Genomic DNA, 144,179 nt, shown 5'->3' on the forward strand with positions numbered 1-144,179 from the left:
ATTCACAATCGTTAGTAAAATAATACAATTAAACCGACAAAAGTGAATACCTAGCAGTCTTCAGCTACATAAATAAATCAGTTGGATAGAAATAAATCCTAACCTTAATTTATTACGAGTGCGCACTCTAAATTCATAAACGTTTATTAATTTAATATGCATTTTGCGGAATCACCCGTTATAGAATCACCCATGTACACACTAAATTAATGAAACGCCCGAAAAGGACAGGCATCCCCATCAACTTCTCGCACAAAGAATCCACTTTGTGTATGAGCCCCGGTCATCAAAGTTTACGGAATCCACGTAAAACCTCATGAAATCCACCGTGAAATATGCCTCCTGGCATCAGTATGGTGTGTGTCTGGTGTAGTAGTTCAAGCAAGTACCCCCACCATGTGATTCGTGATAGCTGGTAGACTATATGGTGAGGTGGAATCTAGATTGTCCATGATCCTAAGAAGACAAATCCTATCTCCCTTAATTCCAAGAACAACCTATCTACCTCATGCATTACCAAGGGTTTGTAAAATATTACATGGCGCAACGAATAGAATCTGAGAAAGAGATAGAGAGTACACAACAAATAAGAGGAAAATCAGTAAATTCTTTAACTCCAAACAACTGATAGAAAGATGGCTCTGTCCACTCGTGCGCTTCCACTGTGTGAAGCTTAGATGACGATCTAGACAGAAGATAGGTGAAGAGCTTAAGGCTAGCTGGAATAACAACTCTGACTGGGTGAAAGATGAGTGAAAGATGGCTGCGAAGGGGTTTAGCTTTTATAGCCCGCGAAGGTCGTTAGGTCGGCCTACTGACCCGACCTACCATATGAGCCTCCACTAGTCGGCCAGGGAATATTCCCTTTACCATCGGGCCGGGGGCACTGCCCCCAGACCCCCGCCAGGGGGGCCGCTAGCCCCCCTGGGAGCCCCCAGCCAGGGGCCGCTTCCGCGGCCCCCGGACCCCACAATAGGGGCCCCTTTTAACTCCCTTACACCGCAACTCGATGCAATGCACCTCGAGTTGCTACCAGCTTAACCACTTTGTCTAACCCAAAGATTAGACCCACAACAGTAACCTTTTTTGCCATCCGGTCACATAGACCTCATCTGATATACAAGTCAGGACTCAACCAATGTCCGGGCTCACATTTGGCTTCTCCTCATAATGGGGGCCTTACAACTTTGAGCACCATGGATCATTGGTAGCACCTAATGAGGGTGGGGCATTGATCATATCTAACACCCCCCCTCAATGTCCACCCATAGGTGAACTATCTCCTCGTCCCAATGCCGAGTCTCTGAAGATGAACTTGAAGCATATCCTTCGTAAGTGCTTTGGTGAAGATATCTGCTCCATTCTCCTCTGTTAGACAGTAGACCAATTCCACTATCCCATCCTCCATCAAATCACACACATAGTGATACTGGATCTCTATATGTTTGGTGCATGCATGAAACACTGCATTTTTGGCAATGGCGATGCAACTCTGATTGTCACATCTCAGCACAGTTGGTTCTTCATCCTGCACTCCCATATGACATAGAATCCTTCTCAGCCATACGGCCTCACATGCAGCAAAACAAGCTGCCTTGTACTCTGCTTTTGTAGAAGACAATGCCGCTGTTGGTTGCTTCTTACTAATCCAAGAGAAAATTCCTGAACCCAAAGAGAAACAATAACCAGAAACTGACTTCCTGGAATCAATGTCTCCTGCCCAATCTGAGTCACAGTTCCCCACAAGAGAGGTTCCGAAACTGTATGTGATACCATAGTCAAGAGTTTTCTTCAAGTATTTGAGCACCCGCATCCCAGCCTTCCAATGACTCTCATGAGGTTTGTTTGAGAACCTACTCAAAACACCAACAGCAAAACTGATATCTGGTCTGGTGTTACACAAGTAGATCAGCAACCTCCTATACCTCCCAATGTCTGCTAGTGCTGATGTATCCTTGACGGATAACTTTGCATTCACCTCCATAGGTGTAGCTATCTCCATGCACTCGGTCATGCCAAATGCCTTCAAGATCTCCCATGCATACTTCTTCTGAGAGATAAAGATCTTTCCTGGCTCTTGCCAAACTTCAATTCCCAAACAATAGTGCAGCAAGCCCAAGTCTGTCATTTCAAACTCAGAACTCAAAGCCTTTCGAGTTTGGTTGATCATATCTTCATAGTCACCTGTAATAAGAAGGTCGTCCACATATAGGACAATCACTACAGACTTTTTACCATCCCTGTAAACATACAAGTTAGCATCTGAGGCACATCTTTTGAAGTTTAGGTTTAAAAAGAACCTATCTATCCACTGGTACCATGCTTTGGGGGCTTGTTTCAGCCCATACAATGCCTTCTTCAGTTTATACACTTTGTTCTCAGAATGGGGGGCCTCAAACCTTGGTGGCTGAGCCACATACACCTCCTCCTTGAGGTCACCGTTTAAGAACGCTGACTTAACATCCATTTGGTACACTGGCCACTTCTTGTGGGTAGCCACTGCAAGTATCGTGCGAATAGTGGTCATTCTGGCAGTTGGGGAAAATGACTCTTGAAAATCAAACCCTTCAACTTGTGAAAATCCTTGGGCAACCAGTCTAGCTTTGTACTTTTCTAAGGTACCATCAGCCTTGTACTTTACCTTCCAGATCCACTTGGTGCCAATAACCTTCTGCTTTGCTGGTCGATCCACTAGCTCCCAAGTGTCATTCTTCATTATGCTGTCATACTCCGCCTGCATAGCAGCCTTCCATGATGGATCTGCAAGTGCTTCTTCTAAGTTAGTTGGCTCCTTTACTTCTCTCATAATCTCAACCATCAAGGCCATATTGACTATGTGAGCAGAAGCCCTCCTTTGCTCCTCTATTCTCTGAGACCTCCTTGGTCCATCTGCCTTCTCCTCAACAGATGCAGGCATAGGATTATTGTGGTCATAGAGCTACTTCACCCAGCGCAGCAATGGCTTTTCCGGTGGGGTGATGTCAGGTTGGTGAACTTTTTCCTCATCATCTGAAGATGATGCTTCCTCCTCCTTAAGGATAGGGATAGCTCTCGGGATAGGTTCATAGTGGACTACTTCTTCGCTTGATGATAAAGTGGAAGAACTTGCCTTCTCCTCCTCCACTGTATGCGGCTCCTCCTTGAACACCACATCACGGATCGCGATGATCTTCTTTGCCTCTTGGTCATATAATTTGTAAGCCTTCTGCTCATCACTATAACCCAAGAATATACATTTTCTGCTTTTTGGTTGTAACTTGTTTCTCTTCTCATCTGGAACATGTGTATAACATTCACATCCAAAAATTCTGAAATGTGAGACAGATGGTTTCTTACCAGTGTAAGCCTCATGAGGTGTTTTTCCCTTGAGAGCCTTTGTATAGCTCCGATTTAGAATGTAGACTGCAGTATTAACAGCTTCAGCCCAAAAATGGTTAGGCAATCCCTTGCCCTTTAGCATGCATCTTGCCATCTCCACAATGGTGCGATTCCTGCGTTCCACAACACCGTTCTGCTGAGGTGTGTGAGGCGTCGTCAATTGACGCTTGATCACTTTGCTCTTGCAAAAGCCTTCAAACTCCTTTGAGTTGAACTCACCACCACCATCTGTTCTAAATTTCTTCACACTTTTCCCTGTTTCATTCTCAACAAGTATTAGCCATTCTTTAAACTTACCAAAAGCTTGAGCCTTATCACGAAGGAAGTACACCCACATCTTCCTACTGTAGTCGTCGACAATCAACATAAAATAAGAAGATCCCCCCAAGGCCTGTGTAGGCATCTTACCACACAAGTCAGCATGCACTAACTCTAGAGGAGCATGTGCTCTATTCTTGCTTTCTTGTGGAAATGCCTTTCTTTGTTGCTTGCCCATCATACAAGCTTCACATGGTTCCTTCAATTCAGTTATTGTAGGTAGGTGAGCAACCATACCTTGCTTTTGCATCTCCTTCAATACTGCAAATCCGATGTGTCCAAACCTTTCATGCCAAAGCTTACTTGTGCCCACTCCAGCGGTGGCTGTAAGAGCACTTAGCTCATACATGTTGTTCCTTCTTTCTCCTTTGCCAACAATTATGCCAGCACTATCAATAATTTCTGCACCTGTCTTCTTGAACCTCACTTCATGACCAAGATCAGTTATGGCAGCAACTGATAAGAGATTTCTCCTGATTTCGGGAACATACAACACATTTGAAAGCTTTTTGACTTCACCATTTGCAGCAACAAAAGAAATAGTACCTGTGCCCGCAGTAGGGCATTTAGCATCATTTCCAACCGTCACAGTGATGGATTCTTGTAGAGGCTGCATAGAACTGTATAGACCTTTCTTGTTGGTCATGTGACGGGAGGCCCCACTATCCAACACCCATGAGTCAGTGGTAGATTCTTCTTGCACTGAGGAGCACACTTCCTCAATGGTCGCCATGAATAATTCCAACTCTGCTTCAGCCGTATTGGCTGTCTCTTTCCCTTTACTTTTAAGGGTACCATTCTTTTCATCTGCTTTCTTGACACGACAATCTGCAATTGCATGTCCTTTCTTCTTACAGTAGAAGCACTCTCCTTGAAACTTCTTCTTGCCGCCCTTCTTCTTTTTGTCACCATCATTTTTGGTGGAGGAAACACCTTTGCCTTTTGCATTGGCAGAGAATGCAGCATCTCCATTGTTGCTTCCTTCTCGGGCTTTCAGCCTCAACTCCTCCTCCATTAATAATGCACAAAACTCCTCAAAAGTCAAAGCTTGAGGTCTCACCTGAGTATTAAGGGCAGTTACTAGTCCATCAAACTTTTGTGGACAAATCCGAAGACACCTCCGAGCTAGCTCTTCACTAGTCTTTTGTATCCCAGCGCTAGCCATCTGGTCGCGTAGATTCTTAATCCGAGTGATGAATGCTTCAACCGTCTCTCCTTCAGCAAACTTCTCCGCTGCTAGTTGATTCTCCAAGTTTTGAATCCTTGTTTGGTTTCGTGTTTCATACTTACTCCTTAGTACATTCCAAGCATCTGACGCTTTGTTTGTATGCTGAATCAGAGTCAAAACACTGTCAGAACAGCTTGTAACTAAGGCACACAATGCATATGCATTCCTTCGTTTCCAAGCTCGTAGAAGATCCGCATTCGGAGGAATCATCACACTAGGATTTGATGGGTCGGGGGTAGGCTATGGTTCTGCATCAGTCCCCAGCACAGTCTCTAGAAGCTCATAAGAATCAAGGCTAGTTGTAATTTTGAACTTCCACAAGGTGTAGTTTGTACCATCTAACTTGCCTTCGCTGAAGGTTGGTGGACAAATCCTCAGTGTTTGAATAGCCGGTACAGCAGCACCACCTCCTACACCGCTTCCTGATGCCCCAGAACCGCTTCCCGGAGTCGACATAGTTTCTCTTTGTTGTTGAAGCCTTTGCCTCTTGCACACTCTCCGATCTCTAGAGCCCCCTGGGCTTTGATACCATGTAAAATATTACACGGCGCATCGAATAGAATCTGAGAAAGAGATAGAGAGTACACAACAAATAAGAGGAGAATCAGTAAATTCTTTAACTCCAAACAACTGATACAAAGATAGTCTGTCCACCCGTGCGCTTCCACTGTGTGAAGCTTAGATGACGATCTAGACAAAAGATAGGTGAAGAGCTTAAGGCTAGCTGGAATAACAACTCTGACTGGGTGAAAGATGAGTGAAAGATGGTTGCGAAGGAGTTTAGCTTTTATAGCCCGTGAAGGTCGTTAGGTTGGCCTACCATATGAGCCTCCACTAGTCGGCCAGGGAATATTCCAGGGAATATTCCCTTTACCATCGGGCCGGGGGCACTGCCCCCAGACCCCCGCCAGGGGGGCCGCTAGCCCCCCTGGGACCCCCCAGCCAGGGGCCGCTTCCGCGGCCCCCGGACCCCACAATAGGGGCCCCTTTTAACTCCCTTACACCACAACTCGATGCAATGCGCCTCGAGTTGCTACCAGCTTAACCACTTCGTCTAACCCAAAGATTAGACCCACAACAGTCACCTTTTTTGCCATCCGGTCACATAGACCTCATCTGATATACAAGTCAGGACTCAACCAATGTCCAGGCTCACACTTGGCTTCTCCTCATAATGGGGGCCTTACAACTTTGAGCACCATGGATCATTGGTAGCACCTAATGAGGGTGGGGCATTGATCATATCTAACAGGGTTGGCCCTTACTCCTATCCATATATGCTTATAGTGTCTCAATATAGTGCACCAACTCCATAGTGGTTGCAAATAGTACTGCATATGTGTAAAGAAGCTAATTCCCACAACAGACTAAAAATACTAAAAATACAAGAAGTATACAAAAATGCTAAGAAATCCATAGCCAAGGTAGCTAGGCTACCATGAATCATGTTACCAATTGATATAATGGCTAAGAATCATCAATGAGAGGCTACTACATAATATCCTCCTCATACTATGGAGAGGCATAGAATCCACCCCAATGCTATAATGGCCAAAGACTATACATCTTGAATGGATAGTGAAAGGTGAAAACCCCAAACAAAAAAATGTTTAGAATTGGCAAAAGATGCTTGTCAAATTACAACTTAGCCCTTTTATATCTAACCCTAGATCTAAAGCCCAATATTGACTAAGCTATTATTTTTCTTTATTACAAACCATCCCAACATAAAAGAGATTTGTCCTCAGGCTGAAATTGGGAAAGTCACAATGAAGATTACAAGGATAGCTTGAAACATATGGATCCATGCTGAAATGAAACTTCAAGTTGCAAAAGATTATATAAGTTGATAAAGGAGAAGTACATATGCTAAAGAAACTACTGTAGGCTATCCAAAATAAGATGTAGTACAATTTTGGTAATAACTTGAAATAGAAGTGTCCAATTTTCATGTACAAGCTATAGAAATATAGAGAACAATATGTGGTATCTAGACATGCTGTCAAAATCCAATTTTGATGAAGATAAAGCAATTAATCTCTTCTCACCAAATTTAATACAGCAAGTTATTTACTACTCAACAAATGAAGTATCCTCTTGAAGAATCCATGGAAATTGTTTCAAATATGAGGTACGCTACCAAGAAGACTCTTCCATAGGAAAACCCTTCCACTTTTAATGAGATACTCCATAAGAATTCGATTCCTTAGAACCTTCTTCCACTTGCTAACAGTCTTTTTGGGTTCATAAATGATCAAACTATCTTTATCAAGGGGAGGTAGTTCTTCAAGAACTTGAATTTTAGGGCCAATATACTTCTTTAGTTGAGATACATGAAAGACATTGTGGATACGAGCATTTGAGGGAAAATCAAGTTGATAGGCAAGATCCTCAACTTGCTTTGATTATTTAATATGGACCATAGAAATGATGGATAAGTTTACTAAGCCCTCCTTTAAGAGAATCATAATGGGATTTTGAAACCTTCAAGAAAACCCATTCACCTTCGTCAAATTCCACATGTCTTCATTTCTCATCCACATGAGATTTCATTGTCTCTTAAGATTTTTTAATATTATCCTTGCATTACTTCATAAGAGCCTCCATCTTCTCTAACTCTTCACTTGCTTGAGGATTCACATCATCATGAAATAACACAGAAGGTACTTGAACTTTGTAACCATACAATGCTTCAAAAAGAGACATGCCAATACTCATGTGGTAAATATTATTATAGTAAACTTTTGCAAGGTGAAGCCAATGATCCCATGCATTTTTTGTATCATGGAAAAAGTAATTCAAATATCTAGCTATTTATTGATCCTTTCAGTTTGGCCGTCCATTTGTGGATGATAAGCAGTGCTAGGAGTGAAAATAGTCCCCACAGAAGAGAACAAACTCTTCCAAAAGTCACCCATAAATTTAGTGTCATGATCAGACACAATCTTCATTAGCATCCCATGAAGTTAGAAGACACTTTTCATAAATTGATCAGCCAGTTTCTTTGTAGTAAATTGAATCTTTATTAGGATAAAATGGATTGATTTATTCAATAGATATACAACGAAATAAATCCTATTCCATCCATGCTTTGTTGTAGGCAATCCCATAATAAAATCCATACTAATGTCGATTCACTTCCCATGAGGAATAGGACTGAAGCAATTCATCAAGTAGAAGTGTGGAATCCTTGTTTTGTTGATATTGGAGACATCCCATGATATAGTCTTTAATATCACTCTAAATTCTTTTCTAATAAAAAATCTTATTGATATTATCAAATTTCTTAAACAATCTATGATGACCCGCTAAAGGTGAAGAGTACATCTCTTGCAAAAAACAATATTTGAAAGATGAATGAGGAGTCAAATAGACATGTCCATGATATCAAAGAATACCATTGTGCCCCTCATAAGTTGGATATTCTCCTCCTTTGCATTGTTTAAATTTCTTCATCTTTTTGTATGCTTGCTAATCAAGCAAGCATTCTTCTTGAATGTCATGAATCCAATCTTTATGCACAATGGAAATGGTGGGAATGGAACACGCCTACATTCTTGACAAGGCATCAGTTACCCCATTATCTTTTCCAACTATATATAATATCTCAAAGTAATATCCTTGAAGAGTAGCTAGCCATCGTTGTTGCTTGGGAGATAAATTTGGTTGCAAAAGAAAGTATTTTAGCACACAATGATGACTTTTGACTTTGAAATAGCTATCATAGATATAATGATACCATTTCTTAATAGGATGCAATATTGCCAAAATCTCTTGCTCATAAACATGTAGTTGTGCTCCTTGTCATCAAGCTTTCAAATCTCATAAGCTATGACTCCATGATCTTGATATAAAACAACCCCTACTTTTCTTCCATAAGCATCAGCACATGTGATAAACTCCTTAGACAAGTTTGGACATGCAAAGATAGGTGTTGAAATTAAAAGAGATTTCAACTCATTAAATCTTGTCTTGGTTATGGAATTTAAAAAATATTTTTTAATCCTATCTATCAATGGAGCCACCATGTGAGCATAATTCTTGATGATCCTCTTATAAAAAGAAGATAATCCAAGATATCCTCTCAAAGATGTCAAATTTGTAGGGGTAGGCCATTCTTTGATACATTTCACCTTGTTTGAATCCACTCTAATTCCTTTCTCTTTCACAATATGACCTAAGCATTCCACTTCATCTTCTATGAAAGAACACTTCTTCATCTTAGCAAACAGTATGTGTCATCTTCGGGTATCAAAGACCTCTTGTACATGCCTTAAATGCTCTTCCTCGGACTTGCTATAGATAAGAATGTCATCAAAGAATACAAGGACTATTTCAAATAAGAAAGGATGAAATATTTTGTTCATAAGGTCTTGAAAAGAAGTGGGTGCATGGGAAGGCCCAAATGGCATAACCAAGAAGTGAGATAATCCCCTTTCAATCCAAAAGGTTGTTTTGAACTCATCCCCTTTTCTTTTCGAATTTGATGGTAACGTGAATAAAGATCTAGTTTGGTAAAGAGCTTTGCATTCTTAAGTTCATCCAAGAGATCATCAACGCAAGGAATAGTATACCTATTCTTAACTCTTGACTTGTTAAAATCCCTATAATCAATTCATATGCGAAATGATCCATCATTCTTCTTGAGCAAGAGTATGGGAGTGGTAAAAGGGTGATTGACTTGGTTGAATTAAGCCCATTTGTAGCAACTCTTTGACTTGTCCCTCTACCTCTTTCTCTCAAAATTAGATAAGCAATAGGGAGGTTTGTTCATGGGCTTTGTATTGGGAAACAAGTCAATAGGATAGTTAATGTAATATTTCCGCAATGAAATATTAACGACTCTTGATCCCGTGCATAAGCAATTTCAAGTGACCTCCTACAACAAAAAAACCTTGGGCTAAGTGCTCCACCCTTGCGCATCAACAAACACCAGCCTCGTGTCGCGTATAGGAAGCCGTGGCTCAAAAGCTGTAGTTCACTACGGGAACACCCCTCCAAGGGAAAAATGATAAAGGATTATTAGCAATTTTTTTAAAAACTCCCTCCCCTTTAGCTGTTGCATGGTAGGGAGAGGGAGTATGAGCTTGAGTGGTGGAAGGGCAAGGGGAGGGGAAGCATGCACCCTGCCACTTGTGTGGCCCACCTCCCCCCCCCCCATCTTCACCCTATATGAACCCCCCCTCCCCAAGCTTGAGGGGGGATTGATTGACCGTGCTGCTACTGCCCGCCATGGGGATTGTGCTGCCTGCCACCGTCCGTCTATTGTCGCCGTGCATCCAGGCTTTTGCCACTGCCACCTTCATCATCACCATCATCATCCCCAATCATCACTCTCTCTCCACATCTTCCCTGTATCCAGAAGCTTGGAAGCTTCTATTGAAGCTTTCCTAAGCCCAGTTCATCCGTGCCTCTCGGGTTTTTTTTCAAAGCCGTATCTGCAAGGCCCAATTTCTGCGCAAGAAGAGGAGAATCTTGGACAGTAGTAACCTTGAAGTGCGTAAGGGAGCCGAGGGAGATTCGCTGCATCGAAATCTATTGCGTCAATGGCTCCTAAGCAAAAGACGAGAGGAGCGCATGCGGGAGCTTCCACCCAAAGTATGAGAGTGGACAACGCCCTGATAATGAATGACCAGGTTCCAAAAATAGACCCGCATGGAAAAATTGCATTAAGCATGTTTTAATTCTCATAGGGAAGTTAAAATTTATATACTCTTTGGATCTACAAAGTTTAGTTGCATGTCATGTATTTGAAATTGCTTGCACTTCTGTGATCAAGGGTAGTTGCAATTCTAAACGTATGATGCATAAGTAAAAAGACGGAACTGTGCAAAGGTGTCCTTGTTGCATCACGTAAAGGACAGGGCATATAATACATAATGCACTTATGTAATAATTTTCTAGTTGTGTCTCATGTATAAGATAATCGTAGACGTCCATTAAATGATGTCCGAATAGTTGCAACGCATGGAAAGGAATCATGAGTGATGATAGTTATGTTTAGGTTGGGTTAAGTGATAAAGAAAGGATTAAATCTATGATGGACTCATGGCATTCACTCATGCATGGAGTTCTTTTATCAAAGTTTGAATGCATCCTCATTAAAAATATTAAAGCTTTGATTTCGTTGCGTCAACGTAGGGCTTATAAGAGTTAGCTCTGAATGGCAATCCTTTAGTTGCATAAAGGCAAAAAGGTCTATGGTCTTGAATTTGCATATTCACATGGAATGATGCATCTCACCTATCTTGCAGTTACTTACATCTTTTAGGGGAAAGTACTTGCAAATTTAGAAGAAAGTATTTGCATCTTTTAAAGGGAAGATCATCTTAAATCGTGGATTGGTTAGATCAACTAAGTAATTCGTGTATAATTGAGTAGCTTACATGAAAATCATAAAGGTACGATTAGCTAGCATATGACAATCACCTCAATGTTCTAGGTAGGGTTAAGCTATGTTAAAATTCTGCCTAGTATTGCACTTGGGGTGCCGATCTAATATTCCGATCTCAAAGGTCCTACCCACATTCTCGAAATGTTAGGACTATCTAATCACCCGTGCAAGAATGATCTAGGGTTCTCACCCTAAGGAGGATCAGTTGACTAAATGCTAGACTTCTGCAAGGAATCTAGGAACCCTAGGGCCAAAACGTTTATCGGCCTAGTAGGGTTAGTTTTTGGATTGGGTCAATAGGACTCCCAAACCCTACAACTTGATCAAAGGTTTTCTTGACCAAGGAATATCGTGTGATGAGAAAAATAATCCCACAAGTTAGGTGCTGACACCTATCTCATGCAACAAGCTACAACGTCATATGGTCTTGTGTCTAAATCACAAAATAGTATTGCCACTCATTAGACCAAGTTTGGCGAGTTCTAATTACAAGTCTAATTTTCTAGAGGATGAGTAGTCATCCTGCCACATCACTCTTCCTTGGGACTGATTTTCCAAGCTAGGGGAATTACGAATTTGCAAAGAAAGCAATTGACCAACCAAGTTAGGGTGACGAGGTTGCCCAGGATTTATTGACCTTAATATAAGGAAACCTAAGGTATTGACAATTTGGGTCAACATGGTATAAACCCTAACCCAAGGAGAAAAGGGTAAACAAGAAACTCAGCTTACGAAACCCTTGGGATCTTTCCAAGTCGCGATTGATCCAGGACCGAATGTTGGAAGCATTCGGTGAGAAGGAATTACACCTTAGCAATTGGCCGTAAAAACGACCACTGGAATACTTGTGATTGTACACTTAGGTGCACGATTTGTACTTCTTTGCTCAAAGAACTAATTCAGGAAAAATAACTAATGCTTCAGGTTGAAAGCCTGGAGGGAGAGGCATTACCAGTTACATCCGACTATCTGCCTGACCGTACCCAAGGGGGTTGTTAGCCGCACCGGATATGTGGACCGAACCCGCTGCGAGAGGTCTCTCCATGGGTGCTACTTGGAGCAAGAGGACACTTGGGTGCCAGGGGAGGCTCTGGCCGTAAATCCCTTGCCTCCGAATCCTGCATAAGAGGCCGACGTGACTCGAGATGGGATCTTGAGGCCCACATACTAGTCAATAGGCGGAACTTGGAATAGCAATCCTTGAGGATTGCTGGAATAGCCTTCGGGCAAGTTTATTTGATGTATTCCAAAAATTGATAAATAAAGATCAAATGTTGAAAAGGAACTTGCTTAACATTGTTTTTCTGTGTCAGTGTCATAAGTTACGTGAAGGAACCGGTGATTAATTGGCTAGTTGAGGAAGTTGTTTTTGCTTGTCAAACTAAATGTGGTAGGTAATTAGATAACTAAAGCAACCCGAGGAAAGTGCGGTGGACATGACTCTGGGTCTGTCCTATGAAAAGGTGGTCCCGGTTGGCTGGGAACTTTTCTCAAAGGAATTGACAGCGAGGTAACAATGACCTAGAATCTATAGAGCTAGAGTCCCAATTTATGTTGTTTTAGGGGAACGGAATGGGTCTATGCCTTATGGGCAGAGAGGTCGAGCTTCGCATCCCTCTCGTTTCCCGTTCTCCTTGAACCAAGTGTAGTATAAATCCACTTCGACCCTGATGTTTCTGCGCAAAGTAGTTCGTCTGGGGCTCATCTGGGGCTCGATGCTAGCTACCTTCTAGGAACTTGACCATTAGGGAAACCCTGATTCAGGTTGGTCCTAAGTGGGAATGGCCGGAATGCTTCCCCTTTGTGGAAGACTTGATTGCAAACCCCGTGACATTCCTTGGGAGTGTCAGGCGGCGCTTTCTAGACTCTCTTCCTAATGGGCTGCTAAGAAGTGTCCTACAAGTGGATAGGGGGACACGTTACAGTTGGTATCAGAGTGAACCAACGGAATCTAATAATTTACAAGGGAACTTAATGAGGGGAAGTAGAGAAATGTTGCCGTTAAGAACATTTTCTTACTTACTTATCGATGCTGGCCTGCAGAGTCACAAAGCATGGAACAAATTCTTGGTATTCGAGGTTATGTTTATGATTGCAATGCATGCTTCGGATTATCCTTCACCCCTATACGTGGAACGGAGATGGATGGGTGAATCAGGAATATATTACATAGCAGCCCACCGACTTGCGTACCTTCGGACCAACTTGAAAAGAATCAAGTGGATGGAGGATTTAAAGATCGTGAAGCTATTCATATTTGTCGAGGCTCACACAAACATAACCTTACATGTCGGCAATCAAAAGGTCAAGCAGAACAAATATGTGTACAAGGAAGTGACTTGAATAATCCCTGCGAACAGAATCAAGGTGTTGGGACGTTATGAGAAGAACGGGTATCAAAGGAAGGGATACCCCAAGCTTCCTATGACCTATCGATTCCTGAAAATTCATGACCCCACTCCATATTATTACTCAGTTCCCATAGCCGAATGTAACACAATCTTATTTTTTCCAAATTGATGTATCAGCTTGTTCTACCTTCCCAAATAAATGGACTCGAAAGGGCTATGCCCACATGAATGAAATAGATTTCTATCACTGTCTGCCATGGCTATAAGTGTTGGTAAAGGAGTTAAGTGATTGAGTCACTTGGCTAAAAGCTAAACTAGGCATATTAATGTAATGTGAGAAACATTTAGCGAGTTTTTAACGTAAAGAATCTTATTGCCCAGATGCAACCTCAAGTACTGATTCCTAGTCTAACCCCTGCACAAAATACGACTGTAATTCAAGAGAAGAAGTTCATTCTCAAACAAATCAAGCCACGCGAACTTGATGGTAAGGGAAGGACCATCCAAATTGACGCCAAGGTCTGGATCGAATCCATGGAGGATTATTTCGAGGCAATAGGAACTGCACCTGCTAACCAAGCTATGCTCGCCAAACTGAAGCTTACTAGCGAAGCAAGACTTTGGTGGAAAAAATGGTACAGAGACCAAGGCATTTCGGAAGGGTCAGTTACTTGGGAGAAGCTTAAAAGAGCCGTGCAAGGGAGATATCTGCCACCTGCCTACTACACACAGAAGATAACGAATTCTATGAACTGAAGCAGCTTGAACTATCCCTTGATGCTTATTATTCAAAGTTCGTCTCTCTCTTAAAGTACGCGCCTCAAACGGATATGACACAATAGGTGTCAAATTTTTGTGCTGGATTAAACCCACCCATAAACACCTGCCTGGAATCAATGCACCCAACGGACCTACAGGATGCACTCATTCTAGTTGCACCAATAATACAGGATGTGCAGACCAAGCCAAGGAATAACAAGACTTGGTCTTACAGGGATCAGAACAAGGGAATGCTTAGGTCTCAGGCTAAGAGAGCGCATGGCCAAAATCTGGGACAAAGGAAGAAAGCTAGGGCCAACACTGTCAACAATTTCATTCCTACCCAAGGTAATGGCCGCAATCTTCGTTGCTTCCATTGCAACGAGCCTGGTCACTTCAAAAGGCAATGTCCCAAGCTTAGCAAAGGACAACGTCAAGGGCCACCCCAAGGAGTCGTCCATGGCCAAGGAGCCACCGTCAAGGCCAGAGGGAGAACCTCCAGTGTTGCCAACAAGGAGCTTGTTGTTGAAGAAGATTCATCCATGGAAGCTAACATTGAGAGGGCAACAGTTCATGCCGCTCTTCACAAGAAAGGCCCGAATTGCCAATTCTTGGTGATTCAAACCCCATCGGATTATCAAGGTAAAAGCTTTAAAACCTTAATTGATAGTGGCAGTACACATTCCTTCATTTCACCAGTCTCTGCAAAAAGATTAGGAATAGCCACAAAAGATGCACCTACCTTACTTGTGGAATTAGCAAATGGTCGTGAAGTCTTTTGTACCAGGCAAACTGCTAAGGTGAAATTCCTACTGGGTGGAAAGTCGACTTCGGTCAGATTCCGAGTAATGAACCTAGGTGTTCATGAATGTTTGCTCGAAATGGATTGGCTAATACCTAATGATGCCCACATTCATTGTGGGAAGGGCCAAGTCTCCTTTCAAAATTATGAACGGGAACTAGTCACAACTCAAGGGGAGGCTGGGAAGCCAAAAATTCAACTGGCCAAAGCAACATGGATAATAAAAGGAGTTAGGAAGGGGCTACTTGTCTATTTGATTACACTAAATAAGCTAGATTAAAATCAGGAATCTAGGAAAGAACCTTCTTGGTTAAAGGAATACGTGGACGTATTTCCTGAAGAGCTGATAGAAAAAGGGAAGTCAATCATGAAATCAAGCTAGCACCAGGAGAGCTGCATCAATCGCAAAGAGACCATATAGGATGTCCATCCTGGAAGAGATTGAGCTGAAGGAGCAACTCAACTGTTAGACCAAGGCTACATCCGTCCTAGTAGTTCGCCATGGGTAGCTCTAGTGCTATTCCAGAAGAAGAAAGATGGAACGCTTTGGCTATGCATTGACTACAGAGGGTTGAATCAATCAACCATTAAAAACAAATACCTCATTCCAAGAATAGATGAACTTCTTAACCGTCTTCAAGGTGCGAAGATCTTCTCCAAGATAGATCTCAGGTCTGGATATTATCAGATAAGGATCAAGGAAGAAGATATCCCAAAGACGGCATTCAGCACAAGGTATGGACACTTTGAATTCCTAGTCATGTCATTCGGGCTGACAAATGCTCCTGCTACCTTCAACAGGTTAATGCAAGATATCGTTAGGCCCTATCTTGATGATTTCGTACTCGTCTTCTTTGATGATACCCTAGTTTACTCTAAGCAGGAAAAAGATCATGAACCCCAGCTTCGCATTGTCCTTGAAATAATGAGGGCACACAAGCTTTATGCCAAGAAGAAGAAGTGTGCATTTTTCAAGCTACAGATTGAATATCTGGGATTCATTGTATCAGCAGAAGGAATTTCAGAAGATCTGAGATGTTCTGGAATGGCCAACACCAACTTCTGTCAAAGAAATACGTAGTTTTCTTGGATTGATAGGATGGTACAGGGTGTTTATAAAAAACTATGCTTTGATTGCAGCACCTCTGACTGATCTACTAAAGAAGCAAGTATCAATTGTATGGTCACCTACTGAACAGACCAACTTTGACAAGCTAAAGCAAAGCTTGGTATCAACACCCATCCTGAAACTTCCAGATCTTAGTAAGAAATTTGAAGTGATAACTAATGCTAGCGCACTTGCCTTAGGATGTGTGCTCATGCAAGAAGGTCACCCCATAGCATACTCTTCAAGGAAACTGAAGAGCCATGAAAGGAACTATGCTACCCACGATCTGGAGCTATTGGCTGTCATCCATGCTCTCAAAATTTGGAGACACTACTTGCTGAGTAACAAGTTCACCTTAGTGACGGACCACAAAAGTCTTAAATGGATTTTTATCCAGAATGAGCTCAATATGAGGCAATGTCGATGGATTGAAGTACTGGAAGAATATGACTTCGAAATCAAATACCGGCCTGGAAAGGAGAATGTAGTTGCCGATGCACTCAGTCGCAAGGCATCTTTGAATTCTCTGATTTTGCAAGATCTATCAACAGCAAGATCTCTAGCCACAAAGATATCCATGTCAAAAAACCCAATTCTTGAGCTAGCTAGAGAAGAGGCATGCCATGACCTAACCTACCAGAAATTGCTAAGGGAGATCCCCATCAAAGATCAAGACCCAAAACTACAAACGAAGTATCAAGAATTCTCTATCCATAGTGGACTTGTCTACTTTAGGACAAGATTATGTATCCCGGCAAGCCAATCACTCAATCAGAAGATACTTTGGGAAGCCCATGACTCCCCTTTCTCAGGACATCCAGGCTATGCCAAGACCCTTAATGCTTTCAGGAAGAGCTATTATTGGGATAGGCTCAAAGGTGATGTTCTTAAATATGTCACGGAATGTTTGTCTTGTCAATGCATTAAGGCCGAACATGTCAAAATGCTAGGAAAATTGCAACCACTTGACATTCCCCAAATGAAATGGGAATTCATTAGTATGGACTTTGTTGTTGGCCTGCCCCAAGTTCAGGGAGGATACAACTCCATTATGGTCATGGTAGATATGCTCACCAAGGTTGCACATCTTATCCCTATTAAGACAAACTATAAAGCCTCAGACATCGCAAGGTTATTCATCAAGGAGATTTTCAAATTGCACGGGTTACCCAGAAGAATCATTAGTGATCGTGACTCTCTCTTCACTTCACACTTCTGGAGGGCTATCTTCGAGGCCATTGGGACTCAACTTTGTTTCAGTATAGCTTACCATCCCCAAACTGATGGTCAAATAGAACGAGTCAACCAAGTCATTGAAGATATGCTTAGGGCACGCTACTGTCGCAAACCCAAAAAGTGGATTCAATATTTGCCACTAGTTGAGTTGTTAGAATATCAACCTCCCATTATTCTCTTGTTAGTATGCATGACCGACATTATCTGTGTCCAGCTGTATCAACAAGTGTGGGACATTAAATAAGTCGATGGTCTTAGACCCAGTGTGAATGGTCCTATGGACCTTAGTACTATTGTATACACTTATGTTATGTGTGTGGTCTATGAGATAATGAAAGAAGGAGAGAGCACTCAGCTCTTCACTCTTGTCTCTGTCTCTGAATCCTAACATGGTATCAGAGCACCCATGACTAGGCTCTGTGGAGTGCATGCAGGAAGAAGACCTGAAGACTGACCTATCAAGGTTGAAAGGAGAAGAGGGCTGCCTATCATTTCTCACCATTTCTCACATAGGGTATGCATTGTTTTCATTTGGTCTTGATCTTGCTCAAGAGTTGTTCTTGGCTTGGTTGGAGTCTTTCAAAGGCTCTATTGAACATCTTGGAGAAGGCATTGAACATCATTGGTGAAGAAGCTTGTTGCTGTGAACTCCCTAGCCTATCAACGTGTTTGTGCCATGTCAGAAGGCTACCTCTGTTGGCTGAAAATCAAGCCACTGATCATCTACCAAGTGCTATAAAGCATGTTTGCACACTTTAGAAGGTACTTGAACACTACAAGATGCTATTTCTTGGGTAGGATCTCTGTTATGAGCTAGAATCAAAGTATACAGATCTGTAAAAGAGTCTTGAACTATCGGGAAAGTGAAAGGATAGCTTGGATTTGATCATCTTTGAGCTACAGAAGCTCCTGGTCATGCCTAAAAGCATCAACAAGACTTAGATATTTGCTTGGAGGCCATATGTACATGTTCTCATGTGTTGGAGCTGATTTGTTATGACTGAAATATTCTGATCTAGAAGCCATTGACAGGTTGAAAACTGTCATTGAATGCGGGCAGCAAGCATCATCTTCTACTGAAGCATGCTATGACACTGTTGATCTCTAACAACTGTATGCTATTGGGAATATATCTGGGAATGCTTGGAGCATTGAATTGGGCATTGAGCATATTAAAAACTAAAATTTGAAGCTGAAATTGAATGCACTTACATTGTCTTAGCTGGGTACAAACTGTAAATGCAATGTATGCCACTGGCTATTGAAGACACCTTGTCTATGGGTGCTCATATGGTCATGCAATGACCTTGATACTTTAAAGTGGATGTATGGCATGTTTTTGAGCTATTTTGGAGCTAAAAAAAGGCTTGACTTCACTGAGTATTTGCTAATTGCAATCTGTGAACAAGTTATTTGACAACCGTACTTGCTAGTTATGCACTGTTTTGTAACCGTATGCTTATGTCTGGACTGCCACATGTACTAGCAGATATTCTGGAGGGTTTGGAACATGTATGACATGTATACTCATTGATTTTGGCCTTGAAATTGCTGCTGGTTACTTACAGTTTATAGTTTTCAGACTGTATGTATTTACCCTGGCAGTGAGGTTGCAGGAGTTTAAGCTGAAGCAACTCCATAGCATATGTATTGACTGTTATACCTATGAGTTAGATCACTTGTTTGTGGACTATTTTCAGCTATCATTGGGCTGAAATAACCTAGTTTTTTACTACAATTAATTGCAAAAAAATTTCATAAACAGTTGAGGATTGAACTTGGTAGTCATACTTGTTAGCTTGCAGGAAATCAGGCAGTGACTAAATATTGTCTGGTACAATATGGTTAATGCAGAGAGGACTGAAAACATAACCTAGATAGTGGGGGGAAAGCTTGACAGTAACAATTATGCCATATGGAAGTTCCGCATGGAGAACTTCTTAATAGGGAAAGGCTACTAGGAGTTGGTGACTGGAGCGGAAGCTAAACCTGAGCTCCCAGATCGGCTGATCAGAGACGATTACACCAAGCTTGGATAGAAAGAGCTCGTAGAGTCTTGCACTGGCTCTCTTTATGTATCTCAGATGCCATGGTAATGCAGATAATGAACTGCAGCTCTCCTAAGAATGCATAGGACATTTTGGTCAAGTACTATGGCACAACCACAAGTGCAAGGAAGATATAGTTGAAGCAGAAGTTCAACAACATGGAGAGAAAGAGCAGATCTATACAGGATTATGTCACAAAGGTTAAGACCATTGCAGACCAACTGGCATCTATTGGTTCACAGGTTGAAGATGAAGACATGGTTACTATGACTTTGAATGGCTTGGGGCCTGAGTATAAGTCTTTTGACACTTCTGTGTCTATGAGGGCTGAAATGCTTGATTTTAATGGGCTGGTTACATTGCTTATCCATGAAGAGGTTAAGCTTAGCTTGGCTACAGGATCTAGCAGTTCTAAAAACAAGGATGTAGTTTTCTATTCCAATCAACGCGGCCATGGCAACCGTGGTAGAGGCTATGGATTTGGTAGAGAAGGCCAGCAAAATGCATCCTATGGCAATAACAACCACCATGTATCAAATACAAGAGGTGGTGGAAACTTTAGAGGCAGGGGGAGATCTCGCCCTAGAGGTAGAGGCTCCTGGCAACAGCAGCATCCATCTGACAATCCGAACAAGGATAAGGATTGTCATTACTGCGGGAAGTATGGGAATATTGCCAAGGATTGCTGGAAGAAGCAGGGCAATTAGAAAGGCAAACAACATGGAAACTTTGCTACGTCTAGTCAGGCAGATGATACTTCGGGAGATAGATTGTTTGCCATGCAGTATGTAAAAGACAGAGTTGCTGAAAAATCCACTGATGATGCAGTTTGGTATATTGATTCAGGGGCATCGAACCACATGACTCCTCACAGTGATTGGTTCACTAATATGGTGGCTGAAAAACATGGCTATGTCTGTACAGGTGATGACACGTAGCATAGCATTGAACATAAAGGCAAAGTGCCTCTTGTGGTTCATGATGGCAGAAATAAAAATTTGCATGATGTATTGCATGTTCCTTTGATTACGAAGAACTCACTGTGTGTCGGGAGCAGAACTTGCAGGTTAGATTCAATAAGCATGGCTGCTTTATTGAAGAGTTTAGCAATGGATGCAAGTTTATAGCTCGCGGTAATAGGAATGGCAGAATCTTTACTCTTGATGCTACCTTGCTAGAGCTGAATTCAACTATGTTTGCCCATGGTTCTGGCACTATCAAAGATTTGGAAATTTGGCACAAGAGAGTGGGGCATGTGAATTTGCAAAGGCTGCAAATTATGCAGAAAATACAGCTTGTTACAGGTTTACCAAAGTTCCAATATTCAGATATTGGTCATGTATGCGATGCTTGTGATGTCAGGAGGCATATTCCACGGTGGATTCCCTGAGGTTTTGCGGTGGATTTCGTAAAATTTTATTTCCGGGGCTCATACACAAGGTGGATCCTTTGTGCAAAAAGTCGACGGGGACGCCTATCCTTTTCGGTATTTTGTTAATTTAATGTATAAGTGGGTGATTCCATAGCGGGTGATTCCGTAAAAAATACATATTTAAATTAATAAACATTTATGAGTTTGGAATGTGCACTCGTAATAAATTAAGGTTAGGATTGAGTTCTAACCAATTTATTTTTGTAGCTGAAGACTGCTAGGTATTCAATTTTGTCGGTTTAATTGTATCATTTTTCTAACAATTGTGAATGCTTCAGTTGATGTGTAGAGCAAGCAGCAGTGGCATTGGGAAGCATTGGAGGATAGTGTGTATTCAAATTATCTTCAAGTTTTGGTGGGCGCGTATCTTAGGCATGGTGCCCATATTTTGTCGTGCTTATTTACTAAAGCGCTTGATATTTATTTATTATTTTTGTATGCACATGGGCGCACAATTTAAATATTTGTATTGGACATTGTATTTGGGTACCGCCTGACTCCTTGGGCGCCCAATAGCTTTAATTCCTTAGTAGCACAAAAGCAAACACAAAAGCTAAAGCGTGCTAATTGTAAATTGGGCTATTTTTTGAGCTTGAAGATGAATAATATATAAAATACATGCTTTGTGGAGCACTCACACAAGGCATGGGGGGAGATTGCACCCAATTAGTCTCTTGCTTCATGTCGTGCAAGTTTTCTTCATTGTTTTTTGTGCAAAAAGTAAATTTCTTTTGTTCTTGGGGACCTTCCGACGCTCACTACGCGTGCATACGACGTCCGATCTGTGCACCAGCTTGCCAGTTTGGTAAGCAATCAAGGTTGCCATTTGTCAGGCATGTTAGGCAGAGTACACGTCCATTGCAGTTAGTACACTGATGTTTGGAGGCTAGTCCATAATGCATCCATGGGAGGCTTGAAGTATTATGTGACATTCATTGATGATTACAGTCGCTATACTTGGGTTTACATTCTGAAGACAAAGATTGAGGTGTTTGCTATTTTTCAGTAGTTTAAAAAGCAGGTTGAAAAGGAATTTGACTGCTATATCTCTTGCTTGAGATCAAATAGTGGTGGGGAATATGTGTCAAATGAGTTTGACAACTTTTTGGCTAAAAATGGCATACGCAAGCAGCTTACCTACAGCTACACTCCTCAGCAGAATGGGGTAGCTAAAAGAAAGAACAGTGTCTTGATGGAAGCTGTTCGTGCCATGATGAATGAGAAGAAGATGCCACTCTATTATTGGATTGAGGCTATTATGATAGTCATGTATATCTTGAATCGGACTCCCACTATAGGTATTCATGAGATGACACCGTTTGAGAAGCTGTATGGCTATAAGCCAAATGTAAGTCACATGAAAGTCTTTGAATGTCTTGCTTATGTGCATATTCCAGATGAAAAAAGGAAAAAAATGGATCCAAAAGCGCATAAGTGTGTTTTCATTGGATATTTGCAGGAGAAGAAGGCATACAAATGTTATGACCCCTCTACCAAGGAGACTTTGGTGAGCAGGGATGTTATTTTTTATGAGATGGATTCTTGTTATGTATCACCGGCTACAGTTCCATCGGATATGCCTCCACTCATGTATCTACAGTTGATTTGCAACAGAGCACTACTATGATAGGACCTAGTAGTCAAATAGTATCCCCATGGACAAGGAGATTGAGGAGCTCACCGTCCACTGACACTAGTATGTCAGTGAGGGGGAGATATGATGTCTTGGACAGCAAAGGAAAAGAGAAAGTTATTGAGGATGCATTTGGTATGATGACACCTGGTAGAATGACTTCTGGATGTTGTAGACAATCAAGAAGCTTGTCTATCCTCGGGATCAGGTACTTATTCTTTATTGTTACCTAGTTTAGCCATCGGTATTCAATACAAAGATGGAGAGTTACATCTTTCTTCTTTTGGAATAATATTGGGGCTCCCCATGGTGAACTACTTGGCCAAATATACCCTTGTTCTCACAATTTTTTGAGTTGTTCTTTTAGTTTGATGGCTTCAAGAATAAACATTTTGTAAGGTCTTTTTGCAACTAGAGTGGTTCCTAGAACAAGTTTGATCTCATGATCAACTTCTCTTTTCGGAGGTAGCTCAATTAGTCCTTCAGGAAATATGTTGGTGTACTCTTTTAACCAAGATGGTCCTTCTTTCTAACCATCTTGATTGCTTGCTTCTTCTACAACAAGATATTATAGCACTGCTTTTGCCAAATTGCAAAGTTGTATGCTCATTCAAGCTTCTTGATATGCATAAGATGATTGACATTGCTGCTAGCCATTATTCACAACCAAATATCTTTATGATAGTAAATGATAGCTAATGCCAAGCAATGGAAACTTCAAAATCCACTCAGTAGTATGTTAGGAATATCCTCAAGTAAGTAGCAGCAAGAACATACATTAGCTCATTGTCCAAAATGCCAATTTCCTGACAATGATAATAAACATACCAATTTCCTGACAAAAATAGAGTACATTCCTCAAATTCTTGACAATACACGTGTTGCATTCGGACTGCATCTAGTCAAAGCGGAAAGCAACAACATCAAGCTACAATCGCAAGAATGACTAGATATGACAATCCTGATGATAGATGCTCCTTGAATAGCATTACACTGACGATCCAAGGCACCAGTGGAGAATCCACATCTAGTCATGTAGTTGGGGGCTCAAGGGCATCTATCAAAAGGCTTAAATTTACAAGCCACGACCCGGAAGATGAAGACATAGTACCACCTGCTTATATCTTAGGGTCAAACTCACCACGAAAAGAGAGCATGCTATCAATGCTCTGATTGATGAAGGAGCAGATTTTAACATCTTGACCTATGAATCATGGACCCTACTAGGCCAACGAGAGCTCACACCGACTAGTGCAACTCTTAGCCCTTATGGGGGACACCCACAAGCACTCATAGGGAAGTGCAAAATCCTTGCGACAATTGAAACGGAAAGCTTGCCTATCCTATTTCATGTTCCTCCAAATAGTGCTAGCTGCGGGAAAGAAACCCTCCTAGGAAAACCCTTCAAAAGGGTGACCAAGTGTGAGGCTGACTATGTAGCACAGAGGATACACCTAACACTACCGGGTGTGAGAATAGTCATGACCTTTAGCAAGGGTGACCTCATTGAACCTCGAGGGAAAGGCAAGTAGGGTGCTGACATGACAGTCAAGCCTGTTGAGGAGAGCGAGGACTTGTTGGAAGAGTTAATACAAGCACAGGTTGAACAACGAGAACCAGTGAGAGTGAGGCCATGCCGGAAACAAGAAGGTCAGGAGACAATGCCAAGGACGGCCTTTGGACTTACAAATATCGTAGAAGACCCCAAAAGAAGCCCAAGCCTTATAGACGTAGGCATCGATGGAAGGTCAGCACAACGCCGCAATGGATATCCAAAGCGTTGCTATGTGCGCAAGGGTACTACGCAGGTAACCGATGGATTTGGGTACTACGCAGGTAAACCGCCTCTATCAGCTAAAGGCCAGGGTGCATCAAAAGCAATGAAGCACAGGAGGAAATCTAAGAGAAACTCTAGGTCTCGAGGCAAGAAACCAGACATGATTGTTCAAAGGAAAGAGCCTCAGCCTAGCATGCTAAATAGATAGATGTCATATGTAGCCATTGAGCATGCACAACAATCATTAGTGCCCAAAGAGCCTTTGATTTCCCAAGGGGAGAACAAGCATCATAGACACAACATTGATCAAGGCAATGCTGATCGCTCAACAAATCAAATGGCACAATCTTCTAATAGCCTCGAGCAAATCATTCAGCCAGTGCCAAGTCCACCTAAGAGCCCTAGATCTCCTACATCCTCTTTTTCCAAACGGACAAGGGAAGCACAACAGCGGTTGTTAAGGGAAACTGCTCAATTCCAATCTCTATCTCCATCTAAGCTTCCAAATGTCCAAGGGGTGGGACATGACGCCATCTATAGCTCTCGACCCAAGGATATGCATGAGCAACCTAATGTGACTGGATCAACTCATGCTCGATCTACACAGATGAGTGCTTGAAGGGCAACAAAAAACAGGGCCACTTCCGATCTCCCTAGGGACGACACCGCAATCCACCAAGGGTAGCCAGCCCACTAAACTAGTTGCTACTACTTCCAATTAGGGATCACAGTAGTCGCAGCCCTTAGCTGTGACAATGCCCCTTGTGGAATGTGTCCTTGGTAGTTTACCTGTGGAGGGGGTGTCGCAACCAAATCCCTCGACAACTCCAGCACTTTCAAAGTGACTAAAGCCTAGGCTAGAGGAGTTAAACACAAGGGACTTGGCTGGAAAGCTAGACTCTCCGAAAAGGGAGATAGTTGTGCTCTCACAACCTAGCGAGGCTATTCAGTAGGCCACGGCCATGTCCCATAAGGACACACTAGAGAAAGAGAATGCTGAGGCCCAACCAAGCACATCAACGGTTGATCTAGTCTAGGGTCCTGAGTCGTTGAGAGATGCACCTTCACTGACCAGGGAAAAGAGGAGAAAACAACGAAGACAACAACAATCACAGGTGGTTGTGGACCCCAAGAGCATTGAGACCAAGAGTGACGGAGAGCTGGGGAATAAAGCATCAAGTCCATCCACCAATGAACCTATTGATGTCTCTCCTGATAGCGGTGAAACCTCAGTCACATTTGTGTGCTCTGAAAAATCAAAGCAGTCGTTACCATCAACAATTGCTTTCAACACTCAATCCACCGACAATAGAACTCACATCGATCAATCAAGAGTGGATACAACGTCGTCACAACAGGGTGACAAATCTATACCAGTCACATCCGAGAATAACCATGACAAATTAGCAGCAAAACCTCAAGAAAAATGCACAATCCCTGAGAGCATAAGCAATCCTAGCATTGACCAATCTTGCTCATCTAGGCCTGAACCCCTAGGCAGGCTAAAGCCTAGACAAATTTCTAGAACCTTGCATGAGATGGCAACCGAGCAAGCCCTCGTTGAACATAGAAGTGTCGCAGAATGCTTATCTGAGTTGGATGCTAAGCTCAAGGTGTTCGCACAAGTCTACGTCCTTGCGGACGTGGGCAAAATCCCCAAGGAGCAGCTTGGAGATTACTTTCCCTTCCCTCTATCCTGGGAGGAGCAAGAGCATCTTAACGAGCACTACAATAGGCTTATGCATGAATGCATATGACTCATCTCTAATGAAGAAGCCGACGAATTGCGCTTAACTGTCACGTTCAATGAAGTGCTCTGCCGACCAAATCTCATAGACATAGAGCAACTAAAGCGACTAACAAAGGGCCGAAGTCAATTTGAACAGCGTTGGTGTGAGAACCGCATTGCAATGGCTGAACTAGGGGCTTGGGTCATGACAGTCTCTGAGGAGCGATTGGCCAAATGGCGGTCTCAAAGAGACCCAACCTACGTGGCACCAACTTCCCTTCGAGTGCTAACTGGCATTTGGGGTACGGACTTAGCTGGAACTAGCCTAGAGAACCCTTTGATTGATAAGGTTCTCACTGAGGAGGAGTTACACATTGCCAGTAGACTCGGACAAGGTTCCATGCTGCTCGATGTGGCAAAATATCTATCGGTACTAAGTAAGCTGCCACGAGTGCTAGATGCGTGTGCCACGCTCCAGTACAACCCTGAGTTCTACAATTGGTTCTTATCCTCGTGAAGTGACATGGATTCATAAATATGTATATAAATAAACACTGATTTTTGTGTCACCATGTATAAACAATATCAACACACACAAGCAATGATAGTCAAGTGCAGAGAGAAGAGTTGGGTCTGACAGGCTAAGCTTCTTAAGTCCTCCTCTCATCACGCATTTAAAAGCCGTGTGACCATTCCCACCTCCAAGTGAAGGGCATGCAACCCACATTACCGCCATAGGAAGCCTTGACCAACAACTCTGATGGTGTATAGCCCCTTTCTATACACCTTCTTCCCTTTCTGGTCTATCCTTCCAAGGAGGAGCCCTGCCTAAATCCACAACCACCAGTCGAGGTAACTCGGCATGAACCAAGATCTGCTAATGACAAGAGGCTAAATATACATCACGGGGGCCATCCTTCTACAACAAGCACTGCATGCCCCACCCCTCCCCTTCTCGTCCTATGCGCTTGATAATCTGCACTATAATCCCTTGCATATGAATGGTCTTATCATGTGACAAATCCTAATCCTTGATTCGCATCTTACAGGCCCCCTGTGAGGAAAACATGGAAAACCAAGGGCAGCTAGCTTACAAGGACACTCTCCGTAGCCGATGGCAACATGCAGCACACGCCCCTCCGCCAGTGCGCTATGTGCCCACTCTTAAAAGGTACGCCAAGAAACGCGGCCCCAAGTGACACCTCCTCGAATGAAGGCCGAAGAATCCGCGGGCCAGGGGAGCGGACGCTCTGGGAGGCACACAAAATGTGGCTACGCCAGTTGCACACACCCCCAACGCACGCTCAGGCACCAGGTGCTCACGAAATGTCAAGGCGGCCAGGGATAGGGTAGAGTTTAATGAATTGTTTAAAGACATTTTGAAAACGGTAGTGGCTCCGGACTACACCATTCATGTCCCGGCCGACATGTTCCCTGCCCAGCCTCACGGGAGCCCCGCACTAGCACCGCCCCGGTCGCCTAGCCCACCAGACTCACCCTGCCTTGTACATATCGACTAAATCCCTATGATGTACAAGTAGCTCGACAAGTCAGCATGCCAAAACATTTTGTTTTTTGATGCGTAAAGGGGCAAGATCCCCACTTGTACACATTCCTGTTACTTCTCGTTAATGTATGCGACCTTAACAAGCAATGAAATAGGCATCCCAATAGACATCATAGAATTCTGAAAAATTATGTCTTATCAGGATTGCATTTGTTTGATGCACTTAACACAAGCGAGAATATACTCTCACAAAGTGAGAAGTGGATGCAAGTTAATACAGGTCCTTGTGCAGAAGTGTTCAATGCCCGATCATCGCTAGACCATTGGCCCCACAAAGAGCCGCGACAAAGCCACGCTACTAAAAGAAAAAAACCACCCTTGCCGACCACCCACATTGCATGGCCCAAAGCATATTCATGGGTTACGCTCTCTTTCTAGGTCAAGCTCTATAGTTGGCTCACGACAGTCGTTACCTCAATTGTACCAACATCATGTGTGTCACAAGGAGGTTTGCAATATCTCAAGTGTATCTCCCCATCTCAACAACTACTTCTCTAACAACGAGGCTAGGGCAAAATTATCACTGTAATATCCATTTCTTGCGCCTTCGAAGCTTGACATTTTCCAACCCATTGAAAGGCTGATAGCCTCAACATATTGCAATGGTTGTACTCAGGCAAGTCCGCAAAAAAAAAAAGAAACGAATGAAAAGAAGCACCCACAATCACAACATAGCACCTAGGGGTCCTCAAATTAGGTACGTCCAATGACCTTGATCGATTGGCTCCGTCCCTAGTCCCCTAGCCCTTTCGCATCACCCACAATTGTTCAGGGCACATCAAGGGCGGGACATACCTAGAGAGCTTGTCTCGCCTATGGTTAGACATGTCAGCCTGACCCACTTGCACAATTCCCTCTTGCACTGTGCCTTAATACCATTGCAATCCATTGTGGTAAGCACCTCATGATTGGCCATGAAATGTACACCGTCCTTATCAAGCAAGTCCAATAGCTTCCAGCTACCGAAAGTGCGGTGTCCTTGTATTCAATTATGCTACGTCGTGCAGTCACAATGCAAAGGATGTCTCATATACCTTCACGTGTACTTCTTCTCAACATGGACAACTTTGCTTCATCAACACATTGTTACGAGAAACTAGCCCGCGGTCTTCTAACTACGTAATATCTAAGTATGCACGAGCACTCACATAATATCTGCACTGAATTATATACATAGTTTGGGTCCTCAAGTGCAGGACAATACTCTCAACTTGCTTAGAGTTCAACATGTCTCCCAAACTAATCAAAATATGTCTTGTGCACAATAAAAACACTAGCACTACCCCTTAGGGAGAGACCACATGAGAGGTTTTCAATTGCAGGTATTGAAGACTCCAACGAAGGTGTCGTTCACTCTTCATCAACACTCAACTCTGAATTCCTATCCTTATCACCTTGTAAGCCTGCCAAGACTCAGCATGTACAGAATCCCCAACAAACAGCCACTTGTACTCCATTAGTGCAACCCCCCCAAAGAACAACCCTACCACCAACTCCCATTGCCCTACCACCTACCACTCAACCCACCAATGTGCCCCCAATGACCTTCCTCCCCACCACTACCAACACTCCGCCATGGCAACCACAGACATCCTTGCCACCAATGCCTTCGGTGCATGCTAAACGCTTGCTACCTACGACGGTGAGTGCCATGGGACTGGCACTCGTCTAGGAGGGGGGGTAATGTTAACCCTCAAACGAACAAGGGTAGAAAATCTGGAAAAGCTAAAGCAGAAGACAAAGACAAAGCCCAAGGCAAAGAGGAATGGAGGACAAAGGCGCACAAGGAAAAGCGCAAGTCCAAACTTTTGTAAAAGAGCGCAAGCGCATCATGGTTTAATTCAAGGAGCGTCGGGGGCTCTCGCCCATGCAATTTGTAAATGTAGACAGGCAGTGGAAAGGAAGCTAGGAAGATAGAAGGACAATGGGAAAAAGGGCCTAGGCTACGGCCGGCCATGTAAAAAAGGGGAAAAGGGGATGACCGCCCAAAAGGGATTTAGGGTTTTGTATATAAAGTTGAAAAGTGAATGAGAAGCTCATTCTTGTATGTGGCCAAAAGTAGCTTTTCTCTTATTTATTGTCTCTTGATCACATTAAGCATTGAGCTTTGATATAAAACCCAATGTAATATCTTAAAATCCTATGTATTTACTTCAAAAGCTCCCAAAACCACTAGTTGTTTTAGATTGAATACTAGGGGACAATGAACCATTACATAGATTTAATGAAAGTTCTCTATTCATAAAGATAAAAATACTATTTCTAATTTTCTACACTTCAATATCTCATTTTTATCTAGCTTAATGATAAACTTGGCTGATCCTTACATCTCTTCTAGATATAGATTAGAAAATTTGATCATCAAAGTTGCAAAGTCAAGGAAAATGTTGTTAAATTCATGGAAAATAACCAATTTTTTCTTGCCCTTGAAATAGGCATTGATATGAAAAGGCACATCAAGAAGCTCCAATACTTTACCATTAACTTATTTATCTAATGGTCTTTACCAAAGATAGCCTTGGAGAAAAACAATTGTATCCTTACCTTATTTCATATTTAATTACACTAGCTAAAAAAAATTGTATTCATATTGATTGATGCCAATACTATCCATTCTTTTGCACCATTTCACTATCCAAAGAATTATGCTTTATAATGATTATGCTAACATCATTTTTTGTATGCGCAGGTGACTTTTGACGATATTTGGAGAGTAGGACGAGTCGAGGGATGAGCGATGCAGAGTTGCAGGAGATATTCACACACATGTCTCCAGATCTCAGATGGCCCAATTCAGAGATATGGCAGACCAAGAGCTATCTCAAACGCCATCATGCCATTCCATTAGATCTACTTCGGCACGCTCTGATGCTTCGGTTTCTAGTAGATGAGGTCGATCTCAGACTACTCCCGAACAGAGGGAGGGGTCTAGGGGGTGCTACAGAGATGTGAATATTGTGATCCTGTAGTCGGCTCAACATATATGTGCTACTCCTTGCTCTCATGCAGGTTGGAGAGAGGGTGGCTCACGTGGGTGTTGTGGAGACACCAATGGAGTGTGTCTGTCTCCTCGTTCTAGTGGAGGCATATCACCTGTAGAATTTGTCACACCTGTGGGGATATCTACTCTAGTGCATCCATCAACCATGTATATGTGGCACCCCTATGGCTACTACTCCAAGAGATACCACCCCTGTGGGTATGCCAAATGTAGAGGTGTTTCCTGGTTATGCCCATAAGCACGGTCATAGGTAAAAGAGGACACAAATTAGACATGCCCTAGAGGGGTATGCATACCTCGTGGATGACACGATAGGAGCCATGATCATGAATGATGAGGGGAGAAGGGTGATGTCTCACATGAAAGAGTTATTCTGACAAGTTTTTCAACTACACATCTTGGACCATTAGAAGAACATACCCGAGAGGAGCAAGGGCTACATAGTAGCATCCTTGCACGATGATTCTTTTATACCCATCATGCAGAGAGGCTTTTCACTCAGTGAATGATTGAGTGCATGCATGTGTACGTGTCACACATATGATTGGACACACGCAAGACACTCAAGAGTGGTGTCTCAAAGCTCAAGTGGCTAGAAGTAGATGGCTGCTAAAGACTCGAGGATGAGGCTAGAGACTCTCCAATACTTTGGCGACATTAGTAGGAGGCATCAAGGGCATGACTAGAGGTAGGGGTGGTCCATCATCTTGGGAGTGGCAGCCACATGACTTATTTGGAGAACTTTGTAAGTATTTTTTTTCTTCTTCTCACTTTCTTATTTACAATATCAATTGTCCCAAGAATCATGTTTCTAACAATTGTATTATGTTTTCTTTGTAGCACTCCATTACAAACCATAATCATACTGGCTTGGAGAGTTGCAGAGAGACATGGTCTCATTGCATTGATCAATAGGCTGTATGCACACAACGGTCCAATAAGTCAATCATATTTCTTATTTGTAGTTGCTATTTTTTTTAAATGCATTATGTATGGTGAATTGATGTGTACAAGGTAACATTCTCAATCTCTGTCCCAACATCAATCTGTAGCTTGACATTTTTCTCTAAAGGCGTATCCATAGGCTTCCACGACATTTCAATGGTATGAGAGACAAGCAGTAGGAACTTTTGGCACATAGGACGACTTGAAGTTGGCCTTCCTCACTAAATTTAGGCATGAAGGTTTTGAAGAGTGAATGCGAGAGGAGTTCATGAACCTAAAGTCAGTCCTTTGGAGAAAGAGTAGAAGCTTATGTCTCGCGAATGAAATTCATCCTCAAGAGATGGACTAACCATCATTTGGACAAAGGTATCCAAAGAGGAGTGTTCCTCAGAGGCCTACAACCAGAAGTTTGCAAGTTCGTGGAATTGAGAAGATCGGTCAATCTGCAAGCTGCAATGAAATACGCAAGATTGTATGATGAAGTTGAAGCAAGAATGTCAATGAATCTAGGAAGAGGAGTCTTACCTCCTCCCATGCCAGGAATGGTATACCCACCAAATGCAATCCTTATTCTATATATCAGTCTTGTGTGTTCAAGTACATTTTGTGCTCATCTTAATGACCATTTCTTTTCTCTATAACCATTGCTATATGCGTCACAAATTTACTACACACATCACAAACCGTCGCTATTTGTGTCACTATTAGCCTTGCAAAATCAACAAAAATTGCGGCACTAATAGCGACGCAAAGAGTGATGGTTTTATGGAGACACTAATACTAACATGTTTAGCAATGATGGGGGCAATTTTTCGATAAACAATTTCGTCACTTTGAACATCGATATGAGGCATGTATCTTATAGTGTTAGACTCTCAAGAAAAAGCTTCTCATGTCATTACAAGGGTTTTATCTTTCACCTTAGAAATTGAAAAATATTAATCATAACTCTCATAAGGTGGTAAACAAGTAAAAGATTCCAAAATCAAGTTTTATAAGTTGAAAGATTAGGAAATTTTAATAATGCTATGAAAGATTCATCTAACTTGTCACATAGATAGGCCAAAAACACCACAAAGACTTTTGGAAAAACATTGTTACTAATAATACACATACAATATAGACCAATAGAAGTATATTAAGAAATAGAGGTTGAATAGGGATGACATATATAACAATTGTTCTCTATAATAGAGTTCATATCCAAAACTTGCAAAAACTTTATTTTGTATAACAGATAATTTGTTGGCTTAGTGTTCTCCATGACAAGGGTGATAACTACATAATGTATCATTTGAGTATAAGAATGTAGTTATATAGTGTCATATGACAACCCAAAGGACTGACTTTAGGAGTGGATGCGAGAGGAGTTCATGAACCTAATGTAGTTATATAATTCTGTTAATACTTAGGAGAGCTTAGGGACAGGAAAGTGTTGGATTGTCATATGACACTATATAACTACATTCTTATACTCAAATGATACATTGATTTTTTTTTTTTGACATGTTATAAAACTAGTTCTTATATCTACTCTATTGATATTTCAATGACCAAATTCCCTTGTGTTAATGATCGGTTCCTCTAGAAGTGGAGTTTAAGTCAAAGTCGAAAGGACGTTGAGAAAGATCTTGTATCTGCAATATAAATACAATGGTAATGACATGTCATGATATGATAAAACTAGATTTTGAAATCCTAAAATATTTCAAAGAGAGCTAATATAATATGATAGACTTTGGTATCTCTACATGACACATTCTTGAAATGCAAATACACTAATTATGACATAAAAGAAGCCTTGGTTTAATTTTTTGATAGCTTACATGAGCTTAGTAATATATTGAATCCTTTTTTCAAAAATATCAAGTGCAAGGAAAAGTATTTTAATTCTAGTCATTACAAATACGATAGTGGATCTTTGTAATATGGTCGAAAACACAAAATAGAAAATTTTAGATGTAAAACATAAGATGATATCAACAAGATGTACATTGAATTGTTTTATAGACCAAACATGTTGCCTTTTTTCCTTGTTCTTCTTTTCCATTGCTTGACTCTACAAAAAAATAAAGGGCTTCATACAAATAATGCGTATAAAAAGTATGTTATCTAATCCAAGGCTTATTTTCTTACCTTTCTTCTAAGGATTTGTAATTGCTCCATTGCAACCTTATCCTAACAATGACAAAAGCATGTACATAATGCATTAAATAGTGGAAAACTTTCCTAACAATTGAGTTAGTAAAATCTTAATCTCATTAAGAGTGTTGGTGTGTTACCTTGAAGACATCAATGTTTCTTAGTCCTTTGCATATTTTCTTCTCCAATTGACCAAGTTCCTCAATAGTAAGTGAAGTTAAGTCATCACCCTTGAAATGCCTAGAGAGAGAGAGAGAGAGAGAGAGAGAGAGAGAGAGAGAGAGAGAGATATATATATATATATATATATATATATATATATATATATATATATATATTCCAATGTAAAAATTCAAACTCCAATATAATGCAACTTTCATGTAGACTAAGAGACCATGTGAAATTAAAATTTGAATCAATTATAACCTTCTCTCTTTTTGTATATGATCCACCTTCCTTCTTAGGATCATCACTTCTTGCTGCACATCAAACATTAATCTATTAGTCTTTTGGTCTACATAGAGCTTACAAAAGTTCTTTAAATCAAATCAAGGTGTTTACAACACATTAGGTGCATGACTAGGCTTGCAAACCTTTCCATTTAACAATTTTGCTACAAAAATGCGTAATAATTTAGTATGTAAAAGAAAGTTTCATGAACATCCAAACAATAGTAGATGACCTTGATATTATGAGTGTTTCTTTACATTACCTTAATGTAGCCCACTAATATTTCATGTGTTTCTTTACATTATCTTGATATAGTCTGCCAATATTTCATGTGTTTTGTTACATGATGTTTATTCACTTGAGGTGCTTAAAAGCTAATTATTACATGATAGAGGAAAGCATGCTCATTACTACTTGTTTTCCAACACATCCTCCAAAAAGTCGTTGATTTAGTTACATCTATATCTTTGTAAAATTACAATTGTGGTGCATCATATGAAAATATTGTCAAGAATATTCATTGAGCATAAGATAGGAGTTGAAAACCATAGTACAAATTCAAAAAAATCATTCTTGAGAACCATCATTGAGGTAACACCATTTAACTCTAAAAATTACTTAGCTATGAATAAGGGAGGCAGTAAGGCATAGGACCTATTATGACAAATATGACGTGTGCTTTTTACAAATTCTCAAGGAATTAAAACATTATAATTTCCTTTTAGTTTAATGTCTTTGACAATCCCAAAATCATTCCATTTCCCTTTAGTTGTTTTGGGTGATTTTTGCCAGTGCAATTGCACACCTAATATAGAAATACCATGTCACCTATGATATTTTTCTTCTCTTGTATCACTCTAGCATGTTACAAGTAGTGATGGTCTCTAGGCATGGTTGATCATTTTTTTCCAAAACCATCAAAATATGATCATAGATACACATGCACCTTACGCACATATAGGTGCATTCAAACACACATATACCACTCTTTTGGGAAGTGATTCATCTAGCTATTCAGCCAAGATATAGTCCCCCTGTCAAGGGAAATTGTGTCTAATATCTTGTTCTTGAAAGATTTGCAAGTTTATTCCGTATTTTTTTTCTAAATACTCATTTTATAGTTGTATCTCTATAAATTGATCATGGGGAAGGGTGTTGACTACTGAGGAAACCTTCAATATCACATGCATTTAAGAGGTTGAACTGAAAAAAGCTCTCAAAAACATAATTTCATGGATACAATGGCCCTTTTCTCCTAACAAACTTATGTATTTCTCCGAAATTTTTACTTCAAATTTTGCGTATATAAATGTATTTCTATGCCTTCTCTTTAAAAAACCAATCAAGCCGAACTCATTATAGGAGCTCAAACATAGAATCCACCAAGAGCCAACTAATACGAAGAGTGGAATGAATCCAAAAAAGTCCAGATTCTTAAAAATGGAAGCAAGCCAAAAAACTTTACATATGGAACTTGTAAACATCATAACATTCAACCAAAGCTCTCTAGGTAATGTAAACATTTAAATGATGAATCCAATGATAAAAAAGTAGCCAAACAAAAACATAAAAGTCACAACACGAGATGTGTAGGTAGAAGATATATTGGATGTGACAATAACTAAGAATGGTCATAGGGATGTCAAAGTGAATGGATATAAGATAAGGATATTGTTGTGTTAATGTGGATAACTACAAAACCCTCGACAAAGAAGATGGCATGTCAAAAGGACTTAATGTAACATGCAACCCAACATTAAAATAAATAGGCCAAGCATGTTGATATGGCATGGAAGAGAGCAAACAGAAACTAGAGCACTCTACCCTCAAGGGCTACACCTAAAATATGTACGTGTACCACATGTAATCAACACAAGGGTTATTTTATTTAGTAAAATTTATAAGATTACATTTAAAAAGAGGGGTTTTTATAAGAATTTGAAAAAAAAAGCGTAAGTTTCTTAAGGAAAATGGATTTTTAAATCTACCCTCAAGGGGATAAATCTACAAAAGGGTGTCATATAATGCAGAGGATTTACAAATTAAATAGAAAATATGAGTGTTTTATTCAGGAGAAATCTACAAATAAAGGTATCTGTAAGTTAGTTTTCAAGCTCCACCAAGCCTCTCAAAGAGACCATGAGCGCACATGCAAACTTTCAAGAAATCATCTCGTGGTATCCTGGTTGAAAATTATAACCATGGTGTATACCACATTTTGACGAAGCCACCCTACCGACCATGGCACGTGCGGGCATGATAATCGACTGACTGACGCGTCGATACTTCCTTTTTGCTTCGTCTGGACGTGCACAGATGCATGGATTCACACAACCTTCTAAAAGTTGTTAAATGTTTATTTTGAAGGGATCCAGGGTTAACAATACTATTAATGTATCCAATTTCCATGGGTAAATCTTTATAAAATGAATCTTATCATGATGTAATGTCTCTTAGCTATTGGAAAAACTAAAAGAAAAGATAACACTTTTTCCTTCTTCTTGTGCAAGCTCAATAGTACCTTAAAATTTATGTTAAAATGTAAGAAGGTTTATATGGAATCTTAATAATGTATAGTAAAGAAGTTCATTATGTGTTGTAAACCAATACGTTTCAATTGACATTAATTATATTGAGTTATAAGAGGAGAAATCCCTTCTCAAACAAATTAAAAAAGAAAAAGATAATGAGAACAAAAACCAGTTGTTTGTCGTGACATAAACAAAATGACAAACGATAATGGTCATGATGTCCATGATCACAAGGCATAGTTTGGTGAGTTCCAATCAAAGATCATTGAATCAGGCAATCTTAGACTTTGAGTGAATGGTAAGAAAAGTGTGTATCAATCATGTCTTACATTCGCAAACTAATTGAAAATCATATACAAAACCATTAGACGTGGCTTTAAAATTTATACAAGGAAGTGATGTCTCATCCTAAAGGAGGAATGCACCTATTGTGGCCAATTAGAAGAGTTTGTGGGCATGTGATGGATGGAGTGCTTCAGCGAATCCATTGCTTAGAAGGCACGACTCAGTCTATACCGTCAAGAACACCAGAGGAGACAGGCAGCCTTCCTCCAATCTTGGAGCATGAGATGGAAGCAACGATCAATGCATTGATGCCCATGGATGCCGAGGCATCTGATCCACTAAAAGAGGAAGCATTCATACCATTATATGATGGGTGCTGAGTATCTCACTTGAAGACACTACTTGTACTCCTAAATGTGTAGGCAAAATATGGATGGAGAGATGTGAGTGTAACCGAGTTGTTCATGTACATTCTATGTATGCTCCGTTGTTTTTTTTTCGACACCATCATAAAAAACATTTTTGCTTTTTCAAGTAGTTTTATGATTTTTCTCCAGGTTGCTAAATTATTATATATTACCACTCGGAAATACCATACTTGAGTCTTGTGATGATGTTGCGCGACATGTTTTATGAAAGCTTGGCATGGACTACAATAGCATTCATGCATGTGTCAACAATTCTGTGTTATTTCGAGTAGAGTACGGGACTATGGAGACATGTCCTAAGTGTGGTGCTCACAGGTATCGATAGGACTTGCAAGGGCAAACCATCCCTTAGAAAGTTCTTAGACACTTTCCACTTATCCTGCGTATACGTCACATGTTTCGTATGTCGGCCATGGTGAGCTTGACAATGTGGCATGCACAAAATAGATCCACAAATGGAGTCTAGCGAATATCAATAGATTCACACGCATGGAGCCACATTGACCCTACCTTTCTAGGCTTTGAACGAGAGCTAAGGAATCTTTAGCTCGGCCTTGCTATGGATGGCGTGGACCCATTTGGTCTCCGCTCAACTTCTTACAGTGTGTGGCATGTACTCCTTGTTAACTACAACATCCTGCCTTGGCATTCTACCAAGAAAGGACTCTTGATCCTTAGCTTGCTCATTCTTGGGCACTACAAAGTCAAGAATACGAATTTCTATCTCCGTCCATTAGTTGTTGATGCTGCGTCAATATACGAGCCATTCTTAAGTGGACCATGCATGATTTTCCATGATTCGGGGAGTGCTCAGGTAAGTAGGCTTCTGTTCTCATTGGTGATATCGAGCATAACTCATTCAAGTTTGTGTTTACTAAAGTAAGTAGGCTTTCGTTCTCGTTAATGATATCTAACATAGCTCGTTCAAGTTGGTGTTGACTAAATAGGGGTGTCAGGATAGGTCTGGTTACCCCATGTTATCATGCATGTCCATTTTGTGGGCATAGTTAGACTCCCGAAGGTCACGAACCATGAAAAAGATGGTATATCAAGGATACACCACTTTCTTGCCAGAGGGTCATGAACTGAGGGAAGGTTTTCTTAGATGACCTCTAGTACAAATGAACACCCAAAGCTGGTACGAGTTGAAAATGGTCCACCGGGAGTCACATCCAAATGGAATGCGACAGTTCTCGATTTTCTACGAGTTGTTGTATTGGACCCACATACAGATCAACCACTTGTTGGATCCTATGCATAGTTTCAAAAATGTGGGCAGCTTACTATGGAACCACATCACAGGAAAGAGAGACATTGCAGGGGCAAGAAGGGATTTGAAGGAGGTAGACAAGATGGAGGCGCTTTGGCCACATTCGAGTGTTGATCGTCGCTTGCAACTACCTCGCGCTCCTTGGGTTCTGTCCACTAAAGAAGAGTGCATTCTGAAGTAAATTATCAGGTCTATCCGCACCCTAATGAGTATGATACATTCTCTCGTATCCACTTTTTCCAAAGATGACCAACTATTAGAGCTAAAATCACATGATTTGCATTAGATATGTTAGGCACATTCTAGCCTCTATTGGAAGCGGCCTGCGTATTTTGCTATTTAGTATCTAGTCAGTGTTTGTAATACTTCTTCATTTGTGGCAGTTTGTACTATCGATCACGATTGCCAAATGTCTCACTCTAGAAATATGCAGGGCAATTTACAAGTTATCAAATTTAGTGCAATGGATCTCATAGAAGGAGATTAAGACATCCTCTATTGAATCCGCAAGGTGGGGAGTAGTGGGGAGACGGCCAAGTCTCTTGGAGAAGCACCTGCGCAACTAGCATGCTCACGATACAAACCCACCTCTTGGTGCATCTTGTAGATAAAGTGAAGATTACAGGATGCGTCCATACGCGATAGATGTTCCTCTTGGAGAACTTCATGAAAACCCTAAAAGGCTTTGTGCGACAACGAGCTCGTCCAAAACGTAGCATGGCTGAAGGTTCACTGGTGTTGGAGGCATTAGTGCATATTTCATAGTGGCTACCAACGGTGGATTCATATAACAATATGCTATGGTCGCTGAAGGACGATGATAGAATGACTGGAGATGTGGTTAGAAATGGGATAGAAAAAAGGATGGATGCTGTAATGAAGAAGAAAGTGAATCATTTTTGTATGTTGCACCATGTATCCATAGAGATGTGGCTCATTAGGTACAAGCAAGCCACCTAGAAAGATCCGGAAGAAGCGCAATCGAAATTTTGACACAGTACTCGTCATTAACCGATTCGATATCGTAAGGGCATACAGGAGATGCCACAGTTTATGTCTATGCAATGGTAAAATCTCCAGATCATCAGATGGCCCAATTCAGAGATATAGCGGACCAAGAGCTATCTCAAACACCACCAAGCCATTCTGTTAGATCTACTTTGGCATGCTTTGATGCTTCAGTTTCTAGTAGACGAGATCAAGAGCTCTAGATTGGGCTTGAATGGAGGAAGTGATTCTAGGGGGTGCTCCTTCAAAGATGTGGATACTGTGAGCTCGAGATACGGGTGATACTTCTCCCTCTCGTGCACGTTGGAGAGGGTGGCTCGGGTGGGTATTGTGAAGACACCGATGAAGTGTCTCGTTGTTTTGGTGGAGACGTATAACTTGTAAGATTTGTCACACCTGTGGTGTCATCTACTCTAGCGACTCCAACTTTTGCTCAATCGTCCAGAGGTGGTACCCCTATGGGTGCTACTTCGAGAGATACCACCCCCATGGGTATACCAAATGTACAAGGGTCTCCTCATTATGCCCAAGAGTGTGGTTGTAGGTGGAAGAGAAAACAGCTTAGACATATCCTAAAGGGGTATGAATACCTCGTGGATGACAAGACAAGAGCCGTGATCATCAATGATGAGGGGAGGAGGGTAATGTCTCACATAAGACAGTTCTTCCAACAAGTTTTTTAGCAGTACGTCTTGAACCATCGAAAGAACATACCCGAGGGGAGGAAGGACTACATAGTAGCATCCTTGCATAAGGAGTTTCGAGTACTCATCGTGACAGAGATGTTTTTCACTCAATGGATGATTGAGTGTATGCGTGCGTACATGTCACACAAATGATTGGCCTCACCTAAGGCACTCGAGTAACATCTCAAAGCCCAAGTGGCTAGATGTAGATGACTAGCGAAGACTCGGGGATAAGGCTAGAGATTCTTCAGGACATTGGCAACACTAGCGGGAAGTAGCAAGGGCATAATTGGAGATAGGGATGATCCATCATCTTGGGAGTGGCAACCACATGACTTATCTGGATGACTTTGAGAGTCTTTTTTTTTTACTTCTTCTCACTTTATTATTTGCAATATCACTTGTACTGAGAATCGCGTTTCGAATAGTTGTATTCTATTTTCTTTATAGCACTCCATTACAAACTGCAATCATACCGACCATGACAATGGATATACAAAGAGACAATCTCACTACATTGATCCATAGACTGTATGCACACAACGGCCCACTAAGTTAATCATACTTCTTGTTCATAGTTACCTTTTTTTTTAATGCATTATATATGGTGGATTGATGTGTAGTTATTCATTTTTTAAAAGCTTCTCATGTCATTACAAGGATTTTATATTTCACCTTAGAAACTAACAAATATCAATCATAACTTTCATCAGGTGATAAATAAGGCAAAGATTCAAAAATTGGGTTTTACAAGTTAGAATATTAGGAAATTTTAATAATACTATGAAAGGTTCATCTAACTTGTCACATAGGTAGACCAAAAACACCACAAAAACTTTTGGAAAAACTTTGTTACTAATAATACACATACAATATAGACAAACATAAGTATATTAAGAAAAAAAATTAAATAGGGATGCAAGATATAACAATTGTTCTCTATAATAGAGTTCGTATCCAAAACTTGAAAAAAAATTATTTTGTATAACATATAATTTGTTGGCTTATTGTTCTCCATGACAAGGGTGATAACCAAAACTTGGCACAATCATTTTTATCTAGCATTGGCATTGGCCAGAAATTTTCAATAGGCACACTTACGAATGAATTAGACCAAATTGAACCTATATTTGACATACTTAGTACTCAATTGCATGTGGCAGATCAAGAGGGCACAAAGGAACTAGTAATGGTTCTATCATTGCAATGAGAAATATAAAGAGAATACAAAGAGAATATAAATGTGTTTATATTAGGTAGAATATAAGTAGGTTAATACTTAGGAGAGCTTAGGGGGAAAGGAAAGTGTTTGATTGTCATATTACACTATATAACCACATGCTTATATTCAAATGATACATTGATTTTTTTGACATGTTCTAAAACTAGTTCTTATATCGACTCTATTGATATTTCAATGACCAAATTCCCTTGTGGTAATGATTGTCTCCTCCAGTAGTGGAGTTTAAGTCAAAGTCGAAAGGACATTGAGAAAGGTTTTGTATCTGCAATATAAATACAATGGTAATGACATGTCATGATATTATAAAACTAGATTTTGGAATCCTAAAATATTTCAAAGAGAGCTAATATAATATGATAGATTTTGGTATCTCTACAAGACACCTTCTTGAAATGAAAATACATTGATTATGACATAAAAGAAGTATTGGTGGAATTTTTTGATAGCTTATATGAGCTTAGTAATACATTGAATCCTTTTTTCAAAAATATCAAGTGCAAGGAAAATTATTTTAATTCTAGTCATAACAAATACAATAGTCGGTCTTTATGATATGGTCAAAAACATAAAATAGAAAATTTTAGATGTAAAACAAAAGATGATATCAACAAGATGTACATTGAATTGTTTTATAGAGACCAAACCTGTTGCCTTATTTCCTTGTTCTTCTTTTCCATTGCTTGACTCTACAAAAAAAATAAAGGGCTTCATACAAATAATGTGTATAAAAAGTATGTTATCTAATCCAAGGCTTATTTTCTTACCTTTCTTCTAAGGATTTGTAATTGCTCCATGGTAACCTTATCCTTGCAATGACAAAAGCATGTACATAATGCCTTAAATATTGGAAAACTTTCCTAACAATTGAGTTAGTAAAATCTTAATCTCATTAAGAGTGTTGGTGTGTTACCTTGAAGACATCAATGTTTCTTAGTCCTTTGCATATTTTCTTCTCCAACTGACCAAGTTCCTCAATAGTAAGTGAAGTCAAGTCATCACCCTTCAAATGCCTAGAGAGAGAGACACACACAAAGAGAGAGAGAGAGAGAGAGAGAGAGAGAGAGAGAGAGAGAGAGAGAGAGAGAGAGAGAGAGATTCCAATGTAAAATCAAACTCCAATATAACACTAGTTTCATGTAGATTAAGAGACCATGTAAAATTCAAATTTGAATCAATTATAACCTTCTCTGTTTTTGTATATGCTCCACCTTTCTTCTTAGCATCATCACTTCTTGCTGCACATCAAACATTAATCTATTAGTCTTTAAGTCTACATAGAGCTTACAAAAGTTCTTTAAATCAAATCAAGGTGTTTACAAGGCATTAGGCGCATGACTAGGCTTGCAAACCTTTCCATTTCATAATTTTCTTACAAAAATGCATAATAATTCAGTATGTAAAAGAAAGTTTCATGAAACATCCAAACAATAGTAGATGACCTTGATATTATGAGTGTTTCTTTACATTATCTTAATATAGCCCACCAATATTTCATGTGTTTCTTTACATTACCTTGATATAGTCCACCAATATTTCATGTGTTTTTTTACATTATGTTTACTCACTTGAGGTGCTTAAAAGCTAATTATTACTTGATAGAGGAAAGACTGCTCATTACTACTTGTTTTCCAACACATCCTCCAAAAAGTCATTGATTTAGTTACATCTATATCTTTGAAAAAGTACAATTGTGGTGCATCATATGAAAATACTTTCAAGAATATTCATTGAGCATAAGATAGGAGTTGAAAACCATAGTACAAAATTAGAAGAATCATTATTGAGAACCATCATTGAGGTAACACCATTTAACTCTAAAAATTACTTAGCTATGAACAAGGGAGGCAGTAAGGCATAGGACCTATTATAACAAATATAACTTGTGTGCTTTTGACAAATTCTCAAGGAATTAAAACATTCTAATTGTCTTTTAGTTTAAGGGCTACACCTCAGAAATGTAGGTGTACCACATGTAATCAACACAAGGGTTGTTTTATTTAGTAAACTTTATAAGATTACATTTAAAAAGAGGGGTTATTATAAGAATTTGTAAAAAAAAAAGCGTAAGTTTCTTAAGGAATTTGACCATGGCACGTGCCGACGCGTCGATACTTCCTTTTTGCTCCGTCTGGACGTGCACAGATCATACGAAAGACTCTCACCAGTCACGCATGGATTCACACAACCTTCTGGGCAGGGCATACTCTCGAATTATTGGTACCCAACAAGGAAAAGAGAAGGTTCTTCTCGTGCATTGTGAGTGTGCCGCCAATCTGATAAGATCGAGTCGTGCACTCGCTCTTCACATGCAATGGTTCTTCTTGCTCTCCCTACTTCACTTCTCAGATCCTGTGAAACCAGCCTATCTTTGCTTCTTGCCACCCACTAGTCCTCCGACGTCTCAAAACTCACCTTATGATGTGTACTTTTAGTCCATGTAGGAATTGGACAGCGTCCCTCATGGGGAAATTGTTCACTTGCCCAAGCGCCCCTAGTACAAAGATGATGAAAACATGCAATGCATAGGAGGAATGTCAGACTTTGTGTGGTGTTGAGAACCATAAGAATATGCCCATACTTCATCTCGGAAGATGGCTCCACGTTGATCAAGGGACGAAGAACATCCACCCTGTGAACTGAGAATACCACCTACTAAAATGAGACCTTTGAAGATAGTCAGGAGACGAGATGAGCAAAAGAACCCAAAACTCAACCTCGGGAGAGAAGCCACTGGCTCCGTGACTCCATGTTGAAAGGAATACAAAGGCCTAGCCGCCAAGTTGTTGTTGAAGACCCAAGGGCCCTGATCAAGGTAGATCCTCTAGATCCTGGGTATGAGTAGAGGAAATGACTGCTCAAAGGAGAGCCACTCCTCGAAAGTGAAAGGTGGTGGTGTGTGAAGAACCTCATGGCACATAGGGTCCCTCTCTAAATCACAAGGAGTAGAAGTAGGAGCCCCCTCTGAAGTCAAAGAAGAAATCGAAGCGCCCTTTGAGGGCGAAGCAAGAGAATAATCCCCGTCTGAGAGAAATAGGGAATCCAACCACTCAAGGCTCACGGAGTGCGAAGAATCTCATAAAGAAGGAAGTGCTGTTGGTTGTGCCAAAGAAGGTATCTGGGGCTCGGAACAAGAAGTCAAAAAGCACCCAAAAGTGCCGTCTCGAACCTAAGTGGAATAGGGTAGGGAAGAAGGAGGCTCCAGATGAGTCAAGGGTGGGGAACAACCACAGGCTCTCAAGAGAGTGAACTATGGAGGACATGTGGGATGTGGAAGCCACTATACTTGGAAGTAGATGGGGGAAATCTCTACATTGGGGGGTAGTCTTTGGGAGGGCTTATCACCTCGTAAGATCTTAGAGCCTTTGTGTGCTTGAAAAGGACTTAGTGTGTGTCGTGTGTAGCTTATTGCCTTGAGCATAATACTCTAATAGCCAATGTAGAATGATATTTGTGGCCCAGAAATGAGAGGTGGCATAAGGAATGCCTTGTGGGAGACACATATACTCCGGGGGGTGGGGAGCAAAGGTTGATGTTGATAGTCATCGGTGGGATGACCATTTGTGCGGTAGTAGGAATACCTAATAGAAGGGCAATCTGTCGAGGGAGACGCCATGGTACCTGTGTGGTAAACTGGATAAGGGAGAGTAGCAGGGAGAAAAAGGATATCTCCCAATGCGCAGGAGAAATGATAGAGAAATCAAACGACAATGCAGGAGAGAGAAAGACTAAAAATGCAAGTTTCATGGGAGAGAGAAAGACTAAAAACAGAGGAAAAACTAGCAGTAGTAATCAGTATGCTGAAATGAGCTCCGAACATTGTGTGGTAGGCTTGAAACATGAATCAAACTATTATAGACAGTAATGGCTAGCTTGGACCGCGATGTCCTTTGCATTCGGGGCGTGGGCAGCAAGCTGAAATACCTGAAATCTTTAAAAACGAGATTATTTTCTGAATGGAGAATGATCGACAACAGTAGCTTTGTTGTAAAAAACTCTAAATTGTAGGTGGAAGGCTGGAAACAGGCGCCAGACTGTAGATGACAACAAGGGACATCTGAGACTACGATGTCCTCCGCGAAAGGGGTGTGAGCAACAAGTTGAAAACATCTAAAACCTACAAAAACGAGATTTTGATGCAGTGGAAGAAGAAGAGAATGAGTGCAGGATCTTTGCCACTGTTTAAGCAGATCTAGTTGAGATACCATGTTAAAAAAGATGGCATACCCCCAAGACAATAGGGTTTGCAAACACGGAGTGAAGTTGACAAACATGGAGAAGAGAAGAGAAGAGAGAAGAAACTCTAATGAATGGAATGAAGACCTGAATCATGGAGTGAATGTGATACAAGGAAACAAGGGTGTTGTAGCACAAGGAAGATGATGAGGACAGCCATGAACCACGAACCGCAATGTCCTCCTAGAGGGGTGTGAGGGCGGTGGAGAGAAGACATGACAGACTAAATGAATTAGCCATAAAGAATGAATGAGAAAGTGGCCTATAAATAGGCATAGTCAATCTACGATGGCGCCCCTTTTTGGGGCTGCAAACCCTAAATGCAAAATGCAAAAACACCAAAAACACAAACTGCAGGTGAAGGGTGAAGGGTTTCTCAAGAACCCCGTGTTATAATTTCTAGAATATGTGGTTGAAACCCTCATCCAAGAATAAGCTTCTTGAAGATCCTCGATTGTACTTTGCATGCCCACATCTAAGAGAGTGAATCAGCCACGATGTTATCTTTTCTTTGAGTCTGAGAAATGTCAAAATCATAGTTTTGCAATGTCATCACCCATCTCCTTTGCTTATTAGGAGTCAAAGTAGACTGAGTCAGGAAGCACTGGAGGACTTGATGGTCACTCTTTACTTAAAAGCGGATGTCATATAAACAATGGTGCCATTTCTTAATAGCATGGAGGATGGATAACATCTCCTTGTCATACACATTCATTTGCATCTCCTTGTCATCAAGCTTACGACTCTCAAAGCAATCACACCATGCTCTTGCAACAAGACTGCACCAATATCCCTACCACACTAGCATTACACTGAATGGTAAACTCCTCAGAGAAATTAAGAAATATGAGGATGGGGGCTAAAGTAAGAATTTCCTTTAGCTATTTAAAGATATGATCAACGGTGACATCCTAAAAGAATGATTCATTTTTTAATGGATGAGCCAAAGATGCTACAATGGTGGCATAATGCTTAATGAAGCATCTACAAAATGAAGAGAGACTAAGGAAACCATGTAATGAAGTAGTAGGGGATGGAGTGGGCTAGTAGACTTTAACACATTGCATCTTTTTGGGGATCAACCTATGTGTCATTTTTTGCTAACAATATGTCCCAAGTACTCCACAGATGTTTGCATAAAGATACACTTACTTTCCTTAGCAAAGAGTTGATGCTCTCTCAAGATATCAAACACCCTTCTAACTTGTGCCACCAAGTGCTCCTCTTGTGACTTGCTGTAAATGAGGATGTCATCAAAGAAAACAAGCACAAACTTAAATAGGAAGGGGTGAAGAATTTTATTCATGAGGCTTTGAAATGTGGCGGGGGTGTTAGTCAAACCAAAAGGCATCACTAGAAAATGATAAAGCCCACGATCAGTCGTGAAAGCTATTTTGATCTCACCACCCTCCCTCATATAGATCTAATAGTAACCAGAGTGCAGAGCACATATCAATCTTAGTGAAAAAACACTCATCCAACAAGTCATCAATCCATGGGACGGGATAGCAGTTCTTCATGGTGATTTTGTTTGAGTCTCTTTAGTCGATGTACATGCAGAAAGAGCCATCTTTCTTCTTAACTAACAGGACAGACATGGGATGCATAAGGGGAAGAACTCAGCTCAATGAAACTCATCTCAAATAACTCCTTGACTTGCTTTGCAACCTCTTCACATTCACACTTAGAGAGTCTATAAGGCAGCTTGTTCACTTGCTTGGAATGGAGCTCTAAATCAAGTGGGTGGTCCACTTGCCTCTTAGGGGGAAGGGCTATAGGCATCTGAAATAAATCCCTATACTCATCAAGTAGGGCCTACAAGGTTGAATCATTAGATACTTTGAAGGGCTAATTTGAATTTTTCTTATTCAAGTGCAAGACAAAGATCTGTAAGCATTTCTTAAACTCTCTTTTGAGTTGCTTTGCTGTAATGAGCTAAAAATCAATATTACCATAAACTCCCTCTAAGCAGATGAGCTATCCATAAATCAAAACTCCATGTAGAGCTTATAGAAGTCCATAGCAATTTTTCCCTTTCAACAAATCACAACTCAAGAAAAATCAATGAGGCCCATGTTTAATGCAATTAGGCCAACCAATGTCACATAATTATAAGCCAAGCATAGGGGGATTGTGGAACATACATGTGTGTTGATTTCTTCCTCGCCATTTGCTACTTGAACTTTTAAGGGTTGCTATAATTCCATACAAGTGCATTTCAATCGGTCAATGACTAATTTATTGACCAAATTGCTAGTACTACCACTATCCATAAGGATAAATGCATGCTTCCCATGAATAGAACCTTGAATGTGCAAGGTGTTGGGGCTCCTAGAACCCATCTAAGCATCCAAGGAGACAAAGAAAAGGGAGATGGTAGTCAGGTGGAATGTCAAATCGAGTGCATGGGATGGGCAACTGTGTGGGTCAAAGGGGAACCCGTCCTCTGGGTCATAGAACTACTCATGATCCACATATTCAGCATGCCTCAATATCAATAGGTAAGTCATCCTCATCATTGTGCAAATCTTCCATCACATACATGCTATGAACTTTGACCTTGGCTGTCTTGTATGGGAACTTAGAGGCATCAGTGAGAGTGTACTTATACCCACATTTATAACATAGGCCTTTTTTCCTTCCTTCTTCACAACATTTGGGGAAAATGAACGTTTGGCCACTTGAGCCATTGGAGGTGGTGCAATGGAGTGTGTATTTTCAGCATACTTACTCTCACCATTAGAGCCAAGTACTATCCCAAAAGTGCCATGTTTTCTTTTAGCATGGAAGGAGGGGTAAGTGGGTATTTTGGGATTGCTATTAGGAATCGAATTTCCTCTAAAACCATCCCCATATGGGGTTGACCTCAATGGGGTGCAAGATTGTCCATAACCTTGCTAAAAACTTTCATTAGTATGGTACTTTCTTACATATCTTTCAGCCAATTCAATCGCATCAAAAAGTGTGGTAGGCTTTTGAGCCATGACATCCATCGATAGGCTCAGTTCCAACCGATAGATATACTCATGCAATTTGGCATCATCGCTAATGCTCTCCAAATACATGGTCAAGTTCATAAACTAAGTTGTGTACTCTTGTATAGTGAGATTACATTGATCAAGAGTGCATCATTGCCTTACCATCCACTCTTTTACCACTAGAGATACAAATACTTAAACCATATGCATTTTAAAGTCTTCCCAATCAATGAACTAATGGTTCTCTTAATTGATATAGTGCCACAATGTGTGGTCAAATCCTTCCAAGTTAAGAGAAGAAAGATAATTTTTTTATCATCATACGGGAGTAGATATTGAAGTAGGACTCTAGTTTGGATGTCCATTCTTCCAAGTCTGATGGTGAGGGAGATTGCCCATTGTACTTAGTGAGAAGGATCTTATCACACAAAGATCATGAAGGCCTTGCTACCCATGGAAACTTTTATGTCCATACATACCACTATGGCCATATATACCTTGTTGTCCATACATCCCATGTTGCGCATTTATCCCATGTTTCCCATTATAGCCATGCTTCCCATTATTGCCATGCTACCCATGATTGCCATGTTGGCCATTAATACCATACTATCCATGATGGGGCTGAGCCATATAAGTTCCATTGGGGCTTTGAGAGGGAGAGTAGGGGAGCATCTACCAATGGTGGGAGAGAGCCTCACTAGAGGGTTGGTGGCATGGGTGATGGGGGAGATCAACAGAGGCTTGTCATGAGCATGAGAGGGTTCATCGACTTCATAGGTGGAAGGGGGAATACCCTAGATCCAAGAATGCCCTATGGACCACCATGTAGTGGCTCTAGTGGTTTATTCGTCTTTGATTTATTCGCCTTTTATTGGGACGAAGTGGTAGCTACACGAGCTACAAGAGTGGTGAGCTGCTCCAAGGTTTTTGAGTCCTAGAGCTCAAGAGGGCCATTTGCACAATTTCTTCATCAAATTTTGACATCATTTGGCAGTGATTGTTAACCATGTCATTATGCCTCTCCATGTGATGAAGCTCATACTGACTTAAAGTATGGTTCAATAGGCTATAGGGATCCAAATTGGGCACTTCCTCATGCATATCACCATAGTCATCTTCTACCGAGCTAGGTTCATCATTCATTGAGGTACTTGAGTCCCTAATCTCCCTCTAGAGCTCTTCATGGGCCTCACTTTTTCCTTTCTAGCTAGCCATTTAGATGCAATCCATAGGACCCATTGTCAGTAAATGGGGTATAACTTTTGGTGGGAAACTCTAATTGGTGAGACCTTTGATTCAAATCAAAGGGGAGTAAGCCCTCTTTGAGATGAACTCATAATATTTGTGACAAAAAATGATTAAAAAATTTTGCAATTGCATTTCTATGTCTGTCATGGAGTGGTTTGCACCCTATCCATAGTGACTTGAGTGCACAAAAATGGCCATTATCTTTAGACCGTAGCTCCCATTGGGGAGATTTTTTATTCAAATTGAACAGGACAAAACCCTCTTCGACATGGGGTATAGGGTTCACTCTCCAAGGAATAATACAAAATTTTCTGTAGTTGGATCTTTGTGACTATCCCTAATTGACTGTGACTAAAAACATTGTAAGTCCCTTTATGCAAATGCATTGTGTGGATGGCTCATAGGTTGAGGGGCTTGAGAATCATCATAAACAACATCCTAGGCATACTGATCATAATTCCAAGTACATTTACATGTCCATCTACTCTATGATCCACTACATAAGTGGAGCTTAATGCCATACATCTCTTCTGACTACATACACCTCAAGTATCATACACATGGGTACCATAAGTACTAAAAGGGTGTCCAAAAGGGGTTATTTCATAGAGAGTGGTGGTGGTTGTAGGAGAGGTACTTGCACCTACATACAACTATTGAGCTTTAGATCATTGGGAGGTGGGCAAACTTCACCCACCAGGTTGTGCACCCATTTAGGGTTTTAAGTGGTAAGGGAGGGGGAGGATCACCTCTCTTTTGGCTTACCACCTGGCATGGCATCGGCCTTTTTCCTCAGTCGGAGTATACATGGCAGATGTTTTTATTAAGAAATCAGCATGAGATGCCTGGAAAGGAAAAATTGGACCATTTCATGAGATGCAAGGATGAACAAGAGCTTGGGATTACCTTGGCAATCTAGTCACTCACTAGTTGCTACTTACCCCTTTTTACAAATGTGTATTACTCACTTGGGATTAATCCAAAGAATGCAAGATCATGACAAAGTTAATGTCAGTAAATACAATTGATTTGGGATTAATAACGAAGTATTGGAAAGCAAACGGGGCATTGATTTTAGTGGGTACATGCATACAATGAGAAATTAAACTAATAAAGCCTATGCAACCATAATCTCTTCAACCAAAGGAATTAAGCTTAGCAAGTTGATTAAGATGAGAGATTAAGATTGGATTGATATACATTTTCAATGTTTGGGGAAGATAGTTGAAGCACGATCCACCATGATGCCAATCTCTCCATCAAGCAAGCCTGATTGATAAGAGCCATCCGATGGATGAAGTCTTCAAGCATTCAATTAGTGCTTCCACTAATGATGGGTGCTCCTGAGCTTGTACCCAAGCTTAACCTTTAGTAATGGAAAGCTTCAAAGAGAAGCTTTCAAGGTTCCCACAAGAAATCCTTGCATGTTGAGTCCCATGTATTCAATCAGAGTAAGAGGGGCAAGAAGAGGGTGAAGAATCTCTTCAGGGCTAAACTTCCAGGGGTTGTGGGTTGAATGAGCTTGGGTCAAGCTTTAATGGCTATTCAAGATAGGGTATAATAATGAATCGAACCTTGCAAAAGGTGGGAGCTCAAATGTTGAGAAATGAGGACCAAGACCTAGTCACAAGGAGGTGTAGGACTGTGAATGCCATGGAGAAGCACCAATGAGGTTGAGTAGAGAGCTAGGAACATGGCAACTAGAGTAGGGAATAGTAGTGCAAAATACAGCACAAATTGCGGGCTATTCCTTGGGGTAAATGCCTAGTAGCAACCCTTCACAAGGGTGCTCCACTTGGTCCTTAGGGGGTGGGGAAGACTCTTGTGGTCTCAATTGGGCACATTCAAGGCCGTTCTGAGGAAGGAAAGAGTTTTTCTTTACTGAGTAGCTATGGCAACTTGCCTGGGAAGAGAGAGAAGGGGGGCATAAGCAAAAAGTAATTGAGATTTTGCCCTCTTCTAACTCTTGAGTCTCAAACTTTGGTCTTGAAACCCCTAAAATTTGCATGATAAGGAGTGACAACCTACTAAGCTAGGGTTTGAGATTTGAAAAGGGACGAGATGGAGAAAGTGAAAAGGAGAAAAATACCAAAGCCTAATGCTCGGATACCACTTGTAATGAATGAAGTTGAGAAGAGAGAGGAGAATGAGTTGGAGAGAGAGAAAGAGAGAAGGAAGAAGAAAGACTAGAAGAGGAGAACAATAAAAAAGAGAGGAGAAAGGAGGAGGAAGGCATTGAAGCCGAAAATGAAAGTGAAGAGTATGTTCTTGATAATAACTAGATGCCCTAAGTTGGGACTCTTACACCTTATATACCCCGATCAATGTGACTGGGTGTCAAACCCTTGGTTCCCATGTATCCCACTTGTTACATCCGGACATTGGTTCTACAATGAATCAAGCTACCTTATGGGATCATCTCAACTCTCAAGCTCAATCCTTCCTCTAATTTATGAGTTTGCAATATGTTGTTCTTGTACATTGACAGATACTTTGGATAGCACCAAAGGTGTGGATGAAGCACCCCTCTTTACCATCAAAAGACATTTGCCTACTGGATTACCCTATACAAAAAAGCCAAGATGCTATTTGTTAATGATACTCGTTCTATGAAGGATCACATTAATAAGTTGGAGGATATGTGGGATGAGCTTCCATCCCTTGGTCAAAATATATCATGGTGATGATTCTCCTTACTAAGTTGCCATCTCCAAAGTATGATGTTTTCTACACCCAGTTGCTTACCTCTAGGGTTTGAGACGCTCTTCTTTTGGAAGAGCTCACTCCACTTGTCTTGGAGCACGATGAGAGACTTACAGGGATAGGAGCCAATGGATCCACCTCCACAAAGGCCTTTGCAACACATAGAAGGGGGGAACACGAAGGTGAACAATAAGTAGGATGATAATAAGGATGAGAAGAAGTCCAAACCCAAGTGCCCCTACTATGGGAAAGCCACTCATTTAGAGAAGAAGTGTTAGTAGAAACATCTCCACTTGAAGCCAAAGGATGGTTTCAAGGATTCAAAGGCTACTCTAACTACTACAAAGTTTGCCTTTTTCTATCTATTCAAAGTCAAAGATAAAAAACTTGTCTCTTCCACTAAAGAAGAGCCATAGCTCCTAGACAATGGAGCCTCTTCACATATGACATACCGATAGGATTGACTTCAAGACATTTGTGCCAAAGGGTGTTCTTTTACCATTGGTGACAACCCCTCCATCCTGGTTCAAGGAATAGGGACTATTCTATTGAGTTAAGAAATGCATTAGGTGCTGATTAGCAACTTAAATAGCCCCAAAACAAGCTTAATTCAATGAAAATCCTAAAATGGGGCATAGTCCGAGACAGTTCAATGAAACCCTAATTTGGGAGGGTCCATTCTCATCTATAAATAGACAAGCTACCCCCATTTAGCCTCAATTCCTTTTTGTTCAAGATTATCACATGTGAGTGCAAATTTTAGTCACCCATTCGTCCACTCACATGGTTGTCTAGCCCCAATGACTACTACCACACCTTCCTCTGCATCTAACACCCCTCCATCAGCATTGACGATAGTTTTGTAACCCTCCTTTGCTTGCGTTTGGAGTTGCAAATCTTGGTGACTACATACACAACTTGCGTCAGCCTCCCACAACTTATGATAACCTCTCCTCATCAAGCATCATTTTGCAGCATCCCTCTTCTTCCTACACTCTAGCTGGTGGTCATAAACTTGGGATTTGTCTCCGATGGACTCTCTAACACACTGCTCTACCCTTGGGCACACTATATACTCTTAAATTCATTTACATCTTCCATCCACTTCAAAGTTGTGTTCTTTCCATCCCTTCTTCTGTTTTTATGTTTTGAGTTTAGGATTTGAGTTTTTCTTTCTGTGTCTATGTTTGTCTCCTTGTGCTTCTACCATGGTAGTACACTCTATGTTTTCTTAGTGCAAACCCTAGCAATGACTCCATAGTCTTCTTCACATACTATCAGAGCTGGTGCTCTTATAAAGAGAATCCTGCAAATATTCTGGAGTGTTAGTCTTTGCACAAGGCACACAATACGACTCATAACCAAATCACAATGTCACACACCTTCTCATGACCCCATGATGTCTTATCATGCTTCTCCATCACTCGAGGCCTTGAGGAGGCATTATGGACTTGGTGAGGAAGATGGCACTCCATATTCAGCCTCACCATCACCCTCTATGTTTACACCCATGCCAGATATTCCAAATTTCATTGACCTCACAGAGGAGTTTGAGGAGTACCTATGCAACTAGTATGGACCAAAAGACACATTTCTAATCACGGAGGAAATATGACATTTGGGATGACTAGCAATCCGTCTTCATCATCTTGGCCAAGCCCAATTCCTCTCTTGTTTTTCCTTTTGGTGTGCAGGATTCAGATGGTCAAATGCATGTAAATCTAAATAGAGGGGGCTCGAGAAACAAACATTTATCATTAGGTATACCTACATCTTCTGTTTCATTTGAGCAAGTCAATTACTCTTCTTCTCTACTCCCATCCCACCCTCTTGTTTTGAAACCATATCACACTCGTTTCAAAACCTCGACTTATAGTCTACATCCACCTCTATCACACTGGGAGTTGGACCTTTTGTCTCCGCTCCTAGCATATTCTCATTCTCTATTCCATATTCACACTTCCCTGTCACTTCACATCACAGTGCCTTGTTAGGGGGCATTCCACCTCTTAACACTATCACCTACCCTTTCCCAAAATCCATTCCACACTATAGGGCTTTGTTACACAAGGAATGATACCCTCTAACGTAGTTCCCTCTACCTTCCCTCATGTAGACACACCTTTTCTTACTAGGCTGGCTGTGATGGGCATCCCCCTCACTACCCCTAGCTACACAAATGATGACCTCTCAAATGCAAGGATTTCCATCCTCTACTTATGGTGAATCATCACACTTTCCATGGGTCATTTCTATGTAGGGATTTCCATCCTCTACTCCATGTCTCTATCCCTCCACCATGGGATACTCATGCAGCAACAATGCTAGTTGCTAAGCTATTCGCCTTCATCACTGCTTGGCCAACTCATTGACGAACCAACCCGCCACCTGATTTGCCCCTTGTCCCCTAGTTAGTCCTCCGTATCATCATTGCTGCCCACGTGCCTTAATAGTCACCACCTTCTCACTTGCCCTACCGACATGCCGTGACATCCTCCCGCTGTCTCCACGTCAGCAACAAGTTGTCGCATTTTCTTCTATTGAGCTGATATATTATTACTATTATTTCTCGTTAGCCCACAAGCTTTTTTTTTATTTGAAGGCTTCAGAATTCTCAAAAAAAGAAGAAGAGAAAACACTATTCAATAATTTCTTGTACTTCCACCAAAGCTTCTATTCCCATGTGTTACCCTTGCCAAGCACAAAGAGGGGAGTTTTTTTCCCAAATTCTCACTCCAGACCCAGTCTGTGTAGAAAATTTGGCATTTTCCATCAATTTCTCCACATTTATCATCAAATTGAAGAAATTATCGGTTTATTATCATCAATTTTGGGGCTTTTCATCAAATTGGCTGAATTTTTCCCAAATTTTACGAAAAATTTTGAGGATTTTTAAGATTTCGGCATTCTTCATCAACATTGAGCCTCAATTCATCACAAGGGAGACATTAAGCACCATTTGGGTAAAAATTTCACAAAATTCTTTGTTCCTCTTTAAATTTTTTATAAAATTTTGAGCTTTTCCACATTCAAGGTCAATTTCACCCTAATTATTTTTTTAAATTTGGGGCTCTTCTAAAATTCATATCTTCAAAATTAAGGCTCAATTCACCTTAGACTGCAACATTCAACATCAATTGGTAATAACTTTTCCAATTTCTTCACTTTCTCTTCAATTATTAGGTCAACTTTGTGGATTTTTTCCAATTCCACCTCTGAGGCACCTGAAATTTGGGCCTTGTGCCTCAATTCACTTTCATTATTCTCAATGTGCTCAAAGCTCATTTTTTTGGCTAATGGCCCTTGATTTTTCCAACATTGAAGACCAATTGTAGTATTTTGGCACATTTATTAGGGGAATCTACTCATTTTGTTTTGTTGTCCACATCATCCAAGCATCTTAGCCATAATTCTTTATTTTAGCATACTACTAATTGCCACCTTGTTCAGATAATATATTATTTTGAATATTATTACTTCTAGAATATTTTTCTCTCTCCTTAGTAGGAAAACAACAAGATAAAAATTATTCTTCTTCATATTATTTGACTTTGTTTATGCAGCTAGTATCTCTTTTATGGAAACTACTATTTTATTACTAATTATCACTCATGGCCAGCAATAATAATGATTGGTTGGGTATGCTTAGTGCCAACGACAAGCTCGCCATCACCAATTACCTAATGTGGGTTTACATGATGTGACATGTCCTTGTCACAAAGAATCTATGGCATATTATGAACGGCACCAAGAACAAAGGCTGGCTTCTTCAACATCGGCACCACCTCCCACCTCTACATCATGAGAAGGCTCTCATGATCCGAAATCATCTTCCTCTTCCACAATACCTCCCACTCAAGACCAAATTCAATGGGATGGCCATGACACCGAAGTGCATGCCCTAATTGCGTTATTTGTGAAGAGGTATCATTCCACACATCCAGTCATGCAAGACATCCAAGGACACATGGGATAAGTTTGCATCATTATATCAAGTCCACAATGAAGCGGGTGTTGCTTACCTATGTAACCAACTAGAATATGTTCACATGGAAGGAGGATGTACTATTGATGGCTATCTCATTTGTATCAAAGATTTTATTGAACCTCACCAAGCACAAAGATTATACTTTCTTCATCGAATGTCAGCATAATCCTTCTATACATGATGCTTATTCTTGTATTACTGATGTGGCTTCTACTTGATATTTTGATAGTAATGCATCTAAGCACATCACCTCTTGCCAAGCACTATTTTTCTCTCTCTACCATATACCCGAGGGGGACATAATCATGTTTGCAAACAATGTCTCTTATGCAATTGAAGGCATTGGTATTGTGCAAGTTAAAACTATTTTTGCCACTTCCATGACAATATAGAATATCCTCTATGTGCCAAGCATTAAGAAGTTCTTCTATCCATCTTAGCAATTTCTACTTTGGGATTTCATGTCCTTTTTTATGGCTCTCAGTGTGTGGTTTATGATGATTGGATACCCTATTCTATTGTATTGACTAGCACTCTCACATCATGACTTTATTTTCTTGATACTTTTTATCAACAACATGCTGAAATTTCTCTTGATCGTTCTTCTTCAACGAGTAATCTTTTTATGGCACATGTTTCTTCAATGCCACATATTTCAGATTTACTGATTCTTCTTCCATATATTGATCATTTTCTTATTATTGGGATCAATGTTGTCCAAATTGCAACATGCATCATTTTTAGCAACCACTTATGTATCATTTATGTTGATGTTCTTCAACCACCTTTGGCTTCCTACTTTGCTGAAATTGAGAGGGGTATATTTCCATCACCAACAAAGTATTTACTTTACTAACATTGAAAGGTGGATGTTTTGAGTTTGATTGGATTTGAACCAATAGTCTTCAAATCATGAGCCTAATGAGTTGGCACTACTCAATCAAGCATCATAATTAACAACCCTCTTGTGAATCATTGGTAGATAGTGAAGAGTGTTTTCATGTACCTCAAGGATACCAAGGATTTAAGACTTTTGTTCAAGGTTGTTTCTTCACTTATGTATGGATTCATGAATTGTGAGTGGGTTGATTATTCAAAAGACATTTTGATATATCTTTTTATGAAGGTTATTCCTCCATCAGAGTTTTGAGCTATTCATCTATTTCTACTGATGACACCCTTTAAAAACATGATTTCTCATTCATTGTATTGTCATAGGTTGCTATATCCATCAGGATGAACATGTGCAACAATGACCACATATATCATTTTTTCTAGGATGTTATTGTTCCTAGATCAATTCATCCATTTCATGGAGAGGAGTTTGTAAGCCATCTCATGGGCTATGTGTTGATGCCCTTTGATCCATGATTCGGGCTCCCTAGACATTTGAACTATCATTAAATGCAATTGTTGCCCCTAGGCACATGTCCTAGACACTAAGTGATACTAGGGTTAGGGTTTCATTTAGCAAGTCATTAGGGTTTTACTTTATTATAAAAAGGCACTTTGTGCCTCATTAGCACAGAAGTATGGAATTATTCATTTTGATCACTTTCAACGTTGTATTCTCTCTCACTCATTAATACATCACCTCTCATTTTGTGATCGAATTATTGTGCATCTATTACTTCATCAACTATCTTTCATTCTCTTTCAATTAATTGCGCAATCTGTTCATGCCTAGAGAGGCTCTCCTCTATGCACATACTTAAAATTGTATTAAATTTGTGCCCAAAGAAAACCCTTTCCAATCAATATTATTTAAGAAGTAACAAATTAATACATTAGGTCTTATAATTTCTTAGTATTTCACTATTTGAGTGCTAAGAATATATGAATTTTCAAAGGATAGGTAAACCTCTAATGTCCATGACAAAATTAGATAATGCACCTTATGAAATCCAATATCCATCAATGCCAATAACCTTTGGAAAAATAATAAATATAATGTTGCTTGCCAAGTAAAATCACCAACTCAATATCTTCAATGTATTCAACTTACTAATGGTACCAATCATGCACATGATAACAAGTGTCAAATAGTCAAAAAAGATCGACCCTCATTAATTCACCACCCAACAAAGGATGTTTAAGATGCTCATCTCCTTGTGCAAAGTTAAGCATTTTAGAGCAATGGAGATCTATACGATAAATCATCATGAATGATTATCATCTAATCAACATCATTGAAACCTAAAAGTGATCATACAACAGCATCAAAATTTTTGGAATTTTATCACACCTCCTGAATGGATTTGACACTATTCTACATTTCAAGACTGACATAGACATCTTTTAGCATTAGGCAAAATTTAGAATTAAAAATGGGCCCTTTAGGGAGTTTGATACATGCACTCTCTCAAAAAATAGGATCATGGTCAAATTTTTGCAAAAAACTTAGAATCTATTTGACCTTTGACAACTAGAAATTTGCACTCTTCAAGCTCTTTTTGTTGATTATAGAATGTCATGAGATTCTTTCTATTTCAAAAGTCTGATATCATTGCTTAATGTGACAATGGTGACATCAATTTGGAATCTTTTGAAATATCAAGGATCTCATGACGTTATATAGATCAATCGAAAGAGCTTGAAGAGTACATTCTTTTATTTACAAAAATTTCATAGTGGCCCTAGTTTTGAGAGAGAGTGAGTCAAACTCCCTACAAGTCCCATTCTTTAGTCCAAATGTTACCTAACTATGTGGCATAAATGTTACAAGTCTATTTTTTTCCAAAATATTCATTTAAAAGCTTTCTCAATCCATCAAATGCTTTATAAAATTTTAATTTCCATCTAATCATTTGATATACAATCCATTAACATTTCAAATTCTAAGGCTTTACATCAATTACTTATCATCAACAAGTATTTTGGCTATGAAAACCTCATCTCGTGGTACCAACTTATACTTTCTATTTGATCTTTTTCCCAACAAGTCCTTGCAAGCACTAAATCAATTATCCAAATTCCTCATTTTGACTAAAGTACAATCAAGCAATACTAAAGAATATGGTAGTATATCTCAGCCGCCATGGGATCCAACCATGAATCAAGCAAGGATCTTGGGGCCATGGAACTTGAAGAATTGTATCAATCAACACACTTCAATCACCAGTAGTCTCTCTTAAACACTGAAGCTTTGAATCATCAACTAAACCCAAGATCCTCTGCCTTGAACCATCAGTGCCACTCCTAAAACTCAAGTACTTCTCAAATAGTTTTTTGACAACAAGAAGCACTTTACTTGACGTAATTAAGTATGCCACTCATCACTTCCTCAACAAAGCTTCCTTATGTTTGAACATCATCCTCCACAAAGGTTTTGAAATGCCTCTCACATTGCATTTGATCCAAAAGGAAGTGTTAAAATATTTCATTGTATTACAATTTAATCTCCATCATGCCTAGTAGTAACATGATACTTCTCTAATATCCTACATCATGCCTAGCGATAATGGGATACTTTCGCACAATAAGAAAGTGAAACTATTCCTCAATAGATTGAGCACACAACTTCAAATGGTGAAACTAGTACTTGAAGCTACCTTCCAACAGATACATATCCGAGGTCGTGCCGCTACACGGACACTGTGAAAAACTCTAAAGTGCATCGTCATTTAACTTTCTTATTGATCTAGAGAGTCAATGCCATATTAGTCATTAGTGTTAGGATCCTTAGTGTGGATGGTTCAAAAATACTAGATTTTTGGACAAGTTTAGCCTATTTTTTATATTTTAGATATTATTTCTTGTAAATTTCCAAAAGCTATAAACAACTTCTAGAACATGATGACATATAAAAACTAGCAAGTGACTTTTAGCCATTTTTGGAGGATTTTATGCAAAAAGAAGGTTTGGTGAAATCATGTGACATGCGATCGTAGTTTATAGGCAGCAAATAGCACTCCGAACTTGGAGAAGAAGAAGGATTGATTTGGAAGTATTTTGACCAGATGTCCTGGTAATTTACCCCCCCTTTTGGAGCCACCTAAAGCATTAGATTGGTGGTTTGAGCAGCAGAGAGGAAGCTATTGTTTTATGCATGTTTTTGGTCCACAAGAGATTTATCTTCTCAAGATGCAGAAATAAATTGTCAAGCTTCACCTCTATGAGTATTATTCTACATCTTCTATTTCTTCGAACCCCTTCTCTTCTGTCTACTCCTCTCTCTGAATCTCCCTTTATCCTACTATCTCTTATACATGTGGTAGACTTTCGACCCCAAACACTTCAATAGTGATAAACCTAACGTGAAAGTTGACAACAAGTGTATTAAGATGGGGGATTCTACATGTTCAAGTGGTGGTGATACTCTACAAAAGATGATTGCTTTGTTGCAGAAACAACAACATCAGTTATTGTTACAACAGCATATGCAAACTTGACAGGAAACAAATAGAATTGATTCCTCAGCTATGAATGCATTGCATAGGCAGTGGGATAGGAATTGAAGTAGTTTAAGGGTCAAAATGTTTTAGCCTTCACATCCGGTTGTATGAAGAAAAGATGTTTTTTCATGGGGTACCGCAGTATGCATGAAGTCTGTTTGGCCATGTATACATTGCATGATTGGATTGATGAGTTACATAGAAGAGATGTTGATTGGGCAACTTTTAAGAAAGCTTTGAGTGAAGAGTTTTTCTTGGAAGATGCAAGATTGGTAACTAAAAAGACAGTTACAAATTGGATTGAAAAGCCCAATAAAGGGTTGGCTGCTACAGCTTTGCACAGTTGGATGCTAATGAGCAGCAATCATTGGGGAGTCAGAAATTTGATTTGTTTCTAATGGCTATAGATCCTATCTTGCAAGAGAAGCTGACTGATCGTTTAGAATATACCTCTTCTGAAATGGGATTGAAATCAAATTGGGCTAATGTAACTAAGGCAGTGCATATATTGGTAAAGAGAGAGCAAATGAAATTAAGATGGGGTACATGCACCACACCTGCCATTGCTCAGAAGAGGGCTAAATTTGTAGCCAAGGCACCTGTGGCTATGGTAGAACAACAGGCTATACCTGTTGGTCCGACTCTTAAAGATGATGTTGTGGATGATTTAATCAAAGGCATGTGTGATTTAAGACTGAATTTGACACAAATCTATGCAAAGGTCAAAAAGTTGAATTTTAAGGTAAAAGAGAAGGCTTGGGCAACAACCGAAAGACCATACAAAGAAGGATACAAGAGGATATGCATTTGGTGTGACAGTTTACAGCATGAAAAGTGAGATTGTATAGCCTATCGTGAGTGGAAGCGAAAAGGTTAGTCTTTTAGAAATATGAAAAAATACATACAAAAGAAACTAGTCTTTCAATAGAGCCAAATTTTGGAAATGGTGGCATGCAGAAGAGGTTGGAAGAGACGGCAGCAAGGACAACATTTGTTGCCATAGATGCAACCACATATGGGTTGAAAATTGAAAGGATTGATTAATCTCATAAAGGAGGCATGGCTAAAGCAAAATCTCCCGTTTGGATGCAAGCATTAGATTGCATGGAAAAGGGCAAAACAACGAAGTTTGAATTGGCTGATGCAAGCAGAGTATACAAGGGAGAACAAGATGGAGTGCACTAGTGGATTCATTTTCAACCTATGCTTATTTGGCTGAAGTTCATAATCAAGGAGCTCTTGTGGAAGAAAAGAGAAAAAGAGATAAGAACACTATTAGTCCTTCCTCTTCAAGCCCATCTAAATACATAACAGGAAGTAAAATGGAGCAGCAGAAAGAGGCTGAAAAAGCCATACCTAAACATGTTATGGAGGATGCATATCAAGAGAAGAAACAAGAAGGGAAAAAAAGGAGTGAGCAGCGTGGTTACAGGTTACAATCGGATCTTGAGACTGCCACAAACCTTAAAAAGGTATTGGAAGATCGCATACTTGGCAATAGAGTGGAATTCACACTTGATGAAGTTCTTGGAATCGCGAAGCGTGAATTTCATGATGCGATCATTGATATGCTAAAACAAAAAAGGCAGTTTGATGGTAAAGTTTTGCAAGCATTGATGCAGGTTGACAAAGACATAGAGAAACAACTTCAGAGGGAATATGCTAATGTATGTAATGCTAATGTTGAAAATGGGTTAAATGAGAGTATAGACAACAAACTTGTCACTGAAATTGGTCTTATGGGCTGTAGTAAGTAAAGAGAGAAGGCTACGTATAATGGGGGTGTCCATCAACAAGTACATGAAGAAGAAGATGCTCATTTTATTCCAAACAATCATTATTCATGAACTCATTGGGCTCGTACTACAACAAAGACCATTGTTAAAGTGGGAGAAAGAGAGACACGTTGCATAGCTCTCTTGGATCATGGTTCCAAAATCAATGTTACGGCGCGCAGCTTGTATGAGAATGGAGGTTGGTCGATTGATGTAGATCCAGGATGGCACATGTAGGCAGCAAACAATTCATCAAGGGATCTTTATGCAGCTTGTCCGAATGTACCTGTGACTACAGGAGACGTTAGGAATGAATATCATTTTTCTCTACAAGATTCATATAGTTATCCAATGATTTTGGGGCAGCCCTATATTTCAAAATCAAAGCTGGAAATAAAAGCCTTAGAAAATGATTCTTCATATGCTCGGGTTTGGAGTAAATATAATACAAAGGCAGTACAGTTTCTCACTGTTTGTGTGAATCATCCATGCAATTGGGATAGGCTACAGGATAATCATATGCCACCTAATGCACAAGAGTTTAAGGGTTTTTAGACAACACTGTTATAAGTGGAGGTTATGGCAGTGCCTCTAGGAAGATAATTATGCCTTCAAGAAAGGGGGAAACTGTGTTTGTGTTTGGATTGCAAGAATGGATAGTATGTAGTCTTGGTAGTTTTAACAATATTTCAACCATGTGCATGGTTGAAAAGAAATATGTAGAGTGGGCTGAAAAAGAGTTGAAGACATATGGTTTGATGGTTGTAAATGAAGGTATTTTGGGGTTGCTTTCAGGGCTGGTTGATGTCAATACAGTGGCTGAAATTTCTATAGCAACTAATCCTGAAAGCAGGGCAAAAAAAGAGGTTATTTATATTGACACTTTAGAGATGTATGAGGTCATTCAAGAGTTTACTGAGTATGAATGTTATGGGCTACAAAACAGGGCTGAAGCAAGGGTGGATACAAAGTACAAAACAATTGCAAAGAAGGTTAAGCATGTGGCTTTGCCTTTACTGCCGGAAAGTGATGGGGTGATTGAAAAAGTGACTCAACAGCCTAGTTTATGAGATCCACATGGAGTAGGACATAAATTTACACTTGAAACTTTACAAGAGCTGAAAATTGGTGATACAAGCTTCCTTTTGCTTATGGAAAGAGCTTGTTTCTTGTAGGTGTTGGAAAGGCATGGGAAAGCATTTGTGTTTTATCCAGATGAAACTGGATGTGTTGATTCGTCGACCATAGTTGCACCTATGGTGATCTTTATAGTACCTCATGTGCCATGGAATTTAAAGCCTATTCCATTGCCTTGGACATATTTGCCTAAGCTACTGGAGCTTTTAAAATGAGAAGATCACAATGCACATTTTGGAGCCTTCTTCAGCTCCATATTGGAATCGGTGGTTTACTATTCCAAAGAAGAATGGTTCTTTGAGGTTTATACAGGATTTGCAACTAGTTTAAAAGGTCACCATAAAGGATTGTTGGATCAGGCCTGATAGTGGATGAATTTGCAGAAGCATTTGCATGCAATGCATTTTACTTTATGGGAGATTTATATTTAGGATATGATCAGTTCTAGCTTGCATTAGAAACTCGGAATATCACTACTATGAAGGCACCACTTGGATTGGTTAGAATGTGTACGCTTCCACAAGAAGCAACCAATTCAGTGGTGCATATGATGAATGCTATGCATAAAGTCTTGAGGGAGTATATCCCTCAATTTACCCTTTCTTGATGATGTGTTGATAAAAGGGTGTGATATCCATGAGAAGAATGCAGAGCTAAATAAGCACAAATGTAGAAGATATTTGACTGATCATATCACTGATTGTGACAAGATTTTGAGCCGTCTTGATGAAGAAGTGCATTTGACTCTGACAGGAGAAAAGTCAGTTTTTGGACAAGAGAAAGTATTAGTTGTTTGGCACATGTGTGAACCATATGGAAGAAAGCCCTTACCAATAAAGATTGATGCCATAAGAAAGATGCGGGAGACATATTCAAATATATCTGAGGTTGGAATATTTTTGGGTGCATGTGCCTTTTACTTGGATATGGATTCTACATTTTGCTCATGTGGCTAAATCTTTATATCATCTCTTGAGAAAAGGGTAAAAGTTTTGGTGGGAAAAACACCATACGAAGGTAGTTTAGAAGTTAAAGAGCTTATTGATTTTAATCCCAACACTAAAGAGAGCAAATTATGAGAATGGACAACCTATTATTCTCACCGTGGATAAAAGTCCAATTGGCATTGGTTGGGCAATGGGTCAGGATGATGCTGATGGGAATACGTATGCCATTTATTTTGGAGCAAAGATCCTCATCACTAAACGGAAATGACAGTATTCTCAAGTCAAAAGAGAGCTTTGGGGTGTAGTGTCAGCCCTTAAGTGTGATAGGGAGTATTTTATGGGAGTTAATGTAGTGGTAGAGAGTGATTGTCTACCTCTATTGGGCATGATAGTAAATTGCTTAACTCCCGATATTGCCATGTTATGGTGGATTGCATATATAAAGTCACTTAACCTTGATTTTCAGCATATTGCAAGTGGAGAAAACCCTATGGCTGACATGCTTTCATGAGCAAGTTTTGAATATGAAGAGGAGCTGATGAAAGATGAAGAGGACAATGTGATAGGTGTTGAAAACGACTTTATAACAGCAAGGAATGAGTATGCAACTGTTGTTACTATAGGTACAACTATCATAATGAGGATTTCAGCAATAAGAAAAGAGCTTACAGCCATGGAGAAAATATGGGCAGTAGAGAGAAAGCATCATCAGTATTATGCTTCAATGAGAACACAGTTTTTGGAAGAGTTGTATAAGGATGATTGGCTAAAAATAGGCCAATATCTCAACCTCTTGACAAAGAAGGCTGAGTTGACTAGGGCTGAATTCAAAAGGATTAAAAGAAAAGCTTATGGGTAAAGCATAGAGATGGGTTACAACTGACCTATCCATTGTCTATGCATTACAAATGGGTAGTTGATTTGGTTACCATGCCTACAATTTTATGGAATATGAGATCTCTTATGCTTGCATGAGAAGACTTGATAAATTAAGTGGAAGGTCGAGCTCTTTGTACAAAAACTACTCAAGAAGTTTGCAAGTTCTTATTGGAAGAAGTCTTTTGTAGGTATGGTTGTGTTGGTAAAGTGGTTGCAGATAAAGGAGAATTGGATGTGGATGAGGCTCATGACTTCTTTTCATGATTGGGAATCAAGTCAACTTTAATTTCAGCCTACAATCCTAAAGCAAATGGCAAAAGTGAAAGAGGTCATCAACCTATCATTAACCCATTAGCAAAGTCATGGAAGGGCAAGATAAAAGAGTTTCCAAGAATGTTACCCTTTGCTTTATCGCCTGATAGGACCACTCATAGTGTAGTTACAGGGTATATGCCTGCTAAATTAATGTATGGACAATAACCTCATGCCTATTGAGGAGACTATTGCTACTTGGAGTGTTCTACCATGGAAAGAGGGTTTGAATAGAGAAGAGTTGCTAGTCCTACACATTAGACAGTTAGAAAGAAGACCTGAAGACATTGAGACAGCCATGGAAAAGCTAAAGACTGCAAGGATGAAGAACAAGAAGAGGTTTGACAAGTGACACAGACTTCAACCACGAGCTATACAGGAAGGGGACTAGGTGTGGGTTTATGACAGTAGCTTGGAAAATCAGCATAGTGCCAGTTGAAAGATGGCAAAGCGGTGGTTTTGTCTACATGTGGTAAGGTTTGTTTTTTACAATGCTACCTATGCATTAAATGAAATGGATGGGACAGCTCTAAGGATCCCAGTGGCTAGAAAACGTATCAAGTTCTATAAACGTAGGGAGTCTTCAACATATGAGTTGAAGGACTTGGATTCTGAGCATACACATGAGAATATGGAAGAAGAAGAAGAGGTAGAAGATGAAGACATTGACATGGCAGAGGATACTTCTTCTAACATTGTAGATCCATAAGACTTTGGCACATCGTGAAGGATGTGTAGGTTAAGAGGGGGTGGATGTCGTGACCCTACGTGGACACAATGTGAAAAACTCTAGAGTGGATTGTCATTTGGCTTTCTTATTGATCTAGAGAGACAATGCCATATTTAGTCATTAGTGTCAGTGCCCATAGTGTGGATGGTTCAAAAATACTAGTCTTTTGAACAAGTTTAACATTTTTTTAATACTTTAGATATTATTTCTTGTAAATATTAAAAAGTTGTAGACAACTTCTAGAACAGGATGTCATGTAAAAAAAAAGTAAGTGTCGTTCAGCCATTTTTAGGGGATTTTATGCAAAAAGAAGGATTGGCGAAATCGTGCGACACGTGATCACAATTTAAAGGCACCAAACAGCACTCCGAACTAGGAGAAGAAGAAGCAGTGATCTGGGAGTATTCTAACCAGGTATCCTAATATTTTGCCCCCTTTTGGAGCCAACGGAAGCATCAAATTGGAAGTTGGAGCAGTAGAGAGGAAGCTATTGTTTTATGCATGTTTTTTGTCTATAAGAGATTTATCTTCTCAGGATGCAAAAATAAATTGTCAAGCTTCACCTCTGTGCGTATTCTTCTACATTTTCTATTTCTTCGAACCTCTTCTCTTCCATCTACTCCTTTCCCTAAATCTCCCTTCACCCTCCTGTCTCTTACCCCTGTGGTAGACTTTCAACCCCAAACGCTTCGACACCGGTCTAAATCCATCTTTCATGCTGGAATCAATATGGTCAAGATGACAATCCTTGAGTGTGCTATCTCTTTGGCCCACAATGTGGAGCAAAAGAAATAACAAAGACCCTGGGCCAACTCAAAAAATAGGGGATAACTATAATTCTAGATTTTCTAGCAATATTTCTAATTGAAATTCAAATTGAATTCTTGTTTAGTAATGTTTTTAATTGAAATTAAAATGTAGATTCTATCTAGGTCATCATAACCAATACCCTTGGGTTTGTAATGGCAATCCAAACTCATGACAAGGCTAACCAACTCCAACTATGAACCAAAAATTAATGATATAAAGAATTCAAGCCATGTGTTATCTAATGTGTCTACTAAGTCTATCATGTGTATAATGTTACCAATGCTACTAACCTTACAATATTGTTTTGCAACAATAACAAGTAGATAAGCCAATCATTCATGTTAGCTTTCTTGGAGCAAATAAATATAGCAATAATCTAGACTATATCCCATATTTCAATTTAAAAAAAATATTATAGCCCATATTTTAACAAAGAAACTCTCAAAGGTGAGAAAGAACAAGCTATAGATGATAATCAAGGTAACATTTCAAGCTATACTTTGTTGAAACTATTTACAAATAAAATACTCAAGACATGATTCTTTTACATGAAGATGACAATACTCATGATTTTAGTTGTTTAATATTAACCTAGCTATGAGAATGTTTTGTCAATGTTTTAAGTTGTTCATGTTTTATTCATAATAGTTATGTGTTATCACTCACATCTCTTGATTCCATGGAAACCATTTATTTAAATGATATTGATTTTCATGAGGCATGGATTGAGCTATACACAACAAGGGTGCACTATTGAGCATTGCCCTTTTTTTTCACAGAGAGAGAGAGAGAGAGAGTGTGTGTGTGTGTGTGTGTGTGTGTGTAAGTGAGAATACCTTTTTTCTTTAATTTTCTAAAAAGAAACTATTATTCCTCGAAAAGCAAGATATCCACACATTCAAGGCTAAGTGGACCACTTAACTAAAGTTAACAATGTGCAACTTTTTTGGGACTTCCACCACCTTGTTAACGCATCATTATATAAACTCCAGACCTACACCACCTTGTTACTGCACCACTGTATAAGCATATGCCCCAAAGGGCAATACTAACAATTGGATTCCACTAGATGCTTAGTCCTTTTTTTCATGGTTTTAAATTTTTGAGAAACATCTTTGTGTTATGTCTCCCTTTCATTCACTTGTGTTGCAAGAGATTCATATATCACCTTATCAAGGCCTTTGTGAGTCAAATAATTGTACCATGCAAATTTTTTTATGTTTTGGATTTTGAAAAACCTTAAAACAATGCATCCATAAGTGTCACTCTATTGGCCCCTCATTGTATCAAAATACACCAAATTTTTTTTAAAGCTTCTTATAATATATATAATTTGATTATTTAAAAACATTTGCATAACCGACTTGGAAAAACAATTATAAGTGGGGACTATAATAGGATAGTGTACTAGCCCCTTTATCTTAATCCTCTACTACACCCACTTGCCCATGCACATCAACCTGCTTGCTTGCCCATGCACATCAATCTCAGCGTGAAGCACTGGGCACTAAGCGCCTAATCTAAAAGAACCAGAGCAAAGTTCAATACAGCCAACTGCACATGTGGCCGCTGCCATGTCAATGAGGGTGCCCAAGAGAGTCCTACGAAGGAGAAAGGAGAAACAAGGATGATGATGGCTTAAAGAATAGATAATCATGAGAAGTTAGAATGCAATTAGTATACAAGAGAGAGAAAGAGATAGAGGAAATACATGTAGCTAATGACCTCCAATAACTTGGCTGACCTACTAAAATGCATGTTTGATCGCATATAAAGCTGTCACTTGCAGACTAGGCGTTCCCTACCAAAAGATGTTTGTTCTCACCAAAAGAGTGCCCAATTTGGACTACTCATGCACGCCCTACCTAAAATGAGCATGGAATGCAGAGGAAAAATGACAAGCGTTGCTCACGTGCCATTAAAGATGCGGTCACACATTGGGGGGCTCAATGCCTGTAAAGCCCACGAATAAGTCAGGAAGATCTAAGATCCCTCGCCTCTGATCAATTTATACCAAACCCTATTAAAAAAACGAATGACCAACAGACATATAATATCAACGCCCTAGTTGTCCTTGCCAAACACTTGGGAGAGGGGGGTAGGGCTTGCAAACCAAAAGATGGACGCAAAAGAAGATAAGAAATAACAAAGGGACCAAAGAAGCAGGGATGAGGGAGACTCGGGTTGGAAGCAAGGATCAGGGAAACTAGTAAGGTAATAGCATTAGCGGCATCCAAAGTTGATGAGAATGAGGCATAATCTAATGAGAAGTTTATAGACAATCAAAGCTCTAGTCATTTCTATAATAGTATGTAGCCATTTGACCAAAAAACGCATTACAAAAGACTAGGGCACCTCATGTGGTGTAAGGGGTGAATACTCATGCTTCCAAATGAATCACAAGAGGAGGGTTTCTTTTACATTTAAATTTTTCCAAGGTTTTTTGAATGTCCAAGAAAAGCATGTTTTTAAAAAGTGTAAAAGGTGTTGTTTAACTATGAGCATTGCAACCTTTTTTGTTTCTCGAAAAGAAGAAAAGCACAGAAGATCATGTAGGCTTGAAGCATAATGCTTTTACCACTTCTTGGGTTTAAAAGGCAAAGGATATGCCCTTCCAAGTCATGCTCAAAGAAACAAGGGATGATGATGTCGGTAGGTTCCTAATGCAAACAATGGGGGCTATGTGAGATTGCAAGCAAGTTGGTCAAATCAATGACAAGGTTTTTAAGGCTAATTCTAGAAAAGGTTAGGAAAAACGTAAAAATATTAAGATGTGAGTTGTGAAGGTTGATAAAACTGAAAATACTAGCATAATGTTACAGTATATCATGGCTCCTTGTCTTCATTGGTACTATAGAATGAGGCATAATCTAATGAGAAGTTTATAGACAATCAAAGCTCTAGTCATTTCTTAATAACAAATTTTAGATGTTAGGAAAGCTCATGTATCATGCAAGGTATCAACAAATATTGCGAGATTTTAGAAAGGTGCTTCTATTGGCAATGCAAATGTGAGAATTAGCCAAAGGCATTCCTTTAAGAAAGGATATATGGATGACAATGGTCTACACAGAATAGACCAAATATATGGTAGGCTTGCATAGATGTGTAGAAACAACGTGTGGTATGCTTGTATCATAGTTGGTTAGAGTAGATGTATTGATACTGGCCAGTGGTGGCCCATGCCAATCATCATAGGCGCTAGGAATCTTAGTCGATGCAATGAAGATAGACAATTTTTAAAGCATTTGAGTGACCGAATCTAGCATGTTTGCTGCCATGGCATTGCATAATCAGCCATTGCAAATCAGGCTATAAGCTGTAATTAGCAATCCAAATGACCACTTGTAAGCTAGAGAGACTTGCCATGTGCTTGTTAGCTTCATCGTGGTGGATGAATCTAAGGCAGAAAGCACCCGACTATCATCGCCATGGTTTCTTGGAGGATAGAGTTAAGACGAACTCTCTAATTCGATGTTCATATCACTGTCATCATGGAGGCATATATCAAAGTCATGCTTGCTTTTCATTTCCGGATTTCTATCGTGGCGGGAGCCTGGATTGATGCAAGCAAATTCTCCCGTTTGGATGCAAGCATTAGATTGCATGGAAAAGGGCAAAACAACAAAGTTTGAATTGGTTGATGTAAGTAGAGTATACAAGGAAGAATAGGATGGAGTGCACTACTGGATTCATTTTCGACCTATGCTTATTTGGTTGAGGTTCATAATCAAGAAGCTCTTGTGGAAGAAAAGAGAAGAAGAGATAAGAACACTATTAGTCCTTCCTCCTTAAGCCCATCTAAATGCATAACACGAAGTAAAATGGAGCAGCAGAAAGAGGCTGAAAAAGTCATACCTAAGCATGTTATGGAGGATGCATATCAAGAGAAGAAACAAGAAGGAAAAAAAAGGGGTAAGCGTCCTAGTTACAAGTTACAATCAGATCTTGAGACTGCCACAAACCTTAAAAAGGTCTTGGAAGATCGTATACTTGGCAGTAGAGTGGAATTCACACTTGGTGAAGTTCTTGGAATTGCAAAGCGTGAATTTCATGATGCAATCATTGATATGCTAAAACAAAAAAGGCAGTTTGATGGTAAAGTTTTGCAAGCATTGATGCAAGTTGACAAAGACATAGAGAAACAACTTCAGAGGGAATATGATGATGTATGTAATGCTAATCTTGAAAATGGGTTAAATGGGAGTATAGACAACAAGCTTGTGACTGAAATTGGTCTTATGGGCTGTAGTAAGTAAAGAGAGAAGGCTACGTATAATGGGGATGTCCATCAACAAGAACATGAAGAAGAAGATGCTCATTTTATTCCAAACAGTCATTATTTATGAACTCATTGGGCTCGTACTACAACAAAGACAATTGTTAAAGTGGGAGAAAGAGAGACACCTTGCATAGCTCTCTTGGATCATGGTTCCAAAATCAATGTTATGGCGTGCGGCTTGTATGAGAATGGAGGTTGGCCGATTGATGTAGATCCAGGATGGCACATGTAGGCATCAAAAAATTCACCAGGGGATCTTTATGCTGCTTGTCCGAATGTACCCATGACTACAGGAAATGTTAGAAATGAATATCATTTTTCTTTGCATGACTCATATAGTTACCCAGTGACTTTGCGATAGCCCTATATTTAAGAATCAAGGCTAGAAATAAAAGCCTTAGATGATGATTCTTCATATGCTCGGGTTCGGAGTAAAGACAATACAAAGGCGGTATAGTTTCTCACTATTTGTGTGAATCATCCATGCTATTGGGATAAGCTACGGGATAATCCTATGCCACCTAATGCATAGGAGTTTAAGGGTTTTTAGACAACATTGTTGTAAGTGGAGGTTATGGCAATGCCTCTAGGAAGATAATTATGCCTCCAAGAAAGGGGGAAACTCTGTTTGTGTTTGAATTGCAGGAATGGATAGCATGTAGTCTTTGTAGTTTTAAGAATATTTCAACCATATGCAGTGTTGAAAAGAAATATGTAGGTGGGCTGAAAAATAGCTGAAGACATACGATTTGATGGCTATAAATGAAGGTATTTTGGGACTGTTTTCAAGGCTGGTTAATGTTAATACAGTGACTAAAATTTTTGTAGCAATTAATGCTGGCAGGGCAAAAAAAAAGATTATTTATATTGACACTTTAGAGATGTATGAAGTAATTCAAGAGTTTATTGAGTACGAATGTTATGGGCTACAAAACAAGGCTCAAGTAAGGGTGGATACAAAGTACAAAACAATTGCAAAGAAGGTTAAGCATGTGGCTTTGCCTTTACTGCCTAAAAGTGATGGGGTGGTTGAAAAAGTGACTCAACAGCCTAGTTTATGAGATCCACATGGAGTAGGACATAAATTTACAATTGAAACTTTACAAGAGCTGAAAATTGGTGATACAAGCTTCCTTTTGCTTACAAAAAGAGCTTGTTTCTTGTAGATGTTGGCAAGGTATGCGAAAGCCTTTGCATTTCAACCAGATGAAATTGGATGCGTTGATTCACCAACCATAGTTGCACCTATGGTGATCTTTATAGTACCTCATGTGCCATGGAATTTAAAGCCTATTCCATTGCCTTGGGCATATTTGCCTGAGCTGCTGGAGCTTTTAAAACGAGAAGATCACAATGCACATTTTAGAGCCTTCTTCAGCTCCATATTGGAATCAATGGTTTACTATTCCAAAGAAGAATGGTTCTTTGAGGTTTATACACGATTTACAACCAGTTAATAAGGTCACCATAAAGGATTGTTGGATCAGGCCCGATAGTGGATAAATTTGCAGAAGCATTTGCATGCAATGCAATTTACTCTATGGGAGATTTATATTTAGGATATGATCAATTCCAGCTTGCATTAGAAACCCTGAATATCACTACTATGAAGACACCACTTGGATTGGTTAGAATGTGTACGCTTCCACAGGGAGCAACCAATTCAGTGGTGCATATGATGAATGCTATGCATAAAGTCTTGAGGGAGTATATCCCTCAGTTGACATTACCCTTTCTTGATGATGTGTTGATAAAAGGGTGTGATATCCATGAGAAGAATGAAGAGCTAAATGAGCAGGGATGTAGAAGATTTGTGACTGATCATATCACTGATTGTGACATGATTTTGAGCCGTCTTGATGAAGAAGTGCATTTGACTCTGTCAGGAGAAAAGTCGGTTTTTGGACTAGAGAAAGTATTAGTTGTTTGGCACATGTGTGAAGCATATGGAAGAAAGCCCTCACCAATAAAGATTGATGCCATAAGCAAGATGCGGGAGACATATTCAAAGATATCCGAGGTGAGAATATTTTTGGGTGCATCTGTCTTTTACTTGATATGGATTCTGTATTTTTCTCATGTGGCTAAATATTTATATCAGCTCTTGAGAAAAGGGTAAAAGTTTTGGTGGGGCAAACAGCATATGAAAGTAGTTCGGAAGTTAAAGAGCTTATTGATTTCAATCCCAACACTAAAGAGAGAAAATTATGAGAATGGACAACCTATTATTCTCACCGTGGATACAAGCCCAATTGGCATTGGTTGGGCAATGGGTCAGGATGATGCTGATGGAAATAGGTATGCCATTCAGTTTGGAGCAAAGGTCCTCAATGAACGGCAATGGCAGTATTCTCAAGTCAAAATAGAGCTTTTGGGTGTAGTGTCAGCCCTTAAGTGTGATAGGGAGTATTTTATGGGAGCTAATGTAGTGGTAGAGAGTGATTGTCTACCTCTATTGGGCATGATAGTAAATTTCTTAACTCCTGATATTGCCATATTATGGTGGATTGCATATATAAAGTCACTTAACCCTGATTTTCATCATATTGCAAGTAGAGAAAACCCTATGGCTTACATGCTTTAACGAGCAAGGTTTGAAGATGAAGAGGAGCTGATGAAAGATGAAGAGGACAATGTGATAGGTGTTGAAAATGACTTTATGACAGCAGGGAATGAGTATGCAACTGTTGTTACTATAGGTACAACTATTGTAACAAGGATTTCAGCAAAAAGAAAAGAGCTTATAGCCATGGAAAAAAGATGGGTAGTAGAGAAAAAGCATCATCATTATTATGCTTCAATGAGAACACAGTTTTTGGAAGAGTTGTATAAGGATGATTGGCTAAAAATAGGCCAATATCTCAACCTCCTGACAAAGAAGGCTGAGTGGTCTAGGGCTAAATTCAAAAGGATTAAAAGAAAAGCTTATGGGTAAAGCATCGAGATGGGTTACGATTGACCTATCCATTGTCTATGCATTACAAATGGGTAGTTCATTTGGTTACCATGCCTACAATTTTATGGAATATGAGATATCTTATGCTTGCATGAGAAGACTTGACAAATTAAGTGGAAGGTCAAGCTCTTAGTACAAAAACTACTCAAGAAGTTTGCACGCTCTTATTGGAAGAAGGCCTTTTGCATGTATGGTTGTGTTGGTAAAGCAGTTGGCAGATCAAGGAGAATTGGATGCGGATGAGGCTCATGACTTCTTTTCATGATTGGGTATCAAGTTAACTTTAACTTCAGCCTACAATCCTAAAGCAAATGGCAAAAGTGAAAGAGGTCATCGACCTATAATTAACCCATTAGCAAAGTCATGGAAGGGCAAGATAAATGAGTGTCCAAGAATGTTACCCTTTGCTTTATGGGCTGATAGGACCACTGATAGTGTAGTTACAGGGAATATACCTGCTGAATTAATGTATGGACAATAACCTCATGCCTATTGAGGAGACTATTGCTACTTGGAGTGTTCTACCATGGGAAGAGGGTTTGAATAGAGAAGAGTTGCTAGTCCTACGCATTAGACAGTTATTAGAAAGAAGACCTGAAGACATTGAGACGGACATGAAAAAGTTGAAAACTGCAAGGATCAAGAACAATAAGAGGTTTGACAAGTGACACAGACTTCAACCACAGGCTATACAGGAAGGGGACTAGATGTTGGTTTATGACAGTAGCTTGGAAAATCAGCATAGTGCCAGTCGAAAGATGGCAAAGCGGTGGTTTTGTCTAGATGTGGTAAGGTTTGTTTTTTTCAATGCTACCTATGCATTAAATGAAATGGATGGGACAGCTCTAAGGATCCCATTGGCTAGAAAACGTATCAAGTTCTTTAAACGTAGGGAGTCTTCAACATATGTGTTGAAGGAGTTGGATATTGAGCATACACATGAGAATATGGAAGAAGAAGAAGAGGTAGAAGATGAAGACATTGACATGCCAGAGGATACTTCTTTTGATATTGTAGATCCATAAAACTTTGGCACATGCCAAAAGATGTGCAGGTTAAGAGGGGGTGGATGTCGTGACACTACGTGGACACAATGTGAAAAACTCTAAAGTGCATTGTCATTTGGCTTTTTTATTGATCTAGAGAGACAATGCCATATTTAGTCATTCGTGTCAGTATCCATAGTGTGGATGGTTTAAAAATACTAGACTTTTGGACAATTTTAACATAATTTTAATATTTTAGATATTATTTCTTGTAAATATTAAAAAGTTGTAGACAACTTTTAGAACAGGATGACATGTAAAAAAAAGCAAGTGTCTTTCAGCCATTTTTAGGGGATTTTATGAAAAAAGAAAGATTGGCGAAATTGTGCGACACGTGATCGCAATTCATAGGCACCAAACAGCACTCCAAACTAGGAGAAGAAGAAGGAGTGATCTGGGAGTATTCTAACTAGGTGTCCTAATATTTTACCCCCCTTTTGGAGCCAACGGAAGCATCAAATTGGCGGTCGAAGCAGTAGAGAGGAAGCTATTGTTTTATGCATGTTTTTTGTCTATAAGAGATTTATCTTCTCAGGATGCAAAAATAAATTGTCATGCTTCACCTCTATGCATATTCTTCTACATTTTCTATTTCTTCGAGCCTCTTCTCTTCCATCTACTCCTTTTCCTAAATCTCCCTTCACCCTATTGTCTCTTATCCCTATGGTAGACTTTCAACCCCAAATGCTTTGACATTGGTCTAAATCCATCTTTCATGTTGGAATCAATATGGTCAAGATGACAATCCTTGAGTGTGCTATCTAAAGAAATAACAAAGACCCTGGGCCACCTCAAAAAAAAATGGGATAACTGTTAGATTTTCTAGCAATATTTCTAATTGAAATTCAAATTGAATTCTTGTTTTGTAATGTTTTTAATTGAAATTAAAATTTAGATTCTATCTAGGTCATCATAACCAATACCCCTGGGTTTGTAATGGCAATTCAAACTCATGACAAGGCCAACCAACTCCAACTATGAACTATCTATATATATGTCACCAAAAATTAATGATATAAAAAATTCAAGCCATGTGTTATCTAATGTGTCTACTAAGTCTATCATGTGTATAATGTTACCAATGCTACTAACCTTACAATATTGTTTTGCAACAATAACAAGTAGATAAGCCAATCATTCATGTTAGCTTTCTTGAGGCAAATAAAAATAGCAATAATCTAGACTATATCCCATATTTCAACAAATAAACAATATTATAGCCCATATTTTAACAAAGAAACTCTCAAAGGTGAGAAAGAACAAGCTATAGATGATAATTAAGGTAACATTTCGAGCTATACTTTGTTGAAACTATTTACAAATCAGATACTCAAGACATGATTCTTTTACATGAAGATGACAACACTCATGATTTTAGTTGTTTAATATTAACCTAGCTATGAGAATGTTTTGTCAATGGTTTAAGTTGTTCATGTATTATTCATAATAGTTATGTGTTATCACTCACATCTCTTGATTCCATGGAAACCATTTATTTAAATGATGTTGATTTTCATGAGGCATGGCTTGAGCTATACACAAGGGTGCACTATTGATCATCGCCCTTTTTTTTCACTCACACACACACACACACACACAGAGAGAGTGTGTGTGTGTGTGTGTGTGTGTGTTTTCTTTAATTTTCTAAAAAGAAACTATTCTTCCTCGAAAAGCAAGATATCCACACATTCAAGGCTACGTGGACCACTTAACTAAAGTTAACAATGTGCAAGATTTTTTTGGACTTCCACCGCCTTGTTAACGCATCATTATATAAACTCCAGACCTACACCACCTTGTTACTGCACCACTGTATAAGTATATGCCCCAAAGGGCAATATTAACAATTGGATTCCACTAGATGCTTAGTCCTTTTTTTCATGCTTTTAAATTTTTGAGAAACATCTTTGTGTTATGTCTCCCTTTTATTCACTTGTGTTGCAAGAGACTCATATATCACCTTATCAAGGCCTCTGTGAGTCAAATAATTGTACCATGCAAATTTTTTATGTTTTGGATTTTGGAAAACCTTAAAACAATGCATCCATAAGTGTCACTCTATTGGCCCCTCATTGTATCAAAATACACCAAGTTTTTTTATTAAAAAGATTCCTATAATATATATAATTTGATTATTTAAAAACATTTGCATAACTGACTTGGAAAAACAATTATAAGGGGGGACTATTATAGGATAGTGTACTAGCCCCTTTATCTTAATCCTCTACTGTGCCCACTTGCCCATGCACATCAACCTACCTACTTGCCCATGCACATCAATCTCGAAGCAAAGCAACGGGCACTAAGCGCCTAATCTAAAATAACCGGAGCAAAGTTCAATACAGCCAACTGCACCCGCCGCCATGTCAATGAGGGTGCCAAAGAGAGTCTTGCAGAGGAGAGAGGAGAAACAAGGATGATGATGGCTTAAAGAATAGATAATCATGAGAAGTTAGAGTGCAATGAGCATACAAGAGAGAGAAAGAGATAGAGGATATACATGTAGCTAATGACCTCTAATAACTTGGCTAACCTACTAAAATGCATGTTGGATTGCCTACAAAGCTGTCACTTGCAGACCAGATGTTCCCTCCAAGTTTGCGACTCCTAAAAGATGTTTGTTCTTGCCAAAAGAGTGCCCAATTTGGACTACTCATGCATGCCCTACTTGAAATGAGCATGGAATGCAAAGGAAAAACGACGATCGTTGCTCAAGTGCCCTTAAAGATGCCAGTCACACAGTGGGGCTCAATGCCTGTAAAGCCCACGAATAAGTCAAGGAGATCTAAGATCCCTCGCCTCTGATCAGTTTATACCCAAGACTATTACATTAAACGAATGACCAACAGACAGATAATATCAATGCCCCAATTATTGTCATTGCCAAACACTTGGGGGAGGGGGGAGGGCTTGCAACCAAGAGATGGATGCAAAAGAAGATAAGAAATAACAAAGGGACCAAAGAAACAGGGATGAGGGAAACTCGGGTTGGAAGCAAGGATCGGGGAAACTAGTAAGATAATAGCATTAGTGGCATCCAAAGTTGATGAGAATGAGGCATAATCTAATGAGAAGTTTATAGACAATCAAAGCTCTAGTCATTTCTTAATAACAAAGTTTAGATGTTAGGAAAGCTCATGTATCATGAAAGTTATCAATAAATATTGCGAGATTTTAGAAAGGTGCTTCTATTGGCAATGCAAATGTGAGAATTAGCCAAAGGCATTCCTTTAAGAAAGGATGTATGGATGACAATGGTCTACACAGAATAGACCAAATGTGTGGTAGGCTTGCATAGAGATGTGTAGAAACGGCGTGTGGTATGCTTGTATCATAGTTGGTTAGAGTAGATGTATTGATACTGGCCAGTGGTGGCCCATGCCAATCATCATAGGCGCGCTAGGAGTCTTAGTCGATGCAATGAAGACAGACAATTTTTAAAGCATTTGAGTGACCGAATCTAGCATGTTTGCTGCCATGGCATTGCATAATCAGCCATGGCAAATCAGGCTATAAGCTGTAATTAGCAATCCAAATGACCACTTGTAAGCCAGACAGACTTGCCATGTGCTTGTCAGCTTCATCGTGGTGGATGAATCTAAGTCAGAAAGCACCCGACTATCATCGCCATGGTTTCTTGGAGGACAGAGGCAAGACGAACTCTCTAATTCGATGTTCATCAAGGAGGCATGTATCAGTTCAGAGTCATGCTTGCTTTTGGCGGTGTTCCCATACAAAATCATCACATTGCTTTTCATTTCAGGATTTCTGTCGTGGCGGGAGCCTGGATTGATGCGGCTCAGATTCGTCTCGATCTCTTTGTGGCGTCGTGAGACAGAAGAATGTATGGGCAATGCGCTGACTAGTTCCTTGGGTTTTGTGCGGGCCAATACAACAGAATGTTGTTCCTGTCTTAATGGTATACAATGGTACCTTGAGATTTTTTAATGTGCGATACGATAAAAAGGCATTGCTCTATACTAAAAGCAACTTAAAACCTAATTCCTTTTGACAAAATAGTATGGATAATTTGTTTGAATCTCAAATAGCACTAGAATCACGATTTACTAAAGATAGTTTATGGTTAGCAAGGCTGACAATGGTGGATCACATTCCATCAATATAGGTTAGTACCTCAAAACTTTGAAATTTTCTTCAAAACGTGGCACATTAAAGGATATTTACTTATATCAATGACTAGAAAAGGGATTGGGCTACCCAAGAAAGAAACAAAAAAAAAAACGTGTGGCCTATTATATCACTCAAAGGAAATTTACAAACGAGAACATATGCTCACAATCTAAGTAGAGTTGTTTGAAAGTCAAATTTATTTATTTTTTTGTATATACAAGCCGTTGAAAACGATCTAGGTGAGATAGGGGATAGATGTCATTTTGTTGGCTCAAGGGAATGTATCACCACCTAGTATCATCCACCGACATCGTGAAAAAAAAGTTATATCCACCCCAGGTGAAACAAGAACTAATGGAGCTCGTGACGAGCACGGGAAAAGCCTTGCACAGATGATCCCAATGGTTGTAGAGTGTGTGGACTATGACTATCCATTGCTCTAGCAGGGTTGCGTTGTTGAGGGGTATGTGTCAAGCCACAAACCACAGGGTTGAGGAGAATAGATAAGATGGAAGAAAGAATCAAGAGAACCAAAAATACTCTAGATTTTACTATGCAAAAGTCTTTGCACACTGTAGACATCCTCTTGGATTACAAGCCCAAAGCATCCACCGACAGTAGGCAAGTAGAAGCCTTAAGCTTGCTACAACTTGTTTTTACTCTAACTTTCTCATCCAAACTCAGAATATGGACGTTCGGGTACTCAAATCGATTGGAATAGACCTGGTCTATAAGTTAATGTGGGTAGAATTGGGAAAGGCGAATCACCCCCTAGCCAAAAATGCCACTTTTCGTAAAACACGTTGCCTTTTTGTATTTTTAGACCTAGATGCCCTATAGTACTCAAGATGACTCCTTGAATATATTTGTATCCACTCAAAATTGTTGTTAAGTCAATAGAACTCAATAATGGATATTCGAACTATCTTAGAGAGCAATTTTGAACCTGGAAAATATGCCAAGATCATGAGTAAGTATCCCATAGGCATATATCACGAATATTTATATGGATGGCCTTTTCTTGTTTTTTATTGATTGAACTTGTAACCCTCGGAGAGGTCAATCATAAACATATATACATATCATGTCGGTTCAACATAAGGGAGTTTTAAAATATCATTTTTACACATTTTTTCCATACAGAAGGCTCCCATATAAAGGGGTTACTTATAGATTGAATAGAAAAGGGTTATGTTTTACTAAGGGAAAATTTACAGATAAGGATATTTATAAATAGACCTTAAACGAACGTGATATAGAGGGTATACATATAGTGAATTACCTAGGGTGTAACCACACGACAGTGTATATCGAAAAGCTCTTACCACCAAGAATCATCTAGTGGTGTGCCTTCCAGATGTGCCACCTTGTAAAGCTTCCAGTGATCTTTGTGACCTCTAATTATGTAACCATTGGATCCAATATTTGGTCTCAAGGATAACCATGGCACAAGAGCATATCTCGATGATGAAGAACATGTCATGTATCTGTGCCTCATATAGTAGATGGAGAAGGTGATAGACCTCCCTCCATAAGGAATACACTTACAAGCTAGGCACCACTCAACGGAGAAGATGATAGACCTCTCTCCACACCGCTAGGCTACCCGACATCACCAAAGGCAATGCTTTGGAATCTCCTGGTATTGTTGCAGGCCATCCTAGTGAATCTAGACCAACTACCACAATGAAGTAGCAACCACATATTGGATCCAATACAAACTCCATCCTAGTGAATCTAGACCAACTACCACAACGCCATGTGCGAGAATCCAAATGAAGTAGGATAGTCTTCTTGATCGCCAGCTATCCCAAAGGTATTGCCCAAATGTCTAGTGAAAAGCATTAATGATGCTATGCTCTACCTAGAAGGTCCCTACTAGGAACTCAATATTCATGTTTCCAAAGATAATGAAGTTATAGTGCCTTGCATGCTTATCTATATCTTGTTAGGGTAATGTTGAGCAATATGCCTAGGCTCTCCACAATGCATGCATAAACCATCAATGCATCTCCTTTGTTTTTCTTATGCTAAGAGAGGCGTGAACCAAGTCAAATCAATCTCTATGTACTCAACAATATATACCAGATCCTCTTCAATTGTTGAATCATCAAATGTCTTCATTGTACTAGAGCTAAAAGATGCACCATGATGCTTTTCTAGTTTTTGATACAATAATTAATTATCACACTCAATTGCTTGATCAATAAACTCACCCATATGTATGGACCCTTGTTCTTTCACATTGTCATTCAGCTCTTGGCAAAATTGGCTAATGAAATAATCCTTATGTCAAGTTAAATCACAAGTAAGTTGTCAAAATCCGTGTATAAATCAAAGTTGATCTTAATCCTTGTCATAAGTTTCTAAGCCTAGTTTTGACTACTCTTACTCTATCGGTTTCTTAGAAGGTTGCAAAGAATCCATGTAGAAAGGCCTCAAAGTCATAGAGAATTGAGAGGAGAGTGCTCACAAGCTCAACTTAGGAAGCCCCATTTGGATAGCACTCCAATTACATGCAGATGGACAATCATGCATATTGCAAACTCCCCTTGGACTTCAACCTTGTCCCATCAAAATTCTTAGGCACATTGACCTTTATCTCCTTTCTATGTTGTTGTGAAATATTCCTAATAGTTGAGACTTGTCCCTAATGTAAGCTCTCCTCTCTTACTTCTTGAAGTTGACATTGTAGGTCTTGCATAGCCAAAAAGCTCAATTTTATGTACAAGAGAGAAATCACTCACTAAGTTCTCGAGCAATGGTAGTATGTGTTACACTATGCTAGCATAATGTCTCACATGACGTCCTTAAGAAGCTAGAAGTTGTGTTTCTACATCATATATTATTTATGTGAAGGTTTGTCATCCTAAAGGAGCTATTAGCTAGGTGGAGAATGTATTATAGATAGATTTTACAAATCCATTTATTGGACCCACATGATATACTTACATGATTTTGAGTAAGCTCTTCGAGGATTAAATATTGACTCTCTCTCGATCTCTTGCACATTGAAAACATCAATTGGAAAGTTCAAAACTTTAGTTCCTAGCAAGTCTCTGCCCTAGATTGATGTCCATGCTTAGCCTAATGTGCCTAAAAACGATGACAATGATTTGCAAGTAATCATTTTAGACAACATAAAGTAATCACTAGATAGTTGTTGGACACACTTAGGGATAAACAAGTTGAATCATTGGCTCTCACACTAGAAATGTATAATACTAGATACTTAACACTCTTGTATATATCAAATTGAAGGCCACACCTCGCAATGAAGAGTCATTAAGTCATGATAACGATTTCAAAAGCCCCAAGTGGATGTGTGGAATGTAACCAAAGTTAGAGCATATCCACAAAAATGAAACATGGGATTTGTGTTTTACATATACAAAAGCATGGTATTGAGACTAAGAAGATATGCAATGTAAACTAGAAAATGATATTGAGCATCACAAGACACTTATTACTATATGTGTGCTCAACAATTGCATTTGCTTGGAGGACACATTTTTTCCTACATCCCCCATTATTGCCATTCCATGTATTCTAGCTACTGTTGGTCACATGCATTAAGAAGGTACATTAGCTCAACATTAAGATTGGATTTCTTTAGGGCAACTTGATTTCGAAGGAGGCTTATGATACTTATGATAGTAAACCTCAAGGCTTGGAGTTTCAAAATTTGGAAACTAAGGTATACATAACCACGAAACACATTTCACCAAGCATAAAATATGAAACATGTTTCACTGATGAAATGTTTCAATGTGCAATGTTTTGCACATCCATTCCATTCCAAGGGGAAAAAGTATTTTCTATCAAGAACTTGCTAGATATATGTTTTTTAAATGTGTCATTCTGCCATTTCATATGATGTTTCACTTAGCACCACCCATCCAAGGGTAAGAGATTTCATGTTGAAACACAATGTTTCAGGGGTGAAACATTTCAAGAGTGAAACATTTCACAATTACCTTGGACTATATAAAGCTCTCTATGGTCGAAAGCAACTATCCCATGAATGGTATGCAAAGATTCATGATTATATGGTTTCTTTATCCAAGATAAGAATTAGACATCTAAATGCCCACATGGGGAAGCAATTGACTACTAAATATTACTAGAGAGAGTGGGGGGAAGTCATGTGATTTCAACATACAATGAATGTAGTGTTGGTTCCTTGCCTTGGGAAGTTAGTCAAAGTGTCCATTGATGATGCTTACATTTATAGCATATCACTACTCTCCTAAAGTAAGGAATGAATAAAAGGTTCAATAGGAACTAGTGCATTCAAACAAGATTCTCTCTTGGCTTACACCTTGCCTAAGGAGTCCACCTTATAGAACATGTAAGATACCACATGAGTTCAAAAGGAAGGGTATTATATTTAGTAAAATTTACATAATTATATTTACAAAAGGGGTTTCTTAATTACAATTTGAAAAAAGTCGATAAGTTTAGTAAAGTAAAAGGGGTCACTTTAAGACCTTATAGAATGTAAAGAAAGGGAAATTCTTAATATCCTCTAAACACACGTTATATAAGTGATTTCCTATGGGTAGATCTCTCAAGGCGGCTTGCATCCTTGCTTGAGAAAGAATCTTGATAACTTCATGATTTTGAAGCCTATGTTCAAGAGTCCTATAGGTGGACCCCCCAAGATTTGCACCCTTGCTTGAGAAAGAATCTTGATAACTTCACGATTTTGAAGCCTTTGTTCGAGTCCTCTAATACCTTTGAAACTACTAATAGAGCTAGAGTTTTCGAGACTAAATTAAGAGTATATATTAAGGATCTTGATCAATATCAATTTAGCATCCGAAATTCCAGACGTTCACTTATGATGTGACTGTTGACATGAGGATTATTTTCTAGGTCAACTACATTAGGACTGAATGATGACATGAAGAATCTCATGTTGACCATATCGAATTTTCACACGTTAAGTGCCTTCATTTCTCAAGTGATAAAATGTGACAATCAACTATTTGAGAGATGCCATTAAAATTGTTATGGGGCTTTATTAAGTTTAGAGGCCATGATAACAATAACAAATGAAACCACCAAAGGAAAGCAAGAAGTCATTTTTGAGCCTATATAATTCAAGCCATTGTTAGCTCAAGAGAAAAACAACGATGCCCTCATGGATTATGTTTGTATTGTAGAAACCAAGGTATATTGCTTAACATTGCCCTAACAAGAAGTTGCAAGTATGAAACTTTACAATGGCCTCATCTTCAAGAAACATGGACACTTGGCAATAGCAGGGGCTATGCAATTGGATAAAAATCAAGAGCTCCTTGGAGACCTCTCCTTGTCTATTGACTCTACATCAAGTTTTATGTTATTGGTAAGATTCTATGTACCACATCGATAACTAGATATTAAATCAATTTTGGACTCTAGAACCTCTCCATGATAACACAAGCAAATCGAGTAGTAAATATAGAAAGTAATCTTTGTTGTTTTATTGACTCTAAAATGTCCTCTAGTTGGAAGGTCATGCCTTTTTTGAAGCATGTATAATCGGAGTGATTCAAGTGGTATATACAAAAGCTCTTGATAATAATGCAAGTCTTTAATCTTGTGGAAGTCTTCAATATTTGCACACTCTTCTTGGATTTCTTGGACAAAGAGATACTTGGTAAGTTCTTAACTTGTAGAAAGAAAATTGGATCTTTAGGATCCTTGCTTGATATTTCACAAAGTTGGAGTTGTTCTAGTTTTAAGATAACAATATCTTATTGATCATGAAATGTATATCTTTTCTTAGATGTAAGATACAAATGTTAAGAAAATGCATCCTATTTTTTGTATTGGCTACTTGATCGATATAATATCACAAAATTGAATCTAGAAATGAAATTGATCCATCCTACATGTCATTAATTCAAGACATATGAGAACCCATGAAGTACTCTAGGTTTTTATGGTCTATAAAGTCTATGACTTTGTGGGATGCTCCTTATAGAAGATGTCTCTGTATTTCAAACAAGTCAATAATTGCCAAAAGTTCCTTATCATAAATTCATAATTTATTTCAATTTGCTGAGAATTTGCTAGGATAAAAGGCCACCAAATATACTCAAGCATCATCACTAGTGTTGGAAAGAATTGCACAGAGTGCAAAATATGATGTATCATTCTCCAAGAAGAAAGGATTAAATGAATCTTTTTTAATCAATATGGAGGTAATAGATTGAAGACTTGCTTAAGTATTTGAAAATCCTTTTCTATATCAATGGCTCATATAAATTTATCATTTTCAATTAATTATGTGAGGAATATAGTGATCTTGGAATAATCTTTGATGAAGATCCAATAAAAGTTTACAAATCCCAAGAAGCATTGCACATCTTGAATTGATCTTGGTGCTTTTCCATTCAAAGATAATCTTCATTTTCTTTCCATCCATAGAAATCTTATTTTGAGAAATAATATATCCAAGAAATTCTACTTCTAGTAAGTGAAAAAAATGCATTGTCTAATTTAGCATACAATCCCTTTTCTCATTGCTCAATGAAGAGCTATATGCATACAATGCTTGTGCTTCATTTGATTGTTGAAAATATTATAATTTCTTCTAAAAATATTATCACAAAGTCATCTGAGTATGTGTGAAATATCTACTTTATTAAATGTTGAATTGTTAGAGTATTTGTTATACCTTGTGCAAATTGTTGTTATAAGATCTACAAAGATCGCTTTTTATGAGTAGCTTTTCTCTTCAAAGTCACCCCAAGAGTTTTGAGATTAAGGGAAATGGATAAATATTCACCCGGGTAATTCACTCTATGTATACTCTCTATATCATGTGCATTCAAGGCCTATTTATAAATATCCTTATCTGTGAAATTTTTCTTAATAAAACATAACCCTTTTTTATTCAATTTGTAAGTACCCCTTTATATGGGACTTTTCTATATGTAAAAATGGTATTTTAAAAATCCCTTATGTTGAACCCATATGATATATACATATATTTATGATTGACCTCCCCTAGAATATTCATGATGGTTATCTTGTTGAGTCTTATATAGTCAACATATGTACGGAGAGAGGCGTCCTTCTTCTTGACAAATCATATCAAAGCTCTTATCATTGACTTTGAGTATCATACGAAACCTTTTGCTAGATTCTTATCAATATGTTTGTACAACTTCGTGAATTCAACTATAACTTATAAATTGGACCAGAGGGTGGTAGAGCTTCTCCTTACAGCTTGATGGCACAATCATAAGGTTGGTGCTTAACAAGTATACATGTATAGTTCTTTTCAAATACACCTTGATAATTGTGATACTGGACTAGTAGAGGTTGTATGATTTTGTTAATCAATGGCTTGGTTGGCAAGGCATGTATTTAACTAGGATTTTTCTTAGCTTCTCTCATTAATACTTTGGCCCTAGGTCTTGCATACTCTTTCTTAATATATTGTGTGTGCCTTGGCTTAACTTTTTGAGTTCTCCAAATCAATATTGGGATTGTGTAGCTTGAGCCAAGGAAGACCAATGGTGACTAGATTTCTTCGGCAACATATAACTTTGCTATCTTTGTTATAAGTTTCTTGATGTCACTTTTAGAGGTTGATTTTCTATGTTAATATCTCTTAAAGCAAGGAATAAGCCATATATAACTTCTATAGGAACTGGGCTAAATTTCTCTATGATTATGGTACCATGCCATCTTGCAAACTTCTCATCCATACCTCAAACAATGCATGACCTTCCAACTACATTACATTTTGGAGTCCATAAAACAATAGAGCTTCTCTTTAGAGGCTTCTAATAGCCTCAAATGTGGAAATTAGCCAAGAAATTTGTATACACATATAATATATGCAATAGAGTCAAAATCCCTCACCATTGACCTCATGGATTACTCTATCCCTTGCCTATCACTCTTGGTCATCTTTATTAATGAATTTCATCACCGATCTACCTTCTTCAAAAGGGTTCGATTCCATTCTTGTTGTGGCTAATAGATTTAGCAAGATGGCATACTTTCTTTCTACCCACATAAGAAAATTACCAATGAAGACATTGTTTGACTTGATGCCATTATATACAAATTGTCCTTAGCTACCATAAAGTGGTGGAAAAATGTATCCTATGCCAAGGAATTTTAGGAATACAAGTAATGAATATGCAACAAAAATCAATGAAGAAGCTAGTCCAAGTGGAATGAAGTCAAAAGATAAAGAGAAAAATGTACCCAGCAAGATTGGAGGAAGAAGTGGTAGCGGCACTAGTAAAGAGAGAAAATGTGGATGGCAAAGTCAAGGGAAATTGTATTTAGAACAAGAAAGGGAGAAGCAATAGTGGCACTAGTAAAGAGAGAAAATGTGGATGACAAAGAGAATGAAAATGATCTTCAGCAAGAAGAAAGGAAAGCAAGTCCAAGAGCAAGTAGCCAACACATTGAACAAGAAAAGTAGTCCACAAAGAAAGTTTTGACCAATAGATTTTCCTTTACAACAAGGGTAAGAGAGCTATGATCTAAAGAAGGATCCCTTGAGCAAGAAGATGGTTGTGACACATGGTTGACTGATGAGTATTACACAAATCTTTGAGCTTATTGGAAGAGATTGGTAAGTATGGTAAGTCAAAGATAAGGAAGAGGGCATTACATATGCATCACATAGAGGATTTTCTTGACATTTTTCCATTTGTTAAAGTATGAACATGCATGTAATGGTTAGATTTGGATATGGTAGTTTTATCAACATTCAAGATTAGGCTAGCAAATCATTGTAAGACCAAGTGTTTAGGAGAAATTTAGAACCTAGGAGAAAAATATTTTGGTAACTCAATAAAGATAAATTGCCATGTGATGCTTGTAGGATTTGTTACATTTTCTCTTATTTCAGGGAGGCCTTATTTTGATAGGAATTGGCACAATTTGATAAAATACAAAGATTCCCACCAAAATCTTGCTTAATTGCAAATGATTACATCACCCTTTAGGCTCACATCAAAATTCTCCAATGTTATCAAACTCAATGAAAAATAAGAGAGTCCAAGTAAAAGACACACCCTCAAACCATATTGATTTGACGTCCACCTTTGACATTACACAACTCAAACAAGCATCAAAAAGAGAAATAGAGAGATGGACATCAAGTTCAACTTTCGACAATAGGGCCAAATGGGTTCTCCCTAAGCTTGTTATCAACAACATAGAAAGTTACATCCCCATCAGAAGGGTTGGTGTCCCATATCACCAAATTACACCATCTTGATACATAGATGAGATAGCCTATGGGCCAACATTCCAAGTGTAGTGATCACACATGATGATAGAATTTGGTTATGAGCCTCTTGAGGATGCAAGCATAGCTAGTTTGGTTGATTAATACATAGGAGAAAGCTATATACACCCAATTTTAAGTTGTTGAGTTATTAGCTTCACATGAAGTGCCATCTACCACACACCTTGATGGCGTGGCACGCTTTACTAGTGTAGTGTGTTACATGACCATACAACTAGACTACACCCACATAGTCTACTCTTGGATATGGCACATTGACTATGCCAACTCATTCATCCTTAGTGTGTCACACTTAGTGACTACATGTACGTATGCTTTAGTACTTTCATATTTATCTTTTATCATATTGTAGAATAAGTCTTTTGTATGGAAGAAGAAGAAAGAAGAAAAAGAATATTCCAGTACTCTCCATTATGTGTGAGTGTGTTAATGGTTGCTTCACCTCTCTCTCCCTATTGTTTCTTTTCATAGATATCCAAGGACACAAAATTTTCTCTTTATGAATGATCAATACCTTAAACAATATTCAATGTATAATGCTTCCAAGTAAATGAGTGGTTGGATCCCTCCTAGATTAAGGCCAGGGATGGGTAAAAAAGGTCTTGAGTGATTAGATCATTGGTGTCACTAGTGGGTGGTTAGATATCTCTTAAACTAAAGTAATATCCAAACATAGAAGACTAGGATCCATAAAGATACTATGGTTGGGAAAATTCATTGTATGCTAGCCTATTTTCTCACGATAGTTCTTAGATTGGCCAAAGAGGATATGGCAATACACAAAAACTTTGTGAGGTCAACAATGGTGCCTTTGTTTTTTAATATTACCTAACAGCTTGAAGATCTCATTAGGATTTTGATCCATACCTAAATTCATCCTACAAGGTCAAGCTTCTTCAAGAAATCCTTACCCTAATCAATAATGATGTTGCCTAATATAGGAAGACCACATGAAATCATGATGGGCTTTGCTTTGGGATCTATCTAAGAAGGGAGATCTATAATCTTTCTTCCCTTGGATCTTTACATATCCATTTAGTTAGCATTTCAATCATTAAACTTGAAGACAAAGCGACAAAATGAAAAAACAAACATAAGACTTGCTTTTTCAATTTATGTTTTGCTTTACAAGATGAATACTTTGTTGAGGATATAAATAACAAATGGATTCTATCACTTCTAAATTTATTTTCATCCATTTTAGGCCTTTAACTCTCAGATAGGTTTTTTGACAACACATATGAACATTCATCATTCTTCCTTATGACACATCTTCGAGAATGCATTGTTGAAGCCTTTATCATTTTGTCTCAATTAAGGTGCATAACTCCCCATGATGAGCTGCTTTGTTGACAAAAGAACACTTTGCATCTAATTACCATTTTTCATGCTACTACTCTTAACAATTTTCGACACTCTTCCTTACTTGTGTTAAAGGATCTCTTCTTGTTCTTCTTACTATGTTGATGTACCACCCTTTTGCATTTGGAGTAGCAATACTCAACATTTTCTTGAGTTTGTTGCCAACCCCATAGCACACTTAAGGTACTATGCCTAAAATATGCCAAAACAAACTATCCAAAAATCTATATAATAGCTCCTTATTAGTTGTAAGGACTCACAGGTTCTTCCTCTACTAGAGCATAAAGTTAAGCATGAGGCAAAATAGGAGTAAATCTCAAACCATATGGAGATGTAGCATGTCATGAGGTGGGCTTGCTATCTCCTTGCTATATGGCTTCTCCACCATGAAAAGAAGAGGAATATGATGATGATGATGATGGTTGTGGTTAACTACAATCTCTATGAGTACTCGCTACTTGAAGAGTGGTTATAGTATAACAACATTAGCTAGAGCATAGTTTTCTTGTGGGAATCTTTGTAGGTTTAAATGGACAACACAATGTGATCAAAACATTTTAAATGAGCATCTTGTCCTTTGTCAAATTAGTCTAGCTAAAGTATATAGAGCTCCCTAGTCTTTTAGTAAGAGTAAATATACAAATCCCTTTTGTGCCACTCTTATCCATTAGCTAGAGAGATTTAAACTTCACTGGCATGTGTGGAGTTGAATGTGATGTCATGGGAGAAGTACTCTAGTCAATATGCATGTTCAGGTTCTAGTAATATTGCTTCCATATTAAGCCAACTCTTGAGCACCTCGTAGTTTTGGCCCAAATGGTAGAGTGTCCCTTTAGCAAAAGGTCAACAAATGGTGAAATCATGAGACACTTCCCTGTCTACAGATGTGTTGAGGTATGTTGAGAAAATTAGTATGGTTCTATATTATCTATCCTGTTCACAAAACAATGCCTCAAGTTTGAGAAACAAGTTCACAAATTGATCTAAGGGTTGTATAGATCATGGACATGGTGCATGGCTAAAGTTAATGGCTCCTCATTGTAAGAACTTGTTGGACTTTTGATGCTTGAAGAGTAGCCAAATATTTCATTTTCGAGTGAGAGCTCTTAGAGTGGCACTAAGTTGCTTATAATCTATAGTTTTTTGAAGGCTAGTATAGCAAGATTTTCATGTAAACAATCGCCCTTTTTCGAGGTTGGTTTGTGTTTGTCATATAAAACCTCTTTGATGGGTGAGTGCCACAACCTTCAAATTTGAGGGCTGTGTGATTAATGGCTGAGCATCTCCAAGGAGAAAGATGTTATTACGACCTAAAACAATATTTCCTCGAGCAATAAATGGCATGCAAGTTTGAGCTACTTTCAACTTATAAGTGTCACAATTCTTTGAGCTCCCTCAACTTGTAAGTGATATGATTCGTCCATCACCTTTCCTTGTTGGCAGGTTCTTCTAAAACCACACTAGCTTATTCAATTCCGTGGACGTGTTTACAAACATGTCACTGAATTCTAGGTTGTAGAAACGAAAACTCTCTCTCTCTCTCTCTCTCTCTTTCAACTTTCAGGTAACAAAATGTTGATACGTGTATCAATAAGGGGACTCACAGCCTTTGAGTATTGTACTGCCGCGGTTGGGCCACTAAGAAAGTGATGATCAGCATCAGGCGAGCTGGGACTGGAGCTCCTCAAGCAGCTCTCAAAAAGGGCTCTCATGTTCCTGAGCTCACAGAGCAGACGAGAAAAAACAGGAAAAACAAACACGATGCCGTCAAAACAAGCAACAAAACTTTCCTGCTTATTAAGATTTATTACGTCGTAAAAATCACCCTGAACTTGGGTCAGCAGCACAGGACAACTCAGTTGCCAGCAAGCTAGAATCAAGAATCGGTTCAGATCGGATGACGTCCGATTCAAATGAGCAACAATCGCATAAATGAGCTGGTAGCCAGATTGCAGCTGGGGTGGGTGATGAGAGGATGTCATAAAACCGGCTAGGGTTATGTTATCATGGCGTCGCAGCATCGTCACACATCGTTTATATGTTAGTTTTGAGAGAGAGAGAGTTAGAGAGAGTGTGTGTGTGTGTGTGTGCATGTGTGTGGGAGAGCGAGGGAGGGAGCGAGTACCCGGAGCTGAAGTAGTTGAAGAGGCGGCCCGAGGAGGGGATGACGAGGAGGCCGACGTTGGCATCACAGAGCACTGCCAACTCCTGCGCTTTCTTGAAGAGGCCGCGCCGGCGCTTGCCGAAGGTCACCTGCCGGTTCACTGGGTTCTCTATCCTCTTCAGCTGCACCGCTGCTCGTCCCATCCTACACACACACACACTCTCTCTCTCTCTCTCTCTCTCTCCCCAGCAGGATGAGGTCGAAGAGAAGGGACGATCTGGTGCCTTCCGACTCCTGACCAAACAAAAGAAACGAACAGAAGAAAAGAGGTCACCGATCAAAATCAAATCGAATGTACCGCCCGCCCCGCAGCCTTTTTCAAAACAAGAAACAGCCAACTTACCGCAAAACTATGCTTATTTCGCGTGCGCGGGGCCCATCACTTGCGCTCCTCTCCGGGCAGGCGTGTCTTTCAGTTTCCCTTTTACTACAAGGGGTCCTATACAACCAGCTGGCTCATCAACATGACTAGAGCTCTGGGCTTGTACCAGCACAAGCGTAAGCATGGGTCTTAGGGTGCATGAAAATGGATGGTAAACCCCCTTTACTCCCTCCATCTCTCTCTCTCTCTCTTTTGCATTATTGAATGTATATTATGAGAATCATTTTGGGATATAGTAAGTTGGAAAGGTGTAGGTATGGGGGGCATGTAAGGATATGGGCTTTGTAGTTATTTCATGGCATAGGAGCCAGAAACACCTATATAGGGAGTACTTGGGACTCTGACCTCAGCTTGGTTTCCACTCTATGTGTGATTCCTTATACTCAATGCAGCCGAACCCTCTTATGTGTGGCGTCACAAGGGTGTAGTCCTGAGATGTGCCTCAATGTTATATCTTTCGATATCATGAATACAAAGATTCCTTATTGATATATCTCGTGTGCCATTCCACCGTGTCTTTTTGTGCCTCATGGCAGGTTTTACCATGGAGTCCCGTGCAGGTCCGTAACACTTGGTATCAAAGCAACTCTAGCACGGAGCATACACTACAAGGATATAGGGGAATAGCAACGGGTGTTTGCAACGTAAATTAGCGGCATCGCTATAGCGACGATACTTTGAGAAAAAAAGCGGGCGAAACCCGAGCTTGGCATTTTGCTGCAAAAAGAGTTTGAGAGAAAGTGAAAGAGATCGTGGCTTTGGAAGGGAGAGGGAGAGAAAGAGAGTGAAGGAGAGCTTCTCACCGCTACCACCACCACCACCCCTGCTATCACTATTCGCAAAGAAGAGGAAGAAGTGCACGAAGGAAGAAGAGAGGCCGTCGCGAAGATGAGATGAAGAATCCATCCTCGAGCCTTTGCGATGAGTACATTACCTCCTCTTGGTTTGTTCTTTTTCTTTTTTCTTTTCTTTTATTTGTTTTTCTTGAGAATGAGGTGTATTGAGGGAGAAAGAGAGGAAATGAGAGATAAGAATAAGAAGGGAAAAGGAAGAGACAATGAGAGAGAGAGAGAGAGAGAGAGAGAGAGAATAAACATGAACGATAACAAAGAAAGAGAGAGAGGGAGGGTGGGACGGAGGGAGGGAGGGGGGGAGGGAGGGAGAGACAAGAATGAGTGAGAAAATACAAGGGGGTGGAGAGAAACAAAGAGAGGGGCAACAAAGAAAGAAAGAGAAGGGGGAGAGAACATGAAACGAAGAGCGCAGAGAGAGGTGGATAAATTGTGTTAGGTTAGCTAGAAAACTAAAGCTACTCTTCGAGGGAAGGGGGTGTTTAAATTGCCCATGGATTTTTCATACCGCAAAATAGTCTTGGTTAGCCGATAGAATTCCATTAAAAAACTGAAATGCTAAATTAGGTCAAGTTAGGAATGATCAAATGTCAACTATCATAGGCAATGTAGTTATCTTAAGCTAATATTAGATAACCATGGTAGGGGACTATAGTCATGATTAAGGCTTGCTTCTCCCAAGAAGAAGCCGACAGCCACTACCCCAACTACTATCTAGAAGACTACTACCTAGAAGACTACCCTGAAGATTCATACTTCGACCATGAATACCCTCCTGAAGGAGATGTTCCCATCGACTACCACCTGGAAAGAGAATGCCTCTTGACCGACTACCTCTATCCTGAAAAATGCCAAACCAACAAAGTTTTAGAAGATGAAGAAATGATGGAATATTATGTGAAGGGAGAAGGATGGGAAATGGATGTGAGTTCAACGGTAGAAAATATTATGATGGAGTTAGGATATAGAAAAGAAAAGGAAGCAAGGTAGACATGTCATAGGGATGAGCCACTACACCCACAAGTTGCAACCCAGTTGGTTGAAGAACCAGTGTTAGAAAAAGAGAAGGGAGGGGATGAGCTCAATCCTGATCTTGAAACACCTCTACCCATTGAGATTGAGGATGAGGCCAAGTTGGCGCCCTCCTGTGAGGCACGAGATGCCTTGGATGAAGAAGTAGATGAAGAGATAGAGTTAGAAGATGAGAATGGAAGGGTGAAAGCACCTAGGGTAGAGCATCCGCTACATGGAACCAACACTTCTACTTTAGATTATGATATAGGTGAAGAAAAAGAAAAGAGAGAGAAGTTAGAAGAGAAGAAAGAAGAAAAGGGGGAGAATAAGCTCAGCCCAGATCTTGGAACACCTCGACCTTGGCAACCCCAACAACAAGAATCAACCAAACCCTCATAGTTCAATGATGACTCAATGATGATAGGCTAGAAAAAGAGTCGAATGAAAGAATCATGAAAATATGGGATGATATAGAAGATGATGATAAGAAAGAAGGAGAAATAGATTTTTTAGATGGAGCCATAGAGAATATCAAGGAAAAGATAAGACAAGAAAATAGAAGAAAAGAGATAGAAGAACAAGTAGAGTTAGCTAGAAAGAAGCTAGAAAAATAAGAGAAGCTAGACCATGATAGGAGAAAACAAGTAGAAGAAAACAAGAAGAAGAAAGTTAGAAAAAATATTGAGAAAGCAAGAAAGGACAAAGAGAGAAAAGTGAAAGAACAAGTATGGAGAGCTAGGAAGCCAAAGGAAGAAGATAGGCTAGAGCAAGAAGAGCGAGAAAAGATAGATCAAGGCAGGAAGGCCAAAGAAGAAAAGATAGAAGACAAGAAGGAATATGAAGAGCAAAAGATAGAGAAGAATGAGAATGAGAATGAGACGAAGAAGAAGACGAAACCAAACGCCAAGAAACGAATGCCTCCAAAACCCCCCAAACTCAACTCATGGCTAACGACGAAGCAACCCTAGCTTTTGATCCAAGGCCATATCCCATCCCAACCAAATTAGATCAAAGTAGGAACCAAGCGCACTTCAGCAATGGAGTCATTGTCTATGCCTTTGAGCCTGAAGAGGCAAACCCTTATGAGCTTGAAAAGAAGGAGTTAAAGGGCAATGCCTCAAAGAAGGGAGAGCATGAGGGAGTGCTTGCAATATGATCCAATCAAGGTAACTTAGTGCCATGGAAGGGAACCTTGCTAGTCGAGCCTTGGAGAACTCTCCAACTCACTCTTAAGATGAATTTCTTTGGTGTATGAAACCCATTGGAACCATACACAATGCTAACAAAGATCGAGATCTTGACATTCAGGCCGTCAACGATGCAAGGAGTGGTCATCCCGATCCAATGGATCTATGACACACCAACCATCACACATATGGGCATCACCCCAAGAACTTCAAGGATGCCTTTACTTCTGCAAACCAAAATCTAGTCTAAGTGTGATGACTTAGTCCATTCCATGCCAAGAACCTCAACTCCAAATGAGGCTAAGAAGAGCCAAAGAGGTGCCATGCACCAAGACTGCACCTTCCATGCGAGAAGGTAAGCTGAACCATCCAGCTTGTCTAAGTACAAAGCAAGCAAGAAAGATCTCGCAAATGTTGGAAGAGAGGGAGAGAGACAGAGTGGAGTGGAAGATGAGCCTCAGCTCATTGTTTTTCTTCTTCCATTATTCTTCCATCATACTAACTAAAAGAGACTTACACACATAGGTATGACTAACCAAGACTAACTATGGTTAAGTCATTGACTACACCAACTTATTGAATGTCACACACATGTACAGCTGTATCCAGCTAATTTCGATCACACACATAAAGATAGACTGACTGAAGAGTAACGAGAGCTTGATATTCTAACACTCCCCCCCTCAAGCTCAAACCATCTGATAAACTCCAAGTAGCTGTCTGAAATATATGAACTTTTCTTTACCAAGAGACTTGGTAAATATATCTGCTACATACCTGGTCTTCAGTCTTCACATGAATCAAGTCAATATACCATGTAGAACCATTTCTCTTATGAAATGGTAGTGAACCTCAATATGTTTGGACCTGGCATGGTAGATAGGATTGCTAGCCAACATAGCATTGCTAAGGTTATCACAATCCAATCTCACTCTGCTTTTCAGCGTATTCCCAAGTCTTTCAACAGTTTCATTAACCAAATGGCTTTGCAAGCCGCTAAGGCAGCTCCTCTGTACTCAGCTTCTATACTAGACAATGCAATAGTAGGCTATTTCTTACTCTGCCAACTAATCATATTGTTACCCAATCCAAATGCATAACCACTAATTGACCTCCTGTCATAAGCACAACCAGCCCAATCAGCATCAATAAACCCTGTCAAGTCAAGGGATTTTCCATATGCATAAAACAACCCTTAATCTGGAGTACCCTTTACCTATCTCATGACCCTCCTGACTGCATCTAAATGTGGTTTGCGAGGCTTCTACGTGAACTGACTAATCAGTCCCACTACATAACAAGTATATCAAGCTACCCACCATCTATCGATACATGGTCACATTCTCTATGTCATTCCCAACATCAATCTCCAGCTTGACATTCTGATCAAGAGGTGTATCTGTATGCTTCCATTCAGCCATACCATACTCCTGTAACATGTCATGAGCATACTGCTTCTGTAGCAGCCATATACCTTGAGGCATATAAACTACCTCAATCCCAATAAAATACTTTAGTTCACCAAGGTCTTTGACTTTAAATTCATCCTGTAAACATAATTTAATTTCAACAATGCCCTCTTCATCATCTCCAGTGATGATAAGATCATCTACATAAAACACTAGAAACACATATCCATGATCTATCTTCTTCGTGAACAGACTATGATCTGCATCACCCAATCTAAATCCATGTTGCTATAAATAACTGTTGATCCGAGCATTCCATGCTCTAGGTTCATGTTCTAGTCCATATAAAGCCTTTTTCAGCTTACATACATGTGTAGGAAAGTCCGGGTGAACATAGCCTTCAAGCTACTCCATATATACTTCCTCAACCAAATCACTGTTCAAGAAAGCATTCTTGATGTCCATTGCCATAATTTCTAGCCTTTGCATGTTGCCAAAGCAATGACAGTTCTGACTGTTTTCATTTTATCCACTGTACTAAAAGTCTCCTCATAGTCAAGGCCATATTGTTGTGCATACCCTTTTGCAACCAGCCTAGCCTTATAGCGTTCTAACAAACCATCTAACTTGCACTTGACCTTGTACACCCATTTGCATCCAATGGGGACTTTGCCTTCAGGCAACTCAACCAATTCCCATGTCTCATTTTCAGCCAGGGCTATATACTCCTCATCCATGGCAACACACCAGTTATCATCTGTAATTGCATCATCAAACTTTGTAGGTTCTTTGTAACATGTCACACTAGCCATATATGCAGAATGGCGAGCTAAATAACCAGTATATGTAAACATATCAATTGGTTTTCTGACTCTCTCAGATCTCCATAATTGTTGCTCACTTTGAGCTTGCCTCTCATGAGGCAGTACATAACGACTCTACCTTGCTCTAGGCATCATAATAGGCGAAATGTCCAACTCACTATCCAAACTCTCGATGTTAGATGACTCATAACTTGCTATAAGTGGACCTATCACATCCTCAAGTATCTTTTCTTTTCCCTTATCCAATCTCCCCCTTACTGACATATCCGTGTCAGTGGACGTAGGAGTACGACTCCGCAAGCGTCCTAACCAAGGACTTACTATAGGTGACCCATCACATGTAAGACCATTCATAGATGTACTCACTATAGGTGTATTTTCAGCATTACTAGTGCTGGCTGATCCATCAATAGTAGCCACCGCAATAGGATTACCATACCACGAAAATATCTCTGCTAATCAATGTCTCATGTGTAGACGGTACATAACACTTGTAAGCTTTCCGTTCTTGTGAATAACCAAGGAACACACTCCTGATAGCTTTAGGATCCAATTTCTTCCTCTTTTCATCAGGAACAAGCACATATCCAATGTTGCCAAATACCTTTAAGTGTGAAATGTTAGGCTTATGACCATACAACCTCTCATATGGAGTTACATCATGAATCCCTGTTGTAGGGGTTCTATTCAACACATAGACAACAGTCACTACTGCTTCAACCCAATAACCATTTGGAAAAATCTTCTTATTCAACATAGCTCTTGCCGATTCCATAAGTACCCTATTTTTCCTTTCTGCTACACCATTTTGTTGCGGTGTATATCTACAAGTTAACTGTCTTTTGATCCCACATTTAGCAAGGTACCTGTCAAAGTAATTAGAGATATATTCTCCACCTCCATCTAATCTAAGACATGAAATTTTACAGCTCAACTCATTTTCAGCATCCTTCTTAAAATCCTTGAATGCATCAAACACATCATCCTTATGTTTCAGTATATGTAAAGCCGAGTATACCTGCTAAAATCATCAATGAAGGATACATAGTAACTAGCACCACCAAACGAAGCATTATGAGACGGACCCCATACATTTGAATGTACCAACTACAAGGGTCGTGAGCTATTCCATACATGTCTCATAAATGGAAACCATGTTTGCTTTCCAAAGTGACATGCATCACATACATGTCCAAAGTCATGATACTTGAACTTAGGCAGTCCAAGCACAATCTCCTTCTGCTGCATAGATTTCAGCTTTTGTACATTCACATGGCCAATCTGCTTATGCCATATCTCAACATCCTGTATAGCACCATCATCATGTGCAAACATGGCTACTTTCAATTTTGGAATTGACGCATCAAGAGTAAACATTTTGCCATCTCTTCGGCCTCTAGCAATCAATTTGTAGCCATTACCATATTCTTCAACAAATCATCCATCTCTATTAAATCTCACTTGCAAATTCTATTATGCCATATGTCCAACTGACAAAAGATTATTGGTTATTGTAGATACATTTAGTACATCATGCAAGCTCTTTTTCTTGCCTTCAGGCGCATCAACAACGAAACAATTATTATGTGCTAAATGTCATGTTGGGTGTCATCCCTAGTACACACATAACCATATGAACCTGCAGCCATCTTATCAAACCATTCTCCATGGGGTGTCATATGATTTGAAGCCCCTAAATCAATGTACCATCTCTCATCTCTATTCTGCCTAGATGCATTATTAGACACATGTTGCATGGCAAACAATCTATCAACTTGCTCATCATGAGCACTGCTAGAAGATGTATAGTGCCCATGCTATTTTCCCTTTGCCTTCATATCTCCATGCTTCTTGTAACAATCCTTTGCAATGTATCCATATCTGCCACAATAAAGACAGTCCTTATCTCTTTTTGACTGATCATTTGACTGCCAAAAAAAAAAGAAGACTATGTCTAGATGGGTAGACCCTGGCCATCTTGATAGCATAAGCTGTGTTAAGACCCCCAAGTCGTAGTGCAGCAAACAATGACCAGCTTGATAGAAAAGGCTGCGTTAAGACCTCGCTAAGGAGTCGGTCCTACACCGACAGACACACTAACCAACCTGATAGTATAAGCTGTGTTAAGACTCCTGAATGAGTCAAGAAACCACCCTTAACTATTGAGGATAGCAATTCATTAAGTGGGCGTGAGTGTAAGGGTATGGGCTTTGTAGCTATACCATGGCGTAGGGGCCAGAAACACCTATATAGGGAGTAGTTGTGACTTTGAGCTCAGCTTGGTTTCCACTCTATGTTTGATTCCCTATACTCAGTGGTGAACCCTCATATGTGTGGCACCACGAGGGTGTAGTCCTGACATGTGCCTCAATGTTGTATCTTTCGATATCATGAATACAATTATTCCTTATTGATATATCTTGTGTGTCATTCCGTTGTGTATTTTTGTGCCTCATGACAAGTTTTACCATGAAGCCCCGTTGTCACACCACTACACAAACACAGTGTGAAAAACTCTAGAGTGCATCGTCATTCAGCTTTCTTATTGATTTAAAGAGTCAACGCCATATTAGTCATTAGTGTCAATGTTCACAGTGTGGATGGTTTAAAAATACTAGATTTTTGGATAAGTTTAGCCTATTTTTGATATTTTAGATATTATTTCTTGTAACTATCCAAAAGTTGTAGACAACTTCTAGAATAGGTTGACATGTAAAAAAAACCAGTGACTTTCAACCATTTTTGGGGGATTTTATGTAAAAAGAAGGATTGGTGAAATCGCGCGATCAAAGTTTACAGGCAGCAAACAACACTCTGAACTGGGAGAAGGAGTGATCTTGGAGTATTTTGACCAAATGTCTTGATATTTTACCCCCTTTCGGAGCTAACAAAAGCATCTGATTAGCGGTCTGAGAGCAGCAAAGAGGAAGCTATTGTTTTATGCATGTTTTTGGTCTACAAGAGATTTATCTTCTCAGGATATAGAAATGAATTGTTAGGCTTCACCTCTATGAGTATTCTTCCACATCTTTTATTTCTTTAAACCCCTTCTCTTCCGTCTACTCCTCTCCTTGAATCTCCCTTCACCCTACTATCTCTTACCCCGGTGGTAGACTTTGATCCCAAACTCTCCGACATCGTGAAGGTCCGTAACGGGGGGGACTCCAAATTGCATAATTGAGAATCGGCTTGGGATAAAGTAAATGGGGAAGGGGTGTGTGTGTGTGTGTGTGTGTGTGTGTGTGTGTGTGTGTGTGTGTGTGTGTGTGTGTGTGTGTGTGTGTGTGTGTGTGTGTGTGAAGGTGTCACCTTTTTGGGTGAAGATGAGCATTGATTGGTTGTGGGAGGGATTCAAAGTGCCAATCGGTAAATTTTTGTGAGGATTTTAGTGATAGCCGGTCCACCAGAAAATAGGCAAGGCAAGCTACCACATAAGCACACATGCATTTTAAACTTCCCATTGTTGTAACTCGAGCACCTCATGTCACCTAAGCACCTCTCTCTCCATTGAAATAGGCTTTTACTCATTGATTTCCCTTTTACTTAAAAGTATTAGTTATAAGAAGAGGTCACAAGATTTATAGGATAATATGCTTATGTTCACATGCACGCACAAAGATAGGGGTGTGTGTGTGTGTGTGTGTGTGTGTGTGTGTGTGTGTGTGTGTGTGTGTGTGTGTGTGTGTGTGTGTGTGTGTGTGTGTGTGTGTGTGTGTGTGTGTGTGTGTGTGTGTGTGTGTGTGTGTGTGTGTGTGTGTGTGTGTGTGTGTGTGTGTGTGTGTGTGTGTGTGTGTGTGTGTGTGTGTGTGTGTGTGTGTGTGTGCGTGCGTGCGTGCGTGTGTGCACGCGCACGCGCGTGCATGCATATCTCTTTGAATCTAAGAAAGATGAAATAATTTAACTTACACTCAAATGTTGCGAGTGTATACATTCTTTTCATTTAGTTTCTCCCACGTAGAGAAAATGTTTTAATCATGTAAACAATGCAAATTTTAAGCTCTAAATAGTTAAGAACGTCTGATGGATCTCAAATGGACATGATCAAATCTCATGCCCCTTTTGAAGGGCAAAGATTTCCCCTTTTGATCTTTCACGCTTTCAATTAAACCATATTATGCAATAATTTTACTTGACAAAGGATGGGTTTTAGTTATGAGAGTACTTTTTTTTTTGAGATAGTATTCTCAAGCATATCAAGCTAGGTTGCCCTTCTTGAGGCTCTCACCATGAGCATTCTTTGAAGTATGGTATTCTCATGCCTTAATTTTGTTTTGGTGTACATACCCACATGCTTGCACTTGAGATTTCGTGATCATCACACAGGCCAAAAATATACTCTCTTGTAAAACACTCGTGTTTTTTTTGTAATCATGTGTGGGCTTGTGAGTGTTTCTAACTTAATTCCAAGTAGGCTAGTGGAGCTAGTTAAGCAACATCAAAAAAAGATTCATTGGTCTCAAGTTATCAATCATGATATTGATGAAAAATATAATCAATAGCTTTGCTGACACAACCTCTTCATCAAGCAATGAACTTTTCTATGCCAAGCTCCATTTTCAAATGTTGATGCAAAGCAAAATCACAACTTAAAAAAAGTGTTGTTTAACTTGTGACATCAAGTTACAGATGTAAATAAGTTTGGAACATGCATTTTCCAATAGCAATGCCCAAAAGTACTACTTTGTGATAACAACTTGGCCAATACACAATGTCACATTATTGGTCCTTTATCAATACCCATCATTTACGTGACACCTTAACCATGAGAGGAAATTATTTATCCTACACTTGAATTTTTCACAGCTATACATTCTTTTCATTTAGTTTTCCATTCCCCACATTTGTGAAGGGCTTCAATCATGTAAAGAACACGATATTTAAGTTCAAAGAAGTTAGAAACTTGTAATCCATGAAAATGAAATATGTCCACTCCAATTTCACATGACCTTTACAAATCATAATGGCCTACTCGTTAATAAGAAACACACAATGATGCCATCTCATGTAGTGATTAGTAACTATGATCCTATATCAAAAACACATATATGCATTGCTACAAATGCAAAACTCCATATTAGCAATGGAGGTCACTTGTCTATGCTTGTAACTTAGACACCATCCCCTTATTTATGATAGCTACCACACACTTTTGGTTAAGAGACTTTTCATATGGGTATGTTTTACTATTGTTCTTCCTTATTTTACCTTGTGATGTTAATACAAGAAAATCAAGGACACTAAGTTGAAGAACAAAAAGACAATGGCATTGCATTTATCACCTATGAGAGTAGCATCCAAGTAGAATGCTATATAGAATAGGGTAGGCAAAAGTTTTCCCCTCTATGCCTATGGGTTTCAAGTAGCCTGCATATCCTATGCCCTACTACTTCATACAAAGAGGCAGCATGGATGTGATTGCAAATCTCAACACCCCTCCTCAATCACAACTAGAGAAGTACAAAGTGTGTAGAGGCTTCGGTGAGCAACCACCTGAAAAGTGCGGGCACACCACAAACTTGGTAAACACTAGAGGGATTGTCGCAGAAAAGGCTAAGTGTGGGTGTACCAAAAACATGGTGGACATCCAGAGGCTATAACATGGGCCTCATAAGTGTATAGAGGCTATAGTACAAGGTTTACATGAGGATTTTACAAGCTTATGTCAGAATCATTAGAGCTAGGCAATACAAGGCTAAAAATTTCTATCAGAATAGAAGAACTGATGAGATTTGTCCTTCTCCTAGTGGTCTTCTTCTTCTTCTTTTGCTCCATGGTCATGTTCTTCTTTAACAGCAACTAGATATGCCTTTTGGGACCTCTTCCTAACATGACAGAATTTCTCCGTGTGCACGATCCTTTTGCAGAAGTCAATACTAGTTGATCTTTCTTGCCCTTGTACCTGGTACCTACATATAACATTTGTTCATCTTTAGAGGTGCTTGGTTCTTCTTTGGATTTTATCTTCTTTTCTTAATCTAGTAGGGAGGCCTTATTAATGTCAACCAGTTTAGGACCAGGCATGTTGATCAATCTAGTTGACACATTATTATAGTTAAGAGTCTGGCTTTTTAACAATACACCAATACAAATATCTTCATCAATCTTGAGATCAATTCTTGCAAGCTAAGTTAAGAAATTTTCCATGTAGTTTAAGTGAGTTGCAAGAGATGTGTTTGATTGTAACGTGTCCACTCGTCCACCTGTGGGACACATCTTAGCAACCCATCAGGAAGAGAGTCTAGAAAGCGCCACCTGGCACTCACAAGGAATGTCACAGGTTTTGCGATCTAGGTCTTCCCGAGTCTACCCCGAGCAGAAGTATCCAACCGTTCCAACTTAGGATCAGACCTGAAGTCAGGGTTTCTTCCCTATCAGCAAAGTCTCTAGGAAGTAGCTAGCGTCAAGCTCCAGATGACCCACTTTGAGTACGAACAACAGAGTCAAAGTGGATTTATGCTACACTTGGTTCATGGAGAATGGGAAACGAGAGGGATGCGAAGCTCGGCCTCTCTGCCCATAAGGCATAGTCCCATTCCGCTCCCCTAAAACAACATAAATCAGGGTTCTAACTCTACTGACTCTAGGGTCTTCACAATATCATTTTCACATCTTTTGAGAAAAGTTCCCAGCTAACTAGGACCACCCTTCCGTAGGACGGACCCAAGTCACGTCCACCGCACTTTCCTTGGTTTGCTTAGTTATCTAATTACCTACCACATTATGTTTGACATGTAAAAGCAGCTTCCTTAAACACAGGTTCCTTCACATAACTTAGGCACTGACACAAAAAGAATGTCAAGCAAGTTCCTTTTTCAAATATCTGATCTTTATTTATCATAGTCCCGGAATATATCAAGTATCATGCTCGAAGGCTATCCCAGCAATCAACAGGATTGCTGCTCCAAGTTCCAACCGTAGACTAGTACATGGGCCTCTAGATCCCATCTCAAGTCACGTCGGCCCCTTGTGTGGGATCTGGAGGCAAGGAATTTACAACGAGAGCCTCCCCTGGCACCCAAGCGTCCTCTCGCTCCAAGCACCACCCACGGAGAGACCTCTCGTGGTGTGTTCGGTCCATATACCCAGCGCGACTAACAACCCCCTTGGATAGGGCCAAGCATGCAATTGAAGATAACTGAACATGCCTCGCCTCTCCCTCTAGGATTTTAACCTGAATCATTAAGTTTTTTGCCTTGAATTAGTTCCTTGAGCAAGGAAGTTCAAACAATGTACCTAAGTGTACAATCATGATCATTTCAGAGGTTGTTTGTACGACCAACTGCTAAGGTGTGATTCCTCCTTCCCGAATGCTCCCAACATTCGATCCTGGATTGTTCACAACTTAGCGAGATTCCAAGGGCTTGGAAAGCTAGGTTGCTTGTTTTCCCTTTATCTTCGGGTTAGGGTTTGTACCCTGCCGACCCTAATTATCCTTACCTTAGGTCTCCTTGTAAAATAGATCATGGACAACCCCGTCGTCCTCGGTTGGTCAACTTGCTAGTTATCTCCTAGATCCCTTGTAGTACCTACGTACCTTTATCTTTGATCTTAATTGATCAAGATTGTCTATCCCCTTGACCATGGTTGGTCAAGATGGTTCTGTTTAGAACAATCCTAACCCGTCTTAAGTATAATCTTCTTAAGCCCTCTTAATAATACTCACAGGCGCTTAAGGTTTTACCTATCCCTCTTGAAGTCACCAAGGACTTTGACATGGGACTCATGGATCTCAGTCCCATTTGGTAGATTACAAACAACATTGAATTTTCCCAACAACTTTAATGCACGCAACATAATGCCATGCCTTCATTTCCAAGCTTACAATTTTGATATAATCCATATGTTATTTTATGCCACACATGAGAAGGTACTTTCTATGCATGCAATCTTTACATTATCCTCTATGTAATTTTTTACACGATCTATAACCTTCTTGAATGATCTAGCTTTATGTGATCATTGTATGAGTCTAGCTACACTTTAATCTTTTTTGCAGATTATTACATGTACCTTAGAATCCTTCTTGCGATATGGAGATGCACTTTTGTTTCTTTCAATGTCCTCTGAAATGCATTTTAGGCAAGAATTTGTGCAAGGAGCAATGCACTTTATGCAGGAATTCTTGCAAGACGTTTTTGGTAATTTGCGATGCAATTATCTAATCAATTTCACCTATTATGATGTCATCTTACCACGGGAATTATCTTGCTCGTTACATACATCACAACCAAGTTCATACCTAGGAAATTATCAAACACGCAGTTAATGTGATGCATGTGAATATGATTTTTCACCGTGATATTTATAACCTATGATTTAAATAATATAGCAACATGGGTTTGGAGTAATGCCTTGATTCCAGTAGTATTAATGCCTAATGAACCGTTCGCGGTTGCGGTGCCACCTTGTTTCGAACCTCCATCCACATTTGCAGGGTTTCCGTCCATCTTTGTGGAACTACGCTTCCTGGCTATACTCAAAGATGTGTGTGCGAGTGTAGAGTTCTCGTACTCTCCTATGCAAAATGCTTTGCCCCTCACCTTGAGTGGAGAAAAGATAATGAAAGGGAGTGTATTTTCAGAAATTCTTCTTCTTCTTCTTCTCTTCTTCTCCTCTCTCTCTCTCTCTCTTCTTCTTCTTCTTCTTCTTCTTCTTCTTCTTCTTCTTCTTCTTCTTCTTCTTCTTCTTCTTCTTCTTCTTCTCCTCCTCCTCTCTCTCTCTCTTCTTCTTCTTCTTCTTCTCCTTCTCTCTCTCCCTCTTCTTCTTCTTTTCTTCTTCTTCTTCTCTCTTCTTCTTCTTCTTCTTCTTCTTCTCCTCCTCCTCCTCCTTCTCCTTCTCCTTCTCCTTCTCCTTCTCCTTCTCCTTCTCCTTCTCTCTCTCCCTCTTCTTCTTCTTTTCTTCTTCTTCTTCTTCTTCTCTTCTTCTCCACTCTCTCTCTCTTCTTCTTCTTCTTCTTCTTCTTCTTATCTCTCTCTCTCTCTCTCTCTCTCTCTCTCTCTCTCTCTCTCTCTCTCTCTCTCTCTCTCTCTCTCTCTCTCTCTCTCTCTCTCTCTCTCTCTCTCTCTCTCTCTCTCTCTCTCTCTCTCTCTCTCTCTCTCTCTCCTTGTGATAATGATGATGGGAGGGGGGGGTTTCACTGCCTGACGACGAGGAGGGGCTGCTTCTGTTGACGAGGGAGAAGAGGAGCTGCTGCCATCGAGACCACCAGGGGGGAGGGCACTGCCTTTCAGCCCCATGAGGGGGGCTCCCTTTTATAGAGGGGGGGAGGGAGGTGGTATGGGGGGGGGAATGGCTATTCACAGTCACCACCCCTTCCACCTGGGGCTATATACCCCCTCTCTCACTTCTCTCTCTCTCTCTCTCTCTCTCTCTCTCTCTCTCTCTCTCTCTCTCTCTCTCTCTCTCTCTCTCTCTCTCTCTCTCTCTCTCTCTCTCTCTCTCTCCTCCCGCCATGCAGTCGGCAAGGGGAGAGAGGGAGAGAGTAAAAAAATTTAAAATTATTTGAGAAAAAAGGGGGGTTTTCATGGGGGAGGCACGGGGGGCGGGAAATATTACATCCTCTCCCCCTTAGAGAAATCAAGATGTCCTCATCTCGAGAAGACCTGGGGGTATTGTTGGTTGAGAGTATTTTCGTCCATCCAGGTGGCATCCTCTTCTGGATAATATTTCCACTAGATGAGGTATTCTCTCAAGGTCCTTGATTTCAAATGCCTCTCCCTAACATCTAGGATTCTATTAGTCCGTAGCTTAAGGACTCCTTGGCTAGGCATTACAATTTGTTGATCATCAAGTGCATGATTCAAATTAGGTAGATATTTTTTCAATAGGCTAATGTGGAATACATTATGAATCTTTAGAGTAGCGGGCAACTGTAGTCTGTAAGCATTAGGCCCTAGGCACTTGGTGATCTTATAAGATCCACAATACCTTGGACTTAGCTTCTTGTACTCTCCCAGGGACAATGAACTCTTTTTAGGGCGTACACGGATGAAGACCATATCACCTTCGACAAAGGATCTATCTTGCCGTTTCAAGTCAGCGTAAGCCTTCTATCTATCCTTGGAAGCTTGGATGTCTTGTCTTATTGATTTGATTTGATCATCCATGTCTTCCAGCATCTGTCTTGAAGCTTCTACACTCAAAGTTGGATCTGAGAAGTTCGAAGGGGTATGACAATCATGCCCATACAATGCTTGGAGAGGGGTCATTTGAATACTCTGTTGGTAAGAAGCATTGTAGGCAAACTCAACCACGGTTAAGTATTGAATCCACTTTCTGGGTTCGCGACAGCAGTATGCCCTAAGCATATCTTCAATGACTTGATTGACTCGTTCTGTTTGAACATCAGTTTGGGGATGGTATGCTGTACTAAAACAGAGTTGAGTTCCAATAGCCTCAAAGATAGCCCTCCAGAAGTGTGATGTGAAAAGAGAGTCACGATCACTAATGATTCTTCTGGGTAACCCATGAAGTTTGAATATTTTCTTGATGAATAATCTTGCGATGTCTGAGGCTTTATAGTTCGTCTTGACAGGGATGACCTTGTTGAGCATATATACTACAACCATAATAGAGTTATATCCTCCCTGAACTTGGGATAGGCCAACAATGAAGTCCATACTAATGAATTCCCATTTCATTTGGGAAATGTCAAGTGATTGCAATTTCCCAGGCATTTTGACATGTTCTGCCTTAATGTGTTGACAAGACAAACATTACGTGACATATTTGAGTACATCTCCCTTGAGCCTTTCCCAATAATAGCTCTTTCTGACCACATTAAGGGTCTTGGCATAACCAGGATGTCCTGAGAAAGGGGAGTCATGGGCTTCCCACAGTATCTTCTGCTTGAGAGTTTGGCTTGCAAGGATACATAATCATGTCCTAAAGTAGACAAGTCCACTACTGATAGAGAATTCTTGATACTTCGTCTTTAGCTTTGGGTCTTAATCCTTGATGGGGATCTCCCTTAGCATTTTCTAATAGACTGGGTCATGATATGCCCCTTATTTTGCTAGCTCAAGGATCGGGTTGTTTGGCATTGATACCTTTGTGGCTAGTGACCTTGATGTTGATGAATCTTGCAAAATGAGAGAATTTGGAAATGTATTGCGACGACTGAGTGCATTAGCAACTACATTCTCTTTTCCATGCCTATATTTGATTTCAAAATTATATTCTTCCAGCACTTCGATCCATCGACGTTGCCTCATATTGAGCTCATTCTGAGTGAAAATCCATTTAAGACTCTTGTACTCCGTCACTAAGGAAAATTTGTTACCTAGCAAGTAATGTCTCCAAAGTTTGAGAGCATGGATGATAGCCAACAGCTCCAGGTCGTGGGTAGCATAATTCCTTTCATGGCTCTTCAATTTTCTTGAAGAATACACTACGGGATGACCTTCTTGCATAAGTACACATCCTAAAGCAAGTGAGCTAGCATCAGTTACTACTTCAAACTCCTTACTAAGATTAGGAAGTTTCAGGATGGGTGCTAATACTAAGCTTTGCTTTAGTTTGTCAAAGCTAGTCTGTTCAATAGGTGACCATACAATTGCTACTTGCTTCTTTAGTAGATCAATTAGAGGTGCTACAATAAAAGCATAATCTTTGATGAAAATTATGTACCTTCCTGTCAACCCAAGAAAACTACGTATTTCTTTGACAGAAGTTGGTGTTGGCCATTCAAGAACGTCTCTGACCTTAGCTGGATCTACTGAAATTCCTTCTGCTGATACAATGAATCCCAGATATTCAATCTGTCACTTGAAAAATGTGCACTTCTTCTTCTTGGGATAAAGCTTGTGTGCTCTCATTGTTTCAAGAACAATGCAAAGCTGGGGTTCATGATCATTTTCCTGTTTTGAGTAGACTAGGGTATCATCAAAAAAGACGAGTACGAAGTCATCAAGATAGGGCCTAAAGATATCCTGCATTAACCTATTGAAGGTAGCAGGAGCATTCGTCGGCCCGAATGACATCACTAGGAATTCAAAGTGTCCATACCTTGTACTAAGTGCAGTCTTCAGAATATCTTCTTCTTTGATCCGTATCTGATAATATCCAGATCTGAGATCTATCTTTGAGAAGATCTTCGCTCCTTGAAGACGGTCAAGTAATTCATCTATTCTTGGAATGGGGTATTTATTTTTTATGGTTGCTTGATTCAACCCTCTGTAATCAATGCATAGGCAAAGCGTTCCATCTTTCTTCTTTTGGAACAGCACTAGAGCTCCCCATGGTGAACTGCTAGGATGGATGTAGTCTTGATCTAATAGTTGCTTGAGTTGCTCTTTCAGTTTGATAGCTTCCGGGATGGACATCTTATACGGCCTCTTTGCGACCGGTGCAATTCCTGGCACAAGTTTGATTTCGTGTTCAACTTCCGTTTGGAAAGGAAGCTCTGTCAAATCTTCAGGAAATACGTCTGTGTATTCCTTTAACCATGAAGGTTCTTCTCCAGATTCCTAATTCTAATCTAGCTTATTCAATTTAATCAGATAGACAGGTAGACCCTTTTGAACACCTTTTATTATCCGTGTTGCTTTTGCCAGCTGTATTTTTGGCTTACCAGCCTCACCTTGAGTCATGACTAGTTCCCCTTTGGAATTTCGGAAGGAGACTTGGCCCTTCCCACAATGGATGTGGCATCATTGGATATTAGCCAATCCATTCAGAGTCAACATTCATGGACAACTATGTTCATTACCCTGAATCTCACAGAAATTGGCTTCCCACCCAGTAGAAATTTCACCTTAGTAGTTTGCCTAGTACAAGTAACTTCACGACCATTTGATAATTCCACAAGTAAAGTAGGTGCATCTATTGTGGCTATCCCTAATCTTTCTGCACAAATTGGTGAAATGAAGGAGTGTGTAGTGCCACAGACAATCAGGGTTTTGAAGCTTTTACCTTGATATTCTGATGGAGTTTGAATCATCGAGAATTGGTGATTCGGACCCTTCTTGTGAAGAGTGGCATGAACCGTTGCCCTCTCAATGTCAGCATCCATGGATGGATCTTCTTCTTCATCTAGCTCCTTGTTGGAAACACTGAAGGTTCTCCCTGGCCATAACAGTGATTCCTTGGCCATGAGCGGCTCTATTTCGACCTTGGAATTGCCCCTGGCAATGTCCTCTGCCAAGCTTGGGACACTCCCTCTTGAAGTATCCGGGCTCATTGCAATGGAAGCAACGTAGGTTGCGATCATTGCTTTGTGTTGGAACAAAGTTGTTGAGAGCATTGGTCCTAGCTTTCTTTCTTTGGCCTTGATTCTGACCATGTGCTCTCTTAGTCTGAGCCTTAAACATACCCTTATTCTTATCTTTGTAAGGCCAAATCCTGTTGTTCCTTGGTTTGGCCTGCACCTCTTGTATTATTGGAGCAGCTCGAATGAGTGCATCTTGTAGGTCCATTGGGCGCATTGATTCCAATTGACTGTTTATGGGTGGATTCAACCCAACACAAAATTTTGACACCTGTTCTGTCATATCCATTGAGGGTGCATACTTTAGGAGTGAAACTAACTTCGAATAATATTCTTCCAGGGATAATCCTAGCTGCTTCAAGTCATAGAAATCATTCATCTTTTGTGTGCGGTAGGCAGGTGGCAGATACCTCCTCGCACAGCTTCCTTAAGCTTATCCCAAGTGACTGTCCCCTCCGAGATCGCTTGGTCTCTGCACCATTGTTTCCACCAAGTCTCGCTTCGCCTGTAAGCTTAAGTTTGGCAAGCATGGCTTGGTTAGCAGGTGCAATTCCCGCTGCCTCAAAATAGTCCTCCATGGACTCACTCCAGATCTTGGCGTCGGCTTGAACAGTCCTTCCCTTGCCATCAAACTCGGGTGGCTTAATTTTTTTGAGAAGGAATTTCTTCTCTTGAGCCACAGCTGGACTTAGTGCAGGAGTCGGATTTGGAACCTATGCTTGGGGTTGCATCGGAACAATAAGATTCTTTATGTTAACATCTTATCATACGTTCCCATATTACGTTAATACGACTAGCACAGCTTTTAGCCAAGTGATTTAATCACTTAACACCTTAGCTAACATTTACGATCAAGATAAAAAAGTCTTATTTACTCATGAAGGCATAACCCTTGAGTACATTTATTTTGGATATTTAGGACACGCTGATTGATACATCAGTTTGGGAAAAATAGGATTGTGTTACAATCGGCTACAGGGATGGAATAATAATATGGAGTGGGGTCATGGATTTTCAGGAAATGGTAAGTCATAGGAAGCTTGGGGTATCCCTTCCTTTGATACCCGTTCTTCTCATAGCGCCCTAACACTTTGATTCTGTCAGCAGAAATCACTTGGATCACTTCTTCATAGACATACTTGTTCTGCTTGACTTGCCGACCGCTAACATGCAAAGTTGCATTTACGCGAGCTTCGACAAAGATGAACAGCTTCAGAATCTTTAAATCCTCCATCCACTTGACTCTTCAAGTTGGTCTGAAGGTACGCGAGTCAATGGGCTCCTATGTAGTATATTCATGAGTCTCCCGTCCATCTCCGCTCTGCATACAGAGGCGAAGGGTTATAGATGCGGTCCAGAATATCCATCATACCAAGCCTCTGACGATAATTTGAAACATGCATTGTAGTCAGGAACATGACCTGGAACACCAAGAACTTGCGCCATGCTTCGTGACTCTGCAACCCAGCATCCATAAGTGAGTAAAGAAATGTTTTCAACAGAAAACACTGCTCTATTCTACTTACCTTCCCTTGTTTATCCCCTTATTCCCTTTATTTTCCTCCATTAAGTTCCCTTATAATCCTTAGATCTCGTTGGTTCGCTCTGATACCAACTATAATGTGTCCGCTCGTCCATCTGTGGAACACATCTTAGCGACCCATCGGGAAGAGAGTCTAGAAAGTGCCACCTAGCACTCACAAGGAATGTCATAGGTTTTGCGATCTAGGTCTTCCCGAGTCTGCCTCGAGCGAAAGTATCCTGCCGTTTCCACTTAGGATTGACCTGAAGTCAAGGTTTCTTCCCTATCAGCAAAGTCTCTAGGAAGTAGCTAGCGTCGAGCTCCAGATGACCCACTTTGAGCAGGAACAACAAGGTCGAAGCGGATTTATGCTGCACTTGGTTCATGGAGAATGGAAAACGAGAGGGATGAGAAGCTCGACCTCTCTACCCATAAGGCATAGTCCCATTCCGCTCCCCTAAAACAACATAAATCAGGGCTCTAACTCTACTGACTCTAGGGTCTTCACAATATCGTTTTCACGTCTTTTCAGAAAAGTTTCCAACTAGCCGAGACCACCCTTCCATAGGACAGACCCAAGTCACGTCCACCGCACTTTCCTCGGTTTGCTTAGTTATCTAATTACCTACCACATTATGTTTGACATGAAAAAGTAGCTTCCTTAATTAGTCAATTTAAACACAGGTTCCTTTACGTAACTTAGGCACTGACACAAAAATAATGTCAAGCAAGTTCTTTTTTCAAATATCTGATCTTTATTTATCATAGTCCTGGAATACATCAAGTATCATGCCCGAAGGCTATCCCAACAATCAACAAGATTGCTGCTCCAAGTTCCGCCCATAGACTAGTACACGGGCCTCGAGATCCCATCTCGAGTCATGTCGGCCTCTTGTGAGGGATTCGGAGGCAAGGAATTTATAGCCAAAGCCTCCCCTGGCACCCAAGCCTCCTCCCGCTCCAAGCAGCACCCACAGAGAGACCTCTCGTGGCGTGTTCGGTCCATATACCCAGGGCGACAAACAACCCCCTTGGATAGGGCCAAGCAGGCAGTTGAAGGTAACTGAACATGCCTTGCCTCTCCCTCTAGGCTTTTAACCTGGATCATTAAGTTTTTTGCCTTGAATTAGTTCCTTGAGCAAGGAAATTCAAACAATGTACCTAAGTGTACAATCACGATCATTTCGGAGGTCGTTTGACCCTAATTATCCTTACCTTAGGTCTCCTTGTAAAATAGATCATGGACAACCCCATCGTCCTCGGTTGGTCAACTTGCTAGTTATCTCCTAGATCCCTTGTAGTACCTACATACCTTTATCTTTGATCTTAATTGATCAAGATTGTCTATCCCCTTGACCATGGTTGGTCAAGATGGTTCTGTTTAGAATAGTCCTACCCTGTCTTAAGTATAATCTTCTTAAGCCCTCTTAATAATACTCACAGGCGCTTAAGCTTTTACCTATTCCTCTTGAAGTCACCAAGGACTTTGACATGGGACTCATGGATCTCAGTCCCATTTGGTAGATTACAAACAACATTGAATTTTCCCAACAACTTTAATGCACGCAACGTAATGCCATGCCTTCATTTCCAAGCTTACAATTTTGATATAATCCATATGTTATTTTATGCCACACATGAGAAGGTACTTTCTATGCATGCAATCTTAACATTATCCTCTATGTAATTATTTACACGATCTATAACCTTCTTGAATGATCTACCTTTATGTGATCATTGTATGAGTCTAGCTACACTTTAATCTTTTCTGCAGATTATTACATGTACCTTAGAATCCTTCTTGCGATACAAAGATGCACTTTTGTTTCTTTCAATGTCCTCTGAAATGCATTTTAGGCAAGAATTTGTACAAGGAGCAATGCACTTTATGCAGGAATTCTTGCAAGACGTTTTGGGTAATTTGTGATGCAATTATCTAATCAATTTCACCTATTATGATGTCATCTTACCACGGGAATTATCTTGCTCGTTACATACATCACAACCAAGTTCATACCTAGGAAATTATCAAACACGCAGTTAATGTGATGCATGTGAATATGATTTTTCACCGTGATATTTATAACCTATGATTTAAATAATACAACAACCTGGGTTTGGAGTGATGCCTTGATTCCAGCAGTATTGATGCCTGATGAACCATTCACAGTTGCGGTGGCACCTTGTTTCGAACCTCCATCCACACTTGCAGGGTTTTCGGCCATCTTTGTGGAACTATGCTTCACGGCCATACTCAAAGACGCGTGTGTGAGTGCTAGAGTTCTCACACTCTCCTATGCAAAATTCTCACCGCCTCTCCTCGAGTGGAGAAAAGATAATGAAGGGAAGTGTATTTTCAGAAATTCTTCTTCTTCTTCTTGTTAACCCCAACATGAAGAGAGCAAAAGGAAGTGGAAAAGGCGCAGGGCAAAGGCGGAAAAAAGGTAGCCCAACTGAAGAAATAAAAGGAGAAAAGGCCAAAAGCGCAAGGGCAACCTTAAAAGTCCAAGGCAAAGGCAAAAGGAGAAAGGCGCATTTTAAAATAAAAAGGCGCACCCTGAAATCTTGTAAAAGAGCATCGGGTTCTCACCCGTGCAATTTGTAAATGTAGATGGGTGATGGAAAGGAAGCTAGGAAGATAGAAGGATAATGGGAAAAAGGGCCTAAGCTATGGCTAGCCGTGTAAAAAGGGAAAAAGGGGATGACCACCCAAAAGGGATTTAGGGTTTTGTATATAAAGTTGAAAAGTGAATGAGAAGCTCATTCTTTTGTGTGGCCAAAAGTAGCTCTCCTCTTCTTCTTCTTCTTCTTCTTGTTCTTGCTTGCTTGAGCTTGTGTTTGAGAGAGGGAGTGTGAGAGTGTGAGGGAGTGAGTGTGTGAGGGTGAGGGACCGAGGAGGAGAAGCTCTCCATCATCTCCTCTCTTCTTCTCTTCTCTTCTCTTGCTCGCGGCAATGGAGCTTGGAGCGTGGAGCTTGAGGATGGAGCTTGCTTGAAGCGCTTCCACTCAACCGCCAAGACCCACAGACCGCTTATTGTTTCAAGCGTTCCAAGCCGAGCACTAATGGCTACCTCTCACATAGCCGACGCGCCGTCCATATCTACGGGTGTAGTGAGCTTACCTCCGTGCCGTTCGAGTTACCTCCTCTCCCGTGCACTCCGGTAGCTCCACGATCCAAGTGCAAGCTTCAAGCAAGCTCCATCCTCAAGCTCCACGCTCCAAGCTCCATTGCCACGAGCAAGACAAGAGAAGAGAAGAGAAGAGAAGAAGAGAGGAGAAGATGGAGAGCTTCTCCTCCTCGGTCCCTCACCCTCACACACTCACTCCCTCACACTCTCACACTCCCTCTCTCAAGCACAAGCTCAAGCAAGCAAGAACAAGAAGAAGAAGAAGAAGAGGAGAGCTACTTTTGGCCACACACAAGAATGAGCTTCTCATTCACTTTTCAACTTTATATACAAAACCCTAAATCCCTTTTGGGTGGTCATCCCCTTTTTCCCTTTTTACATGGCTGGCCATAGCCTAGGCCCTTTTTCCCATTATCCTTCTATCTTCCTAGCTTCCTTTCCACCGCCCGTCTACATTTACAAATTGCACGGGTGAGAGCCCGGAGCTCTTTTACAAGATTTCAGGGTGCGCCTTTTTATTTTAAAATGCGCCTTTCCCCTTTTGCCTTTGCCTTGGACTTTTAAGGTTGCCCTTGCGCTTTTGGCCTTTTCTCCTTTTCTTTCTTCAATCGGGCTACCTTTTTTTCGCCTTTGCCCTGCGCCTTTTCCACTTCCTTTTACTCTCTTCGTGTTGGGGTTAACATTATCCCCCTCCTAGACGAGTGCCAGTCCCATGGCACTCACCGTCATAGGTAGTAGGCTGTAGCATGCACCGAAGACGTGGGTGACAAGGACGCCTGTGGTTTCCGTAGAGGAGTATTGGTGGTGGTGTGGCAGAAGGTCCTGGGGGTCTGTTGGTGGCCAAGGTGGCTGGTGGAAGGTTGTTGGAGTTGGTGGTAGGGCATGCTGTGTTGGGGATTGCATGGATGGCCAGCACAAGTGTTGGTTTGTTGGGGATTCTGTGCATGACGATTCCTTGCGGGCTTGTCGGATGGTAAGGGACAAGCATTCAAAGTTGAGTGTTGATAAGGAGCGATTGGAATTTTGTTGGAGGCTTCAATACCTGCAATTTGAAAACCTCTCGTGTGATCTCTCCCTAAGGGGTAGTGCTAGTCTTCTTATCGTGCATAAGACATATTTGATTAGTTTGGGAGACAGGTCGAACTCTAAGCAAGCTGAGAGTATTGTCCTGCACTTGAGGACCCAAACCGTGCATATACTTTGGTGCAGATATTATGTAAGTGCTCGTGCATACTTAGATATTACATAGTTAGAAAACCGTGGGCTAGTTTCTCATAACAATTCGTGGATGAAGCAAAGTTGTCCATGTGGAGAAGGAGTATGTGTGAAGGCATATGAGACATCCTTTGCATTGTGACTGCACGATGTAGCATAATGAAATACAAGGACACCGCACTTTTAGTAGCTGGAAACTATTGGACTCGCTTGATGAGTACGGTGTACTTTTCATGGCCAATCGTGCAGTGCTTATCACCACTGATTGCAATGGTACGAAGGCAAAGTGCAAAAGAAAATTGTGCAAGTGGGTCAGGGTGACAGGTCTAACTCTAGGCGAGACAAGCTCCCCAGGTATGTCCTGCCCTTGATGTGCCCTGAACAATGGTGGGTGAGTGTAAGGGGCTAGGGGACTAAGGACGAAGCCGGTCGACCAAGGTCACCAGACGTACCTAATTTGAGGACCCCTAGGTGCTGTGCTGTGATCGTGGGTGCTTCTTATTTTTCCATTCATTTCTTTTCTTTTTCTTTTTCTTTTTTTTTTCTTTTTTTTTTGTCTGAGTACAACCATTACAATATGTTGAGGCTATCAACCTTCCAATGGGTTGGAAAATGTCAAGCTTCGAAGGCTCCGAAAATGAATAGTACAATGATGATGGTGCCCTAGCCTCGTTGTTAGAGAAGTAGTTGGCGAAAGGGGGAGATACACTTGAGCTATTGCAACCCTCCTTGTGGCACATGCGATGTGGGTACAATTGAGGTGACGGCTACCGTGAGCCAACTATAGAGCTTGACCCAAAAAGGGGGCGTGGCCCAGGAATGTTTTGTGGGCCATGCAATGTGGGCAGTTGGCAAGGGTGCTTTCGGCAGCGTGGCTTTGCCGCGGCTTGTTGTGGGTGTTGCAATGATTTGGGCATTGAACATTTTCGCACAAGGACCTGTATTATCCTGCATCCACTTGTCGCTTCATGAGAGCATATGCATTGTGTATGCCGCAACTATAATAAACCAATGCAATGCAAGGAGACATCACTTATTTGAATTCTATGGTGTTGACTAGACATTTATCACCTGCGCTTCATTAGCTTTTTCTTTTGCCAAAGGCGTAGCATATATTAAACGCAGATATGATAAGTTCATACAAGTCAGGAACACTCAACCATTTAAAACAAAAAGTCCTGGCCAGTTATCATTTGATAAGCCCCATATGCATTATGGGCTACTTGATCTGTACGAGGCGGGGCGAGTCTGGATGGCCGAGTGATGGGGGCTCTGCTGGTGTGGGGCTCCCGTGGGGGTGAGCAGGGAACATGTCGGCCAAGATATGAATGGTGTAATCCCGGCTCGCTACTGTCTCCAGAATTTCTTTAAATAATTCATTAAATTCTTCTCGTTCCCAAGCTGCCTTTTCTGCCTTTGAGCGTTTGGGGCCCGAGCGGGAGCAAGGAGTGCGCACCACTAGTGCTGCCACCTGTTGTGCGTTTTGAGTCTCGACTTTCTTAACTCGATGATTCTTCGGCCTTCGCCCTGGGCAATGTCGCTTAGGGCCCCACTTCTTGGCATACCTCTTGATGGTGGGCACATAGCGCTCTGGTGGAGGGGCGCATGCCACATGCTCCCGCCTTCTGCGAAGAGCGTCTTTGCAAGCCAACTCTTCATGATTCTCCATGCGTTCCGCCAAAAAAGGAAACCTGCAAGGTGCGAACCAAGGGTTAGACCTTGATGCAGGAGACAGCTGTTTGCATGGAAGGGATTTTAGTGTGGTTTATGAAGCGCATATGACAAGAAGGGGAGGGGTGAGGCATGCGGTGTTTATTGTAGGGGAATGGTCCCCATGCTGATGTTCGCATTGCCTCCAGTCATTAGCGGATATTAGTTTATGCTAAGTCGCGTGGACTGGTTGTCGTGGAGTGGGACAGGGTACATCCTCGGGAGGATAGACCAAAAAGGGAAGAAGGTGTACAGGAAGGGACTACACCCTATCTACACCATCAGAGTTGTTGGTCAACGCCTCCTATGGTGGCAATATGGGTTGCATGCCCTTCACTTGGAGGTGGGGTTGGTCACTCGACTTGTAAAAGTGTGATGTGAGGAGGACCTGAGGAGCTTAGCCTATCAAACCCGACTCTTCTCCCTGCGCTTGACTATCATTGCTTGTGTGTGTTGATATTGTTTATACATGGTGACACAAAAATCAGTGTTTATTTATATACACATCTATGAATCCATGTCACATCAAAAGGATAAGAACCAAGTGTAGAACTCGGGGTTGTACCGGAGCATGGCACACGCATCTAGTATTCGTGGCAACTGACTTAATACTGATAGATATTTTGCCATGTCGAGTAGCATGGAACCTTGACCGAGTCTACTAGCAATATGTAACTCCTCTTCGGTGAGAACCTTATCAATCAAAGGGCCCTGTAGCCTAGTCCCAGCCAAGTCCACACCCCGAATGTCAGTGAGCACTCGAAGGGAAGTTGGTGCCACGTAGGTTGGGTCTCTTTGAGACCGCCATTTGGCCAATCGATCTTCTGAGATCGTCATGATCTGAGCCCCTAGTTCGACCATTATGACGCGGCTTTCACACCAACGCCGCTCAAATTGACTCTGGCCTGCTGACAGTCGCTTTAGTAGCTCTATGTCTACGAGATTTGGTCGACAGAGCGCTTCATTGAACGTGACGGTTAAGCGTAGTTCGTCAGCCTCCTCGTCAGGGATGAGTCGCATCTGTTCATGCAGGAGCCTATCCTAGTGCCCGATAAGATGTTCTTGTTCTTCCCATGATAGAGGAAAGGTCAAGTAATCTCCAAGATGTTCCTTGGGGATCGTGCCCATGTCCGCAAGGACGTAGACACGCGCGACCACTTTGAGCTTAGCCTCCAACTCAGTTAAGCATTTTGCGACACTTCTATGTTCAACAAGGGCTTGCTCGGTTGCTATCTCATGCAAAGTTCTAAGAGTTTCTTTAGGCTTTAGCATGGCTGGGGGCTCAAGCCTAGATGAGCAAGATTGATCCACACTAGGTTTTCTTATGCTCTTGGGGTTCTCACGTTTCTCCTGAGGTTTTGTTGTTATTTCGTCCTGGTTCTTCTCAGATGTGACTGGTATAGATTTGTCACCGTGTTGTGACAGCGTTGTATCCACTCTTGATTGATCAATGCGAGTTCTATTGTCGGTGGATAGAGTGTTGCAAGAAACTGTTGATGGCAACGGTTGCTTTGGTTTCTCAGAATACACAGATGTGTCTGAGATTTCACCACTATTAGGAGAGGCATCAGTGGGTTCATTGGTGGGTGGACTCGATGCTTCATTCATCCGCTCTCCAGTGCCCTTCGTCTCAATGTTCTTGGGGTCCACAACCACCTGCATCTGTTGTTGTTTTCTCTGCTTCCTCCTCTTTTTCTTGGTTAATGAAGGTGCCTCTTTCAGCAACTCAGGACCCTGGGCTATATCGACCGTTGATGTGCTTGGTCGGGCTTCAGCATTTCCCTTCTCTAGTGTGTCCTTATGGGATATAGCCGTGGTTTTCTGAATAGCCTTGCCCGGTTGTGAGGGCACAACTGTCACCCTTTTCGAAGAGTCTAGCTTTTCAACCAACTTCCTTGCGTTTAACTCCTCCGTCCTAGGCTTTAGGCACTTTGCAGGTGCTGGAGTTGTCGAGGGATTTGGTTGCGACACCTCCTCCACAGGTAAACTACTAAGGACACGTTCCACAAGGGGCATTGTCATGGCCAAGGGCTGTGACTGTTGTGATCCCTGATTGGAAGTAGTGGCAACTAGTTCAGTGGGGTGGCTACCCTTGGTGGATTGCGGTTTCAAGTCCCTAGGGCGATCAGAAGTGGCTGTGTCTTTCGTTGGCCTTTGAGCACTCATTTGTGTAGATCAAACATGAGTTGATCTAGTCGCATTAGGTGGCTCAGGCATATCCTTGGGTCGAGAGGTACAGATGGCATCATGTCCCGTCTCTTTGACTGTTGGAAGCTTAGATGGAGGTAGAGATTGGAATTGAGCAGTCGCCCTTGACAACTACTGTAGTGCTTCCTGTGTCTGGTTGGGAGAAGAGGGCGTAGGAGATCTAGGACTCCTAGGTGGATGTGGCACTAGCTGAATGATTTTCTCAAGGCTATTAGACGATTGTGCCATTTGCTTTGTTGAGCGATCGGCCTTGCCTTGAGCAATGTTGTGCCTATGATTCTTGTTCTCCCCTTGGGAAATCAAAGGTACCTTGGGCACAAACAATTTTTGTGCCTACTCAATGGCTACGTGTGACATCTGTCTGTTTAGCATGCTAGGCTGGGACTCTTTCCTTTGAACAATCATGTCTGGTTTCTTGCCTTGAGACCTAGAGTTTCTCTTAGATTTCCTCTTGTGCTTCGTTGCTTTTGATGCACTCTGGCCTTCAATCGACCCAGAAGGTTTGGCAAGGGGTTTTGGCACCCAAATCCATCGGTTGCCTACATAATACCCTTGAGCCCGAAGCAACGCCTTGGATATCCATCGTGGCGTTGTGCTAGCTCTCCATCGACGCCTCCATCTATAAGGCTTGGGCTTCTTTTGGGGTCTTCTACGATATTTGTAAGTCCAAAGCCCGTCCTTGGCATTGTCTCTTGACGTTCTTGTTTCAGGCCTGGCCTCAATCACTGGTTCTCGTTGTTCGACCTGTGCTTGTATCAGCTTTTCCAACAAGTCCTTGCTCTCGTCAGTAGGCTTGACTATTACGTCAGCACCTTCCTTGCCTTTCCCTTGAGGTTCGATGAGGTCACCCTTGCTAAAGGTGGTGACTATCCTCACACCCAGTAGTGTCAGGTGTATCCTCTGTGCTACATAGTCAACCTCACACTTGGTCACCCTTTTGAAGGGTCTTCCAAGGAGGGTTTCTTTCCCGCAGCTAGCACTATTTGGAGGAACATGAAATAGGATAGGCAAGCTTTCAATTTCAATAGTTGCCAGGATTTTGCACTTCCCCATGAGTGCTTGAGGGTGTCCCCCATAAGAGCTAAGAGTTGCACTAGTCGGTGTGAGCTCTAGTTGGCCTAGTAGGGTCCATGATTCATAGGTCAAGATGTTAAAATCTGCTCCTTCATCAATCAGAGCATCGATAGTATGCTCTCTTTTAGCGATGAGTTTGACCCTAAGATAAGCATGTGGTACTATGTCTTCACCTTCCGGGTCTTGGCTTGTAAATTTAAGCCTTCTGACCGATGCCCTTGAGTTCTCGACTGCACGACCAGATGTGGATTCTCCACTGCTGTCTCGGATCGTCAGTGCAGTGCTATTCAAGGTACATCTCTCGTTGAGAGTGTCATGTCTAGTCATCTTCGCATTTGTAGCTTGCTGAAGTTGCATTTTGCTCTGACTAGACATGGTTTGAACACGATGTCTTTGTGTTCTCGTGATGTGGCCTTTTTGCCCTTGATGGCTAGATTAGCCCATTGTTGTTCTAGGGTCTCTGTTTGTCTCTATTCGGGTACGGGCTTTTGGTTGCTCTATTGCAAGTGGGACTCCATGCTCATGTAGAGCTATTGCTACGTTAGGGTCCAATTTGGAGGACCTGCACGGCGCACGTTTTCTCTCCAACCTACTTGACTACTTGATCATATAGTTCTACAACATGCAAAAACTGTGTTTTTGATCCAAAAAAATACAAAAACAAGACTAATTATCTATTTTTTCTCTATGAATATCAACCAAAACCTAGCTCCTCAAGCTCTTGGAGAAGCTCAAGAGCAATCCTTGAGCTTAGATTTGTACTCCCAACTCTTTGAGCCATGAAATCTATGCACCTTTTGAGGACTCAGAAAGAGGGAGTTAAGTAAACTTCTTTCCATTCTACTTGAGAAGAGGGCTACAACATAGTAGGCTTTTTCCACTCACTTCTAATCCATCTCATGGTTCTAAGATTGGAATTGAGTTGAAAATTTATTGTCATATCCACTTGAATGTGAACATGAATACTTGGAATAGGATCGTGTCCTCATTGCCACATGACGTGTTACTTCTTTTTTGCTTTTGAAAACAGGTCGTCTACATATATGGCTTCTTCGGGGACTAGTTTCTTGATCCCTTTGAGGACTATCTTGCGAGCGAGTGGCATCCCCAAAGAGCAAGTAGCAAAGGATTGGCCAAATTATGAGTACCTCCGCGACGTGGAGTTGGAGGTGACGATAGTTCACCTCCATCAAATTTTGAGGCTTGTTCGCCTTGATGAGGGCTCTTCTTGAGAGCCACATGCAGGACAAGATGCAAGAGGAGTACAAGTGTCAATCACCTCTTACATAGGAAATAAAGTGTTTTATATTTTATATAATAAGTGTAGGGGTCAAATTCTAACTTGTCAATGCTACTAGGACTCCCCTTCCAGACACTACCCAGCCACTGGGTGATGGGGTTTTGACTCAGCAGGAGATTGAGACACGATTAGATAACTTGCCCCTCTGTTCTAGGTTAGCATGAGGTCCTATGAACATATGATTGATTATCTTGTGTTTTTTCTTGCTTGTAGCAAGCCTCCATGATGGTGACATCAAACCTCTGCCACCCCATCTACATTTACAGTGATGGCTTCTAGGGAGCACTCGGGCTCCCATGTGTTTGTCACCCTACCAAAGATCCCTACATCACATCAACCACCGTTCAGGACCTGCACCAAAGAGTTAGGGGTCACTTGCGACATTGAAATTGAGGGATGGGTGGTACCCATCGGAGGTGGACTTATTTTCCATCAACACATCGGATCACTACTGGAGACCTACATGCCTAGAGTGCATGTTCTATGGGTGTATGTATCTTTGACTTGGTTTAATGATTCAAAATATCAAGAGATTGATTTAATTATTTTTTGTTACAATGCAAGGATCAGTTAGAGCTCAACAAAAATTTTGTCTTGAGCCACCTAGAGCACGAGTTCAGTGTACCGGATGGAGCCATAAGAGGGTGCTACACGTCATGGCTCGACTGCTGAGACATCAACGAGACAATGCATGGTTAGTACCTCCAACTAGAGAGAGAGAGAGAGAGAGAGAGAGAGAGAGAGAGAGAGAGAGAGAGAGAGAGAGACACACACACACACACACACGCAGATGAAATGAAATTTTATGAGAAAAGATGTTGGGCAAGAGAGAGAGGCTAGGGTATGTGGCCTTGGTGCTAGGGTACTGATGCATGTTCAAAACCTATTCAAACAAACAAGATCGAGTCTGTGGGGAATCAAACCCCAACTCTAGCCATAGATGGCTATCATCCACAAGACTCCCCAACAAACCCACCCATTGTTGGTAAGATTCGAAGAGAGCAATGAAAGAATGAATATGATCAATGGAAAAGTGTGTTAGGTCTTACCAATAGGGTTTGTTGATACCAATTTGATTTTCCTATAATCATTAAGTGGTCAGAATGATCAAGACAAAACATGTGATATAATACCTTGGATTTTACAATTCAAGCGTGGTTTGGAAAGAGATCAATGATCAAGTCAATCTATTCATTGTCTTGCATTGTCTCTTGGAGCTCTTTGTTCGTGAGTTGTACATCAAGAGCGAGAGTGGGCACCAAAGCTGTTGATGGTTGAGGCTCTACAAAAGACTCAAAGTCCAACTCCAAGGCAAGATCGTCCGTCTCATCATCTTTTGCATCATTGTCACTCACTTCCTCTTCTTGGTGCTCTTCTTGTGTTAATGTTGTGAGTAAATCGGGCTCTCTAGAAGTTGAGTCATCCTTTGTAGACTCTCTTGGTCCACCTCCCCACAGGTGATGTCAAACACCCATCGTTTGAGGATTGATATAGGCACAACCTGCCTCCATGGACTACGAGAATCTGGGACAGCATAGAAGAAAGCTTGCTCACAGTGTGCCGGTAATATGTATGGTTACCGTGTTGTCTATAATGGCTTTGAAGAGTCAACTGACCAAAACCCAGAGGGCTCTTGACTCATTGTGGCCCCAGCCCCTTTGTACTCAACACGGAACCAGTCAACCTTCAACAAAACCTATTAATATACAAGATTTACAACATTTTAGAAGGAAGTCTAAAGCAAAGATTGTCAACATACTATTGTTGTCAGAAATTACCCTCTTGCAAATATGGTAGTAGCCGAGCTCATAAACATCGACTATGGCTCCCACATAGCCAAGCTCCTCTTCAATAAGATTTGTGTCTTGTGCGCTTGCATGTGATTGTTGGCTAAAATAAGAGATAATGCAAGAATCTTGGGTTTGATGTAATAGATCAATTCTGTTGACTCGAAGATGTTGACCATATGCCCACATATTGCTGTACCCGTGTACCTAAAGGTGCAAGAATGAAATATGTAAACTTTAAGTTACATTGCTAAGATTACATGCAACTCAATATAGGTACATGAAAGAAAGAAATGTTACCTCTCTATCACAACCAAATCCAATCTCTCTTTGCTCATCACTGGTGTCTTCCTCTTCCATGATTCCATCTCTCATACGGTGGGATAACCATGAAAGAATTGAGGGAGGTTCTGTCTTGCTAGATTTCCAACCTCCTCGTCTTCTTTGTGCATTGCAAACTACTTCACGGTACTCTTCAACAAATTTTTCCATACACTGTGAGTTGTGAATAACAAATGTGGACAAGTTCATACGTTCCTCATATGAGACCTTGAAAGGAATGCCATTATCACATAATACCTCATCTAATAGTGTAGTGGGCTTATCCACTATCCATCTACAAGGAGCGTCCTCATCAACATGCTCAAAGTACTTGTCAAGGTAGTACATGCACTCTCCGAGCAACCATCCCTCCGACATTGAGCCCTCTGGTCATGGCTCTTTGGAGAACAAGCCCTTCATGACTCCCATGAACCTCTCCACCCAAAACATCCAACGAGTGCTAACAACACCTGCAACCTCTATCTCATCCACCAAATGGATTAGTACGTGAACTTGAATGTCAAAAAAAGAAGTTGGTAGCTCCTTCTCCATCAAGCAAAGGAGCTCAATGCATTCCTTCTCCATCTGAAAAAATAGATGAACATTAAGTGAAATCCCATTCCAAGCATAGATATAGGCATGTGCAAAGTGTAGACATACCTTGTGAGCTTCCCTAAGTGGTAGATAACATTGCGAACACCACTCGTCAAACAACCATTGATGACAAGAGGGAGGACATGCTGCACACATTCGTTTTACAATACAGTCAGACGACTTGTCAAGACAACAACGAGCTGCAAACCAAAAAAAGTAAGAGTTACCTTGATGAAATCATGCCAGCCATGTGTTTTCAAGTTGGAAATACTCGCATCATCCATACTAAATATGTTTTGCAATGACGCACCATATCCTATGGGTGTTTGAATAGACCATAACCCCCGATTGATCTTTGAAATCTCCGTGGGGGTTAACACCCATGGTGCATGTGCATACTCTTTTCTTCATGTCTCTTCATCAACTCAAGACCATAAAGCACACTTGCAATTTTTCTCCTTTAAGTCATTTTTGGCTTGCTCTGTTTCCTTCAAACCAATGTGTTTCCATAAAGAGTGTCCTACATTCTTAAATATATGCATAGGATCAAGAAGATGACAAATCTTCATATCCTTCCAATACTCTAGATGAAACCACATAGAGATAGAGGAAGCTAGAGAACTTTGTCCTCGACCACATTCATCATCTTCATCGCTTGCAAGCTCTTACTGTGGATCGATAATAGATCCTTCCATCCACTTTTTGTACCAATCTATAGGCATCATCGATATACTAGACATCGGCCACTCTCAACCTTTCCATTGAAGTGTCTAGCTTGTGTCTTTCGATGTAGTGAGTGATCTTCAGGCAATAATCGTCTATGCCAAAGATATATGTTCTTGTTGAGATGCTTACTATACATAGATTTCAACCAATCGCTGCATAGGGACAAATGATCCCATGGGTTGAAAGGATGAGAAATGAAAGCTTGAGATGAAGCTTTCATGGCTGTCCATGGACAGCAGAATTAGGGTTTATAGAAAGGATGAAGATTGAAGAATGGAGTACAATCTTTGAAGTTGGCTGAGAGATTTCACTTGCCAATGATCAAAGGAAGTGCAAAAGGCTGAAGATTGAATAGGAGCAGTAGGGAACATGCTAGAATCAGTCTGAAAAATGCAATGGGGCTGCTTGATGCTCCATGGCTAAGCTCTCCTATGGCATATTGGTTATCAATCTGAAGAACTTGAAGCAGGGAAGCTATAGGATGTGTTGCTTTGCCAAGAGGAGAAGGGATTTTAAAGTTAGAAAAAGATCTTGATGGTAGACTCCATGAAACTTGCAGGAAGCTCCAAGAAAGGGGAAAGAGAACCCTCTCTTTACAAAGTAACCACAATTTGTTTGCCCTCTAATCCTTGTTAGCTCCCATTTGACCTAGTTACCTCCAAATTTCATGAAAATTTGATGATGACTTGCTATTTTACCCTTTCACAGCCATATCTATCCTTGAATATCTCTAGATATAGTCTTCATAACTGTAGATGTCCTACAGACCTCTTCTAGTCACTGTCTATGTCAAGTACCTGTAGTACTTGTCTAAATTTGGTTTTTATGGATAAAAATTGATCTAAAATAGAGAAAAATGGATCAAAGACCAAATCTCTAATACCACTTGTCAAGAAGTGAATTGGAGAGAGACAAAGAGGAGAGAGAATACTACATGAGAGAGAGATGAATATGTGCAGAAGTGAGAGAAAGAGAGTGACAAAGAGAGAGAAATACTAACATAGGAGAAAGAAAGAAAGAAAAGAGAAAGAAGCCATTGAAGCTGAGAGCAAGGTAATGAAGAGAAGGAGAGTAATGTATTAATGTGTTAAAAGATGAGAAAAAGTGCATGTCCCCTCCTTATATACCTATGTCAATGTGACATGGCATCACTATTACTTACACCTTAAATCCTCATTCTTCCTGGAAAATGGGAGACCATAATGTTTAGCTTAAATGATTGGGTTACAATGCTACCATCCTAGAAAGGCTCCCATAAGGTGAAAATTTTGAAATGAGAGGATGTAAAATATCATTGAAAGGGATATAATTTTGATTTCAAAACTACACCTCAAGGGTGATTCACTCAAATTCAACATGTTTGCATGGACAAGGATATGTATTTTCCTCCAAATGAGCACATTTTTCTACAAACAAATTAAGTTCTGCAACTATTGAGCAGTAGTCCATGCTATTCATAAAGAATTTGCATAGATTATCTATGTTGATCAGACTTTGTGGGATTTTCTTCTGAAGAATGACTTTTATATACTATGTACATTATGTTGTTCCTCAAGAGCAAGTGTGTATGGATACATTAGAGCCTTGATTCTTGATTAAGCTACACTATAGAGCTTTAAACCCAAAATATTCCACAACATTCAAAAGGCCATGACTATAGAGCTTTAAACTCAAAATACCCCAAGACATTCGAAAGGCCATGACTCCTAAATAGATCTCAAGAAGAATACATTTATCATGATTTGTACCCTGACATATCTTTTTGCCTTTTTTCAAAACAAAAAATTTACATAGAAGAAAGGTTTTGTGGATAGAAGAAATTTTCCTGCAAAGGCTTTGGACAACATAATAGGACTCGAAGAGATGCACCTTATAAAACATGTAGGATACCATAGGAGTTCAAAAAAAGGGCCATTTTATTTAGTACAATTTATAGGATTATGTTTAGAAAATGTATTTTTATTACGATTTGAAAAATTTTCATAATTTTAGTAAAGTTAAAGGGGTTATTTCATGGCCTTATAGCATGTAAAGTAAGGGCATTTTTGAATACCCTTTGAACACACATTATATAGATGATTTTTTATAGGTGCATCCCCTAAGAGTAGGACTATTTTGAAAATCAAGGGAGTATGACTATAAGGGGAGCTTCATAAGATGAAATTCATTACCTCAACAATCATTGGCTTTGCTCTACAATATCTCTTAATAATCTCTTGCTATTGGCTTTTATTATAAGAGATAGAAACTTAGATTTGATACATTGATTCCCTTAGATTTTGATGTAGGTTGCATACCATTTTAACTTAATGTGTAGGTAATTCCACATGAGGAAGTAAAGGGAGCTAATATTACTTTCCATTAGAGTCTAAAGGATGTAAGAGATAGCTTGGAGTTTCTAGACAACACAACTCCTGGATATAAATTTAGGTCAATGGTACAACAATTGGAAAAATTTTTTAATGTTCTTTCTCTTATATGAGATATTTGCCTCCCAGTATTATCAAATTTGAACCATGAATGTGTGTGTGTGTGTGTGTGTGTGTGTGTGTGTGTGTGTGTGTGTGTGTGTGTGTGTGTGTGTGTGTGTGTGTGTGTGTGTGTGTGTGTGTGTGTGTGTGTGTGTGTGTGTGTGTGTGTGTGTGTGTGTGTGTGTGTGTGTGTGTGTGTGTGTGTGTGTGTGTGTGTGTGTGTGTGTGTGTGTGTGTGTGTGTGTGTGTGTGTGTGTGTGTGTGTGTGTGTGTGTGTGTGTGTGTGTGTGTGTGTGTGTGTGTGACTAATGATGTAGAAAGAAAAGGCAAAGAAATAGTTTTTGATTATGCTTTTAGGGTTTTGACATCTAGATATGATTCGGCTAATAGCCTAGATAGTGAACTTGGAATTCCATTTGTGTATACTCCTAATGTCATGCAGAGTAGATATATACTGTCTCACGAAAGAGGGGAATCTAGCACTGCATTGTAGTTGAGACGCTCACAGAGAGTGAGATACCCAGTTGATATACTTGCATACAGTGTATATTCTATGAAGCATTATGCATAATGACTAAGTTCATGGAACACAAAGAGCCTGCTACATTTAGTGAAGCTATCTTTGATAAGAATTGGTGCAAAGCAATGGATAAGGAAATGAATGTGTTAGCTAAAAATCAGACTTAGGATTTGGTTGTATTGCCTGATGGCGAGAAGTCTATTGGTTGTAAATGGGTGTTAATTGCTCTATTGTAGACTATTAGTGTGTGAATTGATGATGATGAATAATGAGAGAAGATGAGAATGCATTGCTCTCTGTGTGTGTCTACTTTATTCCTTTGTCTCCACTTTCTCTCCTTCATTTTTACAAAGAGCCTATAGGATCCATTTCTATATTCACATACTTGATTTGGTACGATATGGGAAGAGAGAAGTCAAATATGATCTCTATCTCTTTATTCCTCTTCTTCTTCACACCATTCTTCCTCTTTTTAGGTGCATCCTTTAGTCCTTTAGTCATAGCTTTTCAATTTTGGCCAAATTTGGACCATTTAAATGTCCCTCTCATCGCTCTCCCATAAATAAAGGACATTTTAACATCAACTTTGCATACAAAAACACAATTTTGGCTCAAAATTGACGGTTGGGCACCCCAACACCTCTCATGATGCCAACTTTGTGCTTGGATTCACCTTTAGCTTTAAAATGTCCCATATCTTACACCTTGGTTGTTTTGCAAAATGGATAACTTTTGAGCCTTCAATCTTCATTTTTTGCTTTAACAACTCGTGGATCCACTAAAAACACTCTAAAATCCTGCGAAATGCGCCTTTAAATTCTCCTCTCAGGCAAACCCAAACTTTTACTTAGATTCAAGTTTGTGTGGGGTCACCCTTTAGTGAGTATCCTCCAACAAAATCTAAAGAATCACAAGGATAACAACTTTCCTCTCCTCAATGGCATGATTTTCTTTTAGTCTCTCATTAGCTCTAAGCCCTATGTCAATGACAATATGATGAATGGATGCATTTTTTCTTTCTCAAATTTTCTTTTAAAAGTTTTCTAGTCTTCTACAATAGCTATCTAATGCCACAAGCACAAACTCTCAAATTTACCTCCTCAAGGCAAATAGTCTCAACCTCTTAATGCTAACAGTTCTCTCTCTCTCACACATCTAATGTTGCACTAATGAGCTCCCAATCACAATGACCACCGAATGTGTTTTAAGGCTAAGGCAACTTGATGGGCATATTCTACAACCACTATCCAAGGCTCCAATAAAAGTGGGCACATCAAGATGACCACCCCTTTGCCTGCACCCAAACAAAGCACAATGATATGAAACCTAGAGGTCTCCTCATCATCCTTTCTTCAAAGTATGTAATTCACTATGCATAAGAGTGTTGAGATATCGAGCTCCACTCGTGATATGCCAGGGTGACCGTTGTGCATTTATGTCACCGACTTGTTAGCTGTAGATGCGGTTGGTACATTGCCCATGAATAATAGCTAGATGACAGCTATCATTATCTACTCTAGTTCTGGCTCAAGTAGTATGCCACCTTAGTTAATTGAGTTTAGTTTGAGACCCATATATAGGGTTCTTCTATTTTTATGTACTTGAGTTCTTTTTGGCTTACACAACTAAGAAGAGGAAAACTGTTTTCAGCCTCCACCTGTGTGTGTATTCCCCCATTGTGCAAGCAAGAAAGCTACAAGTGAGACTCCTTCCTTCTCTCCCACAATCTTGACATGGTATCAAAGCCTTGTTCGTGGTAAGGAGCTTAAGAAAGACAACCAAGTTCGCGGTGTTCTGGTAAGAGGACCAGTGTTGCTTTCATTTTTCTGTTTTGGGAGCAAGTCTCTGCAGGTAGCACAGCCGGAAAGTGCAAGAGTGCATTGTCTCAGATTGTGCTCTATTTTTTTATTTTGAGGCCATTTCAAGGCCTGTTTTGGAGGCGGAAGTTTTCCGCACGCACTTAAGAAAAGGCCCTGTTTTTTGCTGTGCGACCACTGTTCTACAGGTCGGTGAAAAGTTACTGTAGAAATTGCATCGTATGCCTGTGCACAAAGACATTGGGAGTTACAGAATCATCCTTGTTGCCTGTTGATGCAAAATCGTCACTAGGAAGTGACTGTGTGGTCAAATACCACTTTCGCTAGTTTTGCAGATTTGCCCTTGTGAGGCTGAAGCTGTGTTCTTTGCAGTGACAGAATTTTTTGCAGTGTTCTGTAATGGCATCTGATTCTCTTTCACAGATTGTCACTGAAAAGCTTGACAATAACAACTTCCAAGCATGGAAGTTTAGAATGACGAATTTCCTTATGGGAAAAGGATATTGGGAATTCGTTGCAAGAAATGAAGAAGAACCAGTTCTTCCTTATGTTTCCAATCAACAGCAAATGCAGGCATTTAAAGCATGGCATGAGAGAGCCAAGAAAGTTATGTACTGGCTGTCTATCATCATTTCAGACTTTATGATTGTGCATATTCAAGATGCAAGTACGCCAAAGGAGGCATGGGATACTTTATCAAAAATGTATAGCACAAATACGCAAGCCAGGAAAATGCAGCTCAAGCAAGAGTTGCACAATGTGCAAAGAGAAAATATGAGCATAAATGACTACCACATGAAGGTGAAGAAGATTGCAGATGCACTTGCTTCCATTGGGTCGCCAGTGGAAGATGATCATTTAGTTTCTGTGACCTTGAATGGTCTAGGAAAGGATTATGCACAGTTCCGAACATCCATTTCCGTCCGTGAAAGATTTTCTGATTTTGAGGAGTTGATTGCTCTTCTAATTTCTGAGGAGCAAAGAAATGGTGGTGCATCTTCTTCAGGAGGAACTTCAAAAGAAGCTGTCTTCTACTCAAATGCTGGAAGAGGTAGAGGCAGAGGTAGAGGAGGCCGATCTGGAGGCCGTGGTAGAAATCAAAATATGCAGCAAACTCAAGAAAACGAGTCCTATGGAGGAGGAGTGGTAACTCTAGAGGCAGGGGGAGCCAAAGAGGTCGTGGTGGATGGCAAAGAGGCCAAAATGCAAACAGTAATGTTGAATGCTACTACTATGGTAAAATGGGTCATATGGCTAAAGACTACTATAAAAAGCAGAATGACATCATGAATGGAAAATTGCAACAAGGGAATTATGCATCTTCTAGTAGACAGGGTGATGACAAAAATGAGCATTTGTTTATGGTGCAGCACATGAACAATTCTGTGACAAGTGCAGAAGAAAGCAACGATGTATGGTATATTAACTCAGGTGCATCAAACCACATGACAGGTCATGTAGAATGGATGGAGGATGCAAGGAAAATGGAAAAACCAGGATTCGTGGAGACTGGTGATGATACTGCACATCCTATTGTGCAGATTGGAAAAATTCCCTTGTCTATGCAGGATGGAAAAAAGAAATACATGTCCGATGTATTTCATGTCCCGAATATCACCAAGAATCTGGTTTCTGTTGGTCAAATGGTTGAGCAGGGCTTGCAGGTCAGATTTAATCCTCATGGATGCTTTGTTGAGGATATGAAAAATAAAGGTTGCTTAATAGCAAAAGGAAAGAAGAAGGGCAGAATGTTTACATTGGATGCAAACATGCTTGAATTGAGTGCAGCAATGTTTGCACATGGGACCGGTGTAGTTGCAGATATTGATATCTGGCATAAACGCATTGGTCATGTCAATGTACAGCGACTTAAATCAATGCAAGCCCAAAATATTATTGAAGGATTGCCTAAATTCAAGGTTGCAGAAATGCATAAGGTATGTGAAGCCTGTCAATTTGGAAAACAAGCAAGGAAACCATTTCCTAGACATGTTCAAGAGAGTAAGAAGCCATTGGAATTAATCCACTCTGATGTGTGGACTACTAAAGCTACATCTCTTGGAGTCTCTCATTATTTTGTCACTTTTATTGATGACTATAGCAGAAAAGTTTGGGTGTATTTTATGAAAAAGAAAAGTGAAGATTTTGGGTATTTCAAAACTCTTAAAGCTATGGTTGAAAAAGAAACAGGCCTGCAAATAAAATGCCTAAGGTCAGATGGAGGGGGAGAGTACCTCTCAAATGAATTTGCAAGGTTCCTGCAGGAGCATGGCATAAAGCAGCAATATTCATGCAGTCATACCCCACAACAAAATGGAATTGTAGAAAGGAAAAACAGGCATATTGGAGAGGTATCTCGTGCCATGCTTAATGAAAAAGACTTGCCAAATTTTTACTGGGCTGAAACAGTTGCTACAGCAGTCTACATAATGAATAGGACTCCCACTACAGCAATACATGGGATGACTCCAGAGGAGAGGTATACTAGTAGGAAACCAGATATTTCTCATTTGAAGATTTTTGGTTGCATTGCCTATGTTCATGTGCCAGATGAGTTGAGATCCAAGTTGGATCCAAAAGCTGAGAAGTGCATCTTTATTGGTTTCTCTTTGCAGAGCAGAAAGGGTATAGATGCTATAACCCTTCTACTCGTAAGTATACAGTGAGCAGAGATGTTGTTTTTGATGAGATGAGTAGTTGGTATAAACCAGTAAATGTGATTGATGATGTAGATGCACAAAATGGTAATGTTGCACAGAATTCACAACAACAGTCACAAAATATTAGTGGACCTGGAGTGTCCTCTAGCAGTGGTTCACATTCTTCGCCATGGATAGGCAGATTGACATCAGGAGAATCTCCTCAAAACAATGCAGATAGTGGTATGCAGGTTTCACGAAAAGGAAAAGAGAAGGTAGATCAGCCCATGTTTGATGTGAATGCAGGTCACTCTTATGTGGATGGTGAATCCAGTGGCTCAGAACAAAGCATTGATGATGAGTTGGGTATTCCTTCTATTGTTACACCTAGAGTAAGGAAGACCAGGGATGTTTTGAGAGCACCTGGGAGTGAACCTACTTTGCACAGGTCTACCAGAGCTAGGTATCCTGTGGATAGGCTGAAATATGATGGATTTACAGTCATTCACTATGCCTATATGGTCAAAGTGATACAGGAACCAGAACCCACTTCTTTTGAGCAAGCCATGGGAAAAGAAAAATGGGAGGAAGCCATGGATGAAGAAATGGATGCCTTGGAAGCAAATGCTACATGGGAATCGGTACCTTTGCCTAAAGATAAGAATGCAATTGGTTGTAAGTGGGTTTATAAGGTGAAGCACAATGCAGATGGTTCTGTGAACAGATACAAGGCAAGATTAGTAGTCAAGGGGTATGCACAAACATATGGCATTGATTATGAAGAAACATTTAGTCCGGTTGCAAGGATGGCAACCGTAAGAGCATTCATTGCTATGGCTGCATCAAAGGAATGGTCTTTACATCAGATGGATGTAAAGAATGCCTTCTTGCATGGTGATTTGCAAGAACAGGTCTATATGGAGCAGCCACCAGGTTATGTGCATGATGTTCATCCTGAGTTTGTTTGCAGGTTGAAGAAAGCCTTGTATGGCTTGAAGCAAGCACCTAGAGCATGGTCTGACAAGATAGGACAGGATCTTGTCACTATTAGCTTTCAGATTTCCAAGGCAGATTTCTCACTTTATGTGAGAAAAACAGAGAAAGGTATATGCTGCTTGTCATTTATGTTGATGATTTGATTATCACACGTGATAGTGGTGAAGATATCCTTCATGTGAAAATGCTATTGAAGCAGAAGTTTGAGGTGAAGGATTTGGGAGGGCTGCGTTATTTCTTGGGCATTGAGGTGATTAGATCACCAAGTGGGATATGGCACTTGCAAAGGCAGTATGGATTGGACATGCTGTCCAAATATGGGATTACAGGCTGTAAGCCTATTTCAGCTCCTTTGGAGCAGAATGTGAAGCTAAGCAGATGCAGGTGAGCTTTTGGAAGACCCTACTATGTACAGACGCATAGTAGGAAGTTTGATTTATATGACTATTACCAAGCCAGATTTGAGCTATGTTGTTGGATTGGTAAGTTAGTTTATGCAGGCTCCAAGGAAACCGCATTTGGATGTGGCTAGATGCATACTCAGGTATGTGAAGTCCACATTGCAGTATGGACTACTTTATGAGACTGGGGTTCAAATACAGTTGCATGGATACACTGATGCTGATTGGGCTAGTAGTATTTCTGATAGACGATCTACCAGTGGATATGTGTTCTCTTTTGGGAGTGCTGCAGTCACTTGGAGCAGCAAGAAACATCCTACAGTTTCCTTATCGAGCAAAGAGGCTGAGTACAAGGGTGCAGCAATGGCTGCATGTGAGGTAGCTTGGTTGCATAAGCTACTTTATGATATGCATCAGTCTACAGATGGGCCATTTGTCATTTATTATGACAACATGAGTAGTATACACTTGGAAAATAACCCAGTCTATTATGCTAGAACAAAGCACATTGAGGTGCATTATCACTATGTGCGGGAGAGGGTTTTACTAGGTCTTATTGATCTAGTTTATGTCAGCACAGAGGATCAAGTAGCTGACATATTTACGAAGGCATTGGGCACAAAGAAGCTGCGCAAGTTCAGAGACCTGCTTGGTGTGCAGGAATTGGGATTGAGCTCGAGGGGGAGTGTTGAGATATCGAGATCCACTCGTGATATGCCAAGGTGACCGTTGTGCATTTATGTCACCGACTTGTTATCTATAGATGTGGTTGGTACACTGCCCATGAATAATAGCTAGATGACAGCTATCCTTATCTACTCTAGTTCGTGGCTCAGGTAGTATGCCACCTTAGTTAGTTGAGTTTGGTTTGAGACCCATATATAGGGTTCTTCTATTTCTATGTACTTGAGTTCTTTTTGGCTTACACAACTAAGAAGAGGAAAATTGTTTTCAGCCTCCACCTGTGTGTGTATTCCCCCATTGTGCAAGCAAGAAAGCTACAAGTGAGACTCCTTCCTTCTCTCCCACAATCTTGACAAAGAGGGCTACCATATCATACATGAAACATGAGAAAAGCATAATGTACCCCCCTCTAAGATCTCAATCCTAAGAGGCTTCAAAATATCTACAAACACAACTCGTTTTCTCAATATATCATCATAACATAAAGTATGCCACCCCACCAATCCTTTAGCACCCTTAAAGTGATTCTCAAAGTTGTTTAGTTCTTCAATAACATCAAATCCAAGACACTAGCATATACTCTTGAACACACCTTAAGGCATATAGTTTCTATCCATGTTGTTGTGGTATTGCACGTTCACACATGGAAAAACTACAGAATCTCTACAGGATTTACAAAAAGCAGGCTAGAATAGTCTAAAATCCCTAGTATCATGTTTAGATTACTTAATTCCACTTAAGATGGATCCAAAACATATACTGTGACTTATTTTGAAGGGAATAAGTCATCCTCCAAGATAAAAGATTGAGAAAAATAATGCAATTTATAAAAATCATTATTTTTGCATATTTTTTATGGATTTTTGTAATTTTGTTCATGCTAGCTTGTTGACCAAAAATGTTCCGATTGTTTTGAGTACCTAGATGACTATATTCGGTCTCCAAATGATGAAGTTATGATCCAAACAAGTTGCAAACATGCACAGGGCAAAAAAAAAGAAAATAGTGAAAAGCAATAAAAAAGCATAAGCTTTAAAGCTAAATGCCTTAAGCTTTATGAGTGAAAGTGAGTTGAGAAAAACTATAAAAGGGAGGACAAGGAGAGAAGGAGTATCATCAAATCAAGGGAGAGAGGCTAGAGGTTTGAGCTTGTATCCCTCACCTTCTTCGAAGACTGTCATTGAATTTTTGAGAGAAGGCTTGAGGGACAAGCTTTAAGCCCCTCGTCTACATCAAAGTTTTCATCATCGTGAGTCGCTATGAAGATTGGCTTGAGTTCGAGCTTGATGCTCCTCGCCTTCCTTGAAGATCTTTCCACAAATCATGACATCTCACCTTCTTCTCTTCTCTCTCAGTTTGAAATCTATGAACCTACATTTTGCCTTTTTTTAATCAAAAATTTATTTTTCTTATTCAAAATTCTTCTAAATAAGTTTTATTTTGTTGAGTTCTTCTCTCACCTCAAAGCGTCACTACGGCAAGCAACTTTCATGAACCCCCCGCGCGAATCCCATGCAACACATCTGATGAACCCGATGTGAAAGCATCACTTTTGATCATCAAGATGGGAGACTCTTTGAACAATCCACCTTCATCACTGACTACTTCTTCCTTTTCAACCGGTGAGATGAAGACATTATTACAAGCTCTTTCTTCAACAATTATGATGCAGAATCAGCAAATGCAATTATCTATGTAGAAGTAATAGCAGTTACATCAACAACAATTGGATCAACAGTGAATGCTGCATCAAGAACAAGAGCATACGCATGGTGCAACCAAAGTGATCAAGGTTGTGGTTAGTTGTCACTAAATTGATTGCTTATTACGCATTCTATATTTTTTTAATTATGTCAATAAATTAATGACTCACTTTTCTTTAAGCGTTGATGATGATCTAGCATGGCCATGAGACCATTTAGAGACCAGTATTCCTAGTGCATCACTTAACGGAGTGATCAAAGCACTATGATGGGGATATCTGGTACAAGCAGTATAAGTTATAAAGGGGGAAAGAAGTACCTACCAAGTATAAGCATGTACAAAGAACTAAGGAGTTACACATAAATGAAGATGGAATAAGTTCTAAGAAGAGAAAGTACATTAGCATTATGTATATGTATTTATGTGTGTATCAGATGACACTTGGGAATGTTTACTTGTGTGTAATGAGCATTGCATTCATATGGGGTCATCCTCTCCCTTGCAAGTCAAGGTTTAAGATCTTTTCTTTCATTAAGAAAAATAAGGGAGGTAATTCTCTCACTAAGAAAGACAAGAGATGTGATCCTCTGGAAGTGAGGAGAGAAGTGATTTTCTCATTCTAAGGTCTAAAATGACATAAGCTTTTGTGTGGAAGTCAATCTTAAGGTTGAGGCCCAAGACAACTTAATTTACTCTCCTTAAGGTGGTTGCATGGACCACAAGTTAAGAGTATAGTTTGAGAAGCTATTCTTTTTTAAAAAGACATAGTGAATCCATTTTAAAAATATCTCGCGATAGAAAGACAATCTCTAAAAACTGTTCCACATGGGTTATCGAAAACAACAAGATCTACAATTTTCGTGTTGGACATTTTTTCATCCAAGAAACACATAGAGAGATATCTCGAAATTGGTGCTATAGAGTAGGTCCTGGAACAGCCACATCTTGCATGAAGATCAACTCAAGCCTCTCTCCAAGAAAAGAATCTCTTGAAAGCCTATAAAAGAGGAGGCTCTCCTTGGGTGTGAGGGAGGGGAAGGAAGCATCACTTTGCATGCATCCAAGAGGAGAAGAGAAGGTGCAAGTGCTGTGGGAGCTCTCGTGAAATCAAGTGATGTGGAAGCTCTGCTGAAATCAAGTTCCAAGAGGAGAAGAGAAGATGCAAGTGCTGCGGAAGCTCTACTGAAATCAAGTTCCAAGAGGAGAAGAGAATGTGCAAGTGCTGCGGAAGCTCTGTTGAAATCAAGCACCAAGAAGAGAGGCCTGCACATATTGTGTAGGAGAGAAGGAGACTCAAGAAGGATCAAAAGGTGCCAACTTCCAAGTTGTGCAAGTGTTAGCCAGTTGTATACCATGCAAGGAACTGTGATCTTGTTTCCAAGATCTACAAGTAAGAACTAGTTTATGTGTAACGAAGGAGCTTGCTCCTTGTCAATAATGTAACTCCACAAGGAGGGGACCGGCCCATCTTCCAATCCCTAGTGTGTTGTCAATTTCTCTATCTCTCTCTCTCTACATCTTTCTTTTCTCTCATATATTCTCTCTCTGCGCCAACATAATATTCACCATATATATTTGAAGTATATAAGAAAGTTGAGCATGTATCTCGGATCTTATAATAGTGGTATCAGAGTAAGTCTCTTTGCTTTTCTCAAAGTAAAGGCTATCCTTGCAAGAAGAAGGCAAAGATGGCAACTGATGAAGTGCCTACAAGTGAGCAATTACAAGCTCAATTGACAAAGTATCATGGCTTGTTGGAAATTCCCGAAGTACGTCAATTGATTGACAACTTAAGGGCAAGGGAAGAAGCTACTTATGAAGGACCGAATCCTCTAAAATATGGTAATACTGGAAGAAACATCACTGCACCAATTGATGGCAAAAGTGCAAAGCATCCAATTGTTGAGAAGCTTCCTAGAAGGAAGAAGGACTCTTGGGTCAAGAAGAGTAAAAAAGACCTCACCTCGAGTGAGGCGGATAAGGATGGAGTCATCTCCCTCAGCAACCAACTACTCCCCTAATTACTCAAGTTCCTCCTCCTCCTCATCAACTTCTAGTTCCTACTCTCTTGGTTCTAAGTCTCATACAATCTGCAAACAAACAAAGAGGGACCATAAGAGGAGCAAGCTTAAAAAGACTAAGACTTTCAAAATTGGGGATAATGACATAAAGCTTGACTCTTACTTCGGTAAGAGAGATCTTGCTAAGACGTTAGCCTTTGTTAGGAAATTTGAAGTTTCTTTTTTTTATGATAATTTCTTAGAAAAGTCCAAGCTAAGGCATGTAGGCATGCACTTGAAAGACACCGCTAGCAATTTGTGGTTGACTCTCATTTTTTAGGGAAGGAAACCTATGACTTGGGAAAAGTTCAAGAAGAAGTTTTCTTATGCTTAGTTTTTGCCTCTTGATTTTGAGAATTATGTCAAGAAGGAGTGGGATTGGCTAGGCCAGAAAGAGCATGAGAAGGTCACTAGTTATGTGGACAAGTTTTGGTATGCTCTTCTCAAGGTTACTCCTTTCATGGAGATCAATGATGAAGAGAAGAAAAGGAAGCTTGAAGCTGGCCTACTCCCTCATTTACACAAAACCATGAAGGTATATCCACGTGAAACCTTATCTCACATGATGGAGTCTACCATCATAGCTGAAAGTTTGCATACACCTAGTACATCTCGAAAGTTGGAGATGAGGTCTTATAGAGCTAGACAAGATCAGCTCAACCAAGAGACATGACTAATCGAAGAAGACCTATATTTACCCATGACCAATATTCAAAGCCAGAGGGTAACAAGAAGAAGTGCAAGTGTCTCTCACCCTCTAAGATACAAAAGTACAAAGAGGAAGGAAGGTGCTTTCTTTGTGGTGAGTTAGGGCATATGAAGCCTAATTATCCTCAAAAAAGGAAGGAAGCAAATGTGGTTAAAGATCCTCCTCTGCCATCCTCAAATTCTATTTCGGATGTGCAAGCTAACACTGATTCAAATGAGAAGAAAAGACAACTCTTAGAGGGTTGGGGGACACTCAATAATCAACGAGTTTTGGTACTCTTTGATCCACAGATAATTTTGTATCAGCAGATACTGTTGAAAGACTACAAATTCCACCGGATCAATTGGGAACACTAATTGGATGAGGTTTGGCATTTGAAGGACTTACAACCAATTCTACTCCTATCCATGGGAAGTTGAATCTTAGAATTGGGGATTACCGTGACCAAGAATCTTTTCTACTTGCACCCATTGGTAACTGTGATATTATCTTAGGTATGCCTTGGCATTACATGGTTAGACCTCTTCCCAATTTTGTTAAGAAGACCCTTGCATTTCAATTCAAGGGTCAGAGCATAGTATGCATTACTAATGCTGGAGATTGGCCTGTGCCAATGGTTAGTCATGTTAGCATTTCTAAAGAAAAGAAGAAAGTTATTTCTGCATACAGGATTTTTGTGAAAGAGTCAAAAGAAGCTAATGACTCAAGGGCACTTGATGCCTCTAATGAACACACAATACCAACTAATGCTTCCAAGTCTCAGACTATAAAAGAACCCCTCTCTTTAATTGATCAATCCAGACATGATTTTTTTAAACAATATGAAGATTGTTTTAGTGATTCACTCCCAAGAGAGTTACCTCCTAAGCACCTGGAAGATCACACAATTGATCTTATCCCAAGCAATTCACCACCTAACCAACCACCTTACCGAGGAAGTGCAAGTCAACAAGAGGAGATCCTAAAACAAGTAAACAAACTGTTGGAAAAAGGGTTAGTTCAACCTAGCTCTTCTCCATACTACTCTCCAGTCTTACATGTTCAAAAGAAAGATGGTTCTTTCCATATGTGCATAGACCACAAATCTTTGAACAAGATCACAATCAAGAATCCTTTTCCTATCCCAAGGATAGATGATATCTTCAATAAGTTGCAAGGGGCTAGTATTTTTAGTCGCATTGATCTCAAGAGCGGCTATCACCAGATACAGATTACACTTGAAGACGTTCATAAGACAGCCTTTGGTACAACATTTGGACTATACGAGTTTTTAGTCATGCCATTTGGTTTGACTAATGCACCCGCCACATTCAATCGAATGATGGAGAGAATTCTTAGACCTCACTCAAAGTCCATAGGTGTCTTCTTTGATAAAATTCTAATATTTTCACGGTCTGAAGAAGAGCATAGAAAACATCTATCTACTATTTTTCAAGAGCTTTGCAAGCATAGACTACAATTCAATGCTAAGAAGAGTGGATTCTTCCTTTCAGAAATTCATTACTTGGGCCATATTGTTTCTCACAATTTGGTGAGAATGGATCCTGAGAAGATTCAAGTCATTGTTGAATGGCCTACACTACTTCTATACATGAATTTAGAAGTTTCTTGGGCCTATGTTCATACTATAGGAGGTTCATACAAGGTTTTGCATATATTGCATCTCCTCTACATGACCTTACTAAGAAGTGAATGCCTTTTCGCTGGGTATCGAGGCAACTACAAGCCTTTGAAAGAATTAAGTTTCTTGTGACTCAAGAACCAGTTCTCAAAGTTCCAAATCTTCAAAAACCTTTTGAAGTTCACTGCAATGCTTCTGGAGATTGCATTGGAGCTTTGCTTAACCAAGAGCATCATGCAGTAGCATTTGAGAGCCGATGCCTCAAGGATCATGAGCTACATGCTCTAGTATATGAGAAAGAGCTTATGGCAGTGATACATGCTCTTCAAGTATGGAAACACTATTTACTTGGTGCAGATTTTGTTATTAAAACAGATCACCAAAGTCTAAGATACTTCCTCACTCAGAAGAAGCTCTCAGAGAAACAAATGTGCTAGGAAAATTTCTTATCTATGTTTCATTTTCAAATCCTTCATACATATGGAACTAATAATGTGGTAGCAAATGCTCTATCATGGCGACCTCGAGTCAATGCAATCACAATTGTTTACCATAACGAGCTCATGGATTTACCCAAAATCTATGCAACTGATTTCGACTTCTCAACCATATGGGATCAGCTTAGTCAATTACACCTTACACGATTCGAGATAGTTATTTGTATCATCATCAAGAAATTTGTGTAGCATTACCATTGCAACACAAGGTAATGGATGAATCACATGCATCTCCATATACTGAACATAGGGGTATTCTACCCACTACTCAAGCATTGGAAATATATTTCTTTTGGCCCACTTTTAGTGCTGACATTGAAAGATATATCCGTGAGTGCAAGATATGCCAAAAAGTAAAGTATGACAGGCATAAACCACCTGGTCTACTAAGGCCATTACCTATTCCCAATGAGCCTTGGGAAAGTATAGCCATGGACTTTATCATGGAGCTTCCTCGTACCCAAGCAAGCAATATTATAAGTGATCGAGATCCCCGCATG

The 144,179-nt window shown here is 40.1% G+C and overlaps 1 protein-coding gene across 2 annotated transcripts; it reads right to left on the reverse strand.

Moving 5' to 3' along the window:
- Positions 1 to 33,266: 33,266 nt before the first annotated feature.
- LOC148021757 (truncated transcription factor CAULIFLOWER C-like) lies at positions 33,267 to 93,396 on the reverse strand. Of its 2 annotated transcripts, XR_015694306.1 has the most exons (6): positions 93,063 to 93,392; positions 92,542 to 92,653; positions 42,932 to 42,984; positions 42,514 to 42,759; positions 42,394 to 42,435; positions 41,803 to 42,011 (listed from the first exon to the last, which is right to left on the reverse strand). XR_015694306.1 is itself a non-coding variant. In XM_087696646.1 (5 exons), the coding sequence occupies exons 1-5, from the start codon at positions 93,242 to 93,244 to the stop codon at positions 33,275 to 33,277; spliced, it is 516 nt and encodes a 171-aa protein (XP_087552772.1). In that variant the 5' UTR covers positions 93,245 to 93,396; the 3' UTR covers positions 33,267 to 33,274. The 2 variants fall into 2 exon arrangements, 1 of the variants encoding a protein (XP_087552772.1); XM_087696646.1 differs by lacking the exons at positions 41,803 to 42,011; positions 42,394 to 42,435; positions 42,514 to 42,759 and adding exons at positions 33,267 to 33,343; positions 33,989 to 34,088 and having other exon boundaries at positions 93,063 to 93,396.
- Between the last annotated feature and the right edge of the window lie 50,783 nt (positions 93,397 to 144,179).

Source organism: Lygodium microphyllum, chromosome 17, assembly GCF_053477565.2.
Source record: "Lygodium microphyllum isolate KBCC chromosome 17, Lygodium_microphyllum_v1.1.10, whole genome shotgun sequence".
Classification (NCBI taxonomy): Eukaryota; Viridiplantae; Streptophyta; class Polypodiopsida; order Schizaeales; family Lygodiaceae; genus Lygodium; species Lygodium microphyllum.

Coding starts and splice junctions, on each gene's coding strand:
- LOC148021757 (XM_087696646.1), bottom strand. CDS start 93,244: ATGGGACGAGCAGCGGTGCAGCTGAAGAGGATAGAGAACCCAGTGAAC. Junction 92,654..93,062: donor TTCAACTACTTCAGCTCCGG/GTACTCGCTCCC, acceptor CTGTGAGCTCAG/GAACATGAGAGCCCTTTTTG. Junction 34,089..42,931: donor CATATACAAAAACAGAGAAG/GTTATAATTGAT, acceptor CTCTCTCTCTAG/GCATTTCAAGGGTGATGACT.